Consider the following 144,179-nt stretch of genomic DNA (forward strand, 5'->3'; position numbering starts at 1 on the left):
TCATCACCAAAAATGGTCTTTGTCTCTAAACTGAGTTTGTATGAATTCATCTGCCATATGCTGCTTCTTATTATGCTGTTATCTGCCAGATTAAAAAGCCTCTTATACTTCTACTGTCTCCCCATGAGGATACTTACATAATGTGAGCAATTCAACTCTTCATCATCCTTTTGATAAGCTTAGCAGACTGAGCTCTCAGTCTCTCCCTCTAAAGAAAATTCAGTAACTTTATTTTTTTTTCAGGTCTTGTTTGTGCCTTCGCCACTTTTTCAACATGCTTTTTAAAATGCATATTTAATATTGGTCTCCCAGAACACATATTCTGAAGTAAAGGCATTTCTTTTAGCACACCTGGGAATTGAATTAGTCATTCTTGCCACAGTATTGCATTGAGGAAGCCTTCTTTCTTGCTCTTCTACAGTAACTCCTGAGACCTTCTGGGGATATAGCCCTCATTCTATAGATAAGCCTTGTTTCACTCTGAGGCATGCAATTTTGCAGACAATCAGTCTGACAGGCATCACACAGTCAAGTCTGCTGTGTTTGGCCATCCTTTTCTCATTCTACTGATTGAAGTAATTTTCAAACTATACTGGCAGTGATTCTATATTTACTTCCAGATTTATCTGCTGAAGAAAACCCTAAAACACATGAGGCCTCACAGTGATCCCTTCAGATCACCCAAAAGCTGCCATGATTAGTATTTTACGTACTTTCAGAGATCTCTCAGCCAGGTCTGAACCCATTTGCTATTCTGTGGCTAATGAACAGTGGTAATGCTCTGAGCAAATATAACCCAGTGTAGCAGCAAAGAAATACTGAAACACACTGCTCTGTTCAGCTACCTCTGTCAACCATTATGGGATTTTAAAAATTAAATTGTGTTGTTGTTCATTTTCTTTCTTCTTTTTCTTGGGCAAGGCTGAGCCTTGGTGGTGTATAATTCACATATGGCCAAATGCTAGGAATTTGCTCTTTGTCCAAGCTTTTTTTTTTTTTTCCTGTATACAATATAATGAAAATATGTATAATACATACATTGCTTCATAGTCATAGGATTTATATATCTAATGGAAATGTATGCCATGAATGGGCTTATGCAGCACATTCCAAGAAAGACAATTTTGCTTCAGATCATTCAGGTAATCTTTGTAGATTACTACAGTAACTGTTGTCTTGATACTATGTGTTTTACAGGGGTTTTCTTCCCTCTCAACACTAATTCATTCTAAAAGCTAAAACCTCGGGGCCCAGATGTGAAGATGTTGATCCTTGTCCCATGCAGTGGTGCGTATTTCATTGAACTAACCAAAAAAGGAAGATCTGACTATGAATATTTACAAGTTCTTTTGTCCATAAGCTTCTAAAGAAAACCTGAGAGCATGTTTTTCTCAAAATCCTTTATAGAACAGTAATTTTATTTCTGACAGATTTTGTGTTTACAGCTTGGAAAAAACCCAACAATCAAGCTAGTGATACTGCTGCTTCTTTTTTACTGGACTAGGAGAAAGGTTTCAAACTTGGAAATGGGAATTGGAGCTATTCAATCCCTTAACTAAAAATAACACAAAAATAAATTTATTGCAGAAGACTTTGGGGATAAAAGATTTTTTTTTTTTTACTTATTTGCAGACTTAATATAGAATAACTAGTCTGAGACCATTCTTCATGGCTCACCTCTTTGAACTCATCAGTCATCTCTTTTCTTTCATTCAAGTTTTAGATAGATAACACGCTGTTTAAAGTGGATTTAAGGAGTTTTATGGAAAAAACTATTTTTTGTGCAGATGGGTATTGTACTGAATTAGTGTCTATGAAGGAGAAAAGGCTGGTGGGGACTCCAAAGCAGGGGTTTGGAACTAGAAGATCTTCAAGACCCTCTTCCAACCCAAACCATTTTATGATTCTAGGATACCTCTCCAGGTCAAAATAGTCTGAACCCTGTTAAAAATAGATATAGCTTTCTAAGAATGCACACAGAGAAAGGGAGATTTCTGAGGGGTTGATGGTTTAATGTGGCCCCTTTTGTAAAAGCTTAACGTATCCAATTCCCATCTGATTTTCAGTGTCACCCTGCACACTTGACTGACACGAGCACATTTGTCTCACCCGCAGCATGGCAGAACCAACACTCCAGTGAAAGGGATTCTTTTCAGCTACACGCCTCACTGGCACCCTGATCCCCGGTGCTCCCACTGTGGCTTGGCTGGTTCTTGGGGTGTGGGAGGGGATGGAAAACCACCCAGCCTGGGCCTCAGTGTTGCAGAGTGGAATTTGTAGAATGGTCTCTTCAAAAATTAGTTTTGACTTCCAAATCAAACCTATTTAGTACAAAAGGCACAGGAGGGCACTTCCACACAGTGTCACAATGCAATTTTTGCTATGCAATGTCAGAAATTTGTAACTCATTCTTAAAAGATCACCTTGATTCCATGTGTGTTGCCTCAAAGACTTGTTCTCTCTATACCTGAGAAACTGTAGATTCTTCCAAGTATCTAAAATCATGAAGAGGTATAAAATGCATATAAAGTCCCTGTAGTCTGTAGTCAAAAAAAGCTATTTTTCCCTTCCCTTCCCTTCCCTTCCCTTCCCTTCCCTTCCCTTCCCTTCCCTTCCCTTCCCTTCCCTTCCCTTCCCTTCCCTTCCCTTCCCTTCCCTTCCCTTCCCTTCCCTTCCCTTCCCTTCCCTTCCCTTCCCTTCCCTTCCCTTCCCTTCCCTTCCCTTCCCTTCCCTTCCCTTCCCTTCCCTTCCCTTCCCTTCCCTTCCCTTCCCTTCCCTTCCCTTCCCTTCCCTTCCCTTCCCTTCCCTTCCCTTCCCTTCCCATTTGATTTATTTAGTTATTTAGGTTTTTTATTACTTTTATTTTTTACTCAGGTGATGATGTTCAAGCAGAACAAAAATCAAGTCTTGGAGGGGAAAATAATCACCTGAATTACAGGCAAGTGTAATTTATTGGGGAAAATGGAGATTTTTAAGCCACACACAGAAAAAAAAGTAAATGTAAAACAGTAGGGATCATAGTGTAGCCCAAGCAACTGGAAAAATGTGTGAGAGATTTCTATCATGATCCTGAGCAAGATATTTTTAGACAGTAGCCTGCCCTGATTAAATAATGAATAAATAAAGGACAAATCTTTCCCCACTGTTTCTTTGTGTTTAGAAGATACTGAAAGTCCTAGACTATTTCAGAAGTTTGGGCACACTATTGATTCACTTGGGTTTTGTTATGAGGCCAAAAACGGAAAAAAAAAAAAAAAAGCCTGTGAAAACTGTGAAACCCTATAACTGTCCAGTCTCAGTGGTTTTGTTATTGTGCCAAAATAAGCAGTCAAGGCATAATAGCACTAGAAAAGCTCACTTGCTGTAGATTTTACATAACAAGTTCTCAGCTTCTCTCATTCAGTCTGTGCCTGTTTCTGCAACCAAGGCAGCACAGAGAGCAGATTTTAGCTATAAATGTGTCTGTGGGTAGAGCTTGTTTTCCTTTGGTAAATTAAAGAAATGCCTTGGTGCTTGGGGGCCAAGGGTGGCACAGAAAGTAAAATTGAAAATTCTAGAAAGAATCTCAGAAAATGTACCAAAATATTCCCTCTTTTTCTCCATGTCTTGCTCAGAAAGGTATGGGTTTGGCAAAGTAGCTTCTGCTGCTTCCAATTGTAAGTATGTTTAGGGGTATGTTTTTATACTAAAAGTCTGTTAAGCATGGCTTCCCGAGAACTGGGTTCTTCAGCAACACTTAGGAGTACCCCTTAGGGCCATCCTGCTTTTCAGAGGTAGCAACTCCCAGAGATGTGCCTGGCAGCAGCAATGGCTCAGCCCACCTAAAAAGTTTTGCCTGTGAACTTGCAGGTGAGTAGCCTAACATATATCAGCCTAAGCTGAAACTTTCAGTCTTAGCATCACTTTTAAATAAAGCAAGGCAGCAAATAAATTGTGGGCCAGATTCTGCTTGGTAAGAGTGCTTCCATTAGGGGAGTTTCTGTACTCAGGGGCAGTGCATTGTCTTGGACCCACTGTAGGGTCTACTAGGCTGGAGACAGACAAAAAGATACAGAGAGAAACAGGAGCCTTGTTAGCAGCAAGTCTGAGACAGAGAAAAATTTTATCTAACTTTGGTTCAGTGTTTGTGTTTTCTCTGCTCTTCAGGAGGACCTGCAGGGATCACGAGGATTTTGAGAAACATCATCCTCCCTTGGAGCTGAGCTTTTGCTCTGCTGCAGCCTGAGAGTACTTTGATCAGAGATACAATAGCAAAGCTGCAATTTATTATTGTTCATTGTCACCTCCAGCCACAATTAACATTTCCCCTTCTCATTAGAGGTTTTTCCTCTGTCCCTTTTCTGTTTCACTTTTTTTTTTCTTTTACTTTTTAAAGAGAATAGCAGAAGTCATAGCAAAGGTGACAGCTTGTGTCTATGGCTTGGAGTGCACTTTGGGGGTAACACCATAACTTCCTTGAAAGCAGACAGATGCTGTAAACCCCTGCCTCCTTCCCCCCCACACCAAATGTCTCACCAGGAAACCTCCTCCCAAAACCCATATCTGTACCCATGACCAGAAGCAGGCACAGCTGGCAAGCTGCAAAACCATAGACCTGAATGTATCCTGCCCCAAGCAAGCTAAAGAAGCAAAAAGAAAGGCTGTGCAAGAGGCAAACTTGCAGTCCCTGCAAGTAGTTTAGGTTTGCTTGGAACAACGTTGTGGTTCTGCAACATGCTAACAGAATGTTTATGTGCATGTATTTTCATGCACATTTAAGGTGTTTAAAGTCAAATGTAGGACTTTAAGTACCATTGTTGCAAAACCTTTGTCTGGGTGTTATAAGACTGACATACTGTGTGCACATGCATTTATAAAACATGTACATGCATTTATACTGCATTGATGCAAGCTTGTAGGGGCGAAATTATGTAGTTGAACTCAGCTTTCTGAACACACTGAGAAGCACACTTTTTTCTCAGATGAGCTGTAACTTATTATCAACTTGAAAATCTCTCTCTGTGTGCATCTGCTTTTGCCAAAAATGAGATGATTTAATATGCAGCTCCTACTCTGCAGACATCCAATTTTTACATCCCTGAGAAAATGAAACCTTTAGCATGTACTATCCTACTGGCATGTATTTACAATCCACTGAGTATTGATTTACTTCTCTGTATGCTGAAATGCCCTGATAAACCTGCTTTGCTCCTACACCTTATATCTCAGAATGCTGTTTCTTGAATGCAAATTATAAAGGCCACTCAAAATTTACAAATCTTGGGAAATGAGCAGTATGGTGAGCTTTTGTGGAAAACATGTTTTCTGCAAGGAATTTGAGAGAAAAAAAACTGAACCCTGAGATAGAAGGAATTTCTACATGACAAAGTCAAGGCAGATACGTGTGCACAGATGGTGGCTGACAGTACCATACTCTCAGGCAGGCTTATTAGTGCAGCCTCACTGCCATGATAACATAGATGTGCTGGATTGGAGGTGGCTTACACTTGTCAGCTGAGAGCGACTCGGCAATTGGTCTCACCCATTTGTGCTGGCATAATTAGAGAGGGAGGGAAATTCTGTGTGAGGAGACAGAGGAAAGGAAGCGACAATTACACACATTAAAAAAAGGAAAAAGTTATGGTCACGGCCTTGAGATTTTCCCTTTCATTTTGTAAGGACTCTTTCCCCTCTCTCATGGTTGTTAATCACATCATTTTTTGAAGACAAAAGAAAAAAAGCAACATAGTGTGTCTCAATGCCATCCCCATGTTATTTGTAGCCTCCACAGGGTCACAGAAAGTGGCTATGTTAGTATGAGATAAATCCTGAGATGTTCTAGCATGCCAGGTAAACTGGAGCCTGTCACAAGGGGTGGCAGGACCTCAGACAGGGCTGGGGAAACATGGGTCATGTACTGGGTACTGGGTCATGCAGCTCTGGTGTTTAGGACAAGGCAGGAGTTTGCATACCTGGATGGGATCCACTGCTTCTGCAGAACCCTCTAGTTGAGCATCACTTCATTTACAGCTACTGCAGTAAAATAAATACTACAGTATTTATTTACACCAAAATAAAACACTTTCTCTTTCATCTGGGCTCTGAATAAATTGAGGCAGCAAGATTCTCATCCTGTCTGCTCTCCCAAAGGAACCAGAGGGGCACTTTCCCCTGGTCAGACATCCTGGCACTGGTTTTATGCTGAGGCAGTGCCTGGATAGGTTTGACAGATGCACAGTGTTTTGAGACAGAGCTTGCATTCTTAAGGCTGCCAACTGCTCAGAACAGAGCTGAATGATGTGTTTCTCGGCTGCAGCAAAGATGGGAAGTCCCCAGCTTCCTCCAAGCCGTTGGAAGTAATGCATAAGGAAAGGCAATGAACATCCATGAGTTAAATTCCTTACTAATACCTAATTTCTAACCACTGCTCTTTAGCCACACAGTTTAATGATTTTAGGAGAAGATACATGGTATAATTTCCTTCCATTTACAGAACCACTCTACCAGTGGGGACACCAATGCAGAGAGCATTTCATGTTTGTCCAACAAGTGCATGAAATTACAGAACTTGGATGAAGGTCTCAGATCTCTTAAGTCCAAGTCCATCACTCCAGCCACAAGCAGAGCTACATCTAACATTGAAGAGATGTGTGGAACTCACTTCAATTAGCTGCATTGCCAAAACCACAACTGTTCCCCCATAAAACAGTTATTTCTATGATAACCAAAAAAAATCTAAGACATTCTCATTAAGCTAATTAATATGACTGTTTCTTGAATCCACCCATTTGTGCACATTTCCAAAGGAAAAGCAATCCCAGGTAGCTGGGGATATAAACAGATGCCCTTTGCTAAATCAGAGAGTTCCACCTCCCAGTAGTGTATGTGCTTGCTCTGCCCTGTGACCTATACATTAATTGGTTGATACAGGACAGGTGCATCCATATTTTTAATGAAATATAGTGATTTATGGTCAGATTTCAGACTTTATGTTCCAAGATCAAATTAATATACTTTTGAAGGCATCATAGGAGTTATAAAGTTGATAAACTGGTATTAGCAACACAGTTGAAAAGACTTTTCTGATGCATTGTTAGCCTTAAGGCACATACAACAAAGATGTTTATATGTAACCTACATATACAATACAAAGCTCTAGAAAAATATTTTCCTCTCAGACTTACCCAGAGTGTCACACTGCAATTTTCAGTTAAATTTAAACTACATTTAAAATTAAAGCAGTGATCTCCAATGACATATCACCAAGATAGCGCAGCCTGAGGCAGGAGTAGCTCCAATAAATTTGGCCTTTCGGGGGAATTCCACCAAAGGACATTTCCAGGAGTGTGCACTGTGGCTGCATACCTCTGACTTCCAGCAAGCAACAGTTTAGCAGCAGTTTTAGAACAGATGGGCACAATGGCTATGTCTGAGCTTTGCAAGCCAAATCCTACCTGGAAAAAAGAAGCTGTCCTATGTTGATGTATATATCAGAATTTAGGAATGCACACCTATGAAGTTTAATTCTTTTAAATTTGTTTATTCTTTAAAAATTTTGTTATTAAAATTCTTGGGTTTATTAATACTGATTCATTTTAGAAGAGAGGCAGGTGTAGAACATTAGGTTTCAAAAACCAAATTTTAATTTCAGGAGGGTTACACGACTGGCTGGTGTTTGGAAGAGACACATGAGCCAAGGGAGCACTCTCCTGCCACACCAGCCCTCCCACAGACTCCCTGTAATGCCTTTACAGCACATTTGACTTGCTCTGACAACTGACCTGCATTAGAGAAATGCTTAGAGATCATCAAATGAAGAAATGTTCATAACTAAAAAGCACTTACTGTAATGAAGCCCCTTAAAAGAGGCTCTGCATGCCACAGCTGATCTCTAGTGTAGATGTAATCGCACTGAATGTTGTGGAGTGTATTTTCATTCCTCTTCTGCATACATTATGTATAATTTTCCGAGTAAAACAACACATCTGTGCGCAGTTGTGAAGATGAGATTTTATGCTAGTCATGGTGGACGACCTTCAGTTTTTATTTTTGCCCAGGATTCTTACAAATATAAACAAAGTTACAATGCAGCCTCCCACTTTGACCTTTTAAATTTTACTTTTAAAAATAGAGGTTATATTTTATGCTGCAAATTATGCCTTTCTCTCTTATAATCCCATAAGTCAGATATCACAGTCCCACTTCAATTATGCTAAACTCTTATGTTAATTTTAAATCATGTAACTTAATTCCTGGCAAAGCAGGCTGGTGATTTTCAAAATGTGGTTAATGAAGCAAAGTACAATCTAGATTCTGCTACTGAGATCATCTGAATCCCTTAGGTCGCTGAACATGACTATGGAGAAGCTCTTCTTTACAAAAGTCTGTGTTAGATTTTCAAAAAATGAATTTTAAGTGCAGTTAGGGGCTATGAAATTTGAAGTTGAGAGTACAAAGAAGTTGAATTACTTTCACTAGAGCCATAGAACAACAGTGCAGCTAAAACAATTACACTTCTGTGCACATACATGCTTTAAAAGCCTTAACTAGTGTCCTCCCCTGTTAAATCATAAATGCAAACCATACCAGATTTTCAAGATGACAGTCTGGGGACCTGATGTCCATGTCCATAGATGTATGCAAATCAATGTCATTTTCCCTATCATTTGCCGAAACCAAACATTTGCTAATAATTTCTTTCCACTCCCTCCCTGGCTCAAACAATAGCTTTATCTAAGACCTGCTAGTAGATGAAATCTTATGAGACTGTGTAGCTTTTTCAATGCAATTAAAGCTGCCCCCCAAACCTCTGTCATTCTCTGATCAGATAGGCAGAAAGTTTGCCACTAAAATGAACTCAGTGTGAAGCTTAAGTTCTTCAGAGACTTTGTCATTTACTAATATTAATTTATTTCTCTGAATTAAAGTATTCATACCAAACTCATCTGTAAATCTGCCTCCATTCTTTATTAGCATGTTGCACTTTTTTCCTCATGTGCTTTTTTGAAAATACTAGTACCACTAGTGTGCCATTTTTTCTGTCTGTAAATTATCAATTAATTAACACACATCCACAACAGACAAGACAATGCAAATATATTGACGCCCAAAGGTTGGTGGATATTTATTTTTTATTTAAATTTACTGTATTCAATGATCTTCCTATAAGGCAAGAGAGATTCACTCAGGATTTGAGGTTGAATCCAATACTTACAAGAGCAGAGACTCTAGAGGTCAAACCAAGGTCAAACCCAAGGCAGTTTTCACATGACTTAGAAGGTTGCACAGTACAAAATCAAAAATTTCAGAAGGTCATCTTTAATGGTCCTGGGTTGCAAGATGTCGGGTGGAGCCAACAGGAAAACCAGGACGGATTTCTGACAGGGAAGGTGGGAGTCGAGCACCATCCTGTGTTAAAAGGCGGAGATTTTTGTTCACCCGAGGAGAAGCGTGCATGGGTGAGGTCCAATTGCCAGATATCCTCTCCCAAACACTTCTGGGTGTTAACACCTATAAGTCTACCCATGCACAGCAACAGATCACACAAGTAGCAATGTGTGTGTTTACCTGTCCAAGGCATCCTTGCAACTTCTCACTGGTGCTCAGCAAATGCATCTCCCCACACCTCATGCTGATGGATGGCTTTTTGCTTCTCCTCTTTGCTACATGGCCCCAGGGAACAGGACGGTTTAAGCTATGGGTGCTGCTAGCTTCAGACAGCACAACCCTTGCCTTGGGCTGCCCAGTGTACTTTTACCTTTTCCCCTTGGAGTGGCTTGTCCTGCCACCAGGAGAGACATGCAGAACCTGTTTGATTATGCTCTGGAACCATGGAGACTGGAGGTGGCTTTTTTTCCTCTTCTAAGGAGAAAAATGAGGGAGAATCAAGCAGTGAGGGTACCTAGGAAATGGTCTGACCTTTCAATTGGGACCCACAATTATTCCTGTGGAAGGACTGAATCTGTACATCATACTTTGCCTGAGATGAAGGAAAACACAACAATAGTAGCATTAGTTGTGACCAATGGTTGTGAACAGAGGAAAAGGACATTTTACTTGCATCACTTTCTCATCAGGCTGTTTTCTCACCCTACATCGAGGCACTGGAGCAAGATGCACCAAACCATTTCAGAAAGAAAGGCGTAGGGGACATCTTTATTGTGGAAGAGCATAGAGATTTTTCCCTATCCATTTTAGAGATTTGGTCTAGTGATGGACTTGGTAGTGTTAGGTTAATTGTTGGACTCAATGATCTTAGAGACCTTTTTCAATAGTTCCATGATCCTATGATTTTGCAGAGATTTCTCCTCCTCCTGGGACACACTGGCCCACCCACTGGGCAAGACAGGTTGCAGGAAGAACTGCATGTTTTGGTCAGGCAGCACTTGTGGGAGGAGAGGGAGGGGTAGAAGGTATCTTTTCCTTTTCAAACCAGGACTGTGGGATTCTGGACACATCTTCCTCTAGGACAAATCACCAATACACATTACACCACATAAAACTGCACCATGCACCCCATTCCTTGGGCTTGGGGACTACTGGCAAGGCAGGCAGGACAGCAAAACACAGGTAACTTCAGGAAGCTGTGGGGGCAGAACAAGTTTATAGGTTTGGGAGGCAATAGGCACACACACCTTCTCTGTAACAGATTACTGGGAGCTGGGCTGATAACCAGACCCCAGCAGACCGAGAATGGTCACAGCAGTTGCATTGAAGTTGCTTCTCAGTACAGACCTTAGAATATCCCAGGGCCGCCAGGCTGAAACTTAGTCCATTTCACCAAAAAGGAAGACTGCCATGAATATTGTGACCACAGTATGCAGGTATCATATGCATCCATTGTGCGTTAAAATCTTAATTTTGTTGAATGCAGCAGCTCTCTGAAAGGAGGGTCATACTTGTCAATTCCAGTGCATCAATCAAAATGAGACAGTGGACTGGTCCTTTATAGGCTTACCCAAATCTACTCTGCTCATCAGCTGAGCTGCTGTGTTATTTTTAGTTTGATACATTTGTATTCAAGAGTGTCCTTCAATAAAAAAGTCAGGTCTAAAATTGGCTACAGTCTAATAGTAATCAAAAAAAACCAAACCTTGCAACTGAGAACACTGTAAACATTTTAGAAAATTAGCCAATGATTCTTTATTAATAAGTGACAGAAAGTAAAAATACACTCAAAAGTTTTTTTCCAAAACCCATTTCTAAAGCAAACACACCAAAAAAAGAATCACGCCACTCTTTTTTTTCTTAAACCATTAAAAGAACATTAGGTAAGCTAATGCAACAGCTGTCTGAGCTACTGCTTCCATAATATAATCCATAATGGTAAAAACAGCTTTTCCAGGCATTTTAGTGCAATTTATGCTATTTGCAGGTCTTTTTTTCTTTGCATTCTCCATAATTTAGTATCAATTGATATCACTGTAGCTTATAAAATCCCCACTAATTCAAGACAACTCTACTTAGTAGTAACTTCATTTCCTTTCAGGGCTAGTATCAAAGTAGTTGTTTTGAATCCCAACATGATGAGCATCTAGGAGAAGCCTGAAGCTATTCTAGTGCTATACAAGTGGTGATGTATAATTGAACATTAAGTAATCCAAGTAATAGAAGTCATAGGTCAGCTGTCTCTCCTCCTTTGACAATTCCTTTAAATATTGCCTCACTACTTCTGTACTTGTTCTTTCATCAGATGAATGTCTGTCTTTGAATTTAGGGAACTTCAGATTGGCTGGAGCACCTACCAGCTGCAGAAAGTAATTGGCATCTTCTTCCAGGGTTTCAAACTTTCCTATAAAGTCATAGTTGATGAGGCAGGGATAACAGAGCTTACTGACTTGCTCCCAGTGAATGTCCATTCCTACTGGCCGGTGGGAATCCAACAAATACTGGATAAACTCCTTGAACTTAACTCCCGATCCTGTTTTCAGTGCTTCTTCATCTGCATTATGTCTATACTTTTTAATTATTGCCTTCCCAAATACGGGATGGTAATAGCTGTTTGGATGTTCAAACTTATCCCTGAAGGCAGATACCAGTCTTTCCATAGGATCACGTACAAATATAAACTTAGTGTACATGTTCAAGCGTGTGTAGATCCCTTTTAGGTCATAACTGTCCAATTTCCTTAGATGCTTTCCATAGTGCACATCATCATGGGAGATGTTGTTTGCTGAAGCAGCGAGTCCACTGAGCACCATGAGGACCCTTTTCCAGTTGGAGCAGCCTGCTTTTGGCACTTCACAGTACAAAACCTTGTGCCTGTCCTCTACGTAAATTCTTGACACCAGGTGCACCAGGTGGGTTTGCAGCTTCTTTCTGCTGTTGTGTTTCCTACAGAAGCCCTGCAGGAAGGCCCTGCGCTTTTCCTGGGTGCTGTCTATGTCCTGCCACTCACCACCCTTGACAAATGTCTTGTTTAATGGGTGCAGAGCAGGAGGTAAATACACCCCTCTGAACCAGCTGAGAGGGGACTCACTTGTCTTCTGCTGCTCAGGCAGCCGGCTCTTTGAGGAGGCAGCCACCACACCAGAAGGGTCAGCCCTGCCCCGCCAGTGCCTGCTGCTTGAGACAGCCATCTCAGGGTTACTGAGGCCCACAGGAGCACTTCTCCTCCATGCTGCTTTCCTTGGCATCCCCAGAGGCTGGAGTGTGAAATCCTGCAAACATGGAAAGGATCAGAGCTTAGAGCACAGTGACAGTCCAGCCCACTCATGTTGCAGCAGCAGCAAGGATGGTGGGGTGTGCTCATAAAGCCACACCTGGTACTACAAAGTCCCTTTTAAACCACTTGATCAATACACCTAATTTAGGAACAAGCTGGGCTAATTACTGAAATACATGCTTCTGAACATTACCTGTTAGCACACAGTAGGTCTTCCTACAAAAATAAATAGCTCAAGTCACACCTCTTATGAAATCAAAAATGGTTCACATAGAGGGGCTGACAGTCCTGGTAGGGGTGGACAGGCACTTTTCTCTACTGACACATTTTCCCCTGTGACAGCACTGGCACTGGTGGGGTTGCATGGTCATTCTCTGGAGTCCACTGGCACAATCACAGTAACAAATGTTGGATCTACTCCCACTACTGAGACTTGGAGCAGCCCCTGTCCCCAGTGGTAGTAGGGGACAAAACCAGGGCCCCTAAACAGTTGACATCAGTTGGTTTGAGCAGGGTGTAGTGACAGACAAAATTGTCCCTCCAAAATGATCATACTCCTACCTGCACACAGAGAGATGATAGAAGTGGATGCACTGGACTGAATGTACGTACAGGTGTCTGTGACAGAGATACCTGCTCCTGAGCTGCTTTCACAGCTGATAAGGAAAAATAGATGCCTTTGGAGCCTATTCCATCTGACATTTAAACATCAACATTTATGACACCAACTAACTAAACATTAACTAGTGACCCTGCAAAGAATGTGAAAAGATGAGACTTTCGTCCTAAACATCTCTCTGTATGTCCCCAGCCATTGTGCAATCCACAAACTTCAGGAACAGTAAAGCTTGCATCTGGTTTGACGTCAGATTCTTCAGAGTCTTGAATCATGCAAGTTGACTGAAGAGTTTCTTGCAATATGGGTATTTCTGCTCACTCATTCCTCAGTGGATTCTCACGTGTCTGCTAAGCCTTGTAGATTTTTTTCTCCTGTTAGTAGGCAAGCCTGCTGCATTGGGACACCTCTACAGCTGCTTATTTTCATTACACATCTGGAGAGGGAGGATGCTGATAAGACAGGTTTTTAAGCATCTTGTAAGTAACAGAAAAATGGTTAGGTGGACAGACAAGGACAGACTACCTGACTGCTTCTATGAACCTAACTTTTTTGGAAATCTACATAAAAAGGCTTTTCTAGCATAAACTGATTAAACATTTACTGGAAAGTTGATCTGTGGACTGGCAGATCATATGTGTAGATTTGGGGGAATAATAAAGTTCATAGGCCAATTCAAATAAAGCTGTTAAAAATCAGAGGAATAATGTAAGAAATGGTAATGAAGGGAACACAATTTGAATTCTAGTTTGAAAAAAGCCTATGAAAAAATAAGCAGTTCCAAGAAAAGTTAGCATATGTTGCAGTGTAATAATTTCCCATAACAAAAACAAACCCAGGGGATCAGGCTTTTCTGTACTGCTGCAAGCCACTGACAAGCAGGTCTTTATGCCACTGAACTGATTTTTGTATTGGTGAAAACAAATAAAAGAAGAAAGTTGTGCAGGACTTGTATGTCTGTGAGAGAGAAGACATGTTGGTGTTTTTAAAGATGCAAAAGGGTACTTGAATTCATTGGATTTGATGTGGTCAGCTTTTCTAATATATTTTTTAAAAATGTATTCTGTATAATATTTTATTCTTTAAAACAAATGAAATGTATGTGTCTAGAGATTTATCCCTTCTGCCCTAGGATGGAAATAATTCAGGAGATAAGTCAGTGTGTAACAACAGAAAGCAGTGCTAGTAATAAACCAGGGTATGACTATGAGCCCAATGGGAGTTTCAGCATCACAGTGAATGGCAAAGTGCCATTCTTACAACTGCAGAACCACAGGCCTACAAATAATTTAAATGTTTTTACCTTAAAAGGGAAACCTGAAACTTAAAAAGGTGAGATGAAAAATATGGGATACTCAGAAACCAACTACACAATATAAGGCTCAACTGAAGTAGGAATAAAATAGTGACAGTGCTAAAGTGAATAAAGGTTGTAAGTTCATCAGTGCAACTCCGGTGATTTTGAAAATTTAGAAGACAGTCTCCAATGATGCATGGCTGTACTGCTGTTCCCCAATGCAGAGAAAACTCAGGAGAGGGCAGTACCTCATGACTTCCCATGGTATGTCACCTGAATTTAGCAGCCCATTTTTGTGCAAAGAAACTTAAACCATCTGAATTTCAAACTAAAGCCACTAAAATGAGCCCTATACTTCAGAGGAAAGTTCAGCCTTCTCAAGCCATCCTGTCATCCTGAACTGGTAGAAGGTGCCCTAGTTTCACTAGAACAGGAGAGAAAAAGACAGACTGAAAGGTGTGTCTGGTCTTGATTTTGTTCCATTTCAAAGAGTCTGACTGGGATCCAGGACAAGCCTCGAGGGTAACCCAAGATGGTGCCAGAGGAGGATTGTATTTTAGTTGCAGAAACTGTGAATGCAGCTGTAGGAATCGCTACTAAAACATTTTTGTGGGATTAAAATCTTCAGAGAAGGATGGACAGAACTATACAGAGAAATCTCAGTACCACCATAAAGGAACAATATATGCATAGTTGGAGGCAACTGGAAGGGGCTCCTTCCTAGCTGAGATGAAGCAAAAGGAGAAAGAATCACTTAGCAAAAAAGGCCCAATCAGAAAGCAAAATAAAAAAATAATCCCCAAAAGAAAACCAAAATCAAACCAAACCAAAACCCACACAGGCCTACCCCTCCATCCCTAAGCCAAATAAAAAGCCCCAAACAAAACCCCAAAACTCTAGGGCCAAAGCAATGATACAGGAAGATCTGAGGACCAAGAAGTTATCTGAATCTGTAAAATATTATTAGTTGCTTTCCTCTTCCCCTTCTCTCTGAGACACTTATCCCACTTATATTGGCTAATGCATGTTTTTGTGGTCTCCATGAGGGATAGTATCCTTGCAGTAAATGCTGGCTGTAACTTGCTCTAAGGATAGGAACGGATAGTGATATTTTCCAAAGGCATAAATGGCTGGTACATTGCCATGGAAGTTTTCTAACTCAAAAAAAAATTAAAAAAAGAAGAAGAAAGAAAGAGATCAAACCTTTCTATGTACTTGCCTGAGTAACTAGGTTAGTACCTAATAAAGGTGAGATGAATGAGAAGATGAATCAAGCTTTATTTTTGATAAGAAATTTTTAACTAGACAGTTTTCTTAGGAAACTAAGAGAAATTGTTTAATAGATAGTGCCATGTTCCTTAAGCAAAGATGCCTGACAGTCTGACACTTATCTGTATGAAAGAGCTGAAAACCACACACTCTGAAAGGATTTAAATATTTTATGACACCAGTCTTAAATATAGAGAGCAGCCTTCTGTGGCTTGCTCTTGGTGTCAGTGATTTTTTGTTGTGCATTTTATGACATTTTAAAGATCTGAACACCTCCATGTTATATCTTTTTTTTTTCCCCACAGCAATAACAGGTAAACAAAACACTTTTAAAAAACATCCATGTCCATATAGCTACATTCCTAACGGTCCATCCCACAAGCTGCTGAGCATTGATGTTCTGAGAAACAGCTGGACATACACCAACAACAAGGCAGCATGCAGGCAGTGTCAGACACTGACTCTGGATCCAGATCTTCCCATGCAGACAGCCCTTACCAAACTCTTTGAGCCAAGTATCCAAGGACAGGAATGTCCATTTATGGCTTTCCAAAGAGCTGCTAAGTTTGGGAACCAGCTGCCTGGCATGGGAGTTGGACTCCGTGGTTACATTGGAAAGATGCGAGGCTGTCCTTAAGACATGCTGACAACCTGTGCAGGAGGCTGCACACATTTAGTCTGAGAATTAAAACCCAGGGAAGTGTTGTACCTTTGCCAGCAATTGTGCAAACTGTCCTCTGTTTGCGTGAACACATTTGAAAGGAAGTTAAGAAGTGGATGTGAGCCCAATTTAGAAGACTAAAACAGTATGCACATTGCCTCTGTCTCACTTTAGCTAGGATGGAACTGAAAACATATTTGAAAATGAGTTTAAATTAGAGGAAAAAATTGAATTTAATAGAGTATTTGTGTGATGTGTGTTGAAACAAAAGGTATTTTAGAGTCATTAATGGGTTCATGGATTTTTTTTTTTTTTTTTTTTTTTTTTTTTAGATTTTTATTGCTGGAGATTCCCTGCTCCTCCCCATTCAAAAAAGGATTTCTTCTCACTGTAAAAATAAGTAGCCAATACCTTCTTTTATACATATCTTTTCATTTAATATCTTCACAAGCCACTGAGGTAGAAGAGATTGACTACTGCCAAGAATGGTTAAGACTCATCCAATTATGCTTTGTGGTGATTTTTACAATGCATGGGTGGGATCTCATCTAGGCAGTTTGCAATTAGAGCAACTCACCATGCAAAAAGATAATGATGTATTGGAAAGGCTGATATTCCAGGGCTGATTTACAAAGATTTAATGGCCTGCAGTGCAGACAATGCTGTATTTTCTCAATGCCTTAGTCCTGGATATTCAGTTTTACTAACAAGAATAACAAAATTAAATAAGCCCAACAGAAAACATAGCATGAAGAATAGTAAAGGAAATAAATATTCTCTTTTCTTGTGCTTTTCTCTGCTGCCAATTTACCTGTTTATCTAGAATCTCTCTGCAGAAAATTGACAAAGAGTAATTTAAGACAAGGTTCATTTTCCAGTTCACACTCAGACTCTATAATGATCAAGGAGCATATAGAGATGAGTCTCTTAGATTTTTAGCTGAAGGCAGCCTGAATACTGGAGGACTATAAAACACACATCCTCTTAGTTGGATGGTAGGTATCTGTGAGTCTTTGAAAACTTTGGAACCCGTAGTTTCAGCCTGAAACCTCAAGTTTTTCACATAATAGTCAGATGGGGCTCTGAGCAAACTGATTTAGTTCAAGATGTCCCTATTCATTGCAGGGGGACTGGATTAAGTGACCTTTGAAAGGTCCCTTCCAACTCAAACTGTTCTGTGATTCTGTGATAATTGTTGGGCACACCTAGAAGAATCTCTTAATCAGAGGACCATGATTGTGGCAGATAGCTCGGACTTGGTATGCAGTTTAAATGTGAGGGAAAGTTTACACTTTCAGCAAGCCAGTGAAGCCTGGATCTGTTACTACCTCACTTCAGTTGTACCAACATGAAGAGCTGTACTTGTATGTGCGAGTTTTCTTGTATGCTGCACAAGCTGCACTTGTATGTGCAAGCCTGCCAAAAGGAGAGATTATCCTAACTTCTTTTTTTGCTAGAAGACTATTTGGAAAACACAATTCAGAATGTCCAGACTCCTCTACTACTACTATGCTACCTGAGCTAACATGTAAATATGCTCAGAACTCTCTCATATCATAGCAGTTTAGTGTAATATTGCTGAGCTAAATAAACTCCCACAGGATCTCCCAATGGAGAGACTATTCAGGCTGCCCACAAGTGACAGAATATATTTGCTGATGAGGTGCTTCACCTTCTGTGCAGTGGAGATAAACCTCTTGATTCATCACTTGTGCTTGTATCAGCTACTCCAAAGATAATAGGCATCACTAACCCTTCACCTCCCAGCAGAGCCATGAATTTTTGGCTTATCTAATTTATTCAGGGCATATCACTGATGCTACATTCCTCAAAAGCCAGAGGCAAGACCTTACTGAAACAGACACCACATTTTCCTATGAGATATGTATCCCTAAAACACATGTACTTGTACCAAGCATCTCAAAGATTACTAAACAGGTTGAGGGGAAAAAGAATAAGAAAAAAGAGTATACAAGATGCTCAGAATTTCCTTCAGAGACTAAGAGGCAAACCTCATATTTTGGAGCTGAATTCCAATTAGGTTCAAAGGGGATCCTTGTGAACGCTGAGCCAGACACAAAATAGAGTAACTGATCATAGTAAGGAAAAAAATACTGCAGGTAAATTTTAATTAACAGATACCAGTAATTTTAAATACTGCTTTTCAAAACACAGCTTTGTAAATCAGTGACTATTGCCCCTAGAATCTGTTAGCAGAAATTCCAGCATCTCATTGCACAGTGACTTGGAGTTATGGCAAGGATACAGACCAAGATAGTGAAGAAGGAAAGGGCAGAGGGAAAGAAAGTTTTTTTCTTTTTATATGGTATGGGCAAGTGTCAGTGATTGGTGTGGAAAAATTTGAAGGGAGAGCCCCAGTCCAGAGATGGTTTTGGAGGACAACAATCCAGGCCCACAGGCAGTGGGGAAAGTGGAGAGGCCCAATGGGGTAAGATAAACAGTAACATTATCATAAGTATAGTAGTGTACTTAAGAAGGAGACAGGAGAAATCCATTTGTCCTTGGCTGAGACCTCATAGATACCTGACTCCTGGCTTTGCACCAGCCTCCCCTCCTCTCCCTGCCCTGTCTTGATCTACAGAAAGCAGAAAGTCATGCTAATGAGGCAAGACAGTCTGCACGAGCCACTTCCACAAGCTGATTCACATGGTCAGCAACTTGGATGAAGGAAATTAAGCTCTAATTTACTTGCCAATTCTTGATCAAATCTGGAATTAACTCCCTCCTGTTTCCACCTTGACAGTCAAAGCATTTGGATTCTCCAAAGCATGCTTTGAGTGGGAGGAATAAGAATGATCAAGGCATAAATAATCGAAAAAGTAGCAATAAAGACGCTATTATTATCAGAAACTAAGTTTTGCATGATAAAGATTCACCAGTACAACTGCAACCAAGTATAGCAAATAAAAAAAGTGCTCCACTCACTTATTACTAATAAATAAATAATAGTGAAAGTCACTTGATAGCAATAATAAATTGGTTTCAGGATAGTGCAATGCTGATGCTGCATGTCTTGCCTCCTGATAACAGTTTTATGGTGCTGGTTCTTTGCACTATAACAATACAGACTGAAAAGAAGCACAGAGCCACTGCAGCCCAGACAGCTAGTGTTTGGGCAGAGTCTGCAGCCAATTTACATGGAATGCATGTCTCTAGATGTTCAGCTAAGATACACTGTTAATAAAAAGCAATTTTCAAGTCGTGGACCTCTTAACACTTGGCCATATTTAGCCCAACCTCCTTCTTACCTAGCAACACTTCTTTTGGGTACAGGTAAACTGGTGTGTTTAAATTGTTTAATTCTGAGCTCAAATCTCCTCTGTATTAGTAAAACCTAAGTCAAACACTGTGGTCAGTGGCCAGAAATCTTCACCAACACTCATTCACATTTCTGTACAGAACAGCAAAGCACTTTAAACAACCTGAAATTCAAAATGGACGAAATTAAGCATGCAATATTCATTTTATGAAGCATAGTGCTTCATAACAAATAAGTTTACCTTATGTATAGAGGGAGCTTAAGTCTGAAGATGACACTTTCAGGCAATCTCTGTATACTACATATTGATCTCTTCTTTTAACTCATTAAGTAATGCTAATGTGCCTACTTTTTCATAAGTTAAAGCACAGAAGCAAACCAAATTACCTAAACTGTTCCTGCTGTTGACAATTGCTATTTTCAAGTGTATTTGAAACACGTCTTTGAAAACAAATAGTGTCTCTTGCATGTTCACAACTCAAGCTAGGCAGGAATTTTTGAGCACATTTTATATTTCAGGCAACATCTATTTTTCTCTCTAAAGAAAAGGGACACCAACATTTTTTATCCAAAGAGGGGCCATGTCTTAGCCCTGCTGATCAACACCCAGCCTGAACAAGAGAGACCCTATACCCATTTCCTTGTCTGCATGAATAGACATATTTTGCAGGAAGCTGACCAAACTGCTGGGTGTTAATCCCAGAGGTTAACCCTGCACACCTGGACTGAAACCCTGGCTCCTATTTCCCAGCAAGTGCTTTGACAATAGAGGCCTGAAATCTAATGCTGTGCTTCTGCACACAAAGCAGAATTCCTCACATTAGTGGCTGTGGCAAGATTCACAGTTTTTTGGTGGTTTTTTCTTGTGGTTTTTTTTTTTTTTTTTAATTTTTTTTTTCTGGTAAACAGAATTCATCTCTATCTTGTTTACAGGTAAACACACTTATCTTCAGCATAAACAAGACATCTTGCTCTTTTAGAAATAATAAGAAAAGTTTCAAATGAAACTAAGTTCAGATGAAGAATATTAATGTATATTCAGGCATGAAGAATTCAATTTCTCCCAAATTGCTTTGGAAGAGACACTAAGATCTCTTGAGGTCTCAAAGCATTTTCCCTTCAATCAAAATTAGCATTTAATTCAAATTAGATGACTTTATTGGTAAATAAAAAAGAAATAGAAATGTAAATGCACTCAAGGTTGGCAAATATCTCAAATACATGTTTGCCCACATTTGTACACTTTTAAACAAATTTGTGTGTTCATTTCTAGACAGAAAAGATAATACTTGACAATTGATTGCATTCATAAATGACAGTGGGAAAAAATAGACTGTGAATTGACAAAGGGCATTATTCACTGTACACTCCATCCTCACTGACCCTGTTTCACTGAATGGGGCTGTCATGTCTATCCCAGGTAAAAGAAAATACACTAGCTTATTCTGTAGCAGATTTTTGTGTGGCTATCCACTCAGTATGCATTAATATGCAAGCAGTGCCACAGCTGATCAGTGTGCCACCCAAACACTAACTGGTTCAAGCACCATCCCTCCTTGAAGCACAGGAATCATAAGAGCAGCACTGTGTTTAAGGGTAGCTGCACCTACCAGAGCCAGAGTGTTTGGTTTTAAGTGAGTCCCTTGACCTTCACACTTCATTTTTCCATGTCTGTAAACCACAGAAAGATAATAATTGCCTAGCCCATGTGAATATTGTGATTCCTACTTTCTGATTAACACTGGCAGAAAAACCTTGCCATTTTATAGAGCAAGAAAAGACACAGTAATCTGATAACTGGGATTGCCACACAACTTCCTCGCCCAGGCTGCCCTTCATTGCTTAAACCTCACACAATGTCTTTCAATACTTCTGCTGAGCATTCAATTTGTTGCGTATTCTAATGTTTGGTGGTGTTTTTTTTTTTTTCCATAAAAATAATAATTCTTCATAAAATTTAAGATATTTTTTTCTTCAGACACTTCACTTATGTTCCTGTCTCTATGGCCTGAGAAACAGTTTCCTCCACAAGGGACTGAGAAGGTTCTCACATAATAGTGTCTGCTGTACTTATTTAAATAATAGTTCCTCCTGCATTTTTTTCTGAGAGTCACCACCTTGCTGCTATGCACTAATCAGTGAAGGACTGTTACATTATCTGAACTCAAAGGGGGCAGAGAATCTTATCAGAAGCAACCTTTATCAGCTTGGAAGAAAATGTTATGGGTAGGGAAAAATGGAACATTTTTTCCCAACTGATTTTATCTGATAATATACCAGATAAAAATTTAAAAATTAATTTAAAAAATGCAACTTATGCTTACTCATACAAAATGTGCAGGGGGAGCAGGAAAGGATCTCATATTCAACCAGACAGGGCTCAGAGCTGTCTACCTCAAACAAGTGAACAAGTGAGAACCTACAGGACATGACCAGGTGACCCACCTAGTGGATCAGGGGAAAAGAGGAGTGGCTGGAAAGTTGTCTAGTGGAAAAGGACGTGGGGGTGCTGTTTAACAGCAGCTGGATCTGAGCCACTGTGTGTGTGCCCAGGTGGCCAAGAAGGTCAATGGAATCTTGGTTTGCATCAAAAATCGTATGGCCAACAGGACTAGGAAAAGGTTTGCTCCTTTGTACTCAGCACTGGTGAGGCCACACTTCAAGCCTGGAGCAAGGAAGATTTATTTCCCTTGGTGGAGAATGATCAGCTTAGGGAATATTTAAGCAAACTAGACAGAAACAAGTCCTTATGGAATAGAAACAAGGAGCTTATGGAATGCACTAATGAGTGTTGAAGGAGCTGGAGGATGTCAGTGTGAGCCTATTCTTGATTATCTTCAGAAGATCATGGTGACTGCGGAAGGTTTCCTGAGCACTGGAAGAAAGCAAACATCATTCCTATCTTTAAGGTTGGATAGCAAGGAAATAACAGCTGATCAGCTTCGCCTCATTACCCCGGGAGCATGACGGAGCAAGGGACTATTCCTCCCCAGGTGCATTTCACCCTGATGAACTTCATGAGGTTACTGTTGGTCTATTTCTCCACCCTGGAGGGTACGCTCCATCCCATCATCCTAGTACGTAATGAAGAAGTTAAACGGTATTTATTCAGTTGTGACCCCTGGGGTACTCCACTGGTGACTGTCCTCCAGCTGAATCTCATGTTGCATGGATTTATGAAAGGGAAATTGAGCCTGACCAGTCTAATAGCCCTGTACAAGGAGATGACTGGATCAGTGGTGAGGGGAGAGTACTGGATCTTGTTTATCTCAGATTTACTAAGGCTTTTGGCACTCCCATAACACCTTCATGAAGTACAGGTTAGGTAAGTGCTCAGTGAGTTGGACTGAAAACTTAAGCTCAAGCAGTTGTGCATGAAATGCAGCTGGAGGCCATTCACTACTGCCCCAAGGTCGATGGTGGGTCCAAAAGTGTTCCACATCTTTGTTACTGACTTGGATGATGAGACAGAACATACCCTCGCCAAGTCTGCAGGCAATACAAAATTGGGAGGAGTGGCTGATACACCAGAGGGTTGTGCTGCAATTCACAAGGACCTCAACAGACTTGAGAAATGGCTAAACAGGAATTTCATGAGATCTGACAAAATGGAATGCGAAGTCATGGAGCTGGGGAAGAACAACCCCAGGAACTAGAACAGGCTGGGGGCTGCAGAGTGGGAAAGCAGCTTTGTAGGAATGGACCTGAGGGTACTGGAGAACAAGCTGCCTGTGAGCCAGCAATGTGCTCTCAAAGCAAAAAAGGCCAACAGCCTCCTGGGCTGCATTAGGCAGAGCAATTCCAGTAGATCAGGAGAGGTGATCCTTAACATTTACTCAGCCCTGGTGAGACACAGACACACTGGGAGTGCTGTGTCCAGTTCTGGACTTCCCAGTGCAAGAGACATGGGCATGCTGGAATGCATCCAGTGCATAAATGGACATGGAGGTAGATATATGCTGGAGTGAGTTCAGTGAAGGGGCAACAAGGTATTTAAAGATTAGGAGCATGTGACATACAAGCAGTGGCCAAGAGAGTTGATGCTGTTTAGTTTGGAGAAGAGGAGGCTTGGAGAGATCTTATCAATGTATATAACCTGGAAGGGAAGAAGTGGGGGAAGTAAAAATGATGGTGCCAGACTCCTCTCAGAGGTGTCCAGTGACAGGACAGGAGGAAATGGGCACTAAGTGAAATACAAGGAATTCCATATAAATACAAAAAAATACATTTCTACTGTGTGAATATTAAGCACAGGCATCCAGGAATATCCAGGAATAGAAGAACCAATATTCTTGAAGGTACTCAAAATCCAGCCAGATGTGACCCTGGGCAACCTGCTCTATGAGTAAGTGGGTTAGACAAGATGATCTCCAGAGATGCCTTCCAACCTCAACCATTAGGTGATTCCATAAAGCACATGAGGGTGAAACAATAGTTCAGGTTTTAGCAGGCTAAATGCATTAGCTCTCTCATAGATTTTCAAACTCTTAATTTTGGGGGAATAAAGTACATAACACTGAGGAATATGATCCCAAACTGGGAAAACAGAACGAAGGGCCATACCTATCAGATAACCTCAAAGTGGCAGGACTTGGAAGCTGGTATAAATGGACTGAAGTTTTTTTTAGCTAGGTCATTTGAGACGATGAAGGGGATAGAGGAGAAAACTGGAGTAAACTACAGCAGTGCACAAAGGCAGCCAAGGACTTTGGTCTGAACTGTGAAGTTTTCAATCATGTTAATACAGATTTATTACACCATGTGCCCAAAGTAACCTTCAGGTCACAAGCTATTCCTCATCATGGTCTGTGCAACAAACTTATATTGTCATTTAACAGCGGTTTGAGTTATCTTTGACTTCTTTTCTTTTGCACAAGGTGTACACATACTGACAGTATGTCAGAGCTGCAGTTATCTGTGGTCCAGCCCAGCTCTAGCAAGTACATTGCCTCATCACTATCCTTTCTCTGTTCCTCCTTCACAACCCCATGTGCAGAAAGGGAAATACTCCCTGACAGAGCACTTAAAAGACTGAGGGATGGATGTGCTGCTTCAAGAGAGTCTGCCTGGACAAAAAGCTCCTCAGTGACAAAACAGGGGGACAGATACTGTGGAGCACTCTCACTAGTCTCCCAACTTGACCTGCAGCTTCACTGCAGAAGGGATGGGCTCAAGTCTGAGCTCAAACACAGCTGGGATTTTAACCCAGAAGTCTGACTCTGCAAGTAACTTCAACTTCCAAATGCAATTACACATATTCTTGCCAGTCCATCAGAGATTCAGAGGCACTGGACACAACTGTATGTAGGAGTGTATATTAAGACCACAACACAAGCAAATATGAGTGTTAAGGATGAAACATAAAGGATTTCCCCAGACAAATTTTGATTGGTGGTCTGTAATGTGCTGTTTTGCCAATACTGTTACATAGAAACACAAGGTTTTTTTTTTTTCCTTGCATTTTTCTCAGCAGTCATTAACATGCTACAGTAAACAGGCTGTACATTGGTGCCAGGACTTACCCTTGAAGTTGCAAAGGTAGTTAAAAACAGCTATTGAAAAGCAGAGTGTGTGCTACATCTGGTTGACTGCTGGTAGTAGATGACCACTGTTGTTAAATGAACTTATAGATTTATATACATAAATGACAAAAATGGTGTTTGAGGAAAACCAGCAGATGCCTTATAATTAAAGGGAACAAAAGCTAGTGAAGATGACAACTGTAGTGAAAGGTTTCTGGAAGCAGCTACTCCCTTAGTGTTTTGTCTATGGCATGTTTCATTAAACTTTGTTTAGGCTTTAGAAAGAGCTGAGAACCACACGGAAACCATAGTGGTCTTCAAGATTAGAGAGGTCCCAGATGCACATAGACAGTCAGGGGTTTATCCAGCAGGAGATCACTGGGACAGCAGCTTTATCATTGCTTCATCCCCTCTCTGTTTCACTCACCTCTCAACAAGATATTTCCAGCTATTTGCCCCTTTGCACTCCTGCTCCTGTCAAGTCGTAACATCATCCATCTTCTGCAGAGAGCTTCTCCCTCACTTAAGTTTCTGGCAGCAAGTTTAACTCACTGTTGCTGAACTGAACTTAAAGGGGACTAAAGGATCTTACCCTGCATATAAAATTTTAAGTTCAGTATTGAAAATGAAAAGAATCCTTCCGTGACAGATATTCCATCAGGATCAACACCAGTTTAAATATTTTTTTTGAAGCAATACGAAGTTCTTCTGTAATTGTGCCCGAAATGACAGACTTGAAAATGAGATTGATTTCTGTTCTGAAACACTCTTCCAGTTCTTGGAAATCTAAAGGAAGTTCATCTGGAATGGGACATCACCAGCTAAAGTAGTGCCCATTTAAATGGGAATGTCTACAAATCAACTTTTTACAGCTTTATTTAGATACATTCAGCATATCAAGACAATGCAATGTTCCTTCAGAATTAGATACTCTTAGGTTATCTGCAGAGAGACAGAGCAGGTGAACCATTCAATGAAGGCAAGACAGTGGCATGCAGGAAAAGACCAAGACTGGTCACACAAAGTACAGCACATGATCCACCCTTTGAAAACGTGGCATTTTTTTTTTTTTCTAAATTTTTTTTTTATTCACAATACATTCTTCCTCAGAAAAGGGCAATGGCACCGAGCAGATTTTGTCACACAGAAAATCTGCAGAATTAGGTCTCCAATCAACCAGTCACACACTGCCAATGTTACCTCAACTTGTGGTTTAAAAATACAAGTGCCCCCCCTTCTGGCCAACAAAGACTCCCAAAAGTGGCTTTGCGAGAGATTTCGGGCTAATTTTAAAAAGCAGTTTTGGTTATAAAAGTTAATTAGACTTGTTCTAGGTTATAAACTCTCAGCCAAAGCACATAACTCCCATTAAATTCCAAAATATTTCTACAGTTAGTTTAAAAAATGAAAGATTTCCTTTGCTTATGCAATGCCACGTTCTGGACTAAATATCTATCCATCAGCTTCTCAATAATGAGAATATTGTAAAAACTCTGAATATTGCTTTGTGCCACAGGACCAAGCTTCCCATAAGTGTCCAGACATGCAAGGGTTTACTTGGTGAAGAGTGGTGCCAGCTCAGGCCACTGAAAGTGACACACTGACATCTGTGCCATGCTCAGCCATGGCAGGGGACTTGCTGTTAGACCCAAACCAGGCTGCTTTAGGTGGTCAGTCCCCTGTCAGATTTGTCCTTCACGTTGGTGATCAGCTCACAGATAACTGTGATGTAATTACTCCAGTGCCTCAATATATAGCTTAGAAGGAAGATGGCTTAAGGGAGGGTAATTGCTGGACTGCAAATATTTTAATGACTGCTTTTAAGTGGCATTTCAAAGTAAATCTCACAAACAAGCCAGATGCCCATTTATATGCCATCTGAATAACAGCATTCAGCAAGAGGACAAGAAGCCAAAGGATGACAAGCAAGCACACTGCTTCTGTGGGGTCGGGTTCTTTCAATCCACAGAGGCATGTAATTGAGGAAAGCAAACTCTGGGTTTCCTCCTCTCTTTCTGGTTAGAATTTTTTTTTTTTTTTCAGTTTAGTTCCTATATGCTTTTCCTGATGCTGAAATTACAAATTACAATATATAAAGGTTTTTTCATAAATAATTACTCTTGATACAGTAATAAAGACAGGACAGAAAATGCCTCCGCAAGCATTGTCACAGTTTAGGGCAGCCTTAATGAGAATTCATGGCAGAAATAACCTAAGAAACACTGAAACACACTGCTTACATATGTTGATCAGGTATTTGTATCAATAGCTTTCTGCCTTTTAAAAGGAATACTAGCAAACAGAAAGGAGAAAAAGGTATAATGTTTGCTACAAAATTTGATACCAATGAACAAATTACATCTGGGCTTTGTCCTCAGCACCAAAAGGGGAAGTAGATGAACTGAATTGCTTAAATGACAAATCTTAGATCAAAATGATAGCTACTCTTGTGAATTCAACACATCTGCAGAGCCAGCCAGTTGTCTGACATGTGCTCCTTAGCACACCTGTACTGTTAATATTAGTGTATCTTGTGAAGTTTTACTTTCTACTTGCCACAACTCTTCTGCCTAAAAAATTAAGTTAACAAAAAGTATGAAAGTTTCCAAATACCTGATTAATTGTCTCTTGTTGCATTTTTTTTCCAGACTCTGAAAGAGAAAGAAAAAAATAGTTTGCATATATTCTAATCAATATGATAGGGAACATGCAGAGCAACAAACAGTAAATTAGTAAAAAAATAATCAAAACCTATAATTAAGAAACATAATTTAATATGTGGAAATTACTTGATAGTTTGAAATGGAAATACACCTAAAATAAAAGAAACACAAGCCTCTCTTATAAAAGAGATGTGATAGAAAGAAGATTGAGATAGGTAGCCAGTCTTGCTAACGTGGAACTCCACAAAAAATTTAAACATTAAAAGGGAAGAAAAAAAATCTAATATGCAGGATTAAGCCTCTTAATGTTGTAATATGTATTACGTGACCAAGAGACTGGTAGCATCCAGCTCAGGATTTAACCACTGGAGTAGAAAAGCAACTTCTGCCATTACCTTAAAATAAAATTAAATGCCTGTGTCAAGACTGAGGCTCAGCACCAGCTGGCCCAGGAAGAAATTCTATCCTGATATTATCCACAAAGTGGCAAGTTGAATTATGGTCTTGTTTCCTTTTTCTGGCCTTCTTCTGCAGTGTCCTTCAGTGTGCTCCTGGAGATAAAATCAAAACCTAGACAGAACACTGCTTTTCTACACTGTCTGGGACTCTAGCAGCAAGGACACTTCAAATCTGTTCTTTGCTTTTTGACCAAAAGGGGCAATAATTTGCTTCATTTACTGCTCCTATGCACTAGTTGTCAAAAGGGCAGCTGGTATCAGTTTGCTACTGGAGACTGTCCACACATATTGGGGAAAGTCAGGAATTTCACACTTGCCTATCCAGCTAGGCTACGTGCACCCCGAGGGTTTTTAAAAATAATAATGATAGGACAGGAATTACAACCTGTCAGTATCACTATTAACTGTCAGGGGAGCTTGCCTAGCTCAGGTGGCTGCCACTTCCAGATCTGGAAAGTATACTCCATTTCTTCCATATTGATAAGTGTGGCACAAACAGAATTTTTAAAATGAGGTGAAAATATTTAAAGTGTTAAAATACAGACTCAAGGGACAATGATCCTCCCTTCCCATCCCTGAGACTACTCCTCTTTTCAATGAAAGCATTATAGATTATTCAGATGAAGATAATTACTTTAGGCTATATTATAAGATTGTCTCTTATGATAATTGCTTCCTGCATGCTTGTGTTGTATTTTTATTTGCTAAATGTAAAAACTATGCTTTTAAAAAACTCCACAGAACTATCATTTGGAGGAGACTTCTTAAAATGTATTCCCTTGCTCACTGAGTTCATCTTTAGGAGAAATAAGATTTATTCTTGTAACAAATATTTTAGCCAAATAGATTGCTGGTAATAGAAGATTAAAGGGGTATATGTTTTTAGCATTCTCTAATGATATACAAGTTGCTATGAAAGCAGAGTGTTTGAAATCTCTGGTTAGATCAACACTATTTTGCTCAGAGGTTTGTGGACTTTGAATACTGATGCTTTCCTGTTTCTCAGTGCATTTGTTTTTAGGCTATTTTGATTCACTTTAAAGGAATTTTAATAACTTTCTGTTGACAGCATGGACAGCTGGTCTTGAGAATTAGTGAAAATTCACTTGCTGACTGAGGAAGGAAGTGACATCAATGAGTTTCTAAAGTCAGGCCTGAGGGAAAAGTGTGCTCTGCCAGAGTAGCCTTTCATGCCGTTGTATTTCCAGTGATGCCTCAAGATGCAGATTGCATTATCAATCAAACTTGTGGTTTCTCCCTCAGATAAATATAGAAAAAAGAACAGAAAGACTGGGAAAGACCTGTGCAGCCATTCCGGACACTACTAAGAAGAAGGTGAAGAAGAATTTATGCTAATTCTTTCCTTGTTCTCTCTTCTTTCTTTTTGTGATTTAAATGTACAGTATCAAGGAAAAGGCAGTTGCAGAAGTGGTTTTATCATACGACAGCAATGATGACATGGGTTAAAAAGGACAGAGATTGACTGTTGGGCTGTTAAGGATAGAAGAGAGATCAAATTCAAGGTCACCACTAAATTGAATACTGAGTTCTCCATTTATTCGCTAGATGATCCTTGTCCTCATCACAGAACAACTATGTGCATTTGGCAGAGTCAGCACTTGTGTTTAGAAGGGACCAAGGTCTGTAATAACAGACACACTGCAAATCTGGGTGGAAACCTGCAAAGTCCTGGTGTGTATTGTACTATTGTTTAAGAAGAAACATCACAAAAAGCAGTGAAAAAACATGACACCTACAGTGCTGAAAGGGGGTTCAGTTTCCAGCTGCCAGAGGCTAACTATAGGGCAGGACAAGACCATTGAAAGTGGGCAGAATTTTGTTTGTCCTGCTTTGGGGTTTTTTTGTTTGCCTTTTTTTTTTTCCCTTTAAATTCCCAGAATTATCTTATAATGACTAGTTGCTAATTTTTTTTACTTTTGGCACTCCCACTTTTGAGGAGGATGTTCCTCTGTCGGTGCCTTGTGATCATTTGTGGGACCATCAACATTCACCAGCAGGATTCAAAAAACACCACTGGAGAGGCTGCCCCTTATTCAAAGGACGTGAAGCAATGGGACACTGACAAAACCAGAACTGTCAGAACATGCCAGCCAGTCCTACAGGCAACCCCTGTGCCAGTCTCATGAAATTCAGGTAATACTTGACACTTGCAAGAAGTTTCATTTCTAGTAGATGTACACATGCTAAATTAAAATTTTTTTGACAGTTTCTCCCAAGCCACTGCAATGATGCAGCAGCTTGTGCAACTGCCATCTGAAAACTTGCATGGAAGCTGCCCAGTAGGTAGCCAGAGCAGTCCCAGAGCATACCTTCCATAACTCAGACTGCTTGTGAGCAGCTTGCTCTTCTCCTATATTTCTTCTGAAACGTCATTTTTCTACCTGTCATCTTGCAAACTGTTCCTAAATGGGCTCAATAGTGCCACCTGAGCTAAAAATCACAAGCAAATCCAAAGGCCTTAATCATAGACAAATAACTGATACTTTGTGATTCAAAGGTTGTATTTACCAGTATGGACTATGATCCTTATTTGCTGACACTGTGCTTTTCTACCATTCTAACTGAGGCCAAGCTGCTGCAACTGGATTCCAGTGATGTTTTTTGCATCAGGGCTGGAGAAACATACCTCTCCCAATTAATTTTTAGTGATATTCTTTTGTCTCTCTAGTTGCAAAAAGTGTAATGGGTGGTGGCTGGTTGAGATAAATGGCCTTCTTGGGTTGACCTCAAGCTATATCACTTTAGAAAAAAAAAATTACAACAACATTGTTTAAAAGAATTCTCTGTATGTTCATACACTAATTAGTACAGTAATTCCTGTTTCCAGGGCAAGTTGTTTTTTTCAATTTTTTTTTTTTTTTTTTTTTTTTTTTTTTTTTTTTTTGGTTGGTTGGTTGTCCATGATTAAAAGATTACCTTACTGAGAGGAATACTGTATGTTTTCTAAAGTAACTGACAGCTGCAAGACAGGAGAGTGTGCCATAACTGCTGCTGTCATGAGGAATGGCAACACTGACTGCTCAGCCTTATGCACACAGCCTACACAGAGAACAACACTTAATTATGCACTCTATGCCCTGCTTACCTCCATACAAAGGAATGGCATATTTGTGCAGGTTTACAGATTAATCTGCTGTAATTCCCTTTAATGTTAAACTACTTCCAGCTCAATTGTAATTAAGATCACCAGGCACAAAAGATTCAGATTGGAAATATGAGTACACTCCAACAGAACAAATGACAGCTTGATGCTGTTCTTTATGTTCAAATAGTTGGATACATTAAGGATTTTGACAGCATGTTTGTTCTGTAAGTATGTAGATGAAAAAACAAAGGTTTCATTTCAAAAGCAAAGCATTACTACTGTATTTAATTAGAGAGGAAAAATCCCTGAAGTATACAGATCTGCCAATTTATGTGATATGACTGCTATAAGACCTAGCAACAAAGGATTATTTTTTTCCTTCCAAAAATTAAATCCAAATTTATATATATACTAAAGCAACCATCATCAATGTCAAAATAAAAGCTTTGGAATAAAAAGTTTGCTTCCTTAAGTCTTCAGATAATTCTACTAATATTTGTGGCATGCTAGAAAGGAAAGGGATGAACAGAAATGCTGAGTCTGTTTCTCTGTTCCCAGGTATCTGAGGGTTTCCAGAAAGACTGAGAATAGTGTGGAGATCTCAGGGGGCAAAGGGGACCCTCAGCCTTGTTCTGAAACTGCCAAATGCATAATCTGGAACAGCCATATTCACTTAACTTCAAGTGGGAATGGTACTTCTAAAAATAATTTCTGAAGAGGGAATTTGATGCTTTAATACCAATTTAGTTTTGCTTTTCCAGCTTCTGAAATAAACCCTACCAACTTCATCTTTTACTTTATGTTTCTAGACTTAAACACATATGCAATCTATTAAGTTGTGACCCGCCCCACTTTGATTACTGCAGTCGTGATATACCAGCACAGATTCTGAGAAGTGTAAATAAATCAAAGCACTTATTTTTTATAAACTTCTGCAGCAAATTCCCATGGCACCAGAGCCTGGGGAAGAAACACTCAGATTTGTTTTTCAGGCTTATAGCAGACAAGGTGTGACATTAACAGATTATCTTCTGTGAAAGCCTGCAACTAGACACACAAAGATTAAAATATTTAGGGCAGAACCATATATTTCCTATGTATTATCAGCAGAATCTCTGGAGTCTGCAAGCAACACAGCTCTTGCAGACCTGCACATCATTTCCTCCTCCTTCTAACAAGGAATTCAATAAACTGAAAGTGCTCGTTTATATCATTGCCTTCAAAACCTAGTTTAGCTTTCCATTGCACCTCTATGATAATTATGCAACTGAATATGATTACAGCGGCCTAAAAGATATTAATCACAACTTCATGGTATTGCATAATCCTTCTCAGTTGTCACAATACCAACTCATAAGTTGCCCTGGCAGAAGGAAACATAAAAAGAAACCCAAGTTGATACTGATTGAAGCAAATGAAGGAAAGTTGGCCATCTCAAAACACTGAAACTCTCACAGCATTCCAAGGTCTCCCTAGCTAATTTTTAGTGATTACTTTTGATATGAAAACAGACCTTTAATTGTCAGTCTCTAATAAGGATGCAGAACTGTTCCCTGGGAGGTTCAAAGGACCCTGGGAAACTAAACATTTACGAAAGCTTGAGTAGCCAAATGTCTTGTGCTGATTAACATAGACCATTCAGTTTCCACCTAACGAAGTCATAACAAGAAGGAACCCCAAAGGAAAAAAAAAAATTGGACTGACAAAGGAACATTAGTCTTAATAAGACTGAGGACTCTCATTCATTAATTCTGTTGAGTGTAAAAAGGAGGTGGGGGTATAACTCAAATTCATTCCTGGACCAAATCCTGCATTGACTAACATTGTGTAACTGTACTTAGGGTGATGACATGTTACAACATAAATTAATTAAAAATGTAAAGTTTTACCTGCTCTCTGCCTCATCAGCAGTGATAAAAATTTTCAAATGAGACAGAATTGCCAGGATGCCCACTAACAGAATTAGTAAGCAGCCTTGTTTGCCAGTTTTCTTCTAGAAGGCTGTGCTTTCTGTAACTGGGAAAAGGGAAAGCAAAATTTTTTTATATTTTTTCTTTAAAGATGGAAGATTTGAGATAATGGAAACATGCCAGACAGTGCAGTGTATTTGGCTGTAGCATCAACACAATATTGATATCACGATTTGGATGGTTTCCAGTTGAACATGGTGAGTATTTTCAATGCCTATTTGGCATTCATCTTGTGTCTAACAACAAGAGTAGTTTGTTTCAAATTTGTTTTACAGCTCACTATGCAATTGCTTTGAAAAGTTTTTTTTCTTTTTATCCAACTGCTTCACAGCTTTTTTCACATTCCTGTACTCTTAAAGGAACCAAATGGAGCAAATCACACATTCCTATTCATCTGTAATAGGCAAGCAAAGACCAGCTAATTATGTCTTAGTAGGTGCATTTTTTGAAATCCTATCACAATGTGATCCAAATCCAATGGTAAAAATTCTCAGTTCCCACACTGCAAGGGCCATTGCTTTTTCATCTGAACTCATATAAACCACAAGTCTCTCCTTTTATGTTGCTAGTTATGTATGGTGCTTTATGCTGCTTTATATTATTATAATCTTTATATTATGATAAGCTTTGGGTAGGTCACATAATCTGTTAAAATACCTTTTTGACTGTGCTCCCATGTCAAGCTCAATTGCTTATGCAGTTGTATTCCAAAAAAATAGGTTTCCAGGCTTTGACACAAAGTAAGTTGTTTCTACCCATCTGTTGCAGTTTCTTGTATCAAGGTTCTTAGTACTTCATTCTGTGAGGGATCATGAAATCATACAGTGGCTTGGGTTGGAAGTGACCTTAAAGATCTTCTAGTTCTAACCCTGCTGCCGTGGGCAGGGACACCTTTCACTTGACCAGGTTGCTCAGAGCTCCAACCAACATGGCCTTGGATGGTTGACTGATTTTTTTCCAATGAAAGAAAACTGTCTGGGGTTTTTACTCGAAGGACATCACAGTAAGATCTGTCATGATAGAAAAGACCATGGAGAGCAACTGGAGCTTGAATCCCCTTGCTGAGACCCCACACAGAAATAAAGCTGTGGGTATACAGCTCTCTCTTTAATATACCCTGCTATGGTCTTAGGCAGCTGAACCTTTGCATTTAGCTTACAGTGGACTGAAATATTGCAGTAGTCTGGTTTTGGTTTTGGCTCCTGCTTGGGTTCTGTTCATATTAACAGAATGGTTGGCCCTGTCCCGATGAGGAATATGAGTGCAGTTGAAATTTGCAGTCCAATTAACCACCTCAATGCAAAGCCTCATGGAGTCATCATCATCCTGGTTGTCATCATGGTCAACTGTTGGTTTTCCACTGGTAGCAAAGATAAGTTATCTCCACATTTGGAGCACACTATTCCAATACAATCTTAATTAGAACACCCTGGAAATGGCATATAAAGGTACCAGTACCAATGGGAAGCAGCACACAAGCCCAGAGAAACTTATTTTGACTCACCTGCTAGAATAACTGCACCACAAACAGCTGAGCTACAATGTTTCTCTAGTGTGAATCAGAAGCAGTGGTGTAAGCAAGTTAAGTATACAGCAAGCCCAAACAGGGATGGAAAAATCCAGATTCTTGGCACTAATTACAAAGTAGAGTCCCACAGCAAAGTCACCATGGGAAGCCTTAGTCTACAGTTTCTGCATTTCAGAAATAAAAAGAAGATTAATTGTCTGTACAACATAAGGCCAGGAAGTGACCAGTGGTGATGAGAGCAAATATTCTTTTAATTTACTACTCATTCCAAGTTATGCCTACATAAACAAACTGTACTTGCTTAAATCTTCCCTGTTTCTTTGTTTAAGGTCTAAATGTGACACTCTAAGGCATGGGCATGCTCTTAGCAGAATGGCCTCAAACAACTTCTCTGAAATCATTCCAGTTAGAAGTAGAATATTCCCCAGTATGAACCTGACAGTAACAGACACTACTCACATTTATGAGGAATAATCAGTAATTAATCCATTAGTAAAGAAGAGAGAGGAAAAAGGAAAAGGTGCAATAGGAACCTTATGAAATAGAACTTAAACAACTAGAAAAGTAAAAAAATTCTGTAAACCAAATAATTTTATAGTGAAAGAAAATTAGGTGAAGAAAGGCAAAGAGAAACAAAAGCTAGAACATAACCTTTTCTAATGCATGGCTTTAAATTAAAATTGGTCAGATACAAACCAAAAACCTACAGCAATCATTTGCTGCAGGGAGTGCAAATTTATCTACATTTTGTACAACTGGAATATGACCTTTTACGACCAAATCTTGTGGTTGACTTCAGCTGCAGCTATTGGAAGTCATTTGTAAAAGGTCATCCATGACTGAGAACATAATATGAATCCAAGATGCACAAGGATTCAGGTTTGTGCTACTCAAAAGAACTTGGGGAAGAAGAAAGAGGGCAGGAAGCTCATCCACTGCTACAGATTCAGTTCTCACATAGGATTTATAGTTTGGTAATAGCATTTAATCTAAGTAACCAATTTCCAATATGTGAATGCAAATTATGAGAGGATACACAGTTTTTCTGCTTGTCATTTATGACTACAATACTTAAATATTACCAAAGGAGATTATATTATCAAACAAGACTACTTATTTAGTAATGTAACTTGAGTCAATTTTTGTTGTCTAGATCATGGTAAAACCTCTTCTTCCCACAGATTTTCCACTACAATAAAAGATTATGGACTCTCAGATTCTCAGTTCTTACTGTTATAAAGAAATAAGGTTCTTAGGTAAAGATAGTTTGTAGCCATAAATAACACATTTATCTGACTTTATTCATGCACAACCTTACACAACCTTAGTACTGTATTTTTCGGGGTTGTTTTTTTTGTTTTGTTGGTTTTTTTTTTTTAATTTTTTTTTTTTATTTTTTTGCTTTTTTTTTTCACTAAAAGTATCATATTTTAAGGAGCTCCTTACAAGAATAGCTGATAATGATGCATAAGCAACCCTCAACAAGAAAAGTGCAATGATATATAAAAACATGTAAGGTCATTAGTCATGTTCTCTGAACATCAGAAAATTCAATCTATCATTCAGGCTAGTTGATTAGGGAAAAGAAAAATTATACAATACTTTATGTATAGAAGTAAAAGAAAATTCCTGTTAGAGAGAACTGTCAGCAGTTATTTAACCAAGATCTCATGACAACACTTCCCCAGAAACCTAAAATCAATTCAAAAGGCCAGTCTGTAAAGGTTTCACCACCACTATATGAGAGTACATTTAAAATTATGCAAAAAAAACTCTTTTATGCTTGTTTTCTTGAAAGCCAAACCTGTAGCTCAGGCTTACAATCTGCCCTACCACTAGCTTTGGGCAGCTGTGTAGCAACTGGGTATAAATTGCATCCACTATGGATAATTGCAGCCGCCTCCTTGCCTGCAGGTGAAACACCCTGATGCTCCCAGCCTCACATACAGCACCATACTCTGCTTGGGAGGAGCCTTTTGCTCACTTTAGGAATGCCTGTTGTGCCTCCCTTTGTGTGCCATCCTTGCTACACCAATGAGGATACTGGCAGTGCTCAAAAGTGGAAAGCAGCAGGGCTGATGAAGCAAGTTCAGCTGGAGAAATCTTTATGAGAATGGAACTCAACATATGTCACTGAAAACATAGTTAAATTATTCTTTTTAATTAAGCAGGGACTCAAAATAACAGCACAAAGGTGGTATATGGTAAGGTTTTCTGTACCCAGAAAATGCAAAGCACCCCAACACCAAAAGCATAAGTGCTGCACTGCATCAGTTTGATCACTTGAGCAGAGTCTAAGTTGATGCTCTCAGGTATAGCACATCCTTTTCATGCACAGCGGGTAAAATAGGCTTTAAAACCACACCTGCAGGTTTTGTACATGCCAGCAATTTCTGCCCACAAAACATACTGCTGCTGCTTGCAAAGGACCATATGTACATTCCAAAAGCTGGTACTGAGGTACAATTTGCATCCATAAACGTGCAGGTGCAGTTCTGTGGAGATCTATGAGAAGAACGTGACCACACAGCTGACAACTACTACTTACACAGCAGCCTTCAGACAACGTTTCCATAGGATGTGCCATGCCAGGCACAGCAAGGAGAGGTAGAATTCACAGCTGAAATTGCAGCTGTGTTCATGACTGGCAGACTGATTTAAGAAACAAGCTTACCCAGTCCTGGTTTGCAAACCATGGGTGTGTACTAAGACCGGTAGCTCTGATGATACCCCAAACTGAGGGCAAGATTAATGTGTCAGCTACAAAGGTGGAAAAATTTCTGAGAGAGTCCTTTGCACCAAGTGATTCAACATGGTTTTCTATGACTGAAAGAACCCATCGTGTTTATTCTTCCCTAGTGAACTGCATTCTTTTCCAGGCATTAAAATTAATTCTGCAAGACTGGCATGAATCAGCATGAGAATTACTGACCAAGTAAGCTTCAGCAAGTACTAAGTGACACAGTCCCATAATATGGTGATTTCATTCACATGTAAATTACTGATTTCTAATGAAGTGAGCACTCAGGATGAGACATTTCTCTTTTCTTCTGACAGAAGAACACAGTCAATATTGTATGTGATTACCAGCTTGGCAATGACTTCTTGCTAACTGCAGGGACAAGGTCTTGACATATGTCCATAGACTAAGGGAAAAAGGCATATTTCTGTTTAGTTTATTATTAGTATTTAGTTCTAATGGACATAATACTTTATATGAAATCTGATTAAAGAATGTGAAAAGAAACACAAATGAAATGTGGAAAAATTATCTTCAGATTAGAAGTTATTTTGGACTAAAGCCACACCAATTGTGATTGCTTAAATATTTAGTGAAGGGTAAAAAGCAGTTTGAGAGGACTGAATTTCCTGCCTTCCTAGGGATCTAAAAAAGAAAATATGATAATTGAGCATCCATCCCCCACATAACTTTTGGGCATCACTAACATACTGACCTATTGCTATAATTAAAATAATTTGTATACTGTGGTTTGTTTATAATTTAAAGGCAAGCTCCAAATGTTGCAAGCATGTGAGATGCAAATCTTCAGAGAAATTAATTTTACATATTGATGTTGCTAGCAGGGGGTGAAAGAAGTGCTTAATATTTTTAAATGGCTGGTTAATTAGATGTACAGTCACAGAAGAACAGAGATGCAAACAGCTCAGAGCTTCATATTTCTTCTTTTCATACGAGCATAGCAGTAATGTTCCTACTTTCAATACCTTTTGTCCCATGGATTACAGATAACTAGCTCCCAGAATCACTGGAACAGAATCCCAGAAAACAGAAACACCACTGGTTGCAACTGTATAGAACCAAGCTTAGGCTAAACATGGTAACAAACTTACTGTAGAAATGGAAGCTAGGCCCATCCATCACAGGAGAAAGCAAGACAGACAGAAAAAAAAAAGTTAAAAAGAAATCCCTTCATATTTAATTCTCATCCCTTCATTTTTAATTCTCATTTCTGAGAAGAGATTAGACCAATTCTACAAATCCAGTGTAGATTACTATTTCTTTGCTGGAAAACTTATGGCATCATGCAGCCACATACACACACCCAAGACCCAAATAATCTTAGCTAAAAACACCTCTTTATACAAGCTACAGACAAACAACTTTTCTTAGGGTTTGCTTTTATGATTGGTTTAAGCTTCCCAATGCCCAGCCCTTGCTGCAGCTGAAGGGATGTGCCCTTCCTCCTCCCATGTGCTGGCCACTAGTGCAACTGCACTGCAGGGTCAAGACACATCACAGTCCTGACGCAGCTAAAAATTCTCATCTTGCCTGATAGGCTGATTTTCAACCATATGAGCTCAGAGCAGCCACAGGAGCTGTGCAGATCAAGACACGTAGCTGGAAGCAACAGTGGGGACAATAAGAAGTCCCCATCTGGGAAGCTCATGTGTAGATCAGCATAAACCTCCTATAATTCTGTACCCTCAGAGTCCTTATCTGTCCAGCTGCTTCAAATCCCTCAGCATCAGAATACCCAGGTCTGTCACAAATGACCGAATAGTTCAGATGCACAATAATAACAACTCTCTTGACAACCAGCTGTTTTCTTTTAGGGCTTGCATTGTATGGGATGCTGGTTTTTTCCTTTTTTAATATTCAGATACATCATCTGTTTGGCTTTCTAAAAGGTATTTGATAACATCTCTCTCACAAGATTTCTTAAGGAAACCTAGCAGGCACAGAACTAGAGTGAACACCTTTGCACAGGTTTGGAAAAGCAACTGTTGAAAAGATAGGAAACAGGGCATAGGAATATGAGAGAGGACAGTCAATTTCACTGTGGAAGAAAATCACCAGTGGAGTCCTGCTGCCTCATGTTGAGGCTCTTCAGCCTGTTCTGAAATCACCTGAGAACGGGAGCAAACAGTGAAGAGACAAAGTTTGCTGATGACATTAAGCTATTTGGGGTAGAAATGATGGAGGCTAAAGAACTTTCTTTGAGAGTAGGTTCGTAATAAAATGACATATGAAGTGCAATTTATGCAAAATGATGCTAGAAATCTTTTAGGGGAAAGCTTAATTTATACTCAAAAGTAGTGGACTTTGAACTGAGTTACAAGCACACTGCTACTCAGGAATGAGATCTTAGAGTGGTAAAACTTCTGTGTAAATGTCATCTTCCTGCTCACCAGTAGAAAAAGCAAATTGAACACCAGAGAAAACCCAAAAGGCAACTATTGTGTTTCTGCATATTCACACACTTGCATCTTAACTATTATTTGCAATTCTGATCCTTCCACTCATGTACAGAGCTGAAGAAGAAGGAAAGAGGGTGGACTGAAATTATAAAATGGCTTACAAGGAGCAACAACTACGAAACCTGGCAAAGCAATGATCCAGAGGAGATATGATAGGGATCTGTAAAGTCATGAGTGACATGGAAGAGGTGAATCAGAACTGTTTGTTGCCCATTGTAACACAAGGCTGGGGGCATCAGATGAAGCAGGCAGATGGCAGGTGGAAAACAAACATGAGGAAGCAGCTCTCCATGCAACTGAGAAAGGAAACTCAGGAACTCTTTGCCAGGGGATGTTACAGCTGCTAAAACTTTACATGGATTCAGGGGACAACTGAACAAGCTGGGAGACAGGAAATCCTTTTGGGGCTGATAAGCAGACAAAAACCACCTCTGGCACAGGAAGTTTCTGAAACACAAACTGCTGGAGTTTGAGAAAGTAACGTGAGAAGGTTTCACTTTGCTGCTTAGGATATTGAGAAGACAGAGCTCTGGTCACAGGCAGTGTTGCTGCTGTGTATGTGTAACAACACAAGACAGTTAAAAAAGAAAGGTACCCATTTAAAATACATCAGAGTCTGGACACCCTCAATAACAACATGCACCACTGCACCACCTGCACATGCTGTTGACCATTCCACCTGTTGAGCCTCCAACCACAGGAGACTGATCAGTACTTAGATAAATTTCCAAGAAATACGAGGAACAGACTTACTGAATATTAAAACCACTAGACTCAGTGTGCAATGAAAAAGAAACAACCACAACGATCTCAGTGACTTCCAATGTCACCTGGAAAGTTTACTGTGAGCAAGAGATTGGCCTGCAGTATCCTAAGGTAGATGCTACCACCAGACCATTCTATTTTGCCACAGGCTGGAAACACAAAGGGTTTAGAAGGCATTATAGGAATCTTTAGGCACCTATCAATTTTCTGGTTTACTGGTTCTGCTTCCTTGGAACTACAGAAAAATCACTAGAGAAAAACAAATGAGCCTTTTTGAGAAGTGATCTGAGCTTTGTTCATAAGGCAGATATTAATTTAAAGAATACAAATAGCCCAACAGCCATTAAAATGAACTCTTAAGCACTATTTCTAATTATACTGCATTGATTAAATACAATTATATTTTAATTAAGCTTTGTTCATACCATCATCCTCCTATGTTTTTCCTCTGTCTAGAGGAGGAAATTAATCACTTTTTCTAGAGATTCATTTTCATGGCAAATAATGCTTATCACTTCATTTATTTTAAAAGCAGAAAACAAAATCTGTGCAAGACATGAATTGTCTCAGCTATGTTAAACAAAATCAGCTGTCTGCTTCAAAGTTCACCTGCATGGAGAACCCCAGTCAATGCCTGCACTCTTTTCATTGCTGGTTTTTAAGTCCTACCAAGAGGTTCACTTTTAGCATTCTAAGCTGTTACAGCTCCAGCTGCTGAGTTATGTTAACAGATTGTGTGAGTGCTCCCAGTCTATTTCCGTGTAAAATCAGGTTACCTACAATCCGGGCTGAGGAGCAGCCTCGTGGTTTGCCCAGCACTGGGAGTATGGAGAAGAGATCCTGAATGTTAGCACCTACTGCCCTCTGCCTGCTCCATGTAAAAAGCTTAGGCAGCAAAACAAGAGAAAACTTCACTTTCCATTTTTTTAAATACTTGGTCTTACCACTCTGATTGGAACTGATTTCTAATCTCTTTCTTTTGATTACAGGAGTAGGAAGTGTTATTCTCCTCTACATTGCTGTCGAGGTAGGGATTACCAATACAGAATGTGCAGATATATACTTCTTGCATAATTTTATCCTGTTTTCATAAAACATAATTTTAAATTTTTCTTAGCATTCAGTGGGATTATGAATTCAGAGGTTCACCATATCTTTCCAGGAAATGTGGTGGGAGGTGTACTGCAGTGAAGTTCATCATGACAGACAGAGAAAAAAGAAGTCCAGGCTGTAAATCCTTGCCCTGCAATACGATCCATGTAGTGAAACACTTATACAGGCCATCTGAGTACCTGGCACATACTACAGAGGGACAGACCTTGATGCATACACAGATAAGACTGCACCATCAAGGACAAAGTTCCTATAAGCCCTAGCAGACAGCCAGCACTATGAATGGGGACCCAGAAAAAGTCTGTCTTAATGGTTTTGACTTTGTGTTCAGCTTAAGTAATAATCCACAGTGATCGACTCTGACTTGCACTTTAAAGTCTCAGTTCTGCCCAAGAGGACTGCTTGAAATTCCTTAGATATAGAAAATCAACAGGAAATCCATTCCCTTGGGTTTTCCTAGAGGGTACACTAACCTCTGGACTTTTAAACTTTTTCTCTGACCTAGAGAATGGAAAATATTTCTATGTGCATTTGTGGAGGGACAGAAGCCATGCAAATGGCATTCAGAGAGTCAGACCTGGCCTTAAGTCCATGAATGCAAAGGCAGTGCTGTAGCCCTGGGTATACATGTCCATTAATCATGAGCTACAGTTCTGAACAGAAAAGACACAGGAAATCCTGGCAAGCTGTTACAATTCTATTATCCCACATGCATGTCTTCCAAAATGCACCACAGTAGCATTCCCTCCATGTATGGCAGGAGATATTGGAAAATATAAAAGTCCATTTACATATGTAGCTACTTGAACATGTATTTTCAAAACTCTTTAAATTTCCAAGCTCAAATTTCCAGCAAAGGCTTAACCTGATGCAGCTTGGCTTAGAAATAAAACAAACCATGTGGTTCCAGTATATTTGGTCCTTGTCACTGCTTCTGCTTCTTCACAAGCTCTATCAACAATGGTCTGGCAGTTACCATCCCTTTCCATTCGCAGACTCATTTAGGTTCACACCTGCAATATTCACCTCTGGTTCCACCCACTCACAACAGCTGATTATTTTGATAATTAACCTGTTAGACTGCCCAGACAGCTAAGAAACCCCAAGTAACACTGGACCAAGGCCATCTATGGGAAGCTTTGGTCAGAAACCGAGGACAGGGCTGACAGACATACCATGACTGCATGCCACGCTTGTTGAAAGCATGTGTAAATTAATACTGGGCATTCTGAATACCTCAGCATTAAGCTGGCCTGGCAGATGCAGTCCCTGAGTACCTTCTTTCTCTCTGTGATTGGCAGTAACAGCCAGCAAAAAAATAAAGCAAACCCCACCCTCTTGGGACACCCCTTGGGACATCATTACATTATTACCATTACAGATAGAATTTACTCGTCACTATTGCTTTATTTTCTTTCAATAAAACAAAACAAAACAAAACCCAAACCGAACAAAAAACCTCACAATGTTTCAGATACTGACAACCAAAACTGTGTAACACACGGAAGTGACTGTGAAAGTTATTTGGAGTAGGACTTTGTCACTAGAGGGCACTTAGTCACATAAAATTAGCTATCTTTGGGTTGGGTTGGTTTTGAGTTTGTTTTTTTTTTTTTGTAACAGCTTCTTTCTCTAAAATATCTTCTAAAATATTTGTTGATTTTGCTGCATTTTTTTATTGATTTAGGAGTATGCAAATATAGCCATAAATATTTGTAAACCCAAGAGTATCAGGGCAGTGATCTGCAGTGAAACATTTCCTCTGGGACAGGGGATAAACGAGGATGCTAAAGAGAGGCTAGAGTGTACAGGATTTAGTGCAAAAAACAGGCTAAAATTATACCAAAAGGTCACTCAATTAGTATTAATTTAATTAATAAAACCTGAAGTGGAACAAATTATCATACATAGCAGCAGGGGTGTATAATCACAAACACAGACACAGTTCTCAAGTATCAAAAGCTCTGCTGTAAATTGACAAATGAAAAATCTTCTGTTATTGAAAACAAACAAAGCCAGAGCCCTCATTTACACACATCTCTCATGAAGTACCTAAGGTACCAGGTGGAGTGCACTTTCCTTAGTGGATTTAACATACCTGACACTTCACTGTAGACCATCTAGCTCATTATGCTCCAGTGGTTTGCTCTGCTGGAAACCCAGTCATTTCTGATGGGGTGCTTAAGGCTCACTGGCAGCCTGGCTACACGAGGGCATATTGGCAGCTCATGGCACACCTTGAAAGCTGCCTTTGTGCTAGGAACTTGTGCACTTTACCTCCTGGCTTCATGGCTGTGATAATTTGTTATGGGACCTCTTTTCTCTGATGGATAAGCAATTCCAGTGGGCTGGAGAGCCTGTTTTTTGCACTAAATCCTGTACACTCTAGCCTCTCTTTAGCTTCCTCGTTTATCCCCTGTCCCAGAGGAAATGTTTCACTGCAGATCACTGCCCTGATACTATTGGGTTTACAGATATTTATGGCTATATTTGCACACTCCTAAATCAATAATAAAATGCAGCAAAATCAACAAATATTTTAGAAGATATTTTAGAGAAAGAAGCTGTTACAAAAAAAAACCAAACTCAAAACCAACCCAACCCAAAGATAGCTAATTTTATGTGACTAAGTGCCCTCTAGTGACAAAGTCCTACTCCAAATAACTTTCACAGTCACTTCCATGTGTTAGGATACAGTTTTGGTTGTCAGTATCTGAAACATTGTGGGGTATATTGTTTGGTTTGGGTTTTTTTGTTTTGTTTTATTGAAAGAAAATAAAGCAAAAGTGACAGGTAAAATCTATCTGTAATGGTAATAATAATAATAATAATAATAATAATAACAGTAATAAAACAACAACAACAATAATAATAATAAACACCAATCACTGTGTTAGTCTAAAATACACTTTATTTACTAAAACATGATGAGTATTTTCCTGCATCAAAGTCAATGCTATTATTTCTATAACTCAAGGGAGACATAGTTAGCCTTTGTGGTGGGTTGTTTAAATTATTCAACATTCTTTGAACTGCTGTTGCTTCTAAAAGCTGTCTGCCACTGAGTGGTGATGCTGCAAAGTAAAAGAGAGAATTAACTGTGGGCCAGCTCAACAACCCTTCCCCTTTGTTACAAATCCCTCACCCCACACTGAAACCGACTTCAAATCAGTCATTTCTTCCCCAGAACAGCCCATCCATATGCTGGAGCAAACATGTCTAAAAGGCAGGCATGGAGCTTCACCTGCTCCATTATCTTCTCCAAACATGTAAATAGAAAATATGTACTTAGGGAAGCCTAGCTTATAAATGAGCTCTTAGAAAACAAAGAAACCCTCAAAAAGAAAAAAAAGAAAAAATCCTTTTTTTTTTTTTTTTTTTTTTTTGGTCCCTCAATCTTTTTAAATTTCTGAAATTAGAGAAATCGTAGAAAGGATACCAATATCTTTACTTTGTACTGCTTCTCCTTTAGGTGAAAGCTGAAGATTTACGATCTATTCTTCTATTCTTAAAGGAGAAGAAAACTCTATTATTATTATTATTATAGATATAAAATATGCAATATATATTTTCTATGCTATGTTATAATATACAAATTAATACATTACATATTGCATATTATAAATAATGTAGCGCACACACACACACACACACATATATATATATACACCCCCATAATATTTCCATTATCAGATTTTTGGATACCACTTCAAAATCATTCACCACTCTTCTGTAAATAGCAGTTTTCCTATTTTTTCAAATGTTGTCTTTTGCTTTCTCATGTAGAGAATCTCACCTGACAATTACACTTCAGTCTGTAAAACAGCTCTAAGTCATTTTTTAAAAGACAAACAATGAATAATTTAAGTAATACTGTTCTCTGCTATGTATTTTTTTAAAAATGAAAACACTTCAATGAAAACATGCTTTTTTTGTCTTCACACTTAATGAGCATGAATTATATTTTCTGGTTTTTCTAATGAAGTCATAACCTTACCACATTAATTTTCTTTGCTATACTCACTGTCTTTGCACTAAGATAATCAATGATGTTAGCTAGAAAAGCAGTTTGTCTGTGTGCTCTCAAGTTACTGTAAAACTGGGGATTTAGTCAGAAGTACTCCTATTTTCCTCTGGAACATTAAATTGAAGGCTTAAAATATAGCTTTTCAGTAAGCAGTTCCTTGGAGAAGATAAAAACCAGCTCATAAACTAAAAAAGGATGTGGCAAAAGAGACAATTTTTTCTAATGTACACAGCATAAAATGCACTGAAGTAAATTCAAATCTCCTAAGGAAATTTTGTTTCCTTAAAAACAATGAACAACAATGCTAAAATGCTCTGAATTGCAATTTGACCTTTCAAATTACTGTCAAAAAAAGGGTACAGTTTTATTGTTGGTATCTGTTCTCAAGTTTTATCACAGTAGTTACATTTCTGCCTCTTGTCCATACTCAACACTGCCTAATATTGGTTAGAACCAACATAAAATATCAAGGATTGTAATTTCAAATGACCTATCTACCCAATGGAAGGAATAAACTACCCTTAAGTATTTTCTCAGTCATGACAGAAACATGCAGTGCCTTCTTAAGGCTAATAAATGTAGACAAGAAACATGTTACTCTTACACTTTCATGAGACATAAAGCTCTGCAGTTCAGTGTCTATAGAAATTTCTTCTGAACACATTAAAATGATCTTAGGGCTCTGCAGAAACCCTGCTTATAAAACAAAAAAAAAAGCTAGGATAGTTAAAATTAATACATCATAAATAAAACATGCATTTCTGTATATATTAAGTGACAGGTCTCAGAAACTCCACCACCACCCACACGTTCACATGCAGCAAAAACACATGCAATTCATTAAACCCACTCAAGTGTGCTGGCTCTTCCTGGCATTATTCATAATTGAAACATTTCAATTCTAGTTAACAAAAAAACCTATTCTCTAATTTGAAAGTAAAACAAGAAAATTAGTTCTGTGTTACAGGATTACAATCCCACAGTGCCTTCAACTAGCCACATTAAGGCTTATGGTGGTCAATTTTAAAATGTTTGAGAGGTTTTGTGACTGCTTTTTTAGAAGAAGTTTATAAAGAAGTAATGCAGCCCACTCAAACAGAAATCTTTACAAACACAGATCTCTTCAATATTTTTTCCAGTATGCCATACAAAGCCAGACAGGAAAACAATGAAAAGTGCCAACCTATATTTTAATTATAAAATGAAAATGTCATTCCTTAAATATGAATGCTCTTAAATAAGCATAAGGAACAGATGGGCTGCAAAAAGCAGACTAAGAACAGTGTATCCTGCAGGATATGGTACTGAGGTGACAGATGACAGGATGGGGGTGACAATATCCCCCTACTTTTCACCTGTTTTAACCATAAAAGCTCCCTGCCAAGCACCTACATGGTTAGGACACCTCATCTGGACTGCCTATACAAAAGGTGGCAAAGCACCCAGAATGAAATGGATTGGCTTGCTACAATGAAAATAAATGGCTGAGAATTAGATTCTACATCTCAGATTCAATATTCATAAGCCAGAGGTGTGATTTCAAGCTCTGATCCCAATCCACTGTTACTCAGCATTTGGCTTGATCTTGCTCACAGAGGTGAGCACAAAGTGTATTTTCCTATTCTTGTTCTGTTTTAATGGTTCACTAGGTCTCCACGCTGCTATCCTCAGACAAAGACCCACCCTCTCAATTTAAAAATAAAAGAAAATCAGCTGCCTGCACTTTTCCTTAAAGCCTTGTTACATTTTAGGGCCATTCCAACAAACATCACCAGCTTTTCTCCACTTTGGGCACTCCAAAGAAGGATAATTTTTGCCCCAAAAAATTTATTCTGTAACATCATTAGAGCATTACCTAAGTGGAACTGGCAGAGTCCTGGGGGAAGGGACCATGAATTACTGCTTTTTTCTTGCATTCTTCACTTGCAATCTGCTTTTGGTTACCTGCTGCACACCAGATAACTGTAGTCAGCATAACTTTGCTCTGGCTCCACATGGCCCATTAGAACTGGGCAGACAAGAAACTTGATTATGTAAAATCATATAAAAGCTGTTTCAGTGCAACACCAGATGCAGGAGGAAATCATTATTCTGGGTTGCAGCTGGTGAATTCCTGAAATACAGATTTGTGTTGCTTCTGTAACTTTTTCTAAAGGTATAAAAAAAGGGAAGCAAACTGCCAGCAAGTTCCTGAAGATCCATTTTTTTTCCTAAAAAAACTGGTCTTTCTTATTCATAATTTCTTTTCTGCAAATTAATATTTTAATGACTTGTACAGTGAGAAAAAAAAGGCCATACAGACTTTTCTATTTGCATGTTGAAGAATTGATTTTACCTGAAAGTGGTTAACACTTGACCTCATCAGTTACATGGGGCCAGAAGAAAACACACTTTTACCATGCTAAACACTTCCAGCTTTTAACTTTGGGAAAATTAATTATTATTATTCCTTAATACAGCAATATAAGTAAATCTTTACCCAGATGCCTACAAGACTTTTAAAAAAATTTTCATTCAAGAGAATAAATTGTTCTGAAAAACAAACCAGATAAAATAATTATCATACCAATGTTTAAACAGCTTCCACCACAAATAAAACTATGCTGATGAGCCCACACACATCCGAGGTCCACGTCTGCATAAATCAAAGAGACACATGAAAGTCATTCTATTCACTTAATAGTCACACGGTATAAGAAAGGAGAAAAAAAGCCTATATTCTTAAATTTGTCTCTGTCTCTTCATAAAATCATCCTCATGAATTCAAAATAGGAAGAAGCAGCTTGCCGCTGGAAAGCAAAGTATCTGAGTGCCATGGCTACAACACACCAGCAAGGGGAGCAGTAACACTTTGAGAACTTCTGTCTCCAGTGACAGTGAACTTAACATAAATGCAGTAAGGTATAGAATATTGATGCCATGCTGTATAGGGATATTAATTCTACTGAAAGATGGAGAAATTTAAAAAAAAAGCATCCCAAACCCTACACAGACTCTTGCAATGCTAGAAGGTGGAAGCACACATAAAGGATCTCAGATCAGCCCCATATGCCACTCACCATACAACCCAAGGCAGCAAGCTAAAAGAAAGCCTTCTCAAATCTGAGACTGTTATTTCCATTTCATGTATTTATATATATATATACACATACATATACATAAGTTGTTTTCTGTATTTTCTCCTTTTAAACAGTAATGAGTACATACTTCTATGGGAAGGAGAGACACTTTCTAGCTTCCTAAGAAAATAAACAGATGGCACTGCTGGAGTGGTAGGTAGGAGGGATGAAGTGTTCTCAAGCCTCAATTGCAACCCTTGATAGGGAAAGTAGAAGGTGGAATTCCTCAAAGCAGGCTTTTACATCTGTATTTCTTAGGGACAGATAATTGAGCCAGCACTTTCATAGTGGAGTACATTTTATAACTGCTGTCAGACTAACCTTTTAAATTCTTGTGCCTGCAGCACTGACACAGACTTGGCCATGGTGGTACTAAAGGCAGACCTGGACATCCCACCACAGCTCCCTCCACAGAGGGAAAAAAAGAGGGAGCAGGGACAGCACCTCTTTGCTGCCTCATTCCCACTCTTCCTTTTCAATCCTGTCCTACCACAGGTACCTCTGAACAGTGGCACTGCCCAACACAACTACAGCCCAGCCACCACAGAGCAGAATACCACAGGTCCAAGCCAGGGAAATGCTGCAAAAAAGAAGCAAAGGTGAGAAGAAAAAGTGCTGCCTGCACCAGGTTCTTCACCACATCCAAGGTTCCCCCATTCATACCTTTTCTACAGCAATGTGAATTTTTTAGAAAGAAACAAGAATCCCTCTCCCTTCAAAATGCTGCAAGTTTTTAACAACTGCTACCCAAGTAGGTAACCAAGGCATTTAATCAACTTGTAAATGCCCAAGTGTGAAGGCAACCTAAGTACTAATCATGAAATTACTATGCATGACAGAATTCAGAATAGTGTTTTGCTGTAATTGTGCATAATTTAACTCAAAAAAGCAAGAGGAGTTATATTTGGATACAGAAGAAAGAGGTCAATTTGATGAGGGGGGGAAAATGCTGTCATTTTTACTAGGCTGAGAGAGAAATCCTTCACCCACTGTAAGAATTTTGGGATGTTGCTTCTCCAGTGATGCCATGGGGACAAGTCATCATCAAATGAACATGTAATAGAAAAAATGTTGTTCTAGAGCCACATTTTCAACAAAAGAAATCCACCTCTGTTACCTTAAAGCACATTTATAAACTGCAGCTTCAGCCATTGGAGGCAGATAGAGACCTGTATGTTACAATCCCAGAGTACAGTTGTAAAAATAAAACCAATATAAAAGTCTTCCTTCTTCTGATAAGAAGGAATGGAAATATTAAATAAAAAATCCAGTATGTTCTCAACAATTTCCTAATGATTTCATGACATTTCTGGACAATGGGCTTCCTAATTTTGAGTTTGTAAGCAGATGTTGATGGAGTCAAATCCAGATTTGATTTGGACAGTTTCTTCTTTTCCTCTAAGGGGCAAGAATGGGATAGGGGATGCAGGGTGACATCTGTCCTGGATGCAGTGCTACTGACATGGGCGAGGCTACATGACCTACACAGAGCCTTTCAAACCCAGACACAGATGAAAGATGTGTGGATAGTGGATTCTGAAGGTCTGCCCACCCCATCAAGTCAGCCTGTGTTTGCCTGAACTTTGTTAACAGGGCACCAGCCACAAAGAAGAGCCACAAGCCTCCTACCCCAGCACTCAAATATGTATTTTGCCTCCTTTTGTACCCTTCCCTTCATCAGCATCAAGCCAAACCAATTACATTTAATCCCTTTACCTGGCAGAAAGCCAGCAGAGAAACATAAGCAGGAGTCCAACCTCAGGAATTTTGTGACAGAGAGGAGAAGGAAACCAGAGCATGAAGTGCCCTTCACCATGCATGGCCCACTGCATCGGCCTGAGCAGCCTGAACGTGTTCTCTGACACAATCCTGAGGATATAACTCCTTGGGACAGAATTTTTGGACCAGAAGTAGAAAGAACATGAGATAGTATCAGGAATAAGTGCTTTTCTGGTAACCAAGTTCAAAAAGGGTACAGAGGGCACAGAGGCTATGGTAAGAAACTATCTTGATGCTAATGCAAATGATTGTAATTTCTTCCAAAACATGCTCTTGCACTTGACCTTTAAGGCACACCTTTCCAAGGAAATACTCTTATCAAATCACAATAAAAATTCCTTCGGGTTTATTTTAAATGCAACAAGTAAATTGCATTAGCATAAACACATCTCCATCTTAAGAAGCAGATTCTTTGATAGGTAGCTTTCAATGTACATAGACTGCAAAAACAGGAGGGTAGCTTTAACAGCCAGCCTCTAAACTTCCCTAGAATGCAGCTGGATTGGTAACTCTTCTAAAAGTCATAAAATGGATGTATTTTTCCACTGGAGGTGTACTCCTTTGCAGCTCTTGGTGACTAAAACTATACTTTATTGATTTTGAAGACATCTGGAAAAATAAGCCATTTTTGTTTATTTGGAAAAGCTAACAGGATATCTTTTCAAGAAACAAGTGTGTGTAAACACAAAGTTCTCTAGGCTGGCATGATATACACCACAGTCCTGCCTAAAATTTCATATGCATTCTATATAGGCTTTTTTCATAATCTAACACACATCACATAATGTTCGTGTGACCACAAAAGGTTTGCTTTTTCCCTGAAAGGATGGCATCTTTAGACACTGTGTTAAGTTATTGCTGGGTCAGCCCAGCATAGACAAGCCCCTACTACCCTTGGGTGGGAACACCAGGCATGATGAATCAAAAATCTGCTAATCTTTCTTTTGGCCATTTCTATCTTCCCAATTTCCAGTCTCTGCATCACAAGCAAGTGCAGGTAACCCAGTTTGCCCTGTGTTAGTTGTCTGCTTCCTTATGAAATGAAGTCTGAAAGGATAATTTGATTTGCAAAAAGAGAAAAAATACTCAAGAACATAAAGAAAAACAGGATGGTGGACAGAAATGCTCTGGGATGAAGCCATAATATGAAAATGAACACAGCCATGGATAGCCTTTCCTCTTTCCATCATCATCCTAAGAAAGATCCCTCTTTTTCTGAGCCTCCTGGCTTGCATATGTGCGCCTTATTGTCCTCCTTTCTCTTTAAAGTAGAATAAATTTTTATCTCTAATCCTCTTATCATCTACTAGACAAAAATACAGATTCAGTGTCCTCTTTTATTTTTGAAAAATAGCATTATTATCAAGAATGTTGCTAAGTATCAGTTACTTTGAGAGCTATGAAACACTTCTCCTACCTTGGGAAAATATTTGGGGTTTTTCAAAAACTCTTCTACTTGAAATCAGGAAGAGTGTAAGATTAGAATGACTTTATAACCAAAGAAGGATTATTTTTTACTCTTTTGACCAGCCGAATCTTCAAAATAATTTCAAAACATGTTGTTCTTTTACTTAGGCTGCAGACTCTGACAAATTCAGAATAACTAAGAAAGGATTCTTTTATTCAGAAGATGTCAAAACAATAATGTCAGTAGAGTTCTCCAAAGAAATGAATTTAAATAGAAAATTAATTTGAAATTTTCTTTTGCACACACTGTTCTGCAGTTGCACTGGATCAGCACTTCCTTCTGAAGGAGAATGTTTTGTCACAAAGATCCCTGACTTGCTCTAGGGCTCTGTGCTTACTTGTATTTTAGTAACAGGACAATCAAGGCCTGAAAAGATGTTTTTCTGCAGTAAGTACTGCACCCTTCCTCCTTGGGGCCCAGCTGCATGTCATCCCAAGCCAAGGGCTGGTACAGAACAGCTGTGCTACCTTGGCTCAGATTTCTCAGAAAACTTGTAATTTGTGAGGCAGGGGTGTGAGAAAGTGGGCTAGAGCCACACAATAAGAGAATGGGAGAGTTGCAGGCAGAGATGCAGTTACTGATCTGAGGATGGGTGCTGCTGCAGGATTCAAGAGAAAAACACTAACATAAGAAAGTATAGAATACTTAGGGGACTGGAAGAAAAATAGAGCATCTTACCTGTTTCTTTCTGTTCTGTAATTTCTGGAACTAATGAGTATTCAGAAAGAAAAAGAAAACTAAACTGACTGCAGTGGAAGTTCAATTATAATCTCAAATATTAATCTGTGTAATTTTAACTCATTGCTAAAGTAGATATTCACTATGTATGAATGAATAAAACAGTATTCAGTATTATCCTCAAATAATCTTTCTGTAGAATACTTAATTTTTGAGCTGCATTCTTCTCTGCGTCAGTGGTCTAATCTTACTTGAATATTCCCATTTTACTGCATTGTTTATCCTACAGCCTCATCTCATAGCTTGGAATGAATCATGGTAGATCTGTACATCTAGTCGTTTCCTGATAAATCACATTTCCAATACTATTTTTAAGCACTTACCAGGCACTGTGGCTAGGGACACTACATGACAGATGCTATGGAATCACTGAACATTTGAATATTACTATATTAATTTTAGAAGAAGTGTTATGCATATCCACATGGACTTGTTAGTGATTGCATTACAGCCTAAGTGAGCAGGAGATGAGTTACCAGAGGAACAAGTGATCAGAATGGGTTTGGGATACTGAGAAGGCAGCTTCTATGTCATACCCATAGTGGTCTACAACAAGGACATGTGTTATGTATTATGCATTTATTAATTCTCCTGCTGCAGAAGACAGGTGACCTACTCTTAAGTAAGCATACATGTAGCTTGCTTATAGATAACATGTTTCCTCTTTTCTGGATAAACTCTTTTTTTGCTTTAGGAAAGCTTACTTCTCACCTCATAACCTTATCACTTCCAAACATGGTTCAATATAAGGGAAGATGATGTAGACAGGCAAATGGGCTGATGACCACCACCTGATCCAGGTCACAAGACATTCAGATTTAACTGGGAAAGCACAGCTTGTGGTGCTGAATGAGACATGCCCCATCTGGCCAGGGCTTTGCAGCTTGTTCTGCAAAGAAGGATACTTCAAAGATTTCCGGGAAATAAGGCACCTTCCTGATGAAAGGTGTATACTGGAACTGTGACACTCCTTAGGGCTGTGGCCCAAAGCTAGACTTGGCTTTGCACTAACATAAAAAATAGTTTGCTCTTATAGATTTAGTTTAAGAAATATGATTTTCCAGCTGTTGGAGCCAAGTCCAAAATGAACACAGCCAGTTCCTTTTACATAACACCAAACTGGGAAGACTTTTTCCAAAGCTTGCTCAAAGAAACAGGCACACTGAGCTGTTGTACAACTCCACAACTCCAGCTGCTCTCAAATGGCATCTCATTCACAAGCCTCTCTAGCTTAGAAGAGGTAAATAACTAGTCTGTGCATTATTGTACACTTCAGTTTCCTCAGAAACTATAAATACAGGACTACCTTTGCTGAATAGCATCATCAGAACCAAATCTGTAGCAACGGTAGCAATTCCAAAGGGTGTAAGGATAGGGTGTACAACAGGACTGCATCAGTTACTGCCATTGGTATGTCAGTGGATGATAATTGTTTCAATATCCATTAAAAAAAAAGCAAAATGTTCATGCTAATTTATTGGGTTAGACATCAAGTTGTTTGCATTACAAAGTCACGGAACAACTGCTTCTGATGATGCCAATGTAAATTATCACAAAACAAATCATTTATTTCACAACCAAAATTGCAGAAGTGCATGATATTACCAGATACACTTCAACTACAACCCAGTTGCCACTGTCTACCAGTCTTTCAAACTAATAATTTAGTTTCCTTGTGGCATTACAGTGATGCACAATCTGTATGTAATTCACATCTAGTTTACTAATTGTATTTTTTCCTTTTTCTAAATTCAAGCTACACACAAGACTAAAGATATATTTTCACATCTGATTAATTTCATTATCATTTATGATAAATCTTCTCCAACTGAACCTAAAAAAATGTGGAGGAAAACAGTTTTGTTTTTCTTTTAGCTTGGATTTAGATTTAAGAAGACAAGTAGCAGCAGCAGCACGAGACACATATAATAGGGCTTAATTACATCTCACACAGGTTTAATTACGAGAAGTGGCAGAAAGAACCTGCAACATTTCATCATTAGAGAAAAGTTATCAACCATGTTTCCCAAAGTTTTAGTACAGAAGTGCTATTAATTGCTTACTGCCAGCATACAGAATTCACATTTGTTATTCAGGCTGATATACATATCACAACTGCCACAAGAAATGGATAACTGAATTAGTTTGATGAATTTCGTAATAATGAACATAGCATTTCTACAACAAGCTTAAGGAATTGAAAGCCTGCATTTATAAGTTCTGATTTCTGCAGCAACTGGTTTGCCTTTTTCTCTTCTTGTAAATTCAGGATAAAATATTGCTATTGTTATATTCTTTGATATCCTTATTTAATTCGCAATGCATAGAGAAGATAGTCTGTAGGCCCATGTAAGTAAAAGAGTCATTTCAGAACTATTTGAAATAGACTATTTCATCCACAGAGGCAACTTAAAACATGTTGGTTTCTGGGCAAAGAAAATGAGAAGAAATTTTAAAAAGTGTATTTCCACAGTATCCCACATAACAATTTTATAAAAATTTTTATTGTAAATTTTAATTTTTATTATTTCATGACACATCAATTGCAGTTTCACACAGTTATTTAGATGCAAGTGATGACCTTTCATTGCATAGATTTAGTTGAAAAATGCTAATACTGATTATTGTACCATTGACTGATTCACACAGACTTTTATCTAGACCACTAATACACCATTACATGTTCATCTTAAGATATGTATTACAATACTTTGGAAACACAAACAAGTTCCAGAAAAGCTGAAACCATTATTTCAACACTTGCAATCTGTCAAAAAAACCCCAAAAGTTCTTCCAGCAATGCTGAATTTTACACAAAATGTGCATTTCACTGAAAATAACCTGACAAAAGAATTTGGAGCAGGCCTAATCCTTTCCTGGCTGCTTTGATGGCATTTAGTACAGGCTCACTTCTTAGACATTCTGCTATATTGTTGTTGTCAACATCTTTGAGCAACAACACTTCAAAACTGGTTTGGTTACACAGCCTACACTACTTCCTGGTCATCAAAGCTGAGCACTTCTGCCATGCTGCAGAGAGCATGTATGAAATACTGACTGCATGCTGCCATTTTCTGTTTCATCCCACGTCTTCAAGAAAGAAGGTGTAAACACCAGGGAATGAACACCAAATACCTGGCTCTGCTATAGAGTGTCACACCCAGTGGCCTCAGAGTCCATAGGTAGGACAGGACCATTTGGGGTGGGAGCTGGGAGTGGGGGTACCATTTACTACATACAGGACACTGTTGGGCAGCTATCAGGGGTTCAGACCTCTACAAAAGACTATAGTGACAAAAGTTACTCACACCATCTTTCTTTAAATGGCACATTATGTTGCCTCTTTTCCCCAGTACACAATGTGATGCTTCAAGCAGCAGAACTTTGAGGAGCTCTCTTGAGGAAATCATTTCACAGCTTGCAACACATCTTTGACAGAAAACTAAACTCCCTTTAAGTTAAGGATTCCTGAAATCCAGCTGAACACTGCTGCTACTCCTCAGTCACCCAGTTTCACTTCGCCTTTCTGTGGTTATCAGCACTAGTGCAAATTAAGTCTTTTTTCTTGAAATAACAATAATTTTGAAATAAAGTGCAATTTGGCTTTGCTACTTCTAAGGTCTAAGCATTTCTAACAAATATAAATTTTTTTGTCTTCTGTCTGAGGTCAATCATAGTAGGTATCAATATTTTACTTATCTGCCTCACTGTCATTTTTGGCAAGAGGGGAAATCAACAGCAGGCTGAAAGGATGCTGTAATAAAGATGTTAAAGAATAAAAACTTGAGCTTAAATCCTGACCTCTGCAGAGCCTCATTAGTACAATTCACCCTGTCTCAATTCATCACCAGTCATCACTGCTCATTATTTATAGTCCTTCAACTCATCTACAGTCTGTATGACCATGTTTCTATCCAAGCCAACATGTATTAGTTATTTGTGTATGCTTTGGCAAGATAGCATCAAAAGGTTTACTAAAATGCATGTATTATACCACTTGCCTTTCATCTGCTTATTTTGTAATCTTATCAGAAAGGTAAAAAAAGCAATCTGGCTAGATTTATCCTTTCTAAGCCTATTTGTCTTATTGCTTATGGTTCCATTATTAAAGCTGAGGAAAATAATCTTCTTTACTCAACCTCACAATGCATTTATCATTTGCCTGCTTTTTATGGTTCTAATTTCACTCGCTCTTCCAGTTATAGTCACAAAACATTCTCAAAAATGGACCCTGACATGGAAAAAGAAACATGTGCACAGTAAGGATAAGGTTTGTGGAAAGTAGTAGAAACACAAATGAATTAGAAACAGAAATAGAACACAAGGTATAGCAAATTTTGATCCTAAATCTGCCTCTTCTGACCACAATAAACCGTGTGTGCTAAAATTCAGTTCTGCAGCCAGCACTACAAATCAGCCAGCCATAGCACTTCAGCACTCCCTTAGCTTTAACCACATGAAAAGTCCCTCTTGACTTCAGGGTCTACTCAAGTGTCACAAGCTAAGCACAAGCTTCACAGAAGGAAAAAAAAATCAGCCAAAGTAAATCACAAGCCTCATTTTTTAGCTCTGAGGACCTACATCCTGCAGATGGAGGGAGCAAGAATATAAGGTATGGATATTGATGCCACTGAGGGGCTCTGAGTTCCAAACCTGGCTTTGCACAAGCCAGTGCTTGTGCTTTTTTTTTTATGCCTCTTGATAAGAATTCATTTGTATTCCTCATTCTCTTTATTATTTGCTATTTGGTTCCTGAGCTTCATTTTTTTGCCATTCCCTGGAAGGATCTTTTGTAAGAGGTTACAATTGCTAATTCTAAGTTGAGATGCACAGACTTGCCCTCTGCACCAGCAAATTGCAAAAATGGTTTGAGAGATTACTCAGTATACTGCAGATCAAGGAGAGGTGCTTTAGTCACCAAAAAATCAAAAGTAAAGGTACCGGCAGCTTCTGTTTTAAATACACATGTCCATTTTGTCCACAGAACCTTTGGGTGTGATAGTTAGGAACTGCATTTTTTATATGTAATTTTTCAAGTCCCATTACACACTGACTTACTGCATGTCCCTGCAACATTTTTCCTTAGGTATGTTTTCCTCAAGCCAGCAAAACAGAAGCCACCTCAGAAATAACACCCACAAAACCAACTTTACTAAAATTCCCAAACTCACTCCAATAGTCCAAGACAAAACCAACCCACCATTACTGCACTATAATGCCATAATGCTGCTTCACAAGAGGTCAAGGAAAAATAAATAAAATAAATAAATTGTTAGCAGCTGGAAGGGTAACAACATCTGCCAATTCAGTTTCACATGAAAAAGTAGCTTCTCCTCTCAGTAGTGGAAAGATGATACTGTCATAGGTCAGTTAGAGTCCCTGACCTAAAGCTGGATTTTCACCAACAGCAGCAAATATCTGAAAGTGTTCAGCAAAAGAAAAGCATGAACACAGTAAGGGAGGTAAAAGGAGAAAGAAAAGTGAAAAGGAGAAGTCAGAAGAGATGTGATTCTTAATAATAAGACATTAAAAAAAAATTATGATAGAGACTGCTCCAGAAGAAAATGCACCCAAATAAAAGGAAGTACAGTGTAGGCACAGCTGAAATTGGGGAATATTAAAGCAAATGCTCACTAACCAGCAGTGACAAAAGAGGAACAGCAACGTTCAGCCTGAATTGGATGCAGAAGCAATTTGAATCACTGTGTTTACTCTCCTTTTTTTCCTTCCCCTTTGTTTTATTAAATAAGCCACTTCTGCCTATTCCAAGGGAAAAGAAAAAAACATCAGCCTTTCAAACTGAAGACTCTGTGAGGCCATCCAGGAACACTGTGGATATGTGGAACAGGGTTCAGTGAACAAAATGGATTTGCTCAGACTTCTGTGAATGTCACTGACCTCCATAAGAATGAAAATATTAAGATTAATGATTGCATCATGAGTGTTATGGCACCAAACAGCTCAGGAGACCCTTGAACAGATTTTAAAGAGAGAAGCAGCTCTAATTCTGCTTCCTGCTATTTAAGACACATGGCTTGTGGAGTCATGCTAACAGGTAACAAGCAATTTAGGAAGTGCTGGTGCAATTCCTTCAACAGCCTGGGGATCTTGAGGGCATTTTGCAACACAGCAGTTGCTAATTGAAACACAGGGATACCTCTTTCACTCATGGAAGTACAGAGCACTTCAGTGCTAGTCAGAGATACACACTATAATGTGTTTTGGCAGCTGAGGTAGAGGGCAGAGAGGGCCAAGCACACATACACGCACTGATAATGCAAGAAATCCCACTCTTAATTCCCTCTACACTTCTCAGCCAAATAAGTCTCCTTACTCTTTTCAGTTCTGTAAGAGAAAAAGACTCAGAACTATGATTCATACAAAAAGGCGTAAAGGATGCAGCTTCACACACATCACTGTGCCTCAAAATTCAAGTAAGATTTACAGCACTTTCTCAGTTGAGCTACAAAAGAGACACAGACCTTCCAGGTCACACATGACTTCTGAAAATTTAAACTAGGTAACATGTAATAAACATGTGAGCACTATTTAATTACTAATTATTCAGAGGGCATAGAATTTAATTACACTCTCTTCCATTTATCATTATTCCATCCACCTTTACAAATACAACTGCTTCTGGCGAAGAACCACACATAAAAATTTTCAAATCTAGCTTTAGTCAGGGTGCATCTATATATCTTTTTTTTAACAACATTAAGTTTTAATCGCAGAACTGTTTTGCTTGTTTAGACGTCCTGTGTTTCAGAGCTGCATTATACAAAAAAATCGTATGCATTTGCAAAATTGCAGTGCACAGCTGTTTTGTTTCTTATACTCCATTTTAAAATTGATTGGCTGGAAAATGAAGTTTGTCTGAAAACAATCACTTCTGAACTCATTTAAGTTTACAGAACTCCCTATGAAAGTCTCTCTTATTTGAGCTAAAAATGTGATTCACTGGCTAAATAAATGCTACACTGAAACTGCAGTGCAGGAAGAAAGGGGCCTTTTATTTTCATTCTTTTCTTGCTGGGTCATTTTCAACCAAAAACCTAAAAAATATATTTAAGGGCAAAAGACCTAAGCAAACACAAGCTGACTCAAGCTAGAAGGTAAGTAAAGCTGAGAAACAGCTGCATTAATATCTTATATGGATTAGAAGTTGTAATACTCAGAAAATAAATAATTAACCCCAGATACGAGTCAAACTAGTTCTGTGAACCATCTTTGCTGAATGCACTTTTCAAGAAGTAAAACACCAAAAGCTGTTTGCATAACCAGTTAGTTAGGATAGGTTGCAAGCAGAGAGTTCCCAGAGATTTCATTCAGCAAAACCAGAGATAAAGGGCACCATCAGGTTAATCAGTGGCACAACTTATGGTGATTTGAAAATAGGAGCCTTGGATCTCAAGAGCAAGGATGGCATTTGTTTCCTAAACAGAAATTCTTTCTACTAATACTAGAGAGATATGTTAGAGGAATCTCTCAAAAATGATGGGTTTGGTGTTTATTTAAACAAGAAAAGAAAATTGAAGGCATGTATTTATGCCTGTCTCATCACACTAAGTGATGTATTCACAAGGGTTTAAGAGGAGATGTAGCAGGTGGTACCGATTCAGGTGATGACTGAGGTGAAAGGAGGCAGGGGGAACCTTACAAAAGCAGTTTTCCAACGGAGAACACTCTCAGCTCTAGCCAAAGCCAAGTATTGAGGCCTGGTATGTTGCAGGAGGGAATTTCAGTTAATGAGGGACAAGCCTCAGAAGGATGAGTCAGAGATCCCCTGCTACACCATAAAATGCCATAACACGCCTACACCAAGATCTTTGTGTAGTAAGTTCAGGTGCCAGTGGTTAGAGAAAAAAAAAGCAGCAATTTTCTTTTGAAAAGAGTCTGGACTTAAATAGACATCCTTGCTAAATAAAAACACCCACCACACTTTAACAGTAGGCTACCAACTGTGAACAAACTGGGAAATTGCCTATTAAATGCAAAAATCTGCCCTCTTTGTTTTGGCAACAAAACCTGGAATACTACCAGGCACTAAAGTATTAGACTGTGTAAAGGAAAAAAATAAGTGAAAACCAAAGTGATTGCTGATGGATGTCAGCCCATGAAAATGCATCAGGACAGCTACAAGGAGCACAATCAGCAGCTAACCTTTCACAGCCCCTCCCCTACAACTTCTGCAACACACTGAAAGGTTCACATTGTCACTGAGCAGCAAATATAAATACATAACTTTTGATGAATGGGAATAAAGATCTCTATGGATTTCACACAGAAGACAGGGCATGACCGGTATAATTAGGTAATTTGAAAACTGAAAAAAAGCAGGTTCATCAGGTTTTAAAGCACAGGACAGAAATCTGTGCTTCTGCATTGTAATAGGCTGTTTCATCTCTAAAGGCAAATGTTTATGATATTATGCCAGTCCATGGGATTGTCTCAAGATAACTAGTTCTTCTACATTCAGCACACAAATACATTACTCCATTTTATTCTTATACAAACAGCAATTTCCCACTATTACAAAATGAGCATACAATGAATCTCATATTCTCTCTACTCCCACAGTGCCTCTTCTTTATACTGAATGAATACAAAATGTGAAAGAATTAAGCTTGTGTGGACAACTCGTATTCTAACACCTTCTGAGTGCTTGAAAAGTAAATGTCTCCAACATTTTATAAATACGTAACATTCAAATATGCATAGAGAAAATTCAGAGTCCTCTTATTTTTGTATATATATACACACATGAAGTTTTAAGGAAAAGCTAAAATGCAGTGCCATTTAAGACAAAACATCCATTGTAGCTTCTCCTTCTTTTCTCTGCTAGAAAACTGTAATTACAATCTGAATGCCATATCCAATGCTTTGTATATTTTTTTAAGTACAGCACTCAATACAAAAGTCCATTTCAGGCCTAAAAATCTTGGTATGGTACTATAAAGCCATTAACTCTATATTAAATTATACTACATTTCATTTATACTACATTTCATTTTAGCTGTGATGGCCCAGTAATTACTACTGATTCTGATCTCTCACATATGAAAAAGCATGGCTGGTGAATTAGTGATGATAACCAATAATGAGAGGCAAGGGCATTTATACTTTTTCTTTGTACACCATTCAATTATTATTTAAAAAATCCATTATGCTCTGTATTTTACTACATAAGGCAGATATAACCCACTAAATATATCTCTTACTTTTTCTCCTTTTTTCAACAGAGATCACAAGATATTATCATATTGCCTTTTCTCTCTCACTGCACTGCCAGGCTCTGGCCAGCCAATTCTGAATTTGCTTTCACTTTCAGACATTTATCTGCATACAGTTAGGTGAAAGGTATTATTAATCATATCCTGTTGCTAGGCTACCTGGAGATGTTCATTTAAGCTTAATGTTTCTCTTTGTTATAAAGTGCCATGAGGAACACACATATCTGAGACAAGAAAACTACCTTGCAGAAGCTGCCTAAAAAATAAAATAAAATCAAGGCTCTCATAACAGAATACACATTAATAAGAAAAATAATTTAAAAAAACCCAGTATAGTCTACAGTTTGCATAGTAGAGCTTCATTTTAACATGAAACTTTTAGGTAACTGATGCACATGAACCCTTTAGATAACTGATGCACAATAAGAATTAAAACTGAGGTTTAGTGTTCAGCCTCATAGCTGTTGGAAGAGCTTTAAAGACACTACAGACTAGATATTACAGACTACAATGTCTTTATTAGAAATAATTCTGCAATGAGAGCATTATCTAATATTAAGTGAAATAATCAGAAATGAAGTTTGACCTGCAAGCCAACATAGCACTTTGACAAAATGAAGGAAAGTAAGCAGTGTTATAGTTTTCAATACAGATTCCTGGCTTGGATTCTGGTTATCACCAGAAACCCACATGAGTGCAAGAATGAAAGTAGTCTTCACCCTTTACAGAGTTAAGAAAAGAAAAAATTACTTTCAGAGACCAGCAGTGATGCTGGACTCCTTTTCTATCTCCCGCTACTTTGGTGCTTTCCAAGTAACAACTGCAAACAGTGCTCTTCCTGGTTCTTCATGTGAAAAATAGATGCAAAATACTTCTGGAAGACATTATTGCAGTGCACTGATATGTCAGCAAAAAAGAGTACAAAAATTGGCTGTAGTATAGAAGAGTGATTTTTCAGAGTTTCCTTTATTAGAGACATTATTTCCAATTAACTTTCATTTCTGCACTAACATTATAGGCATAGAAAAGTTTGCATTCAGCATTTTCAGAAGTACTAAGCATGGGATTTTTAAGTCCATAAGAAGAGATTTTTAAAAAGTTTCATCTGTGGCCTTGGGGTTTGAAGTATGTACTGGTTAGCTTGAGAAGAATTTGTTTTAATCAATGTTGAATTTATTCTTTATGAAAAAAGACAATAAAATGTTGTCCAAAACAATCTTAAAAGCCAGCAGGTACATTTCCAGCACTAATTCTGGTCTAAGATTCCTAACTGCAGTCATGTTTTCCTATGAGAAGGCTGAGATGAAGCCAAAGAAGCAATGCTGAGGACACAGCTAGTGCTGCTACTATCATCATAAGATCCAGGACCTGTACCTCTGTCACTGTTTTTTATGGTAGGTGTTGTACCAAATAGCTGTTTCTCCAGTGAAAATCTATTTTGCTTAAAATCTTACAAATAAATTGTTCTGACACTGTGGCATTTTTAAAAAATTAATTCAAGGAAGATAAGGTTCAGCTTCATTTAGAAGACCAAGCACTTCTTCAGAGAGAAAAAACCACCCAGGACAAATGTGGTACTGTTTTAAGTTTACAAGACTTTCTGTTCTGGTTTGGTAGTTCTGCTTTAATAATGCTTTGTAGCAGTACTAACTCCACATCTCTACCCAAGTTATTTTTCCTTTTTACTTCAGATTTTAGCTGGATAGGAGAATTAAAAAAAACAAAACAACAAACCCAAACCAAAACATCTTTTCTTGAAATGAGCTACAATTACAAAAAAAGCCTCATTTTTAGCTCATTACAGTTTTATAAAGAAAAAGTGTAACAAAATATACCACTTGTAGGAGTTAAAAAGGATAGCTGTGAATGTATAAGCTCATTTTAGTTTTGAAGTTGGCAACAAGTGCATTATGGCAATTACATCTCACCAGAAGGAAAAAAAAAAAAATTAAAATTGTGCTGTGTCTGCTGCTCTGATAACCACTACTGCCACACTTACGGTGTGAAACATACCTGTTCCCATCCCTCAACTCTTGTAATAGGAACAAATTCCATGCTTCTGTACTGCAGAGGGAGATCCTTACAGCATAGATAACAGACCTAATATTTAGTTTCATACTCTTTTTCTGAGTTTCCACTCACACTTTGAGAAAACTACTTGATATCCTTATTTTTTGGCTTGGCCTTCCTTTTCTGAATTGCCACCTCTGTTTTTCCCACCAGATGTCTTGGACGGGTCAGTTGATGTTTAAAAGCCAATGAATAATTCTTGCTGGTATAGAGGGCAACCAGCCTAGATCCAAGGTAAGACTTTTCAAAGTTTTACAATGTTAAGTTAGAGGCTGCTCCCCTGCCATTTCAGTAGCACCCCACTTCCTGTGTGGGAAAAGCTAAACAGAGCATTTATTGGAAAGGATTTACTAGTCTGGAGAATGGAACCCTAGGATTTTGTATGCAGATTTTTTATCTTGTTCCCTAAATTTAGGTTTTTTTGCTACCATGCCATCTTACAGCTGTGGGAACTGTTTCATCAGTAAGATGTTAGGGTGGCAGAGATTGAGGTTACATGAGCACTTCAAAGAGCAGGTGCTGTGAAACCAAGAACCATCAGTTAGTCAAGAAGCAGCAATGTCAACAGGGTAGCATCCTGATGTAAGGCGCCCTAATTAAAGCATGCAGGGCAGATTCAGTCAAGGGTACCTTTGCTGCAGCTCAGCATCCCCAAATACAGAGAAAGCAGTGGAGAGTTTCCTCCCCAGGCAGAAGGTAACTTCTCATCCTTCAATGCCCTCCATTGGGAACATGCCAGTGAAGTGCTGTGTAGGCAGTGTCACATGGAGTCTTCTTTAGCCCATGAACATTGTGGTAACTTCTGTATCCCTCCAGAACTGCTCAACTTATGGCCAGGGGCTTCTCCAAAAAGTATCCCTCAATCAAGTGTATGTGAGAGTGATTTAAAGCTAACTGAAATTAATTTCCTAATGAATAGGTAGTTCTTTGAGAACCTAAACACACCACACCTGCTGTTTCACCTAATGAGATGAATTATTAACAGATTAATGAGTAATCTTCCTTCTGCTCATATTTTTAACAACCAGACCTTTTTACTCCCACACTCAGCTGCTTACAACACTATGCTGAGCATGCAGTTTTAGTGATCCCTTCTACAATTTAATGTCCTACCTGCAAGGACTGTGCTAACACCTACTTGCATTGAGGTTCTCCACACAAGTAATGATGCCTTATTTTCATGACACCCTTCTCACCTTACAATTGACATTCAACATTTTGCCGTTCAGCTAAAAATGACGACTTCCTCTTTCCTAAGTGCTAAGATCAGCTTTTGTTTCACAGGCATCATAAAGATATCTTTCCACCTTTGATGCTCTTTATACTCCTCATTTAACCAATCAAACATAATTCTTCTTTCTGTAACAATGCGTTCAGTCTTCACGCACAAGCCCATTCCTTGTGGGTAGGCTTTGTTTAACACATTCTCATTTCTCCTATAGTACATTTCAGATTTATTCTCTTTGCTCTTTCCTTGGATATAGAGGAGCCTCAACACCTCCTGTCTTGCTAGCTCTGTTCATGCGGCTCAGCACCTCAAGTCCCAGTTTCCTGTAACAGAAGTAAGATTTTAGCTAATACCGCCAGTGTATTTTCCAGAGCTACAGTCCATGCCCATCTTACAGCAACACCTGGATAGCTTGGCATGCTCCAAGTTTGAGAAGTGTTTCTTTTCTTCTACCTCTAATTGAAAATGAGTTATCTAAAATAGAGTTTGTCCTTCTTAACCTTTGTTATCTTCATCCCTCATGAAATAGGTCTTCTCATCTGGAAAACTCCTTCCGCTTGAATTCCACTCTGGTTCCACCTGACAGCATCCCTGTGTATTTCCCATCCAAAAAATCTCCGTTCCACTGGCTCAAGAGATCTGGCCTTGAGATACAGCATTTGAGCTCTGATGGCCATGTACAACTGTTCATACCAGAATAATTGCAGTCTGAGCTGATGATTACATTCCAACCCATAAATATTTGTTATTAACAGGCAGAGGGCTGTAACAGAACTCTTCCACATGGTAAAATAAACAAAAAAAAAGATTTTTATCTCTGTGGTGCTCTAAAATTATACAAGTTTTAAGACATGCTTTGAAACTCACATTAGTTTCAATTATTAACTGCAAAAGATGAAGGTCATAGCATGGACTATATATCTTCAAAATGTTTATTAAAGTAGCACTGATTACTAACTTAATTAGTCATAGCTGCAGCTATTTTTCTCCTGATTATTTCCTTCTCGCCATACATTTTCAGATTCAGAGCCATTTTTTCCAAAATTCCTCTGTATTATTTCCATATTCATTAATAGTAATGAAAATACATAAAGAGCAAAGATTTTCAACTTTTCTAGGAATTTTCCCTAGGAATCTGTGCACCTAGGAATTCCTAGGAATTTTATAGGAATCTGTGCACCAAAAAAGTGAAAAAAAAAAAAAAAGTAGGACTCAGTCTGATTAAAAGTAGTCTTTAAAGCAAATTTTAAGAACCAACATCTATGTTGCTGATATCTGCCTTCAGGTAATGTTTGAAATTCTGCTGAAAATCAAATATGCCATTTGTAAATCAGTGTTATCAACAATCTTCTATGGTGTTCTACAGAATTTTCCAAGCTGAGAGTTTCCACTGCTGCTATAGCACAAAACACAGAAATTCAGAAAAAAACAACTCTGAAAAATAAAGTACTGCAAAAATACAACTCTAAAAGCAGTATATATAAATTAGAAGCAAACTTTCCAACACAGTTAATCCCTTATAGACTGCTGAAGACATTCTAACAAGTAGGTAGGGGAAGAACAATAAAACAAGAAAAACAACTAATAGAACATTAAGAAATCCACTTTTTATACTATGGCTAAACTGTTCCCCAAAGAGGGGAAGGGCTGTGCTGCCATCTTCTGAAGGAAAGAAAGGAGAAGACTTGTATTCTGAGGTTTCAACATCCAGTTAGGAATTTAGCAACATAAAAACTTTATGTCCATGTATAGGCAAGCATGAACTTTCTTGTTTTTTTCTTCTCAGGTTTCCTTTAAACATGGGTGTGATTTTTAAGGTGATTTAGATCTCAAGTGTCTTGGAAAGCCTGACTGACTACTACGAAGTTTTACCCAAATTATGTATTTTTAAGATGCCATAGTAATGAATGAAGAAATTATTTATCTTTGGAGATACAAAAAGAGCAAGAATAAAGAGTAGTTGCTTTCTTTCTATATATCTTCACATTTATGCTCCAATGAAGTTGCAGAGAAGCTCAGTAACACACGGAGAAGGCAGTACAATATAACAAATCATCTGCAGATAACTCCATCTCAGTTTTCTGCTCTTTGGTTTTATAAGAAGTCACAAAAATACTTTACACTTCATTATTTCTATAGCACCTATGAGCAAAGCAGACTCTGTTTTTTCACGTCAGCCAACCAACCATTAAACTACCAGAAGTTAAATCTTTTAATATCTTACATTCAGTTCTGCTGGCTCCATACATAAAGCAAGGGTGTGGGAGAACAAACCCTGCAATTACTACCCAAAGGGAACAAAGCATACTTTTGTCTGCCAGCCTCTAACTCTTACATCACTTGCAATATAAATATACTAATATACTAATGCTATTTTTTTTTATTTCATAAAAAGTTAAAAACATGGCTGAAATTATCTAATGCTTGATAAGGAATAAACACTTTCCTTCAGTAAGTATGACAAGATAATGAACTAATACCACTTGTACACAAAAATAGTAAAAATAAAGCAAATCACTGAACGGTTGTAAGTCATGGGTGCGCCAGAACAGACAAAATAAACCATGAACCCAAGCTGATCTAGAAAGGAAAACCAAAAAAGCTGGAAAGAAGCTTTCCATCTCTCACCTACTACCAAAAAGAAACTCTCTTCACAGCACCCTGAGATCCTACTGGATATCCAGGTCAAAGGGACAAGAAAGAGTGTGAAATACAACAGTGTGTATAGTGTGTATATATGTGTGTGTATTATCTTAAATTTAATGACAGAATTGATTGTCCTGTGCAACAAACCAGGGCTTTATGATGACATTACTTTGGACAGCATACAAGGATACATACAGAGAGCCATGCTTTGTATCTTCGACCACTAAGAAGAGCATAGATTTTTTTCCCCCACTCTGATTATTGGTATAACTGGACTCCTTTTTTACTGCAGCTTATATTGTAAACATTTGCTTTTCAACTCTTTTTTGGTACAAAAGAACATCCTAGCAATAAATAATTTCAACATTACCTCCAAAAAGAAGGTAGTTTGAGGCTCTTGGGTGCAGATAAGAAAAGCGAAAGAAGTTAATGCATTTAAGCTAACTTGCTCTCCTTTATTTATTCATGCCTATTGGTTCTCAATATTTTCCTTCTCCTTATTATATATAGCTGCTGGAATTAAAATTATAAGAAAAGAACATTCTGCCTGAGGGATTGCAAGAGCAATGTGAGAACAGAAAGAAACAATGAATCTGTCAAGCTCAGATAAAAAGAATACTCCAAGAATTATGGGTGGTAGTTGGATATTGCACAGAAAATTTAAGAATTTTTTCTTGGGAGGGTATTTCCTTGATAATAAGAAGTATCTGTAGTCATGTCAAATTGATGTGTTAACACAAATTATCATCTCTCACACTGCCTTTTCCACTGTCTTTACTCCGCTCTTTAGAACAATCTTTCATAAAATTGAGCAGTTTATAGCTCGAGTGCATAGAAAACATGAACAAATCCCTAAATCTTTATAGGAGGCTCAAAAAACTCCCATCAAAAATCCATCTACTTTTCTTTTGATAATGAGAGGCAGCAAAAATGGAAATAGAACATGGCAAAAACTAATATGCAGAAAGATTCAGACTCTATGAGGACTCTTAATATACCAGATGCAAAATGTTCAAATATTAAAATTAAACCTGACAAGTAAACACAAAATACAGATCTATGATATGTAAAGAAGAAGATATCAAGGCTATGAAACAACTCTTGGTTAGACCACTGTGATCAGCATTAATACCTTTAATATAAACAGCACTGAAACATCTCCCACCACATCTTTGGCAGGAATGGATGCTGAAAACCAAGACTATAACCTTTGTATACATTCCTAGCTTAAATGGTTAGTGAACTATAAATTGTATTTCCCACTTCTTTTGGCTCTTAAATATGTAAATACTCAAGTTATATACAACTGCTTTACAGATATTGACATAATATTTATTGAAAATTTATAAATTGTGAATTTATTAGATGTAAGTTTTTTGTTCAATGTTTAATTTATTATTTTAATTACATATTCAATATTACTTAATATTTTAAATCAATATTTGTTGAGGGTGTTGTTTTTTATTTTTTTAATTTTACTTTATTTAGCCAAATATAAAAGAACATACAGACCCAGAAAATTTGAGACAGTGAAGAGACTTGGCTTCTAAATGCAGTAAACTAAATACTCGTACTGACAGACTGATGAGTGATAGATCTTAAACTAGAATAAATTGGGAAGTATTCTTATGGTTTAGATTTTATACACCATCTGTCTGCTTTGCAATCAGAGCTTCTGAACCTGAATGCAGTGACGACTATCATTTACAAGAAATCATTTTATCTTACTAGACAATACGTTTTGATAATACAAATTAATTGGTTAAAAGAATTTTGTAAGCAGTGAAACAAGATCATAAATCTTGAGGAGAGGCAAAATTCCATCTAGGGATTAATTTCATAATTACACAGATTTTTATAGTTACTAAGAAGAAATGGAATAAAGAGAGCTTCATCCCTCTGTAAGGAATGCTCTCCTACCTTTTTAAGGAAGTGTCTCAAAGTATACCAAACAAGCTTCCATTGAAGCTGAAATGCTATGTCTCTGTCAGCACAGGATTCTAATACCAGAAGAAGCCTTCAAAGTAGGATGCAGCATCACCTCTGCTTTGAAGACAGGGAACTAGGGCATAAGTTTTCTGTGTTATTTTCTTAAGAAATCATTGGCAAACTCAGACAGAACGTGTTATCTTCCACCACATCTAGAACCATGAATAAAAGAACACTTCTTGATCCACAGGAAAGGGAGGCAGAAGAGTTTTGATGTCATGAATCTCTGAATTTCCTGTTTACCAGGTAAGCTTATCACATGTAAAGGAAAAGCCATCCACCTCCATGAAACAGAAAGAAACTTCCTCAATGTATAATGGCTGAAAGAGGGTGCAACACACTATATAACATTTCCACTTGCAGTGTTACATGCAGCAGGTCTTTTTTCCATTCTTTTTCTCCTATATTCACAGAACAGTATTTGCACTTTGTTGATCAGCGCGTGGACTGGTCTTTCAAAAGGATCTTAAAATGTTAACTAGAACTTGCCTTGGTTTCTGCTGGGATTGACTTAACTTTCTTCTTAGAGACTGGTACAGTGCTGTGTTTTGGATTTAGTTTGAGAATGATGTTGTAAAAACACTGGTGTTTTCAGTTGTTGCTAAGGAGTGTTTATACTAAGGCAAGGACTTTTCAGCTTCTCATGCTCTGACAGCAAGAAGGCTGCAGGGGCAGAAGTTCATAGAAGACACAGCCACGATACTGGGCCAAAGGGATATTCCATACCACGTGGTGTCATGCTCAGTACATAAACCAAGGGGAAAGCTGGCTGGGGGCCACTGCACGGGGAAGGTCTGGGCATTGGTCAGCAGGGGTGAGCAATCACATTGTGCATCACTTCTGCATATTCTGTTTCTTTCATCAATATTATTATTTTCTTCCTTTTCTGGCCCATTAAACTGTCTTTATCTCAACCTTTGAGCTTTCCCACCTCTGCTTCTCTGATTCTCTCCCTCATCCTTCTGTGGCGTGGAGTGGCTGTGTGGTGTTTGGTTTCTGTCTGGGGTTATACCAGGACAGAACGACGCAACACACAGAGGGTTAACTAAGCTCAAGAACCACAGAAGAACCTGGCAAACCTTTGCAGTTTAATATAGCCTAGCAATATGAAACCCCTTTCTATTCTTGGCTAGATTTCCTTCACACACCCTCTTAAAAATTTTATAGAGAGAGAACACAAACTGTAGCACCTCTAAGGAGTATTCTCAAGGCTAATTTTAGGCAGTGGAAACCAGCCTCTTTCTAGACTTTCTCTTAAGACTGTGGAAAGACTGTGACTCCATAGAAGATGGTGAGAAGAGGATACGTAAACTGGATATGTAATTGTAAACATAAAAGGGAAAAAAAAAGGAAAGACAAAAAGCCCTGTTGAAACCAGTCACACACCTGCACCTGTACCTGCCTGCTCACCACTCATTTTTAGCTTCATCCGGACAAAGTGTTCCTGTTCCTCCCAGTCTGCCCACACTCCAAACAACAAATATTATGAACTCTCTGCCCCAACCTTAATCTAAATCGGTGTGTGAATCCAGCCCCACTGGCACTACACCACAGTAAAGACTGAGAACTGAAATTATCTTGCAAGACAAAAAGAAAGATAACTACTCTCCACTAACTTCCTGGTCAGGAAGATCAGCCTACCAACACCAACATTTCTCTTTCAGCTCCCTCCTACACATCTTGTCTTCTTTCTTCTACTGTATTTCATGATTCACATCCCTAGGCTTAAGATGCAAATTGTGAATTGAAATATTTTTACATCTTCTTTGATGAATCTCCATACATAATTTACAAAGCCTTACATAGATTCCCTTAGACCAACACAAATCTTCTCCCTTATTCATGTATCACCATCATGGTTTAACAGGGCATGGAAGATCTTGATCTTCTGCAATTAAATTCAGGGTTAAAGGACTTCACAACCATAATCTATTAATGTTTGAGGCTAAAATAATACAGCAAAGGTCCATTAAAAAAAAATAAATTCTGTAGGACCTTTAAGACTAACAGCATGTACCTGAGCAGGAAGGGGAGCACCACCCACTACAGAACTATTTATTTGATCATACAGAGTGATGGATCAAATTTGGAATTCTGTAATCCAGGGCTAAAAGCATTCATCAAAAGTATCTTGCTGACAACAGCCATATCATGTCCAATATCATATGGGAAACATGTTACAATGAGTTATTGCTCAAATCCAAAATACCTCAAACTTTTCAGACTAAAAGTGAGCTATGGAAGTGGTCTTATTTGCTTAAAGCATGAAAAGCATAACACTGAAGGAAGTTGACATTACCCTCATTTCCATAAACCACTGCCGCTACTGACTGACATTTTGCAAGTTAAGCAAGAGAGGAGTCAAATTCATACTGGCATTTCTACTGTCAGGCAAAAAAGTGTGAAGCGTGCATAAACCTGCAGTCCCATCTACTGCTTGTCACTGTGCCCCTGAGAAGCAAGTGCATAATGTCACTTTCTCCTCCTATCCCTTTGCATTGTACATAGAGAAGGCATGATGCTCTGTATCTTCTCAAATGGTGTTCTACATTCAAGAGTGAGACTTTACTGTTTCAGAACAGTGCCCACTAGGACACTAGGTTTTTGATGGAAACAATCAGGCTATAACTCTCCCTCAAAACAGTTGCCATGTGTTTAGGCAGCAGCTACACTTGTGTTATTAAACAAACAAAATATCTGAACATTTTTGGCAGAGATTCAGCAGCCTGAAATATGCATTATTGCACCTCCTAACTGGATGGTGACCAAAAATAGACTTCTTGATGACTTTTTCCTCCTGGAAAGTTTACTCTTGAAGGAGGATATATTTTGTTACAGACACGAGGTTCCTCCAAACAATAAATGCATAAAAGAAAGCAATCTCACTCTGTTGAGTGAGATGGCTTATATTGCTTTTGGAAAACTTTAAAATGTTTGATTAGATCTGCTTTGGAGATTATTTAATCTGTGACAGAATGCTGTCTTTTTCTAACTTTCAGGAATTGAATTAAAATGGAATGTGACCTCTATCTAACAGTTCCAACAAAAGAAAATACACTTTCTATCAGAAAACATAAATTAGTAGAATTAAAATAAAAGCCTCACAGGTTTAATAAAGGATGGAAAATACTTGGTTTCTACATCAAACTCTCCAAATCATGCTTCAAGAAACTGCGTAGGCAAACTTTGCTCACAAAATTCTGAGGACATTCCATCTCAAATCAAGACTTAATTGATTGATGTTGTAAGGTGTCTTTATGAGAAATAGTTCTTTAAAGGACAGACTGCAAAATATTTGCTAATAGTCTATGAAGTACTGTAGCTAATTAAAGAAAGTACATTTGTCAAATAAATTAAGTGATACATTATCATTTGCCTTCTCAGTAATCTATAATGCATCTCCAGTATATCAGCATGAGTTAAAGGAGCCTTTGTTACAGCTAGTAAAAACTTCAATTACTCTTCTAAATAAAAGTCTGACATACTATTTTTTATCCATTCTTAACACGACCCTATACTTAAGCTATATATCATATACTTCTTTGAATCAAAAAGTTCCTTCAAAAGCAAAGTCAGATATTAAATAAAATATTTTTTTTCCTTTGGAATAAACAAGAAATAGCCTTATTTGCCTATTAGCATTTAGTTTCTACTATGATAAATTTATACTTTCCATTGAAAATCATTCTGAAGGTTTTCAAATTTACTCAACTTTAAGTTATTTAATCATTATTCTTCTGGGATAAAAAAAACCCTAAACATATCCTTAAAAATTATTTAAAATATCTTTACTATTTCATTTTTCATTTTCTTTCAACCACAAACTCTTGCCAGGAAAATAAGTGATTTTTTTTAAGAAAGCAAATGTAAGTAATTGCATCTATTTACTGTTTATGTAACTTCTCCTAGAGCCTTTCTTTGGACCACCTAGCTTGTGGGGCTTTTAAAAAGTCATTAGAGCTAAATTGCTTGAAATTAGTAAAGTTATTTTTCCCATTCATGCATCCGTCTCAGCTGAGAAAAATCGTTTAACAGTGACAACTTGACAGCACAGCCACTTTCCTCATTAATGGTTGACTAAGACAAGAAAATGGAATTTTTGTCTGCTGAAGTTTAGGCAGTGGTTTCATGGGTAGAACAGCCTCAACTGCTGTCAGCTGCTCAGTTTCTCTAAGCTGCAGAAGTGAACTGGCATACCTATACCTGCTGATGACAGACAGCTCTTCTGAGACAGAGTGGCAGCAGGTTAGCTCCTCTAAGCAATCCACAGGGCAATGGCAGTGGCCTCACAAACACTGCTTAATCGTTATTCTGCTCCCAAAGGTGTTGCAGCTGATTGATACGCTCAAATTTCATTCTGGATAGTGATAAAAACCCCAAGCTATCACACAATTCTATTTGCTATCCTTACCCAGCAAACATTTTGCCCAACTCAGACTGTCAGGTCCATTTCTAATCACTGTACAAGTAACATTAAGTAAATGTGGCATTTGGAACACTTGATGCTTTATACAAAAAAAGCAGAAATCTTCACTTATTCTTCACTTTCTCTCAATTGTAGGCACTAAGAGATGCATGTTTTGTCAAATGTATGGAGAAAAATGGAGAAAATGTACATCTAATAAAAAACTTATAATTTCAGTCATGTTACTAACCTGACTGGCAAAGAAGTGAGTTCACTTGTTACTCATTCAAAAAAAAAAAAAAAAAAAAAAAGCTAAACTTTGTCTTATGAAGAAAGTCCTTAACAGCTAAACCTCTCTCCCCTCAAATATCTGTTATATCTCTCATCTGCTCTTATCAAAATTTCTCTTCTTGAAAGACAGTTCATTTACACATGTGCAAAGTCAATCCCAGAATAGTCATGAGTACAGTTAAGTAAATATCTCCTTCCCTCTTACAAAATAATTATTTGAAAACAACATTCTTCAATTTACTATCAACACTTTGATAGGTACAAAGCTGAAGTGATATAGTCATTCCTGATTAGTTTTTGATAAAGAGAAGCACAGAAAAGTACCAAAACTGTAGAAAAGAAGACCAGATGTTCTGCTGAGCCATTCATCCATTAGTCATCCATTTTTAATTTTTGATCAGTAAATAACATTCTAACAGGGACAGAAAGTGGAAAATTTTTTTTTAGTGATCCAATGATAACACACTCTAAAGAATATTTCCATAGAATTGAAGAGCATCATGGGGAAAATGCTTCCAGTAGTATCCAGTATTCAGGCTGGATTTCTCATCAGAGGAATCTCAGAGGAAAGGCATCAGTTAAGACAATACTGTACAAACTGATGGAAGAAGGAATTACTCAGGGCTATCGAACACACCTCCAATCTAGAAGGCCTCTAAATTATAAAACACAAAAGGCAAAGAAAATTCTCTAAATTACTGTTATAAACTTCTCTACTTTATAGTCTACTCCAAGCACTGTTTGTAGAGACAATATACAAAGCTGGAGAGAGAGACCTTTGAACCTGACCTGATTTATTGCTTCTTTTTGCCTGCCACAGAAAATTGGATTCATAAGCCTCTACTTGAGCTACCTGAAGGTAGAAGTGACCTGATATGTCCTATGTGACAGAGGGTGATCATCTTGCTACCATACTTGCTTGGGTCAAGTAGCATTTCTTGTGGAAACTTACAGCTTTCCGGTCTCTACCAGTCTGAATGCCTCCCCTCACTGATATTCACAGCAGTCTAAGACTAAGTCATTACATCTGAGAAACATTCCTCATTCAAAAAAAGTATTTATGATACACTTGATTTCACTGTCCTCCTATTCAGAAAAGAAAGCTCAGAGCAGTGTGATTTAGGCTTTTTTCTTGGACTCAACTTGTAGAATGTCTCGTCACCAAAACTATTATAGCTCCTCTTCAGGCTCTGCCTTCCCTCCTCTCCACCATCCCTCATTCCCCAGCTCACAGCATTACACCATTACAGGCCTCCACATACAAATGTTTGCTGTCACTTTGGATGTTTAGACATCAGATTAGGCCTCACTCCCCCACAACAAATATTTTGTTTTATTAGTAACTGGAAAACACTCCTAGATAGGTACAGTTTCAAGTGAACATTTTTGATAATACAGTATTTGGCATTGCATCAAATGCAAACATAATTATTTGCTCAGTTTTATGGCTATTTATTGAAAAACAAAATGTGACTGTCTGTAGCAATAGAACTACCTGAAACATTACCTCTATACAAACACTGTCATGCAAGTGCAATATCACATCAGAGAAAAACATCAAAAGCCAAAGAAAAAGACTATTTAGGGGAAAAAAAAGTAGGAACAGACACTTGAGTACTTTCAATTGGTCAAACTTCAGTATTCCTCACACACACAAAAAATCTTCATTAATTCTACTGATTCTCTGAAGCACAGATCTTTTTGGCTAAGGGTCATCTTAGCATGAGGAAGATAGTTTTAAATTGCACTATAAAAGGAGATACCATTCCTACAAATCCACCCATTTAAAACTTCTACAGTCTGCAGACACATTAGCTGCTTCCAAATATTTGGGGGGCAAGAAAATAAACATCAGTGGGAACCAAAGTTCTGGAAAAATCTGAAATGTCAGTAGTTTTTTCAAGGCAAAACCACAGTTGTGGCCAGGATACTCATAATGAATGGCTGATTGTGTGATGCCTTCTTTAGATGGTGCCACCAGAGAACGATTTTATGATAGAGAGTTTAACTAATGATTGATATGTGAGAAAAAACCTAGTTAAAGGACAGAAATATTTTAGTGATAGGAACTGCCAAGCAATAGTCTGAGAAAAGTAAAACATAACCATGAAAAACATAGACATGTACAACAAATATGTAACAATTTAAAGTAAGTTTAGCACATTTCTTGTAACAGAAGTCATAACAGAAATTAGAATTAAATATCTAGGGCATGGTCTCCTTTCCTATCATCAAGAATCCAGAAACCATTTGCTTTACTCTGCCATTTTTTATCAATTGCTCTTGTTTTTCTATGGCTTACCTCAGGGGATAAACAGTAACAAAGCACCTTTGTTAGTGAATGTGTCAGCTTCAAGAAACACATTCAACAGAATGAATAAATGGCTTTGATAATTTCTGTGGTCTTTGGCCCTTATGGAGATACAAAACCAAAAAGATGTTGTTCTACCAGCTCTAGAGTTAGACAATCTGGCAGCCCTCTCTCCCAGGTGAAATACCTGGTCCTCAGCCCCAAATGAAAGCTGAAAGGACAGCAAAGTTTTGCAAATAAATATCTGACCTCCCCAAGTAATTAATGTGATTGCCTTAAGTGGATTCCAGTCCACATGGATTAGCTCATTTAAAATACCAAGATTAACTTCTAACTTTCCAGAAAGTCAGTTATTAATTTGTGTGTGTATTGGTCAACACGTAGCAGACTTTGCTTAAACTGCTTCCCAACTGTCATTCCACTGTATTTTATTTGCAGAATATTCATACAAGCTGTCCAATATGCACATTTTCTTAGCTGGAGAGTCAAGGCTGTCTTCTTGCCAAGAATACCTTGAACCCACCTGTCAGTCACAGCATCTGGCAGCTTTATCTGCATTATATTTATATGTACATCAGTCCTAAACCTGATGCCAATGGAGTTTTGTTATATTGCATGATCAATCATAACTCAAGTGGTAGCACACATCAGCTATGTGCAGATTAATTCTACCAGAAAGAAATTTCTGCTCAAAGGTTAAATAAATCATGAAGTATTTATACCTCACTGCAACTACCTCAGCCTACATAAGCCCAGTCTCACCCGCCTGTTCGTCTTCAAAATAGGCACGCTGAAATGGAAAGATTACAATAGAAAAGAAGTAGGGTGAAATTAATTTTGCCATCTGTAAGAGGATAAAGCAAATTAAAAAAAATTCCCCTAAGTCCATATTATTTGTTGTATTTCACATATATTTTGTGCTGGCCCCCATCCCATGCAAGTATTTTGAAATCCAGGAGCAAAGCCAGGGAGTTTTTTGAGATGTTTTTCTTTGTCTTCTACCTACCCTCAGACAGCAATAGCAAATCCTTAACATAAAATTGCACAGAGGAAGAAAAAAACTCATCAAATACTTACTGGAAAAAAAACAGTGTATTTTTTTTTACAGTTTGTTGCTTCATTTGATATAATTTAACTGGGGGCCAGTCAGCCAACTCTCACTCTAATGATTCTGATCCTACAAGTAATTTCTTTAGTGATTAGGAGTCTATTCATATCAAATGGACTATATTATTGCATTAATAATTCAGCAGCTCCCACAGCAAAAGAGTAAAAATTATAAAAACATATCCAAATAAATTCTCATCCCTCTACCAGCCTGCCTGAGCTGCTTCTTTCCTTCCCATCACAAAACATGACAGATTTGGTTCTTCACCAGTGTCAGAAGTTTACATATTTGATGACCTCTTTGAGGACTGCTGGTAGGTAGAAAAGGTTAGAGAACTTGAGAATCTTATATTCCCACAGAAATTTCAGTTTCTAAGGAAAACAAATATCTGTCATCTCTATTAACAACTGTCCTGTAAAGCTACTTGTCTTGAGCATTTCCAAATAGTTTATAAATCAAGCTGAAGTTCATGAAAAGTGTTGGTTCTTTGGCCTAACATCAAGAACAGAAGTGCTTTCTGGAAAGTGCTCCATAATTCTTGATTGCAAGTACAAAATCATCTTAAAGCAATGACATTTAATGAATTTTATGCATCATGTTTAAAGTAACAGGCTACATTTTACACACAGTTCAAATACCACGACCTGTGTTAACAAATGGTAGCCTGTTAGTTCTCAGTAGTGGACAAGGCATACTGTGCATTAAGGACTCTTTAATGAGAGCAAGAAAGAGCCAGAAACAAATAAAAACAAGAATAAAACTAATGCATCTATGTATTTTCCTAATTTGTATTGCCAGAATTAATTCAAAAAGTGTAGTGTGAAATACACTCTAGTTATACTCTATCCTCTAGTGGGTTTTTGTTTGTTTGTTTGTTTGTTTTGTTTGTTTGTTTTTTTTAATGCAATAAAATTATTGCAACAGATTCCACTGCATTATTTGGCCACTAAGTTTTCTTCCAGGAATAAAAAAATTATTTTGCATAGACCAGCAAGTGAAATTCTTTTTATCCAGTTCTATTAAGCTTTTGCTAACTAAAGATCCTTCTTCTCTGCCATTGTTGTAAGGCCAAAGTCAAAGTAACCTGTCATGACATACACTTCTGAACAGCAGAAACATTATGGGGGTATGGCAACAGTTCCGGAACAACTGTTTTCCACTCTTCCAAGGAACAAAAAGCTCTTTTAAAAAATTTAAGCAAGAATATAAAGTATAATCAAAACTGTCTCTGCAAACAATGTTTACTATACTTATTATTTCCTATTGGACATATTTTCTTAACAGAGCTATTTTGTGAATGAATGGCAAAGCATCAGGCACTGATATTTTCCTGTTTAATGCAAGAGAACGTTTCCAGCTGCAGCTAGCAGAACTCACGCACCACATCTCCCTAGCTGACCATAATCAAAACCAAACTCCTCCAAACCCTCATTTCTCCTGCATATAATTTACTGAGAGGCAATATGCCCAAACCCAGGGCCCAACAACATGACTCTAAACAACCCCAAGTTCACTTGAGCTGATCCTAAGTGCATGCTTGTATTAGGCCTAGATTATAACACATCTGTTACAGAAAGTATTACAAACCTTTAACAGCTTCTTCCTCCATCTATGCCCTTACACATGTACACAAAGCTGTGCAAGTTCTTCTATTGTTGGACTATAATTAGTACTGAAATGACCTGCTCCATTCCAATCATATTAAATTTAAAATCAATTAACACCTGGCATGCACCCACAATGAAATTTAATATTGGATCTTAACCTTAGGCTGCTGATCTTCAGTTACATTTCTGGATGTTACCCAGAGTCTATGACATGCAGAAAACATACTCTGAGGTGCATGTCAAAATTTGTGTCTATTAGGCCATCACTGTTATGTTCTAGGGCAATGAATTTCTTCACTGAGACAAGTTTTGCCTCGCTATCACTGTTAGTAAAGAAAGTCAGTTTTCCAAAGCCAATGACTTTTTTTTAAGAGCTCCTTCCCTCCTTCCCTCTTCATTGTCTGCTTGGCTCATAGGAGTTTTTGTCCATGGGAACTGAACTCCTTGCAACCATTGAGTCAACACCATATCCCATCCCTGCCATTGCAGGATCTTCTGTGCTGCAACATCCCTAAACATTAACAACAAAAACCCCAGCCAACCAACCAACCAATCAAAAAACTGAACCAAACAAAAAGGAATCATTGCTCATTTGGAAAAGTCTAACGTTGACCAAGTCTTGTTTGTTTGTTTTAATTAGAATCTTATGGAACCGTAAACATGAAAATTATAATTACCATTCTCCAGAAAAAAAAAATCATACCCCAAATGTCTATATTATCTCCCAAATGTCTATCATCCCCCAAATATTTTGATAACTCATGTCATTTTCCCTTGTAGATGGTGCCAAGAGACAAAATCTGTGCCTACTCAGCCTGATTTTGCTAGAGCTATGAGGTGTGAATTCCTGGCAGGATTATGTGATAAAAAGCTGAGTGGTCAATATAAACAAAATAATTTGAAACAACAAAACTGTGAGGGACAAATTGTACTTCTAGCACACAGGTTTCACACAGGTTTAATAGAGGTCAGCAATAGTCTTGGATGTTGTTACCATGGGGAGGCTCTCAAGTGATAAGGAAACAATAATTTTTGGTGATTTGAGTGGGACTGGGGGGAATGAGAGTTCCTAAAGAACTCCTGTAGGCAATAATATTTTCTAGGTTGCACTTGCTGCAAAGTATGACTTTCCAGACAGTGTAGGATGCTGCTGCTGCACCTCTTCACTAAATCAAGACGAAACCAAACATAATCCAAAGCCAATGGATGTGTGTGATATTCTATTCCCCATCACTTTACATCAAGTGAAGCTCATACATGCCTGGGAACGGTTTCATCTACATACAGGGCATTGCTTAAAATACAGCATATTTTTAAGTTTTCTTGAGTAATGAATATTTACTGTTTTACAAGAAGCAGAATCTTTAAGCTGATTTGATTATTGACCCCGACTTTCAACAGAAATGAGCAAATTTAGGAGTTTTGGAAGGCGCTTTCTTGTTTGTTTATTTTAGATTTTGTTGTTGTTTAAACATAGCATTTAATAGCACCCAGCTAGCTCTCTCTTTGTGGCTGAAGACAGTAACATTCATTCCCACACATATAGCCACAAGGCTCAAGGATGAAGGAGCTGTGGAGATCAACACTGTATGCCGATGTGTCATGCATCTTCCCAGTTTCTAACTGACAGATAGGAAATGTCTTGCACGGGAATACTGTAGAATGTAGAAACATTCTTTTTCTTTGAATATGCTATTAATACAAATTTAAAAAAAAATACAAAAAGTGAGACACTTGTCTGAAGAAGTAGGGACCCAAACTTGGAAGCCTAGCCAATATTCATGCTGCTGTGAAATAATGATTACCTTTAAAAATAAAAAAGAACAAAAAATAAAACCAGTTTCTTTCACATTAAAAAAAAAAAGAAGAAGACATTAAAGGCACTTCTCTTCTTCCTTGAACCTTTTGCTCCTTGACACAAATCATGTCTTTTTCTAGCTAAATCATATACATCATCTGTCAGACATTAACCCCTTGTACACTAAAATGGATCCCATTATTTGAAACCTCTCAGCCTCCTGATCTTTAAATGATTTCACATGTTGCAAGATGATCCAGAAGTATCCCAAATTAATAGTAATAACCTGTTTACAGTAAGACCAAATGAGTAAAATGGAAAAGACAGAAATGACGGCTCTATAGACTGTGAATACCAAAAAAATTCTTCCATATAAACTCATCTCCATGTACCCCAGTAGCTGACTGTGGTTAGAAGATAGGTTTCCATCTAAAATATTTCTTCTACCAGCAGTCTCTACTCCCACAAAAAAAGGAAAATAAAGGGGATACTTTAAATAAATATATATCTATGCATACCTGTATGTATATACTCACCCTTAAAACAAACATCAGAATTTCTAATTTAATTCCAGTAAGAAACCAAAGCTTTTCCTTGGAATTTTGCAGAGACCACATCACATGTTTTAACAGGACTGTTTGCAATCAAGCAACATATCAAAGCAGTTCAGCATCAGACACAGAGGTAAGCAGCCTTAAATATACTCCAGCAGCAACCACTTGCTCCTCTGAAAATGTGCAGTGCATGTAAGGAAAATGGAACAAGCCAGGAAAAGAAAAACATTCATCTTTTCATCATAATTCCTAGATAGTAAGTTATATGAGGAGCAGCTGAGGTAGCTGGGTTTGTTTATCCTGGAGAAAAGGAGGCTCAGGGGAGACCTTATTGCTCTCTGTAACTTCCTGAAAGGAGGGTGTAGCAGATGGGGATTGATCTCTTCTCCCAGCCAACGAGTGACAGAATTAGAGGACATGGCCACAAGCTGTACCAGGGGCATTCAGGTTGGACATCAGGAATAATTACTTCATGGAAAGGGTATTTTAGAATTGGAACTGACTGCCTAGGGAGGTGGTGAAGTCATCATCTTGGAGGTGTTCAAAAAAGACTGCACATGGCACTAAATGCTATGGTTTAGCTGACAATGTGTTTATGAGACAAAGGTTGAACTTGATGATCTATAGGTCTTTCCCAAACTTAATGATTCTGTGATCTCAATTTTTTTCTACTGTTATGTCTAAATGATGATTTGCAAGGTGAAAAATACCTCTCCACCCTTCTTGCTTTGTAAGACTACGTTTGTCTTAAATGGTATGCATCATACAGTCCATGCCCAGGAGAGACAAGACTGCAGGGCTGTACTGCCCAAATGACAAGCTCTTAAGGAAAGGACATTTTGGAACTGAAAAAGTGCCATGAACCAAATGTTATTAAAAGCAGTAACAATGGTGGACAATAACTAAAAACTAACTACTTCACTCAATGACAGCACATCTGTCAGAAAAAAAAAAAAAAAAGTTGGAAAACAAAACAAAACTCATATATCATGTTAAAAAAAGAAAAAGCATAGCTACTTAACAGAAAGAATGACTGCTAAGGACTCTGTAAAATCACATTTCCAAAATCAGCCAGATATTCCGCTCTTGGGGTCTGACTAATTGGAACGCAGCATGAAAAGCACCCATTACATATTTTCTATCCAATTCAAATGAGCATTTTGAAAATAGTGTTACTGTTACTCAGCCTTTCCAGGAAGAAGGATACCACAATTCATAAGTGTTTCACTATCAAGCCAAAAAGCCCTCCAGGGGTAACTACAATTCAAATTTTGAAGTTAATTCAATTACATGCCCACAGATACAAGAAAGTTACAGAATCCTCTTCTGAAAGTTCTGTTTGAAAACAGGCAAGAAAGAGAATATTCAGGTGTCCTTTGTATAATTAAGGTATGTGCTGCACCTTTCTAGAAGTAGATCTCTGTGGTCTAGGCATGAACAAGGATGTGTGGGCTGTTCAGAGCTTACACACAGTAATACATGAAATGTCTTCAGCTTCTGCTCAAACATGAAATTGAATATATCGCTAAGAGAAGCCCCAAAACCTCATCCCATTTAGTTTACTTTATACCGCCAGAGTGTGGAAGCTGGAATTTCTTCTAAACCAGAAGGATTTATAAAATTAAATGGGATTTAGCGATAGGAATGCCAAAAGTAAAATTAATGAAATGCAAGATGAAAATCATTGAATGAAAAAATAAATTAAATGGCTGCTAAACAGCCAGACCTGGGAAGAATATCCTCAGAAATAGATAAATACAGCCTTAAGTGTTATAAAATATGAAATTTTAACTTTTTTTCTTAAAGATTCTGGGATTTGCAACTGCAGAAGACAGGGTGAGACTCTACAATCAGTAGCTCAGGAAACCATCTTTTCTTATATTCAACTTTTACTTATGTTTTTAGACTGTTATGGTTTAAAAAAAAAATCAATTTCCACCTGTTTCTTAGTAGCTTTTTTCCTGCAAAGGCAATTTTTCTCTCCCTACAGCTTCCATCTACTGAAAGCTGGGTGTGGAGAAAGGAAACCCATTCTATGTTATAATAGAGAAATTCACCTAATAAAATTTTGTAGCATTTCCGGGATTTCAATACCTGTGCAATTGTTCACCAAGCAGCATTTGAATCCTATTTAAATCCTATTAATTCTTCTTTGTTTAGTGCTTCAGTCCAATAATGGGGCAGATTTTAAAAAATAAAACAAACAAACAGAAACATTTCACACACAAAACACAGCATATTCCAACCAGAAGGCTAAAACCTAAGTACACCCAGACTCATTAGAACAGCCTCATTAGTGACTGAGCATTGTAAACCTGAAGATTTTTATACCATCCCAGTGATGTTCTCTAGCAGACTTAGGAAGACTCCCATAAACTACCTAGGACTTTGACAGCAGAAATATTTCAATCTTACCAGTAGAATTAAATTATTCATAATTAATAACCTTTACTGAGCACTGTTCTTTTCGCCTTTATCTACAAACCTCTTTTCTACAAATATATTATTTTAATGTAATTTCTGATGATTGTCTAGAAAAACTATGACTTCCATGAAACAGGTGCCTTTGCAATTCATTACATATGAATGGTTCTTCAAGCCACATCAATGTTTCTTCACTTAGACAAAAATAAAAATCAACCCACAAAAATAACAAAGAGTAAATATTATTGTGTGTACACACATATTCAATTGCTACTTAGAGTGCCAAGATAAGGAAGAAAGGCACTCCATGGACTCAGAATATCTCACCAGATTACTAAAGGACCCAAAAGACCCCCTTGGATTACCAAATCTGGCAAGGTGGGGAAAAAAGCCCACCTGTTTATGCTAAGGAATATGTATAATGGCTACAACCTGGATGGCTAAAGGAATAGCAGACTAAACTGTGAAAGTTCATGCAAAGAATTGCATAAAACTGCAAACTTTTTTTAAAATGTGATTTTTATCTGATTTTTTAATTTTGTTTCTTTACAAAAGGAAGACCTGTGTACTGAGGAATGGGTATAAGGTCTGTGTCAGGAAGCTTCTCAAAAGGTATATGCACAACATTGCAGGAAAGCACACTGACTGCAGAGGGATGCCTGGGAAAGCACGGATGCTACAGAACTGATACTCTGCAAAGTGAAGAATTCAGGTAACTCGTGGTACAGAACTCAACATCAGGCCTGAGACCCAGCAGTTAGCTTCATCTGAATAAGATCAACAGTGCTGGAAATTTCTAAGCATGTAACAAATAGTGATTGCTCCTTAATCAGTGCCACAATATTTGATGCTTGCACTGCATAATGCAAGACCGTATGGAGAACTGTCAACAAAAGCTGTAGGATCCAATTGAATTCACATCAAGCTTCATTCATGTATGTGAATTTATGTACAATGAATATATTTATATATGAAGAACAAGAAGTGCTCCATATATACCACATTATCAATGTTGTCAATTAAATTTTCATCCAGATGTAGCCTGTTCATATTGATGCTTACACTGGACTCTTGACAAGTCTGTTCCAAATTAGTCCACTGAGTGAACTGAAGCTACCCAACAGAAGTAAAGATGTATCATCCTGTCTTTATACACTCCATGCCCAGAGCCAAACCAAGAAACTCCCCTGTTCTCTCAGTCTGCTAATGTCTCTGAAAAGCCATCAGAGAGGACCACCATGTAGCTAGCAGCTGTTTCTTAGACATCTTTAAATGAAAGATTTTCCCTTTTTTAAGTTGTAGGGATGACAAACACAACTAGAAATATTCTGAAGAGTCCAAGCACAGTGGGAGGGAGCAGAAGACACGGCTGTGCTGAGAAGTGCATCCAACTGCTCAGCCTGCAGGTGCATCTGGAGTAGATGGGCAGGATGAAAAATTAGAGGTGTTCCTGGGCTGGATACATCTGAGTAATGAGGGAACTTTGTAAAAATAAGTCAGGGAAAACATGCTTGGATAAGATCAGTCTAGAGCAAAATAAGACAAACAGGGGAATCAAATCATAGTTGAGATCTCAGTGATGTGAACAGGAAGTAGAAATAAGAGACCCAAAAAGAGAGAAAGAAAAACTATGAATAAAAACTGGCATTGGATCTAGTGTGAAAAAATATGAATAGCTAGAAAAAGTGGCAATAAGAATGGCAAGTGTGAAGGAAAACAGTCCAACTTTAAAACAGTAGGCCAAACATTGTTAAGGAATTTGAAAACTACCATATAATTTTCCAGTTCCCTCAAGAAAAAATCTGATTGGGAATAATTCACACCACAGTTAGGAGAGCCTGAGAAATAAGCATGAACATTACAAACCACAAAAAAGTAAAATTCCCTATCTTTTCCAGAGATTGTGATTTATAAAGGCTCCGGATATTCAGAAGAATGGGGTGATAAGGAGAAGCATTTCACAGCTGCAAAACAGATACTTTCCTTAACTCAAACGCATCCAACTTTCCATCCCTTCAGCAACCAAACGCCAACATGAATGCTGTAGGTCTTGAGCAGGGCACCGTGGAAGATAAAAATAGTTCTGCCTACAACAAACACTTGTCTCTACAGGCTCGTAGCACGGCAATTGAGAAACACGAGGCGCACTTTCCATTTCCTAGCAGAACTTCACCTCACATTCTCAGCCACTTGCAGATTAAAACTAGCTGTCTTACAGCTGTGCAGCTAGTGAGAGGATTAAAGGAACACATAAAATCTTTGCAAAGATACTTGTCGGTTTAGGATTCTCCAGATACAGCTCATCCCCAAAAAAGCCACAGTGCACAACACATGGCAATATAAAAAACAGAGCAGAAAAGGGAAAAAAAATTGCAAAATGTCCATAACTAAACTAATGTATACTGTGAATATGCAAATATGTTCTATTTCATATCAACTCTAAAGCAGCATACAGGAGGGGAGCATTAGAGAATTGCACCACAGAAGGTTTAGGGGAGATACAGGTGTTTGAAATAAAAAAGAATGGCTCTCTAAATGTTAAATTGGAACAAGAAGCAAGAGCAGACATCAAAGAATGATTTTTTTCCATGCTCTTGCCAATGTGCATGACCATATACATTGTTTACTGCTACTGTAGAGAATGTCAAAATTCTTTTTTTTTTTTGATCTTGATGAAGTGCTGTCACAACAGCAGTCCAGTGAGATAAAAGGGCACTCAAAACTGCAGTCACACTTTAAGCTCACCAAGCATTCTGTTATTCTCTGATAGCTTCCATTTTGTTAGAGAAATGTTTCCACATGGAAATGACTTATGTGTGCGAGGAGAAGCCACTCCTGAAGAAGATTATAGCAATTTATCAAAGAAAACCCCAAAGAAAGCATCTGGTTGGCCAAAAGAACAGAGTCCGTCCTAATTCAACCTTTATTTTATTTTCCCTGTTTCTTTTTAATGGCAGAGAGATACATACAAAAGAAAGGAGTCAAAAAAACTGCAGTGAGAAACAGCAACAAGGAGCACTGCAAGGAAAGAAAGGTTAATTACAGCACAAGAAAAGATGCAAGGAATGTGAAGAATGTCAGCAAGTAAATAAATCAATAATCTACAGTCATCATCTACATTCCTGAACTACCTTGAAAGCAAGGCTATCTGCCCTTAACATTCCTGACAACAGTAGAGATTTTCAAGGAAGAACCCCCTTTGCTTCACGCTCAGTTTCTGCCAGCACCCTTCTGTCAACAACTGGTTACAAAAGGACCTTTCCAAAGGGAGCCCGTAATATCTCTTACAACAGTTTTATCAGTACAAGCTTGTGAATACTTTGGGACAGCACAGAAGAATTAACAAGGCAGAATTAATGCTGTGAATATTGCACTTAGTTGAAAAAAACCTCAAGGTCATTGTCAAAAAACTGCAGAAATGATGAACTATATTTCCCCCTCAACACTGCTCTCTAAAACATACTGGAGCCTAGCAGCTCATGGAATAACAGTACAAATCAATAAAGCCAGAGACTAATGTGGTTTTACAGATATATTTCTTCACAATGGTATCAATATAGTATAAAATAGGAGTTTTACAGAGGAAATGGAAGCTGAGCAAGAGAGACAAGAACATCTAAAAGTCAAGACTCAACAAGCTGGAAATAAACAAAAAACCACTGACAAAAAACCCCCAAGTGTATATACCAAACAATCAAAAAAAAAAAAAAAAACCAAAAAAAAAAACCTCAAAACTCCCAACCAAACATTGAAAACAAAACCCTGAGCCCCCAATACAAGTATACAAGTAAAATCAAGGATATGCCCTCAATAAGGTGACATAACAGAAGTAGACCTGCAGAGCAAAACCATGGAGGACCTTACTGACATGCATTTTGTGGAAGGTTACTGAGTTTCCAGTAGGGGTTGTGGTAAATAACCTGGTTTAGTTTAGTCCATAAGAGAATCTAGGTCAAGCTGGGGTTCAACCCAAAACATCACAAATGGGAAACAACAGAAATACAATAAAGAAGTGTAATCCTGAGCCAATGCTAACACAGATTTACCTGAAGTTGCTATATGACTCTGATGCTATATATAAAAAAACTTCTAAGCCCAGTCTCAAACAAACAACAACAAAAAAGAAAGGGAGAGGATGATTCCATGGGCACTGCTGCTTAGAAGACCACTTTTGTCTATAAAACACAGCAGTTTTTCTCCAAAAATTACTTTACCATACAAAATGTAATGTAGGAAACCCACAACAAATCATCATAGAGAATAATTTCTAAATTGGACATGAAGAATGCTTTTGCAACACTTGCTTTTGCAAATGAAGCTGATACAATACAATTAGGTAGCTGGGGGCTTCTTCTCATTGTGACTGCAGAAATTTCTTAATGAAGTGTAGCACTTAAGTCTATTTTCAATGCAATTTTACTTCCAAATGCGGGGTGGGGGGATGGGGACTCCACCCCCAACTGTCCTCAATAGATTTTATGGTCATCTTAAAATAATAGATACAACTATGGTAAAAAAAAAAAAACAAAACCAAAGCCAAGACAGAAAGCCTAGTGTACCTGTATGTTGCTCTTCAATCCAAGCTTGCAGGTACATGAAGAGGAGTAGACCAGCTACTCCAAACAGCAGTACAGACATGAAGACTTGTCTTAGGTTCATGACCCTACAAGGGGGCTTCTCTTCAGCTTTCAGAAGGTCTCATTGCTCACTTTTCTGAAGTCTTCAGCATGCCTGCATCTTCTTCGGTGTCTTCCCCAGAGACACCAACCTGGAATAACAAGAGAGGGAGGTTGTTCTCATGTTACATTTTTATTCTTCAGCAGAGACTGTGTTAACAGCATACAATATACAAGCTGGAACTCTTACAAGCTATTGCTTTCAATGCTTATATTTCTGCTCACAGTCTCTATGTTCTACCCCCAGATGAGTTCCAAGCAGGTGTGTTTCTCAAAGTGGCTGAAAAGACCATTCCACCTCCTGAAGAGCAAATATCATCTGCTGTCATAACAGAGGGAGGTAATGACCCAAATTAGGTCATTGGGTGTCACTCCAATGCCCCTCTCTGCCCACCAACCATCACAGCTGGGAAGTAACAGCAAGCAGCTGGAGCCTCCCAGGTGGCTGAGTCACACTCCAAGAGGCTGCCAGCCCCGTGTGATGGGCAACAGAGCATCTCTGCTTCTGGATTGTATAATCACGTGTCCTTAAGGATGGGTCACCCCACAACATGACCACTCTGCTTGCAGAGCCCCAGCATTGGTTCAGCCTGTGCACTGAGGAGTCATACAATGATGTTCACCCTCAAATATGGATCCAAGTTGAGTTTTGCAGGATTAGGAATTGTCAGCATAAGATGGTATCAATAATAGAGCAGAAAATTAATTAATGGCTCAACTTTTTATTCAGCTCTCTTTTGCAATATGGAGGGGACTTGTCAGGAACTCAATTCTTGCCATTAAGTTTAATGGAAATAAGCTCAACTGTAAAAACTTATCAAAAAGATTACTTTATTGAACAGCAGTGGACCCAGAGGAAGTAATTTATCTGATACCCTACATGTGCCAAAAAGGGGTCACAAAATTCATTTTATAACATCAGAACATGAAGACACTGTGGATCACTAGAGGACAACTCCTTAACCTCAATAAGAATGTGCTCACTTTGAAAGTGCATTAGAAGCTGAAGAGCAGTTGTTGAAACTGGCCAGCACAGCAAAAGAAAATGCCTTAAAATTCAACATAATGGACACTGTTGTCAGTGCATATGACAGAGGTGTCTGATGAACTACCACAAAGAATGCTAGGAAAAACTCAAGCTTTTAAAGGAATACAGCCTACTGGTAGCCTACCTATTTGAAAGATAAATCTGTTAAATACACAGAAAAGAAAATGCAGGCACTTAACAGTTATTCTGAATCATACAAGTACTCCATGTTCCACAAGTTTGTATTTTTTAATAACTCAGCACTGTTACATCTATAATTGCTGAGTTTCTAAAAATACAGTACACATAAAGCTTAGCAGGAACTCCCATTAAAAACAGCTGTTGAATGAACAAAGTAACTATGTTAGAAAGACACAAAAGATTTCAACAACAAAATTGTTCAGAACTTTTCAGATGTTTTTTCAATTCTGTGCCATTAAACTATACACTTCTCTTAAGCACAAACTTGCCTGCAGAAAATGTAAGCCACAGTTTAAATATTAATTATTTTATGCGTAATTGTTCTTTGAAGACAGATAGCTGGACATTAACAGAATGTAAATGTTCTGTCTGAAGTCTTTTTTTCTGAGGGTCATGAAGCAACTGGTTCAAACCAGGCACATGAAAGGAAGGTGATAGAGGCTTTATTCTTAACCTTGCTCTTTCTGCTTTGGTTCTACAGAGAGGGAATTTCTTATATGCTATATACAAGTACCTGTTTGCAGCTATTGTGATGATACACAGGATTGGAAGGAAGCAGTGAAGATTGGGCAAAAACAGAGAAAATGCTTTTTGTATAGGTGTAGAGCCTCCTTTCACCCAGCTCTTCATTAGCTGTCATCACTTGCACCTTTTTTTCTTACAGCGCTCTCAGCACTCTCAGACTTGCAGTGCTCTTTATCTACACTACAAGTCTACTTAGGGCTTTGCACATAACTTCAGTGCTGCAGCAAATGCACTGTTTGCATGTCTTCAAAAGTCACTCTGCTGATGAGGCAGAAGCTTCCCAGCATAAGCAATGCTTCAAGAACCACCAGTCATAGAATTGATGAATACAAACCTCTTCTGTTTCCAGCAAACAAAAGCTGTGTTGTTCATGTAACAGAACATTGACAGCATCTGGATTAGGAGGAAAAAAAAAGCAGCAAATGAAAAGATATGAGGGTCTGAATATATTCTTTGAAATAAATTACTTAGAGGTACTAGAAAGCAAGGATCAGTTTCTTGCTGTTTGGGATTTGCAAATTTCTCTCATAATAAAAAGTTGAGGAATCCAGACACACACAATGACAGTGCATGCTTCCAAATAAGCCCATTTCTGTGATGTTGCTTTCTTCCATCTCTGACTACACAAAGCTCTCATATATTCAGCCCTTCTTTCTGAAAAACAGCATCCTTGAGTGGGCAAGGAAAACTTTCTCAGGCCACATGGATGATGCTGAAAGGAACACACCACATCTCCATGAACATTTCTGACACTTGTAGGCTGGCAGTGCTGCTCTCTCCAGCCACCTGCTCTCATTCTCCCTGTTTGCCCAGCTCTTGCCACCACCATGAGTGCTTTCTGACCAAGTTTAACCAAATCACAGCCCAGAAAGAATTTACCCAAGGGAAGGTGCCAATGGTTTTTCCTTTAGCAGTAGCTGGTATCACCTACATCCATGACCCATGACAGCATAGGTGACCCTGCCCAAACACCATCATGGTTGCATGCAGCATCATCTACAAGCCCTGAAAGGTGATGATGAAAATGCACAGCAAAATAAGGAGCACTTTTAAGCAATTTAATCTGGTAATAAGAAAGCAGATGTTTTTCTACTAGGTTTGTTTTGGTTTTGAGTGGAAAGAAGTTTGTAAAAGGATACAGCAGTTCAAGGTGTTTTTCTTTTTTTTCGTTTTGAACTACCAAACACACCCTAAGGCAGATTCACTCCACCATCACAGTCACTGTAATTATCTTTGTATCAAGAATTTACATGCTGCTTGCAATTAGTTTAATTTATTTAAATTTAATTTATATGAAACTGTGTTCTTCATTTACATGTCGACTAAGTTTTAAGATTAGTTTTAAACAAGAGTAACATTACTTTAAATTAAGACTACTGATTTTAGCTCAGGTTAGAATCTAAATACATCAAACCTAACTATTCTGCTACCTTATAAGATTTTAAAGGCTTTTCAGCTTGAATGAATAGTTTAATTTATTTAACACAGTGATTTGTAACCCACATATGAAAAAATTATAGTGACATTTAAAAAAGTCTGTGTCTGTGAGTCTTCTAGGAGAACTTGAAAAATGGCTACACAACACTGACAAATTTGCTCCTTTTGTATTAAAAAGCAACGGTTGTGGATTGCACTCTCAGGCAACCTGGGCAAGAGGAAATACCTGCAAATATTCTTTAATCAAGATAAATGCTTTCTCGTGGCTGTGAAAAGCCAAGTAGCAGTTACTTTCAACCCAAGTATTTTCAAAAGAGAGCAGACATATCCAGACAGAGCTTCAGCATCCCTGCTTAAGCTGTGAATCTTTTTTTTTTGCTTCTACTTCTGGGCAACATGACTCCCCTGGGTGATACTTTGACCATCCTTGCTGGATGGTCCTTGCTATGAGGGAACTAATGTAGCCTGAGAAACTGCTCTGTGCCTTCCACCTATGCTGAACTAGATTCTTGCTTTTGCCCAACATCACCCCCATCTCTTTGGGATATATGGACCACAATGTCCCATCTGTTTGAACTCAAGTAATGCACCCCAACATTTCAAGTTATTTTGAGTACTGGGGAGAGATTATTACATATCCTTATCCATCATGGAGAAGCAGACAATAGCACTATGTGTCTTAGATGACAAACACAGCAAAAATTTAGACATTTTACAGGCCTATAGTCATTCATTTCTGAGTCCAAATTGTTTAACATTTGTCAAATATTAAGAGTTATAAGAATCCTCATTCTCCTGATATAAAAGCCTTGCATTTTCCCCATTGTGTTTTGGGATCAAATAGGTACATTTCTGTACAGAGCCAACAAAAACAATTGAAATAACACAGTCACCCAAAAATGGGGAAGAGTATATCTCCTGCTTTTGGCATGATTCCTCCTTTCAGTACATCATCCAACTTTTTCTTCCTTGCAACCAAATATACCTGCAGCTGAGGAGAGCCACCTCAGCACTCAGGCACCATTCCTGGCTCCTTCCTATTCTAGACCACACAAAACCAATGGCATCTGGTCAGTATGTTTGGCTAACTTTAGATTTCCTTGCCACCATAACCCTCACCATCACCTAGTTCCAAAATCAAGGACATACAAATGCAAAACATTAGTCTGCCTTCTATTTAGAAACCTTTCCTTTTAATTTCAGCTTTTTTTCCTTCACCTGGAAATAAAGAATATCAAGATGCAGGGTTAATCAGTAAAATACAGATGAAAAAACCCAGACAATCTTTACAATGGTCAAAATATTCATATTACTGTGGGATAATACAAATTCCCACCCACTCAGTATCTTCTTAGACACAACTGAATTAATGAAAACAAAATGAGAAAAAGAACACAGAAAGCTACTGCAACTGCACAGTTTGGGGTTTTTCTTGGTGTTCTTCATTTTCTTCCCTCCTTCCTTACCTCAAGAAGCACTACATTTTCTGATACCTCCACTGGAGTTATCATGGCAAGAAAATTTTGCAGTGAGGAATATTCTGCTGGACGCTGGCCCAGACTACTTTCAGCTCAGTCAGTAGAAGGAAGCAAGGATATCTTCTCACTTCAACGCTCCCCCTCCTCCCTCACTTCTCATCTGTTAGCTCATGTCCTACTTCACACGCAGATGATCCTCCAGGATCACCTTTCCACTACCCACATCTCAACTTTCTGCCTTCACAACAACTAGGCAAGGCAGAGCTCCAGCTCTTAACAATGCTTGCACAGTTCCTTGTATCAGGCAGTACTACTTTTTGTTCTGGTTTATTACAGAGGTTGCTAGAAATAAACATACAGTATTTGCTATTTTCTATCTCGAAGCAAGTTATGCTGGGTGTTATGACTGGGTGAAGACAAAGGCCTTACAGAAATTTGAATTGAGTAAGCAGATCCAGACAGTCAAACAGTGGTGCTGAGAAACTTCGTAAAAAAATGTTAAAAACTGAACGAACCAACCCCTCACCAAACACCCCCCAGATAAACAAAAACAAAAGCAAACAACAAAACCCAACCCAAACCAAAATTCCCATAAGGGAGTTTTTCCTGTCCATAGGAATTTAACAGGGGTATATAGACAGCATACAGGCCCACTGTTACATCAGTCCTGCTGACACTTCAGCAACTTCTTCACCTGAAGAGCTGCTTATAAGAAGGCTGTGTAAAAGTATAATTGAAGACACCATCTGGCCTGCACAACTTTTATTACTGGCAATAACAGAAGATTACTACCTACCAACACTGCAAATCAAGTTAAGAGAATTCTGCAAGAGTTCCATAAGACACAAATAATGCAATATTTTTTATGAAATATACAGGGATTTGTCTTCAAAGGAGAAACCTGCTTTTATCAACGTGAGCATTCTTCACTCACCCACTGCCAATTATGAAACAATAGAGCCCCTTTAAGAAATAGAGCTTACAAATTTGAAATTTTAATAGCAGTCAGGAAATTCCAAACATCAACATCACCAAAGTAACTTCCCACCCAGTCAACTTGTACATATTTAACATTTTTCAACTTCACTCTCCCTTGTTATATAGCAGACCACAATGTTGTTATAGCAATTACATTTTGTTTTAAATGCACTTTATAACATGCAACATATTATACAAAATTAATAACATGGCAAAAAAATATGGTTTGCATTTGATTTCGCCATTTTAATCTATTAACATCACCAGTTCCTCATTATCCTTTTGATATATTTCCAAAGGAAAAAAATCCATTTAATGAAACAATGGGCGTAAGTTAGACTCATTGCTTCTGAGAACATGAGCATCACTTACCTGGTCCTGATCCTCAACCATAAATCCTGCTAAACTTCAGACCATGTGGGTTTAATGCACATAGCAACTTGCCTCAGACACTTGTAGATTAATTTAAAGTTGCAGTTTTAGACAAACAAAAGTTATGCTTGTGTTAAGAACAGATAATGCCAAGTTGTCCTACCCATGTGTATGCAGGTTGACACCTCAGCATCATGGAAAGTTTTGGTTACTTACAGAGAATAGAGAAGACACTGAAAGCATCAGGTCTGGAACTTCACCAGGATATTCAGTTTCAAGGGTTTCATCCTACAGCTGCTGGACATCTCGCTTCAAAAGGGAAAAATCATTATTACTCTCAGTAACATTTCCCAGTCAGGACTGAGGGACCTCAGCAGAAAAATGCAGGTTTGGCATGCTTAGCTCTTACCTGTCTGAAGCACTCCTGGGAGTCAGCGAGCAGTCCCATGGAAGTCGCCTGGATTTTGGGAAGTTAAACCAAAACACTGCTCACAAGACAGCAACTTGATGGCTTTCAGTCTTCTAACAGGATTATAGGTAGGATTTCTTTCCACTCTCAGGAAAAGGAACATCAGCAAAAGGACTGTGTCAAAGCCAGATCTTCCCTTTTTTGAACTGTTGAAATGACACGATCTTGTTTACGGACTGCAGTGAACCGAGGGGCTATCAGCATGCCAACAAGACTCGCAGCCTACCCCAGTCATTCACTCTACTGCTAGAAAACGCACAGGAAAAATACCAGTCCATTTTTTTATTTTGGAGACGTGCCAGGAATTCCCGATTCCCGGTGTGTGACGAAGGATGGGGGTGTGTGTGGGTGTAGGGAGTCAGCAGAAAAGTTGCTCGGTGCGCGGAGCGCAGCCCCGCGCGGTGCCGCAGCGGGGGCTCTGCGACCCTCTCAACTTCTGGGGACACGCCGCAGCCCCTCGGGGCCGCTCCCGGCGCTGGAGCCCCTCGCCACGGACACGCCGGGGGCCGGGGCTGACCCTCATTCCCCAGGGCCGGTCCGCGCTGAACGTACCGGGACGGCCGTGCCGCCGCCTCCGGCTCCGCCGCTCAAAGTCCCGGCGCCGCGGGGCTGGGCGGTGCCGGCGGGGAGCGGCTGCTGCCGGAGCCGCGGAGGAGATCCGGCCGCAAGCTCGCCCACCCTCCCGCTCGTCCCAGGTGGGTGCCCGGCGGCAGCCCCTCACCTGCCCGCCGCTCCCGCCGCTCCCGGGAGGCGCTTCCACAGCGGCGCCTACACACAAACTTTCCTCGCCAAACTTTCCGGCCGGGCGGGCTGGGGAGGGGCCCCGGCGGGCAGGGACACCCTCGGCCGCAGCGGGCGGGTCCCCGCGGGGCAGGTGAGTCCCCCCGGTCGCTCCCGTGTGCGCCCGCTCCGCCCGTGACATCGCGCTCCCTCCCCGCCGCCCGGAGATGAAGAGCTTTGCTAAAAGGTTTTGTTTGCTGCTACATATGCAGGGGTAGCTCTCCCTGTGCTAGCGAATAAATATGTCTAAGCTGCCAGGCAGAGGCAACTCATCGCTTTAATTAGCTACTAAAACAGGCAGTGTAGAAACTTTATTGTCGTCTATGGGAAACAGGATGACAGAGAAAAATGTTTAATTAGTGCTTATTGGAGCTTCACGTATGCCTTGCAAACCTTATCTGCTTATTGTGACAACAGACCAACCATGTAGATAAATGGCATTGTCCCTCTTTAACGGGAATATCGGTTCGCTTACATTTCTTCAGGGGAGTCCTTGAAGAAATAGCTCTTATCCCTTGCTAAGGTGGGGTAAGCACAGAGGAGCTCTGACTTTCCAAAACCGCGCTCAAACGACTTCTGTTTGTGTGTCTCTCCCCTTTAGGCATTTCCCTGCAGGGCTGTGTTCCTAGAACTACCTCAGCAGACAGATACCTCTAAAAATGCTCCCTGATTCACTGCCCCTTTGCTCACTTATAGCATTGAGGCCTCTCCTGGAGTAACGCTAATGTAACCATTCATGTTTTTGCAACATCTTTTACTCCAACAGGTCTCAAATCATCTCACACGCTGTTGAGACAGCACGCAGCGATCTCTTCCCCAACCAGCGCAGCACCGCCTTTGGCAGGAAGATGAACAACTCCCACCAGCTGAAATCCTGCGTTTCAGAGCAGAGGGTAGAGAGCTGGGTGCTGCTCAGATTTCCAAGGGGGGTTAACTAGGCAGAGAGTGTAATTACTCTGTCCAAAGCTCAGATGTTCGTTGAAAACTGCTCCAGAATCTGTAACGGCCGTAGGCAGCCAAGACCTTTGTGCAGGGGTGTTCCCTTGGGTTTTCAATCCTGGCGCTAAACTGTCCTGCCCCTGCTTAATTTGGGTTGTGTGAATACATATAAACTCACCGTGGTGCTATAAATTTTTTCTGGTTTATCTCACTTAAGGGTCTCCCTAGTCACAGTTCATTATAGGAGCTAGTAGCTCAGAGAAAGCCTAGGGAGAGCAGATTTTTCCCTTAAACCCAACCATGGATCCATTTTAAAGTTCTAGTGAGTAATGACTATCCCTCACACCTACAGCTTGTCTGGCTGCCTAGTAGAAATAAAAGGGGAGGAAGGAGAGTATGAAGTAGAATATGGCAGTCTTTTGCTGTTTTAGGGGACTTGAGCACATTTCCCCTTTTAGACAACCTGGCAGGGATGTGATCCCATGTTAACCTTAACAAAAAAAAATGCAACCTCATAATTAAATTACAGATCTATTAGTCCCAGATGGCCAGTGAGATTTTAGAGAAAAACAACATGCCAACTGAATTTTAGTTTCCTGATGTAATACACTCAAAAGATTGTAATGAAGGTCACTGAAGCTTCTAGTAAGGGTATACAGATTAACCTTCTGGGTGTTGTAGATTTAATTTCACTCAGTAAGTACATGCAGCAAACATATTTCTTCAGATTTATCTACTCAGTCTGTATCCATCAACTAAATAAACTTATATATAACACTGAATAGATATATGCCTTTATTTTTATTTTTCTTCAGTTAATGGAATAAATTAATTCCTTTGGGATAAAGCCAAGTCTTGTTTTACAACTTAATAAAAAAAAAACAACCAAACAAGAAAAAACTCCAAACCACAAAGAACTCCAGACCATTGCACTTAGTTTTGATAATACCTGTTCCACACAGTTTGTCCTGGTGTGGAGGGTACAGTCCAGCTATTGTTATAAGAATCTTTACCAGATTAGCGATTAAAAATTCAACATGCAGGTGAAATTAGACACTGGATTAGGAAGTTTATCAACTATGTAATTGTAATCAGCACCTTCTGAAGCCTGACATGTAGCAAAAAAGAAGCAAATTACAAAAGGGTGGCGGCAGTCTGTCTGTGGCAGCAAGGCTGGTGTGGAGCCAGTGCCTACATCAGAAACTCTGTTCCTGGCAGGTTTCTGCATGTTTCCTGTCTGGTAGACAAGTAGCTCAAGAGTTAAAGAAGCAGCATCATCCTCTGAAAGCAGTGAGACAACAGCCAGGTGGTGATGCCTTCTCACAGGAACAGGAGCAGTCAGTGCACTTAGAGAAGAAAGGTAACAGGTTGTGAATCAAAAACTTCAACCTGCCAAAAATTAGAGGCCAATTTGCTGAAATAAAACCACCTTTACTCTACAATGAGACCAATTTAGGCTCTTCACACACTTCCTGTGTAGATTTTCAAGAACAGCCATTGAGGAAAGTATGGTGCGGAGGGTAGGCAGGTAGGTCGCAGTAACCCACACTCAGAGCTTCTCCATGGACTGTGCACTGTGTATAGCCCCTAAATTTGTGGGTGCTCAAACCATGGGGCAGAAACCATCTATATCATTACTGTAATCTGTTAAGAACCCTCCCCTTACTTGCTGAACTTTCCACCCAGCATAGGTTTCCATTTTTCATTTTTCAAAATTTTCTGCAAACCTAGCGCAGATACACACATTTCAAGGAGTCAGAATTAGAGATTCTTATGTTTAAAGAGAAATTTAATATAAAACCCCTGGCTCATGTAGCAGGGCCCGTTTGGCCTGATCTTTTTCCAAAGGGGAAGGATTAGACCTTCCGAGACATTTTTAGATTAGCCAAATTCATTCCAAGTGCTGTTTTAATTTGCTGCACTGACTTTTTAGGACAGGCCACACTGGCATAATTTTAGTGTGTTATATATAAATATAGAGCCCATGAAACAAGCCTTCGGTGATTAAAAACGTTTTATCGTTCTGAAGGTGTCTTTTGCTCCAGGGTATAAACCATTCAGCAAGTAGTTTCATTTTATTTCCTTGAGCTTTCTTTCATTTTCAACTAATTAGCTAGAAATACACCACCTAAAATATTCCCCTTTCCTCAGTTAGGAGGCTAAAATTTGCCTCTACCAGGCATTGCTATGGGGCATTTGCTTTGTTCTTTAAAAAAACTGTTAGCAACTTGGTATAAAATTCATTTGCTCAGTAACTAGTATACTGGGGTAATTATCAAAGCCTTTCTAACCAAGCTGTGTGATCACTCAAAAATATTAGGCAATTCAAAATGTCTGTAGTTCTTCACCTATTACAAAGTTTTGTTTTTAAGCAGTCTCCAAAAACTTGACTTAAACACTTCAATGAGTTGACTGTGAAGCTATTTTATCCTATTGGGCTCCTGTTCTCAGAAGACAGCCAAAAGTAAACAGTATCGGCAATCTTTTTTTTTTTTTTTTTTCTGAAGGTCGGTACATTATCTTACTCAAATTCTAAAATGTTTTTCAAATAGCATATGCTACTCTGTCAAGTGCTGCAGGGCTACAGAATGCCTTAGGATGTCCTGAAAAATTTATTTCTGAAAAAAAAGTGAATTAATTCTGTATTCGAGTGACTGGTGAGGAATTCCATTAACAGGTGTGAATGGAAAGGTTGAGATTAGCTCCCCTTCTCTTACTCCCTCTGCCCTAGCTTTGGGTGAACAGGGTTTATGTGAGTATTCATGCTCACATAAATATGATGCATTTATATCTTAGAGGAAGTATATCCAGTTTTACAGACTCCATACATAGAGCCTTTCAAGATGAGACTGGATAGACCCCTGACCAACCCAGCCTGACCCTATGGCTGACCCAGTCATGTGCTGGAAGTGGGACTACAGGTCTCCTGTCATCCTGTCCTGTGTGAGTTGTCCTATGCTGTCTTCCTGGATAGCACATCTAAAAATCAGGAGGTCACACTTTCCCCAAAATGGTCTAATGTGGTTACAAAAATGAGGTTTGAATGCCCTCCACAGAATCATAGACCACAAATGGCTGAATGAAGACCTTAATTAGTGTCAGAATGATTTCTGTTGAAATGTGGTTTGTAAAGGAGGAAGTACCTCTGAAAAAAAAAGAAGTCTGTTCTCCCAGGCCTTTTGCAATATGTTTGTAAAAGGTATGTAACACTGTAATTTCTAGTTTGTCTTATTCTAGAGAAGAAGAAACATTCTTTGTTCCACCAAATAATGCTTGATTATGGTGCCTCCTGGAATAGAATAGCCTATTGTATCAGAGTGCTAAGCTGGGAGACAGTTTCTTTGATCTTTTTTTCTTGGTATCACAGTGGCCACACAAAATGAGTTGAAAAAAAACCCTTAACTGTGTGATTTAAATGCTTTAAAAGCACCCATAAAGATCTTGAAGGCTATGTTCTTGTCTTCCAATTTTCACTAAGGGATACTGCTAATCTTCTCCATCCTTACTATGGCATTTAGATTTCTCAGCTACAACTGACTGCTCTTAGATATTACAAAGACTGAAAAAAAAAACCTTACAAAAACCTCTTTTAGACCAATTTTACTATCTTTCACGTGACTACTAAATGCCAGAGAAGTAAATTCTACGTGTTGCCCTTTGGTCTCTACACATCCCTTGAATGTGAGACAAACAAAATTCCCTTACTCCCAACAACACGTTTGACAATACAGAGTTCTGCACTAATTCAGCATCTGTTGACAAGCTGGCTATATAAATAGACACAGAAACAAACTGAATAATGAAACTGGAGGTACCTCCAAAGTAATTCACAATCTGTTGAAATAAGATACCATATCAATAAATATGCAATTCCAATGTTCTGGTTCCTCTTGCACCCTAAAATACCTGGAACAAAAAGCATAAATACAGTGACATGACAGTCTAGCAGCTGTCCTGAAGCTAAAGGAGACTGAAGCTGAATGAAATAAAATAAGATGTTTTTTTTCTTCACCACTGTCAGCATTGGACTATGTGTTGAATGTTTGCATTGCTCATTAAGACCAATGGACATATCTTGAACCCATTCTGACAGCTTGGAATCAAACACTGAGCAAATTATGATATTATGGTATTCATATGTGCCAAAAAAAAAAAAAAAAGTTCCTGAGAAATTCTGGGACAAAGGAAGGTGGAAAGTAGAATAAATACTAGGCAGTCTGTCAGCCATAGTATGTAAGAGACAGAAAATAACTAGAGATTAAAAAATTATCCAAAATCCAAGTGTTTGGTTGTTGTGTAATGGTTCACATATGGCCAAGTGTGGGGACTGCTTTTGCACCTCCACAAGGTATTATTACAGTGTCAGTCTAAGGAAAATGAGGTCAAATATTCTATACTGGATGTAGGACACATGCTGGCCAGCCTAAGATTTGCAAGAAATTTCACTACTTATCACACACACCTCCCTTTAGCTAGAACCTGAGGTACATATAAAACAAAAGACAGTTTTTCAGGGGGCACAACCAAGATGCTTAACCTACTATTGCCTCTTTTATGCAAAAAATATTCTCACAGCTGGGTTTTTAGATGGAGATATTTCACTGAGACAATGGTGATTTCTCTGGTGGGTCATCTTCTTTTAGCTATAAAAATTTAGTCTAACTGTGCTAATGTAGCTAAATCTGCTGGCAGTATTTGCTGGAGTTGACCATCATGTGATGCTGTTTAACATAAGATCTAGTAGGGTAGATAAAGCTGCACATCTCTTTCTCTTGACCCTTTTACCCTTTTTCTAGACATGTCATTGCTTAGATTGGTGCTCCTCATTCTGGGAATATCCCCATGAATTTGAAACTCTTCATTAAGACTGGGATATGAGATGGATTTGGGAGTCAGCAGCATGCATGGGCAATAAAACTCTGCATCTTCATTACAGCATGATCAAGCTTTCCAAACACTAAAGTGTATAACTTCACACACTAAATGGAACAGTAGCCTGGGAAAACTAACATGCCTCTAATGCTGGACTGTTCAAAGAGAAAGAGATCTGGAAAAGCTGTGTCAGCTCAGGCTGGGAACTAGGCTTGGAGCAATTCTGGAAATGTGGGTAACGGCAGAAAATTCTCTAGCCAGCGGCATTTCCCTCCTGTCGCATACCCACAGCCATTTTTCCTGTCCTCAGGCCCCACTGCTGCAAAATGCTGTACAAAAAAAATGCAAGTGAATGCCATGATGGAGCCTCAGGATCATAAAATCCTAACACATCTCACAGGATTCCTGCTAATTTCCCTTGGCTCGGCTCAGCTCAACTGTATATAAACCATGCACTCCAGGATTTGGCTTACTTTCTCTTAGTAATTAGGTTTCACAGGAAGGTTTTTCTTTATTTTTAGGAAACTTTTCCTCATAACTAATATAGTTTTCCTCTGTTTATTTCATGTGCTTTTCTTCTTCTTTTCCCAAAGGACACAGGATAGTTCACTACCTTTTATGTTAGAATATTACATGGTAAATTCCTACCAAGGAAACCACAGCTCACAGCATATTGTTCCCTTAATAGGAAGCAATCATCCTTCACCCTATGTTTGAATGCTGAAATGAATTTATCTCACTCATTAATCCAGTGCAAGCCACCTTCTTTCTGTCTGTGTCTCATTGTAACCTACTGAAAAAGGTGACTTTCTCAAGGATGCTTTAAATAACCCATTCTCCAGGACTTTCTTTGGGCTTGTATCCACTAAACTCATATTTTCCAGATGGTATCATAATTTCCTACCCTTCCATCTTCGGAATGAAATGTAAGAATACTTAATAAGTAACTTGGGACAGATCATGAACTTCCACAAATACACTCATGCCCTGCTTTCATTGCTAGAGACTGTTACTTCACATCTGGAGAGGGGAATGTGATCTATCACCCTGTATTGAGCTTGCATGGCAATATTTGGGGGCAGGGGAAGGCAGGCTACAGGGATGGCTTCTGTAAGAAGCTGCTAGAAGCTTCCCCCATGTCTGACAGGGCTGATGTCAGATGACTCCAAGACAGACCCACCACTGCCCAAGGCTGAGACCATCAGTGACAGTGGTACCACATCTGGGGTAACAGAGTTAAGAAGGGGAAAAAAAGTTACTTCACAGGAGTAGGCTGTAGCTGGAAAACAGAGAAGGGAGAATATGCAAGAGGAACAACTCTGCAGGCACCAAGGTCAGTGCAGAAGAAGGAGGAGGAGGTGCTCCAGGCACCAGAGCTGAGCTTCCCCTGCAGCCCATGGTGCAGACCACGGTGAGACAGCTGTGTCCCTGCAGCCCATGGAGATCCATGGTGGAGCAGAAATCCATCTGCAGCCTGTGCAGAACCCCACACCAGAGCAGGTGGATGCCTGAAGGAGGCTGTGACCCCATGAGAAGCCTGTGCTGGAGCAGCCTTCTGGCAGGACCTGTGGAAACATGGAGAGAAGCCCACACTGGAGGAGGTTTGCTGGCAGGACTTGTGACCCCGAGGGACATCTTCTCAGGTGCCTTTCCCAGTACACACCTGATCTGGGCTGCACAAATGGAGTGGTTGTTTATACTTGTTGTATGTATTTTTTTTAAAAAAATGTGTGTTTGGGAATTTAATCTGATTTTGGAAATGGAAAAGCATTAATGTAATTTTTGGGATTGTCTTAATTACTATAGGAAAACAGCTAAAGGATAGACAAAGCAGCCTGTTATTCTCTTGTTTGCTTTACAAATAAGTGCTCTGCTTTGTAATTACTCCTTTAAAGCTAAATGCTTCAGTACAAAGTATATTGCTTAGGGAAACTTTACAGTCATCATGGCAAATATTTGACAGTACTTGTAGAACTAAAGCACAGATACCATTATTTATTTTATTGTTTATAAACTGTGAAGTTTTGGTCAGTAGAGCTGGAAGTCCTTTTATTTTGATATTAGACAGGAGCAGAAACTGAGAGAAAGGTGGACCCTGTAAATACATAGGAACATCCTTGACCAAACATTCGTTGGTTGTCATCAACTTATTTTTTGATTGTATATATTAAAGTCAACGCATGTGCAAGTCTATATGTATACATGATGCATTTATATCCAAGTCTTTTTTTATCTGTGTGCTCCTTTGTTTCAAATTTGCAAGTCATATAAAAAGAGCTTAGCTTATATAAACAATTGAAACTTCCAGCAGTGAATTAAACTAGCAGGAATTTTTGTTTGTTTTCCTTAATCTCAAATTGGTGTGAGGTGCACAGTTGCTGCTTGTGTCAGTGTAATAACACTGACTGCCAAGTTATGTTTTCAAAAGCAAATAGATTGAAGTAGTCAGGATTTTCAGGATCATCAACATTTAAAAAACTCCATATGTTAGGTAGCTTACAGGGAAACCATTAGTAGCAAATCCCACAGGCACCCTGCTGTCAAGAGGTCCATACATGTCACAGAAGCAAATACATTCTTTCACTACAGTTTGGATGTATTAACCTAGAAGTTCAGAGCTCCACAAATTAAACTCCTTGTGTCTGCTGCCAGATTCCTCTTCTCCCAGTTCAGAACCTACAGAAAATTACTGCCACATCTCTTCTTCCAGGTGGACTAACTTGCCAGCTGCTGGTAGCCAGCTGTGAGACAATCAGTTTTTACAGTGGACATCCCCCAAACCATCAAAAGGAACTAAGAAGATGGAAAAAATCAGGCACTCACTGAATTACCAATCTTACTATCACCAACTGCCCATTTACATTGGGATGGGGGAGAAAAGAGAGGTTTTAGTAGAGGAAATGAATCATACTTGGCAAATGAGATAGGGGGCAGTTTTTTCTTCAGAAAATATTTTCTTTCTTAGTATCTGCATATATGCTTTAGAGTATATTTTTAATATAGGGGTAATTTATCCTCTATAGGCAGTCAGAATAAATGAGTTAACAGAGTTTGCTCAAGCCTCCTTGTCCGCAATAAATGTATACATAGTGCTGTAATATTATTCTGGGTCTGCAGTCTGTAGTTAAAATTTCCATTCCGCCACCCTAGCAGCAAAATGGGGCCTCTCATTTGTCTACATCAGATCATGGTTTGCACTTGATAGATCAACTTCAAATAAAATGTAGGAAATTTACCTTATAACATAAATGTGTCTTGTATTCAGCACCTGCCTTCATTATGGTGCATTCTGTAGCAGCTGCCTGTAAAGATTACATTGTATAGAAAAAGAGACTTTTAAGCCGTCAAAGAGGATTGAATTCAATCATTTAAGAGGCCGAGGAGAGCCTGGTCATTTTCAATAGCTGAATTACAACACCTTGCAGGTATTACACTTGCCCCTGAACATCCTTTTTCATTTCTGCATTGTTATGTTCACACTTTCTGCTTCACTAAGATATTTTCTTCCCCTAGCTTAGTGTTAGAAAGCCAGAACCACCACCATTACCTCTGTCACCACCACCACCACCACCACCAAAAGATAGGATAATTTGACAGCAAAAGCTGCTATATCAAGTACAGGCAATTTACTATCCTGAAGTGAACAGATAAAGTGTATTCTCCATCTGTCTCATGTATGGTAGCTTACAGTGTGTGGGTAGGTTCAACATTCAGACCAAATGGCTTTCTTCTAGTTACCAGGACCACAAAGACTGATGCTTCATAACAAATGTTTTCCCTCTAAATGTGATAATGAAATCTTTTGTCTTCCAGAAATACACACTTATGGATTTGAGGTTATATTAAGCACCGATCAGAGCATGTCAACCAATTTCACATTTCTGATTTTTACTGCCTACGGTGATCTTGTAAATCAGCTTAAATATTTTTAAATGTTTACACACAGCTATTTCAAAACCTATGGGGAACACATGTCATGGCAAAAGTAGCACTTTATGGTGCTGGAAGAATGAGATCCTGTTGCCAACTAAGAGCTTCTAATGGGCACAGGTAGGACATTTTGTTCTAACATGTCTGTGCTCTCCTGTATGAGCATGAGTAAGTGTCAGGTTAATGCTGCCAAAACCTTTGCGATAAGAGTCCTGAGGCCAGTGGTGGCTGTGTCTCACTGCCATTACCCAGCCCAGCGCCCTCGTCCACATTCATAGAGACCCAGTCACTATTTCCACAGAGAGTGGCAGCCACTGCAATCCCTTGCTACTTCCCCTTTGAGAGCACCTCGATCTTTATCTGTTTCTCAGAGGGAATGTAAGCCCAGCTGATGCTATGAGTATTCAGAATTTCCCTTTGGCTGTTGTCAATCCCTTTCCCAAGCAGCGAAGGAATGGATCCTCAGGCTCTCTCCCATGAGAGGAGAGCCAGGAAGCCAGTGTAAAAAGTTTAGAGCTTACCATTACACATAGCAATCAAATGCTAAGTGCTTAATGGAACTGCAAGGGAAAAAGTATTTTATCTGTGAATAACTAAGACCACATTTAATCATACCTGTGGATCTGCAGGATCCCTTCTGAGTCTGACAGGACAGCCCTAGAATTACCTCATTTAGCAGAGCCCCACATAAGAAATGTGGTGCATGCTCAGGAGGACGGTGTCTCTATCTAAAGGTTAAGATATACAAAAATATTTCAGGAGCTTGAGGAAGAAAATTAGTGTGTGAACATGAAAACCTGAGGAAGGAATGATGAAATTAATTACCAGACTAAAGGAAAAACGAAGAAGCATGAAGAAAAACAATTAGTAGTTGAAAATGCTCTTGAGTCCAGTAACCTTGGAGAATGCATTGAGCTAGTAGTTGCTGCCACTTTAGGCAATTATTGGATATCATATAAACCTTTCTTTAAAGACAGAATTGTTTATGTTTTAGAAAGCAGCCATCAATAGTGAAATTAAATATCTGAATGAATGCAGGAGCATGTTCTAATAAAACATGAAGGAAGTAATCAGGGAAGATTATCTGTCTTGTCAGTGCGATATTTAGCAGTGATAAAAAAGAAACTTGTTGCCAATGTACTTTCCTTTTTGCAAGCTGATCCTATATAGTATAATATTAAATGGCAGAGACTCATAAAGAGTTTAAATGCTTCTCTGCAGCACAGAGCTGAAGACACACACAAAACTGAGATTTATATTCGATTACTAAAATGGTTACTCTTAATGCCAAAGTGAGGCATCCTGGGATCGGCAATAACTTCCCATGATTGCTCAGAGCAGCCTATAGTCATGAAGCTGACCTGAACTGGAGTCTGATGAGTTGCAGAGAAGCAAGGCTTTGTACCCTGGACCTTGACCAGTCCAGGACAGAAATTCAGCACCCACTTGCAACCCACAGATCTTTTTTCCCCTGTCCTGAGGGAAAAAAGAAATTATGGCAGGGCCCACCTATAAAATGTTGCCTCTGTGGTGTAACCAGGTCCCTGGTGCAAATTCCTATGTAGAGAGCCAAAAAGGAGGTCACTGCTTGTAATTGCAACCTTACACTGTACCCTGGATACAAATAACACCCAGCTACAGAGTACAGCCTTGCCTGCTACTGTCGCTCAGCAGATGGAGTAGCTGCTAAGCTTAGCTTGCAGGATTGAGAAATGGATTTTTTGTTTTATAAGCAAAACCATGTGCAGATGAACTGAGGATCACCTACAGATCACAGAAATAAAATCTATTACTTAGCAAATTTTTAGGTCAACATACTACATGTCACTCTCTTCTCTCATCTCTTTTCTGCTTTTTTTTATTCTAGTAACTTGTTTGCTTGCTTTTCTGCTGCACTCCAGAGCTTAATTTTAGCAACTGAAGTTGGTGGGCCTTGCTCAGAAAGCCTCCCAAATTTGCGATTGCTCATCTTTAATGAGATGGTTTAAGAGAGATAGTACAATATATTTGCTTATAATTTCACATGGTTTTCCTGTGCTTTTATTGTAAGTGGGATTTGTATCAAAAGCCCAAAAATAAACCATAGAAGCTTGTGTCAAAGCTTTACTGTGAAGCTTTGATGCAAACATCTGCTTCTCAATGCATTCTTCCTGAAATCTAAGAAGGATATTTTAACAGCTTCAGATAGTGCATACTCGCTACTTAAATTCTAATGGCTTTGCACACCCAAGCTGCTACCATGAGGTGGTGACCATTTTAGTTACCATCTCCACACCTCTAGGCTCATTATAGACCTGTTAGAACCTCTAGGCAGGGCCCTAAATCCCTGAAATACCAACAGAACAATTTTTCTGATATGAAACCTTCAGACTAAATCTTTGTATTTACCTTAATATTACAGTTAATAGAATATTAACTGTTAATATAATTATTACAGTGAACTACATGAGTGGATTTTTCATTTGCACGAAGAAAGCAGTCTTTGTGTCTATTTGCTTTTTTGTTTTAAATTAACATTTTCCCAAAGTTGATCAGAACATTAAAATTGCTTATCATGAGCCAAATTTCCGTGATTAAGGAAAAAAAAAAATTAAGTATAGCCAGAGAGAGCTTTGTGTGTACTGGGTAGATACCCACAAAGGGAGCGAAAGACATAATTATTTGGTAATCTTAAAAGTACAGAGCAGGTTGCCTTCTGAGTGTAGTCATTGCAATTTATAATTTCTGCCATACTATATATTGATTTCTCTATCTTAAGAATCTGCACCTTTCCCTGTTGATTGAATTCTAATTATTCACTCCATAGTTACATTGATTTTAACAGTCTTCTGGACAATTTTGGACCAAGTTGGTTTCAAATTACACAAGATGAATTCATCATGACTACTGATATACAAACTTTCATTCTGCAGCAACTTGAAAAAGAAACAAACTGCTTTTTCTCCGTTCTGCACAGGCCAAACTTGTGTCACACTCACTTTACTGTAGCAGTCAGCTGGCCTTAGCCTGTACCTTATGACAACTCTGGGAAGAAAAGGCAGAAAAAAAAAAGAGTTAATTTTGTTTGTATAGACCCAATGATGAGTATGTCTATAGTGGATGGTGATTAAATGAACTGTACTTTTCATATATTTCATCAAAGACCAGAAAATCTTCTACCTGCAGGTTACATCCAGGTGTTGCTTGGGTGTTATGGGCCTACCTTTACTCCCTGAAGTCATGAGGCATGGATGATGGGCATCAAGGTGCCTGTTTCAGCCACCTGGGATTGTCCCAAACCTCTCTCCCTGCTCCCAGGGTCACTCCCTCAGTGAAGTGTACCCCTGCCTGTCTGATGCACATACAGAAACGGGAACTTGCATAAATCAATATTACAGCCTGACTGTTTTGTAATTAAGTTTTAGGAATCCTTTTTGACCTCATGGTTTTATTTCCACTTACCTTGGGCAATGACTCCTTCCTCTTTTGAGTTATTGCCATATAAAGGAATATTCAATATTCAGTCAGGTTGAAAGCTACTGATTACATTAATCAACTTTAATAAGATATGTTATTAGAGCTTATTTTCTTGAATTATCTATAGATCTAATATATGATCAATGGCAGCCTTTAAATATTTCCAAGTCAATATTTCCAGAGATTTATTCATTCAAAAGGGCCTAGAAGTGTTTTACAATTGAAGGTTCAGGTTCTGCTTGCCAGCTTTATTTAGCCTTCACTTTCTTTCTTGTGAATTTCATTAATTTGGGTCCTGAAGTTATGGTGCCAAAAATGGTTGTAGCAGTAGGACATAGAATAATAGAATCATTTAAGTTGGAAAAACCTTTAAAATCATCAAGTCAAACAGTTAACCCACCACTGCCAAGTCCAGCATTAAACCATATTCCTAAGCACCTTATTTATAAGACTTCTAAATACCTTCAGAGATATCAGTCCCTTAACAGTTTGTTCCAGTGCTTGGTAAATCTTCCATCGAAGAAATGTTCCTAATATCCAATCTAAAACTTTCTTGATGTGACTGGAGGCCATTTTCTCTTGTCCCATTTCTTGTTACCTGGGAGAAGAGCCTTCCCTCACTTAATGACAACCTTCTTTCTGGTAGTTGTAGAGAGCAGTAAGATCTTCCCTCATCCTCTTTTCCTCCAGGCTACACAACCCAGCTCCCTCAGCCACTCCTTGTAAGACTGGGGCTCCAGACCCTTCACCAGTTCCCTTGCCCTTCTCTGGATATCCTCCAGCCCCTCAATGTCTTTCTTGTAGAGAGGATTGAACAGAATTCAACATGTGGTCTTACCAGTGCTGAATACAGGGAGACAATCACTGTCTTGGTCCTGCTGGACACATTATTTCTGATACAAGCCAGTGCATTTCTTGGCATCAGCACAGCCAAAGAAAGCAGTGCTGGCTCATGTTCAGCAGGATGTTGATCAGCACCCCCAGGGCTTTTTACTTCAGACAATTTTCCAACCATTCTTTCCCCAGCCTGCAGCTCTGCATGGCGTTGTTGTGACCCAAGTGCAGGACCGAGCATTTTGCTTTTTCAACCTGATACAATTGGCCTCAGCCCATCAATCCAGCCTGTTCAGATCCCTCTGTAGACCCTTCCTGCCCTCTAGCACATCAGCACTCCCACCCAACTTGTTGCTTTCTGTGAACTCACTGATGATTATTAAACAGCACTGGCTCCAATACTGAGCCCTGGGGATCACCACTTGTGACTGGCCACCAGCTGGGTTTAACTCTGTTCATCACCACTCTGGTCTAGCCATCCAGGTGGCTTTTTTTACTCACTGAAGCATTCCTCATCCAAGCCATGAACAACCAGTTTCTCCAGAAAAATACTGTGGGAAATAGTGTCAAGGCTTCACCAAAGTTGTAGGTAGACAACATCTGCAGTGTTCCTCTCATCCATTAAGTGGGTCACCCTGCCCTACAAGGAGACCAAGTTAGCCACAGTCTGCAAGTCCAGACCATATCTGATGTTTTAATTTTTATATCTAAACTATCATGGGCACTATTAATATAGAGCCCTGTCCATGCATGTATCTCCACTGTACTTTCAAGCCCACTTTGGGATAAGACATGGATATGGCCCTGTCTGCTTGCACCACCATCATACCCATGGGAGGGAAGCGGGGTATGCAGAACCCAGCCAAGTTGTGCCCCCACAGCTCTGATCTTATGCCTGTGCCCCAAACAGATTAAACTCCTGCCCTGAGCCTGCTTCCCTTCTGAGATGGAGTTTTACCTGCTCTCTGCTGGAAGAAATGTGACTCTGGAGTACAATTTTCAGTGTAAATGGTAGAATTATGAGTGCATGAGAGCAAAAAGAAATTAATGGAGAAAATTAAATCAGATGATGATTTTACAGCATGCATCTATTGTGCATTCAAAAATCACCCACTTCACTACATGTACCCATTCTAGAAGTAGCATACAGAAGTTTTACTGCAATGACATGCTGTTTTCTTTTCTAATGAGGAAATGAACAATGAGTTATCCTCCTTTAACCTTGCATGTAGAAAATAAGTCCAGCAGGCAGGAGAGTCTGATGATTTAAGATGTTATTTTCTAAATTATAAAGCTTCCCGTGGAGATGAACTTTCTTACAATCTCTGACAAACTATCTGGTGATTACTGTGATAAGAGTAGTAAATGATCTAAAAATATGTACATCGTCTTTTGAAGTAGAAAGGAAGTTTTACATGAGTTCTTTAAATCTCAGAGCAGAGCCGTTTGTTCTCTGTTAGGATAAACACATCATGTTAGGGTTTACCCTGAGCAGCCTAGCAGAAAATAATCTGCATAAATAGATGAAATTTTATCAAACAATGAATAAAAGATTCAAACACAAAATTTATTTTCTTTTTTTTTTTTCCTAAGAGGTGTAAAAAGAACAAAATTACCGGGCTATTTCTTTTCCCTTAAAATCTTTTTATAGATAATAGTGAAGAGATGATTCTGTCAAACTTCACTTTCGATGAATTCAGGACAAGATAATATAATCATCCATCTTCTTGATGAGCCTCATCATTTTATCTTCAGTCTGAATCCTGGAGAAAACTTAACAAGCTCTACACATCTCTTCATTTAAAAATTATGGTTGAAGGAGGGAAAATGTTTAAGGTCAAGCTTCTAAGCTACCATCTGGAGCTCATTTAACAACTGCCAAGAACATCTGCCACCACTGCACATGCCTACGACAAAACTTAGCCAACATCACCTTTTCTTTTAAGGACAAAATCTTAGAGTCACATGAACATTGACTGAGATGCCTTTCTGCCAGCAGTCAGAATTTAGCACAAATTTAGTGGTTTGACAATCCAGTGGACCTTCTAATAGATAAAGACAGTTCTGTAGTTCCCAACGCAGAGTTCACCACCTAAAAGCCTGGTTTCACAAACAGTAGTGTCACTTACAACTTTGCAAGACACATCACAAATGTTGGGGGTAGGGTGGGGTAGAGGGGTATCCCCTGACTGATGAGAGCTGAAATGCAGTTATGGGGTAGTAAAACAAAACTCCCATAGTTCCCATTTTTGAAGCCCTCCCTCTGCTTTGGCTCTCAGGTTGCTGAAGGCAGTATTTTTGGAAAGTGTTGTAAGTGAAATATGAATGCAGACACTTAAGAGCGAAATAAAACACGTCCTTAGAGATGGGTATAATATTCTCTAAACTTTTATAACTAAATGGAAAGACATAAAAATCTGAAAAACATGTGGCATACAAGGTCTAATTTCTCAGATAAAGCTCTGTCTCTTTATTCATGTTTCAAGATATAGCAAATCCCAATTGCTATTAATTCTTTACATTGGGGAAGATGTTTAGAGTCTTAAAAATAGTGTAAGTATGCTATTCTTTGCTCACATGCATGAATTCTTAGTAGCAAAAAGTAGATAGGAGATGTCGGCCTGTATAACTAAATACAAGAGAAATGGTTTGGGGTTTGTCTTTTTTTTCATAGCTTGTATGGAAATTATCTCCTCTAAATGATGGACATGACATATAAAATGCCTATTAAGATATGATGAAAATTTCAACTAGAAGGAGACATTTTACATGGTTGCATCATTAATTTGATTATTTGATCAGACAGGGCAGACTCTTTCAGACATGCTTAGTGTATCAAATTTCTGAAGTTTGGTAAATGGCATACATTGGATTATTTTCATAGGTGAAAAAAGTAATACAATATACTAAGTATTTAGTGATTTGTCAGAACTATGTAATAAGCACTGTGTGCAATCCAAGGTAATGCATATGTATATTAATAGGTATAATGAATAATTTCATTCAATTTATAGGAAAATGAATCTGTATTTTAATGGTGTCTGGAAAGAAGAGAAAATTGAAGTGATTGAAAGACTGAATGTGACTAAAAATTCTCCCATTGATTACAGATCAATTTACCTTTGAAACTGGTAAACAGGAGTTATGCTTCATGTCCTTTTCTATATGAGTTTTAAAATTATGCTACATTTTGTATTTTAACAGATGGCACAATTTAATCCTTATCAGAAGGACAGGAGTTATGTAGAAACTGGTAGTGTTTGTCTCATGGTGTAGAGAAGATTAATGGGAAGCATAATATTTTGGGATTTTTTATTATAGGTAAATATAAGTCTCCTAAAAATTATAATCAAATTGGGGTTTTTACAGAATTTTTCTGTTTGTGTGAAAATGAAGAGAACAATGCCTGCAGCCAAACCTCCAATCTAGTAACTATTAACTTTCCAAAATTCAGAGCACCATTATCAAATCCATGACACAAACAACACTGTATGTAATCTCCACTCAGGCCTACCTTGCCAGCTCTATTCAAGAATTTTAACTGGCAGAGGAACCTGTCACTTTGAATGTGATTTTACATTTTTTCTTGATGCCTAGAAATTGTTTATCTTTAGTAGAGCCTAAATGTTTTCTTCGCTTTTGAAATGCCTCTAGTCTGAACAGTCTGCTCACAGCTGAAACAGAATTTGTAAGCAGGCTGGCATTCATGGTGTGACACTTTCTCACCTGATCCAGATTAATTTAGACTGCCACTGAATCCTCAGTCTGCTGAATCTCCCTGGAGTAAGTTTTGTACATTATAAAAATTTAAAAAGAACTTCTGCTTTTAAGAATGAATTGACAAGTGAAAAAGTGATAGTTCACAGAATACCCACAGATGTAAAGCAAAATGTCTCCAAAACCTTAATTACAGTACAAGGATAAGAATGCTGAGATTGGTGGTAAACTACATTTATGAGAACAAACATTTAAAAGTTAAGAAAGTCTAGAAATTTAGGTCGACAGGCAAAGTATACAGGATTTTTGGTATGTTTTGCTGACTTCAAAATAGGGAAAAAATGTTTTATGCTTAGTGTGGAGCCAAAGAAATATGAATTTGAGTAGAAAGGTGCACGGGAGTTGTGTATAAGAATTCAGTCTCATTCTTTTCAATAGAATTGGAGATTTTCATTGGGCTATTTTAGATATTAATTTTTATTTTGCAAATAATGCCATAACTCTAAATTGTGAGACAGGCTAAAGCTATGCTTTGATTTTTTGTTTGCAGTCGGTAATCATATGTATTTACTTCCCATGTTTGCAAAGCTCTATTTTTGTGTGTTGTTGAAGCCATGTAAAAAATTAGACTGGTTTACTGTGTTAATGCCTGTCTTTGTTGTGGTTTAATTCCATTGGCAATCAAACATCATACAGCCACTCATTCATTCCCCTCTACCCTGGTGAGGTGAGGAGGAGATTCAGAAAAAGGCAAAGCCCACAGGCTTAGAAGAACAGTTTAATAAATGATATAAATTTAAATAGAATAAAACCAGCAACTGTAGTGAGGAGAGAGAAACAAGTGACACACATTACAGTTGCCCACCACCCACTGACCAGTGCCTGGCCTGTCCCCCAGCAGCAATCAGCCTCACTGCCATCCCCTTCTTCAGCTTAGGTACCGAGCAAAATGTGCTACAGTGTGAAATGTCCCCTTGGCCAGTTCAGGTCACCTGTTCTGCCCATGCTCCTCCCATCTTCTTGCACACCTGCTCACTGGCAGAGGCTGGGAAATGGAACAGTCCTTGATTAAGGGTAAGCACTGCTTAGCAACAACTAAACCATCCGTGTTTGATCAAGGTTATTCTCATACTGAATGCTAGGAGGAAAGCTGACTCTATTCCAGACAAAACCAGGACAGTCCAGTAACAGCCAGGGTAAGGCTGCTGCACAAAACTGTGTTTGTCTCTCATCAAAACAGGGATGAAAATATTGTTTAGAGTCTATCTCAATGCAGTATGGTGCTCCTTAATTGTGTCCTATCAAGCAGGCACGTAAACACTGGAAGTCACTGAAGAAGAGTAGGGAAAAGATAGGAAAAAAAAAGAGCAGGACAGTTTAGAATTAAATCATCTTGGCAGGTGAGGGAACTTTCAGCCTGGGTCAGACTATTATCAGTTGAATGATTTGGAAAGAAAATCCTCGCATGGCAAATATTTTCCCTTTGCTATTATCAAAGATATTTATAGGTTTTAATAAGTGCAAAGACTCACATTCAGCATCTAATGCGGCATTCTCTGTCGTGGTAACAATGCTGATAATGCCATAAATAAATACAGTGGTTTGGAGCTGCTCAAGTCATGAAATCTTTTTTTCATCCTTCCTTTTGCTAGCCCAGCTACATCTCTTGGTGTCACAAAAGGTAGGCAGACTTTTGAAGAAGTATTATACAGATTGAGTTGGGAGATGAAAAGTCATGTCACATATACCCTCCTGGCTCCCAGCTGCTGAAAGCTGATGTTCCGAGGTATTTCCCTCCATCATTAGGAAAGGACTATTATGGAGATAACATGGGTTGTGGTGAGGTTCAGTTGAACTGGAGGAGAAAATGCATGGAAAAGGGACCAGGGAGAAATGGGCAAGGAGGAAAAGGTTCAAAGAAAATTATTGCAGGAAATAGGAGAAAACAGAAAAATGAGAGACTAAAAAGTAGGTTAAAGTGTATAAGGAAAAGGGTTGGGAGGGAGGGAAGAGAAAGGGAAGGAAGTATTGAAGGTTAGTTTGAGAAGTTTGCTGACACTCTCAAAAAATGTGTAGTATCAGGAATTCCCCAGAACTTCCCAACTCTACAAACAGGAGAAGGCAATGGCTGAAAAAGCCGGTCTTATTTTAATTAAATGTTTATTTAAGTCTAACATATTTAAAAATTATAATTGGTTTCCCCCAGCAATGCCCTTAACCAAGCCCCTTCACAAAGATCTTTGAAAAGCAGTCAACTCACGAAAAATCCCACTTGGCAACCCTTTTTCCCTGAAAAAGGAGCTTACCGAAATCTTCAAAGGCCAGAATCTGGCATCGTTTTCTCTTGAGTAAAGTTAACTCTGTGAGTTGAAGCCGCGCCAGGAAGCGTGAGGTGCTCCAGCTCGCTGCGTGCGTGGTCTCTGTGTGCCCAGACCCACAGGCAGGAGTGACTGACCTCTCTGCCCAGTGATACCTCATCCCATGCCACCTGCCCCTGCCTGAGGAGCCTCATTTTTTGTACGTGGCCCAGGTGGCAAACTGCAGCTGCAGCCAGGATGGACAGCTGAGGGTAGTACCAAGGCAGCTGTGCGGCGTTGCCCACCCCTACTCTCGGACTGCTCAGTGTCCAGCTGTGGCACTGCAGAGCGTGTTCTATCAGCAGGTTCATGGTCCCACAGGAAGAACAAATACATGAATATTCAATGAGCTTTGTTCTGCCAAAGCTGATCCTCTCCCACTGCCCTTCGGTGTGGGCAGACATTTCTTGAAGCAGTGGGTGAAAGACAAGGTGCCATAACGGTGCACCTGAGCAGGTTTTCATCCAGAGACCACAGAGCTAAGGATGGGTTTAAATGATTGTTTCTTTGACAGGACTTCTAATGACTGTGATCAATGTTGATGTGTAAGAACAAACCTTTCAGAAGAATATCACATCCTATTACTCTGCAATTAAAATCCATGGGGATGTTTAAAGAAAATTAAAATTCATGTCCTTGTTGCTACCTGTGTAAAAATGGATGGAGCGTCTCCGTTGCCTGAAAGCTCAAATGGACTGCAAAACTTCTAAATGAGGCTCATGTTTGGAAACCACAGCCCCAGATTTCTGAAATTCAGGCTCTTTTAATGCATTCTAGGTCGGGTACTTAAATATTCACATCACATGGTCTTTGCAAGTCTGATATTAGAACAGACACAGAATAAAGGTCAACAGAGAGAAAAGTCTAATAATAATAAAACAAAAATGCTTATGCATTCACATCTTATCAAATACACAATGTAGTTGGCTGGGCATGTATAGAGGATGTCATTTTTCAGACAGAAAAAAACAGTTTGTGAAGGAAAGCTTTCATCAATACTTTATATACAGTTTCTGTGTGGAAAGAATTCCTGGTGAAAGTACATGTACAACCAATTATCCACTGACTGCAGCCACCTGTGAGGAGAAGGAATAGAAAGTCATTTCTATAGCTCATTTTGTCAAGGGACCTGGCCCTCTGGTTCAGAGTACCCAGACTCCTGGTGGAAGTGGGAAGTGGGAAGCACTTTGAGGGGCACATTCAGAGTTGTACAATGCCTTGCCCCACCCAGCTCCTCTGCCTCACACTCTCTTCTTGCCCCCAGCCCAGCCCAAACCATGCCTGGGATAATGGCACTTTTCTGGAATGTACCTGGGAATCTAAATGAGGATGTCTACCACTCTGCTGCCCCCACGATACCTCTCCGAAGCCTATTAGTTAGAAGCAGTCTCCCTCTCTATCACTCCTCATGGTTGTTAACTGTCAAGAAGTTCATAAGAGGGAATTGAGTTTCCCATTTCTGAAGAAAAATCAAATGATTTGCTTTTCACTCTGAGACCTAGCCAGGAGCAAATATACCGAGTACAATTTAGTGATATCAATTTAATTGCATATTTCCTTCAAACTATATGACCACCTGGATGCAGTCACAACAATAACAACAGTAAATCAATGTTTGCGAGGAAATGCTGTTAAGTATTAAGATCTAATAATATGCTTTCTTGGAAGCTGCTATAAAATCTTTTGTTTCACTTTGCAAATGAGTGTTAAGAATGCCAAGAACCAACAAGTGTCTAATATTATTTTTCCCCAGATGAAATGAAAAGATATTGATTTCTGTGAAAGGGATTCCTTGATATGTAAACACATTATTCTAAAGCTTAGAAGAATCATATACTTTTATTTCTCCTGTCTTCTGAAAACACTTGAAGGCAATATTTTATCAAAAGAATTATATTGTGTATGTTCCCAGATAAAAAAGCCACCAAAAATATAACTTACATTTTCACATTGTGTACGTATACATTCCTAATTTTACCTTATATTTACTTAAATAAAAGGCATCTCTGAACAGTAAAAAAACATCAATCTGCAAGGTTTCTTTTGTGTGAAGTGGCACCAAGGCTGTCTGGAGGACACTCAGTCTCATGGTTTAGTGTGAGGTAGTCCTGTGAGAAATAGGGATTTGGACTTGATCCTTATGGGGCCCTTCCAACTTGAGATATTCTGTGATTACATCATGTCTGATCATGAGGGTGAATATCAGAAGAGATTCTCCTTCTTATTGCTTGCAAGGACCCCTTATGTGCACATGTTTTAAATGGTGATTCCACTGCTTTATAGCAACACAAATGACCACCGAACGGGTAAGAAATAGGAGTGAACCAGTACAAAGCACCTCCTTTTCCTAAGTGGTTTTTGCAACTGACACTTAGGGTTTTCCAGTTAGGGTGGTCATTCCTGTAATTTCATTGACTAGGGAAACCTTTAAAGAGAATATAGAATTCCATTAGCAGTCTCCTAGTCCTCAGGTGCCATTTGAGCCCTTTGAGTCCTCAGGTGCCTTTTGAGCCTCTGCGCTGTTTTTTAGAGACATTTGTCCACTACAATAAGCATGACAGGAAATCTGTGACTGATAATCTAGTTATTTCTATAGAATATATAAATATGCATGCATATGTAATAGATAAAAATTGTATAAATTTATCTATTGTATACTTATTATATCTAAATTATGAGCTTATTTATAAATTTATACATATAAATTTGTATATAGAAATCTAGTTATTTCCATATACCCAGAATGAGAGAAACTTTCCAGATTTAAGAATTTTAGATTGCAGAAATATCCTCTACTCTGTTTTTTTCTTTTATATTTGCCTCAGAATGGACCGCCATCATTCAGATTTAATTGGGGCATAGGCTGTTCTACCTCATCAGCAGAAATACCCTTCTCCAATAAGCTTGGCCATGCAGATTACCATTTCATAAATATCTTCCATTTCCCAGCAGCTTTGCCTTCTCTTGAGCATGCACAATGGAAAAAGAAAGGCCCAGGAGTTACCAACTGCTCAATAAAGGAGAAAGAACATTCTTGTATCTGCCATGGAACAGTACAAAACAGCAAAGAAGAAAAGCATGTGTTGTATTTGTGGTTAACCAGGACAGCAAAAGGGGAGGAAGCTCCAAGATTAACAGATAAAAAAAAAAAAAATCTGATTTGTGATGGTCACAATAACTAGATGGAAAAAAGCCACCATGTATTTCAATTTCAGTTAAATTACAGCATGTTTCTGCCTAATATTTTGATAATTTGTCCATGAGCACTTTGTTATTTAAACAGCGTTCATGTGGTACAGACAAGTTTAGAGAGGATTTATTTAACATGCCATTACAGCAATTAGCCCCAGGGGAAGTTCAGCTTGCATACCCAGCTTCTAAATATGTCTTGAGTTTGTATTTATCAAGTGAGTTTCCTGTTTTCCCCCTACCGAGTATAAACTTTTCCTTTTTATTCCTCATCTCACGGCTCCTCTGAAGCTTTCAACCTGAGCTCTTTTCTGAGCACCTGGCACACTGGAGCTCCAATCCAGAGGTCCCCTTCCATGTTTGCTCCTGAGGACATTGGCACAATATCTGTCCTCAGTCAGGTGCATCTGTCAGGCCACATGTGTCAGTTGGGATCATGACTGCAGGAGTAAGTAGATAAAGACAGAATGTTTAAGGGGCAAAAAGGAGATTCAGGATGTTGAAGTTCAATTTCAAGGTTTGATGTGACTTGAAGCTAGTAATGTAGTCATTACCTGTATCTCAGCTCTCCAAGTCTGCATTGTGATAGTTGTAGTTTACCTCCACCGTGGTTACTCCGTCTGTAGTGGATGAGCTATCACTTGCAATGTTTACTTACATCAGGTAGCCCATCAAGGGTCCAGTCTCACTTTGGGCCTCCAGACACAGCCATTCCTCAAAAAGCTTTTTGAACCCTGTGACTTTGATCAGATCTTCACAAGTAAGAACGACATACTGCACAGTGGAGGAAATGAGGTCTGGTGCCCTGAAAATCTGGGTTTGAGTTTTCCAGGATATCATACCACAAAAAAAAAAATAAAATTCTCTTATAAATAAAAGCCATTTTATTATCTTCTGAATCCAAGAGACATAACTTCCTTTGTCTGTACACCTCTCTTGATGACGAGGAGTAGATATAGCACTTCTTCACCACCAATAGCTCTGGGCCTCCTGATTTCGTTTTCACTTTTCCTTTACTGCCATCCATAGAGGTGACTCTCCAGGCTCCCTTGGGAACAGGGAAGGAAGCGATTTCTTAGAGGTTTCTGCTGAACGCAGCGTGTGCAACCAGCGTCCCAATGCCACAATCCCACTTCCATCTGCCATCAGCTGATGAGCCTCTCGCAGTGCACGTGGCAGGAACTTGCACTTTTTGCCCTCCAACATAGATTGAGACCAGTTTCTGCTACATCTTCAGCAGGATTTCCCACAGCATTCAATGCACAAACCAGAATGCAGCTCTAAATCGCCTGCTTCTTATGTCTTCAACTGCAATTAGGTTTTTTAAATTGTTTTTGATGAGCATGCATTTTTCAGTCATAATGAATTGCAAGTGTTGCAAAAGAAAAATGGTGTTTCAGAGCCTCTGTTTGCTGTACATATTAGCCACAAGAAGCTTAGGGAATATCACTGCCTGGGTTAAAAGAGTAATGTTGCTTTGGTTTTGCAATATGCATAAAAAATCAGCCCTTTTTCACTTCATACTATTTTTGCACAACGTGCTGAACATTCATTATACACCAGCTCTGAACAAAGCACAGTGATACCAATAGAAATTTTTTTCTGAAGCATCAACAGGACTTGCCAAACTCTGATTTGTTGGAGGCAAAATTCCCCATCTAGTTTAATTTTCTACTACTTATTCTGTCTGTATCATATAAATGAACTGAAGTACAATAATATTTCCAGCAAATGACTCCACAAACCCATAATTGCCTGACAGCTTCAACCACTGGACTTCTTTTTTAACAGTATTTTGAGCCTTTTTGTGCATGTCTGCAATAAATTAAAATCTGAATATTTCCACATCTATTTCCCTGCATTATGTCTGGATTGTTCAGGATGAATGGCTACAGCAAGAAAAGGTGAGAGGAATTTCAAGGGCTCCATGAACACTGCCTAGTGTACCTCTGCAGTATAAGATTAACTGACATCAGCTTGACCTGCTACTTGCCTGAAGGAAAATGGTCTGATGGTATTTGGTAAAGTTTATGAGATGCAGGTTCCCACTGTGGTGTAGGCAGGTCTTTAATTTGCTGTCATTTATGACTGTAATGCTCCCTAGGCATACAGCTTTGTCACAGAAGTGACAGAGAATCAAACTTCAAATTGGTGATTTTTTCCCCCCACTTTTCCCCAGCATCCTTTGGAATGAAAGGAATGTGATGCAGAGAGAACAGTGCAAGTGTGATGAATAGTGTTCATGGGGCAGTCATGAATAAAATAGAAAAGAGTTACATGAGCATTTGGAGAGAAAATATGTGCAACTGCTCTCAACTACTTGCTTAGAACATATGATTTAATTTAATTTAAAATTTATTTAAAATTCAATCTTATTAACTTAGAAAGAAAGAATAATTCTTCAAAACCTAGTTTGGAAGAAACAAAAATTTTGCTCCCTGATCATGAATCTGTGCCATGTTTGAAGCCCTCATTTTAATAAATGTAATGAACAAATACAGAGAAAAATTATCCTGGAAAAAATATTGAAGCCCAGCTTTTGAACCCCAGCTAGCTTTGATCAAAAGCAAACTTCTATATAATGTTAGAAAACCACTCATGTATTTCAGTGGGAAAAACTGTCTGGGTATAAAGGAAAAAACAATCATGTCTGGTTTTCCCTCGCTGGATTCCTGAAATTAACAGGGAATGACATAGTGGCTGTGAGCGTTTCATAGTTTCTGGGGTGGAGAAGGAGGGAATATTTCTCACTGATTTCTACTGACCCCTTGTGGTAACCTAAACTGCATTTCATATCCTGCTGAAGGAGACTGGCTTCCGCATGGCAGGAAGCGTTCACCATGGGCAGGAAGAGTCTTAAGAGCTTACTCTGACCATCTCAAGGGCCTCTTAAGAGCAAAAACCTCTTAGGTTGTCAAGAATCCAGCAGATGGCCAAAATTCAAAAATTTTTCTTAGTCCACGAGGGGAAGATTTTGGACTGCTTGGTGTGTAATGAGGTTGCAATTCCAAAGGACAGGTACTGACAATGTAAACATGAGACTGAAATTCAGGTAATGAAGTCCATCCACCAAAATCCCAGAATTTAATTAGAAACAAATGTATGCAAGTTTTATTTTGCACTACTGAGGAATGCCATTGTTTATATAAATGTCTTTCTAAAATCTAAATTCAGCCCTAAGATGAGAATTTATTCAAAGATGGGCATTGCCCCTGTGTTGGGTAATTTAGTCTAGATGTCAGCCAGAATAAAAGATGGCACAAGCTGTAAGAGGGCTGGTTAGAGATATTCCAACTTTTAGCCTTTCCAAAGTACGTATTAAATCCAATGAAAGACAAGAATTTAAAGAAATACTTATCTGGAAAAAAAAATTAAAATTACTGTAATATATGTTCACTTTCAAGTACATGTAAATTCTTTATACTTGCATACTCACTATGCAAACATTCTGTCACTTGGGAACAAGCCAAGGTTCTTGCTACTTCCATTTGTCCTAAAAAGAGAGTCACTTTCAGAGGAAAAACATAACTAAGGGAAATATTAAGGAGTGCATAACAAATTTTACAGTATGATTTTTTTATATAGAAAAAGTACATTTGAATCTCACACGATCCATATACCTTTACAGATTTTGTCAGCTGTCAAAACACATAATTAGTACCTGAAAGATAGTTAGTTTGTTGATGAGAGAAAACAACTATAAGTAGTTCCAAATCTCATGTCATGTTTCTCCGGTGTTTGCAAAGATTAAAAGTCTGCTACCTTATCTCACATGCCTTCTCTGGATTTGGTGGTTTGTTATATTAGTTGGAAATATGTCCCAGACTATTTGACACACATGGAACCAATTCACTGAATTCAGTATTGCTGTAATTCTTCCCCTTCTTAGGGAAAAAAAAAAAAAAAAAAAAGAAAAAAATGAAGAAATAACTGGAATGATGAATAAATGTTATGTATGTTGGCGAAGCATACCATGTACTATATACATAAAGTCCTCACTCCATATGTTTTCACTTGCTTCATGTGCTTCCTGTAAAATTGACTTAGGTTGTCCATGAAAAATGTCCCTTAAAAATGAAAAAGAAGACAACAAAAACTACCTTAGATGAAAACTGTTGTTATAAAATTTGAGACCAAGTAAATTGAGCTTTTAAGCTTCAAACAAAGTAAGTGGGCAGCAAAATCACACGGGAAAATATATTTGCTTTAGACATAAATGAATTTGGCCTAAACTAAATATCCTTGTCTTTCCTTATTAAGGAAGCATCTTTCACCTTAACATTTGGAAATGGGAATAATACACAAAAGTCATACCTGATGGGCCACCCACAGCATGAGCATGGACCTCTGACATGAAAAGAAATGTAGAAATCAGGCATATCTAACTATTATCCTGTGATTGCAGCAGAAATAAAATTAAATGTGTGAGAAAATAACCCTGTGCAGAATTTAATCAATCTTGGAACATTGCCATGAAAAATGGCACTTTTGATTTTTCCAAGTGAAAAAAGAAAATTCATTGGAAATTTCCCCGTGGTTCCATGGACTCAGCAAAACAGCCAAGTCATTCAAGGGGTTGATGAGCAATAAGTTTGGGGCCCAATATTTTTCTGTTTGAGCCAGGCTTCAAAAACAGTTGATAAAATATTGATTGAAATCGTAAAATCTAAAATCACATGCTCTACATTTTCATAAGTTCATCTTGAAAATATTGTTCTAATGTCTGCAATGAAATTTGTTATCCACTTTTCCTGCTTATGTGTTTCATATACCAGTGACACTTTAATATGCTTTGGGGTGTTTTGGAAAGATGTAAGTTTTCTTTTCAAAAGAGTTTAAATATCTGAACAGATGTAAAATTAGCCAACATTGACAGTATAACCAGTTGCATACTGCAGAAAAGCTTGTCAGAAAATTCTAATATTATATTTATCAGCTTTTAAATGAGAACACGACTATCAGCTTCAACACAATCTAGGATAATGTAATGTTTACAGCTGAAGAATGACTGAATACTTACACTTACAGAAATGTTTGCTTTTAATGGCCACATTTTCCATTCCCATGATACAACAGTCTAAAAAAAAACTTTCTCTCTGTCATATATGCTAGGTTATAACAACAATTATTATGATTTTTATATCTATACAATGATGCCTACAAAATATTTAATACCTAAGCAGCTGGTGCACTGTGGCCGATGCTTACTAAATGAATAAATGTTTTGTCTTGTGTTTCCCCCCGTGTACTTGCCTCCATCTGTTGTCTTGTGTCATTTTTGATTGAGGCCTAGAGGCAGTACCACAAAACAAATAATGCCAATTTTGTTTTCATTATTGCAGGGCCAAGAACCCTACTTCCAGCCTGAAAACACTGGCGCTTGGTGTTGTACAAAACATGAATGCAAAGAGATGCTTTCCATGCTTACAACCCATGCAGTAGGACGACTTTACAGTACAAAATTTTGCACGAGAAGTTTAAATTGGTATTCATTACAGGACAAATAACTTTATCGAGCATGCAGTCTGAGCGAAAGCAGATTTACCAAGCTGACAGAGGAAATTCTAGTTCCTCCTAATGAGCGCTCTAAAGTGAACTGTGTTCTCCAGGTCAAAAGACAGGCCAGCATCTGTTTAACTTCACATCCTCCCCATCCTCACCATGCCTGCAACCTGTCCTCTTCCAAGAGAAGAGCTCACCAGCTCTGACCCACAGACTCCAGGGACTTGTGCTTGTGCTTAGCCCTTGGGTGTATTGCACTGGCTGCTTCCCCCCACTGCAGGGGTTGATTAATCACTGCACTACTTCAACACATGCCTACAGAGCTGATCTCCATGAGTGCATTCTAAGGACAGCTCTCATCAACAGGGCTATTGCAAACAGTGCTTTTAGGTATGGGATGGTTTCTCGAGGGGGTGCCTTCTCATTTTCATTGGCTGCAGAGGGAGACCACCTGGCTAACTCAGTTGATTAATTCATGTGCTTGAAGTTGGCAACCTAAAACTCTTACAAATGTTTTAGGACAGCTATTGGGTTGAATCAAACCGTAAGTTTTAAGGGCTTGCCTGCTCAGCCAGGAGGTACATAGGCTCCTGTATTTGGGTAGTGGATTTCTACACCCATACAACCATATGTGCAGGTCCATACAGTCGTTCTGTTCTTCTACAGCTCCTGAAAATACATCAGTGAGGGTTACAGAGTTGGTGCTTACTAGCACAAAGAGTGCTGTAGTTCAGTCTGTGAACAATTCTGCAACCTGAGCTCCTGAAACCCAACCTGTCTGTAATCAAACACACCTTGTTTGAGACAGTGGCACAGAGGAAAGAGAGTTGCAGCAAGAACAAGAGAAAAGAATGGCAGAGAAGAGTGACTAAGGATTGCAAGTTCCGGGGAGCCTGTGGTCCCGTGTGTTTGGATAGCAAACTTAGTGAGTGCAATCCAGGACCCTTTGTTTGGGCAATAACTTCTAGGTCTGAGCCTTGCTGACATTAGCTATTTAAGCCCAAAGAATGATTAATGTACAGGCGAGTGGGATTTCATCCCAAATGTGAGTATTTTAGGACAGGTCTGTTGCCAATCTCACAGTCCGTGAGCTCAATTTTCTTGAGAAACATCTTGGAGTTGTCTGTCTCCGCTGAGCAAATGGCTTTGGGGATAAAGGGCTGAATCCTGAATTGAGTGAACTAGATTGTCCCTGACACCTCTGTCAGGACAAGTTTCTCTCAAGAGAAGGACACGATCTCTTTTTCTTGGAACTGCATAAGACATCATTCAGTATGGCCATGTTTGACAACTAAGAGAAATACAGCAGTATTCCAGAACTTTAGCTAAGTAACTTAGTATCATGGAAATTTTTAGAATTGCAGTTAAAGCTGATGACCCATTTTCCATTATCTTGAATCCCAAATAAGGTGTATTAAATATTAATTTTGGATCTGTTTCAGAGTGTACCTCTGAACTTGGAAGGCCATTCCCCTTAGGGAAGAGAAAAAGGAGAAAGGGGAATTCCCTCATTTATTCAGAAGAAGATTTATTCTGTTTTGTGTAATTGCTGGCATGGGAGCAATCCTTCCACTCAGAAATAGCTGCGTGTCATATACTGCCAAGTGGTCTAAAATACCAAATTCAATGAAGTAAGACAGATATGTCCCAGATACAGAAATTTTGTGGAAGAAACTGAAAAGAAATCTTATTCACCTCTGGTCTTTCTTACATATCATGAGGTCGTGTGATGGACTTCATGTTAAACTAAATGATTCTTGAGTTGTGAGTCAGTTAGATATGGTAGTTAGAACAAGTAGGTTTGTAGTTTTAGTATCTCCTTTAAATAGTATATCAATGTATTATAGCATAGTTATAATAAAGAAATCATTCAGCCTTCTGGAGTCAGACATCAACATTTCTTCCCACCGGGTTCATCTGCATTTACAATACATTGGTTCTGTTTTTACTAGACTGGTGGTGGAAATTTTCACTTCTGATCATTACTTTGCTGCTATTCAAATGCATGGCAAATATTTTTAAGAGTTATGGATATTTTCATACCTCACTTTCCCCCTTACTTTTAATAGTCTAAGTAAAAGAATAAATAAATTCTTGATAAGCCTATGTGGCACAGATGCCTCCTCTGAGCTTTTCCCACATCACTCAAGTGAGCCAAAACCTGACAGTGAGGCCAGACCCCAATTCCTGATATTATTACTACTACTATTACTACTACTACTAGCAGTACATCTACTACTACTAGATGGCATCTACTCCATTTACAATCAGAGCTCCCACATCCCAGTCACTGCGCACTGCAGATAATCATAGAATCATAGAGTAATCTCAGTTGGAAAGGATCCACAAAGATCACCAAAGTCTAACTCCTGGCCCTGCACAGGACACCCCAAGAATCACATCGTGTGCCTGAGAGCATTACCCAAATGCTTCTTGAACTCTGGCAGGCTTGGTGCTGTGGCCGCTTCCCTGGGGAGCCTGTTCCAGTGTAAGAGAGATTTGTTATCCCCCAGGGCCTTCAGCCTAAAATGAATAACAAACGAAGCCAAAAGCTGTTCTGCCATTCATCAGGAAAAGAGACTGAGCAGTTGTGCCCTGTGGATTTTGTGTGAGAAAAGTCTGCAACTGCCTGCACTGCTGGTCTTTGTCTGATCCTCAGAGCATGACTTAAAAAAAGGGGGAAAAGGTAGGAAGATGAAGGTAAAGTCAGTTACAAAGTTCTATATTTGATAGAAAGCTACATGGGGAGTAAAAACAAAATCATAGAATGACAGGACATAAATGCAGTGGGAGCTAGGGAAAGATGAAAGAAGAAAGGAAATTGGATAACAATAGTGATCACAAAGAATAAAGGCAAAGACAAATAATGACGAGCAAGAAAGAAAGAGGATTAAAGGTGAATGATGAAAGCTATGGAAATAAGGGTGGTAGCTGCTATCAGAATAATAGGAAGTTATTTTATTTAAGATGTCATTGTAAAGAGTCAGAAAACATATTTTTGTTTAAACATAGACGATCCTGAGAAGAGGAAGGTTTCGAGGCAAAAGGGACTTCGGGGAAATTGAGAAAACAGCAGACAATATGTTTATATGGCATCAGCAGCTGCTGGAGTTAGCTGAGGAAGGCCTAGCTTGGTGTACTGGCAATGGTACAGCTTGTGTTAGCACTGACATTCACATAGCCTAAGCAGTCCTGTTAAAATATGGGGAGTTAAAAATTATCTGAAAATATTCTTTCAAATGTGTTTTTTCTTTGCTTTTGAAAATTTAATCTGAAAAGGATATACCATTATGAGTTTTTATTGTTTCATTCTTTTCAATTATTTAATAATGAAAATTTTTGTATGGAATAAAAAAAATCTCAGAATGTCATTGGGAACATCAGCAAACTTCCCTATTAATAGCTCATACATGCAGCACAGGTTTTGGAGTTTGTTTTACAGGCTGACTTCCAGGGAGTCCAAGACTGAATACATGCAAGGAACTACAGGTAGAGTGCCAGGCCCTGAGAAATATTCCTGTCTTTTGCTGTTCTCTGCCCAGCCCATATGGACATCTGAGCTGCTTTTCCCAACAGGCTGTGCTTACACCATTTAGAGCTGAATTAGTGGTTTGGGAAATAAGCACCTGAAAACCGAACTGCCACATAAATAGAGCTGGGAATACTTTCACCCTCCCCCGGCAGCCAAGACTATTCCTTACCTTGCAGCAATGGGCATAAACGCTGACAGCCTGTACTTCCCAGAAAAAAATGTCAGCCCAATGTCATTATTCTCTTGATGAGAGATGGGTGGGATGAGTAAAGCAAGGAGATAGAGAGCCAGACTGCCAGGACACCAGTGGAAGAGCCTTGGAGCACCATTGGGATAGAGACCTGCCATGACTGAACCATTTCCAGTATTTCTGCATCTGGGGGTCTGGGGAGTATTTAAGATCGGGGAGCTAATCCAGGTCTGTTTCCAAGCCTGCTTCCAGGTCTGCTTCTGTCTTTGCCTAACAGCAGCAGCAGCCACAGCAGCCGCAGTAGCAGCAGCACAGTTTTTGCATCACCTGGTGTCTATGGCTGTTCAAGAGTATCTCCAAATTCATCTCCAGAAAGGACTAATCACAGCTGATGTACCTGCCATACTAAATTAGAGAAGTCTCACCAAATGTTGTTTTTATATCCCACTGTTCAGTAAAATATGTGTTCTCTAATTCCTTGCATTACTGCTTTGTTGTCCCCAGAGAAGAATCCTCCTTAACTTAATAGCAGTCCACGTGTAGTTAGCAGCTTGTAACACTTTGCTCTGCTTCCTCGAATGCTTAGGTACACTGAGTTTATGAGTGGGACTGGTTGCCACAAGATCTTGTAGTCTTACCAGTTAAAACAATCTTATTTTTTTCTGGGACCTGTATCTCATTCAATTTCTTATGGCTCAGGCTGTTCAAATGCCATCATTTTGCTATGAAGTCTAATTCTCAAGACCTGACTCCAGGGTATTGGTGATTAACTGGGATTTGTGGTGCAGGAGAGCCATACCTTTCTGTGACTGAAATGACACAATAACAGAGATAATATCTGCAGGTTTTTTCAGCCAAAACTCTTGCCTAGAAGAACTCACAGAATGAGGGATATCTGGCTGCAAAGAGATCCGTAAACAGTAATCATTGGAGCTGGCTGGAAAAAGTTAATACCAACTCCTGGAGGATTTCAAAATTTGATGACTGCTTTCGTGTCGATTTAAAATGAAAGCTCAAAATGTCAAAGTTCCGCTCAGTCAGATTCCAAGCTCAGTTCAAAATCCATCTGAGCAGATGAAAACTGTTCCTAAAGCCCCAAAAATTCTGAAATATAGACCTTGATGATTAATTAATCTTTCATGTGAAAGGTTTTGCCACCAGGAAGAAAAGGATTTCTGAGGCCAGGCTTTTTGAAGCCCACCCAGAGCTGGCAGCCTGACATGTACCGCTGGTGGCCAGCAGTGAATGATCTATTCTCACCAGAGTTTTTCCCAGTGAACTCCAATCCTTCTTAAACTGGCTTGAGGATGATTCAGTCTCTGATGAAAGAAGGCTCTGTGAGCCATCACTATTCAGAAGGAACTGTCTAGAAAATATGTTCCTTTCCATTTAGAATCCAAAAAGGGTACAGAGAGTACTATGTTTCATCAGCATAAATAATTAACTGCAGAATGACATGTAATATTCATACTTAAAAATCATTGAACAAAATAGGCTGGAAAAAATTTTTTAAACATGGAGTGATATTAATCATTTAGCCACAAATTCAGCTTAGAGCTTCTCTTTTGTTTAATTTAATTATTATTTTAAAAAATCTATTCACAGGCAGATGTTGCTCTGCAACATCTCTCCACAGAACTAATACCCACACGTGAGACAGCCTGAGGTTTAGCAACTTGCAGTATTAATTAACATCATGAAGCATTGTTAATGATAGTGGAAAAAGTAAGAATGAAGAATTTTCTGTGTTTGGTAAAATAGGAATGAAAATGGGTCAAAAGAACAAGGCTTTTCATACAGCATTGCCTTCTTAGCTGTATTGTTGATCACAGATGGTTTTCTATCTTTTCTGCATTTCCAAGCATGCAGAGCAGGATCCTCTCGGAATGGAGGTGTTTAAAAGAAAAGAGAACCCAGAAGATTCATGAGAATTTCCTAGGAAAGAAAGTGCTACCATGTAAGACCTGAATTCAGCACAGCAAGTGGAGTCACCCAGAGCTGTGCTACTGCTCTCACTGAGGGGCAAACCCCATGAGCCAGCATTGTTTGGTTCGTGGCCTGGAGAACAATCACACACAAATTCGCTGTGTCAGATCTCAGTGATGGTCTTGTTCTGCCTTTCTGGCATCCATTCTGTCTTTCCTCCCCTTTTCCCCAGCAAAAAGCACTCAGCCTGAAACTGGACCCTCTGTGAGATGGCTGCGGTTCTGACATGTAAGGCAATAATTTATAAAAAAAGAGTAAAAAGTGTAAAGATGGGCTGGTTGGAAAAAAATGTCCTCTGGCTGGATATAAGAATGTCTGAATATTTGCTTCAATGTGACTGTCACCTATTATCCATCAGGAAGCTACCAGAGCCTCAGCTTAAAGAAGAACATGTTTTTATCCTCTGCTTTATTTTTATGCTTACCTTGAGTTTCTGGAATAACTGCAGCAACTTTAAACTATGACCCATCATGCCTTTTGTGCTGCACTATGTTCTCAGCCAGTTCTGAAAGGCTTCATTCACAAACTAGCCCCTGTGATGCCAGGGAGCCTCTGCAGAGGGAGAAAACACTGTACTCTCGGGTTTTGAAGTGCAGCCTACTGAGGAAGAAAACATTATTCTCTTAGGATTTCACTGCATTCTGCAGCCCTTTCAAGTACAAAAAATACACTGCTTGTGAACTGTTCTTCTAGTACTATATATACTTCACAAACTTAGATTGGAGCCATAGACAGACCTTGGACCCTACAGAAACTCCTACTTCTCACTAGAGATTCACAAAAAGTGACTTAAAGCTACTCTGCTGGGGAAGGCAATTGTTTCCCTGAGCCTGGACCATGAGCAAACATTTGTGAAACATACCATCCTGTGATGATTCTCTCCCACTTCGTGGCTATGTTTGTTATTTATTTCAGTCAAAAGGCTGAAGGGGACTGCACAGCAGCAAAACAGAAGAAGGGCTTGTGTATTTGCAGGTTGTATACAGTTGTTTTATGAAATGTGCAGTTGTGTAAAGCACCTACAGTTAGGATTTCTTCTGGTGAATTGCCTGTGATAGTGAAGTGAGGTACTTTTCCTCATTAGCTCGTTCATGACAACCTCATGTTGAATCTTTTATACATTCATAAGGGAATTACAGACATATGCATGCTTTTCTGTCTCATCTGCAAGGTTTTTCCATCTTCAAAAATAAACAAGAAAATTGTGATTATCCTGTGGTGATTTACTGTCCCCTCATTAAAGTATATGGAAAAGAATTTTTTGTTCTTCTTTAAATGAAAATAATAACACAGCTACATAGAGGTCACAAGTGTCTCCATGGCAATTCTCAGATGTGTAAACAGGTAGTCAATGAAAATTTTCAGTGAAATAATTTTCTGAGTTTGTGATTTTCCTCTCTTGTTTAACAGCCCTGTCTGTTGAGCTGCCATCTCATCTGAGTTGTGAGGTCTCTAGGGCAGGCTGTGTGTGTGCACAGTGCCTAGAGGGATGTCCACTTACCAATACTTTTAGCTCTCACTTAGAAGAAATAGGTCAACCAGTATGATAGGTGCATACCAGTGAAACCACAGTGTTACTTTGCTGCTATAATACGATCCTAGGGAAATATTCCTACTCTAAAGTGACATAAAATATAAGAGGAAAACACCTTTCCTTGCTGGGAAAGAGAGGTAGGAATGGGGTTAGGGTAGACCTCTGGATGGCACTGTGTTTTGTAGGCAGAAGTCAGAAGAAATAGATGCATCATTTAACACAAATTTACTTGTGCTAAAAACTGATCAATTTATCTGGCATAAAGGAAAACTCTATTTCTACTATCAGGATCTGAAGGCATAATTACATGAGCCACAGCACTTGTAAGGATGTTCAATGCAGACATAAATTTATTAGAAAGCAGAGCAAACACATTTGCATACTGATTTTGTATTTCTAGAGGAAGAATTCTACGCACTATGCCAAAATAAGAATTTAAATTATCTAATATGAAATGGTGAAATTTAATGAATGATTTAATAACATCATTGGCATTAGCACAGATGGCTCACCATGCTGGTGCTTCACTCTGTCTTGTATAATGGGAATGGTTGAGAAATGCCACACATTTCTATTACACAGTATTATCCTGGGTGCCTGCACAGTGTTCCACTGCAGACGTTCTAGTGCCAAAGCATGGAAGTTATCACTTATGTTTCAAGTGCAGAGGGAAAGCCTTGTGATTTATAAGAACTGCTGAGTGTCTTAGAACAATACAGAAGCAACCTTTGTTCTCTGAGAGTCACATATTGCCCTGAAGTCATATGAAACAAAGCAGAAATTCCTATGGAGCATTACTGCTAATAAAATATTTCTTTTGCGGGGGGGGGGGGGGGGAATTAACAATGAGCTCTAAAGCTGATGGGTTGGGCAGTAGTCTAAGCCTAAAAAGAGAATAGTATTTGAGTGCTTTCTGTAGCCTTTAGCCCGACTTTTGTTATCTTTGAAGGATATAAGAATTTTTAAAAATGGTTGGACATTTTTTAAAATATCTGTAATTTGCACATGGTAGCAATTAATGAGATGAAAACTTATGTGTATTTAAATGGAAGTGAGGCCAAAAATCACTCTGTTTAAATCTCTGATTTTGTTAACTGTGTAGTCTTATGAATTTTCAGCAGAACCTGTGCTTTGGGGAATAGGTAGGAGAAGGAGGAATGGGGGTTGGTCACTGGTGCAAAGCTGTGAAAGCTGGACTATTACCAAAATAAATGTTTGGTAAATTATACCCTTAAAATCTGATAGATGGCAATCTAGGTAAACAAGAGGATCCATTTAAGACCAGTTGTTTTGTTATGAGAAAAACAAAGCTTCAGCTGCCTTACGCTAGGTACTAATTTGTCATGACAGTGAGAACTGACTCCTTAGCAAATTTAAATGTATCATTTATAGTTAGAATATGAGGGACTTCAGAAAAACTTTTCACAAAATTTGTGAGCATGCAGATGACCTTCCTGTTTCATCCTGCATTTTCAGATTTTCTAAACAAGCAGATATTTGTTATTATTTTAATGTTTTATTCAGCAGTGCCTTTTCTAGTTTCATCAGAACAGGGAATTATCATAAAAAGCAAGAGAACAAGGATAAAACTCTGATTCCCCTTAACTTCTTGACAAAATTATCATTGATTTAAAGAGGAAGGAGATATGTTTTTTTTTTTTTCCCCAGTGCTTATCTACATCCTTGCAAAACATCAGTTTATTTTAATTTTGCGCTAGGATGCATCCAGAACTATCAAGCCTTCTTCAAACAGCAATGTCTCAGCTGCTATTTCTCCATACAAAGGTAATTACAGATTTGCTTCTGACATCAGTGTGTATATTTCAAGGCTGAAGTGAAGCTTGGTTAAACACCGTTTGTGGCAGTGGGGTTACCTTGCATGCGACAGCCCTCACCTCCACTTTCATCTCCCCCTGAGAGCAGCCCCTTTGATGGTTTTCAGTAGAATGACTTATCCCAACACCTTTTCACACGGATTGCACAGTGAACCCCAGAGCAGCGAACCAGAGGGTAAATTTGCTTTCTGTAAGAGTTTGCTTTTGTTGGAGAGCATGACTGAGACAGTGGGTCAGGAGAAACTACTTCCATCTTTAAAGCACTCTTGCTTGGTAGGGGCTTATGACTAGTTTGACAAGGCTAGATCAGACGTTCAGTATTGTACATCATTGTAGTTAGCAAGTTAACTCTTAGAAAAGGTACTTTAACATAGTTTAAAGCCAGCATTTGACCTACCTTCAAAGGCAGTAACTGTTGTCTTTTAGCACACAGGGTCTTTGGAAGTTGCACAACTTTTATCTTGGTGTCATGGACTGTGGTGAAATGTGTTGTCTCTATCTGGCAAATGTAAAAAGCAGCAACAGAATAGTGAAGAATTCTCCCTGAAGTCTAATGATCTGTTATTCATCACTGTTTATCAGTGCCCCTACTGTATATTTGCTGTGCTGTCATGGAAACAGCCATTCCACCAACCTATTAAGAGAAAATTAAAGTGACACTGTCAAGAAAAGCATATGTTAGAAATTAATTTCTTACCTGCCTCACAAAAAATAAATCCCCCAAATATTTTTAATTCTCAATAATTCTATTTGCATTCATCTTTTGTGAAAAAAGTAAAGACAGAAGCTATTTCATAAATTCAGAAACCAAAAAACAAAAAAAAAAGAATCTGTATACAATAGATCACAACTGAATTTAAAAGTGAATTTAATAGAATTGGTTCGTTATACATTGCTTCGGTTGTTTTCCAGTCCTCCCACAAGAGCAGGCAACTCCACCTATTTCTGTATGACAACTTTTTTATATGGCAAAAGTAGTGCCATATAAAAAGGCACAGTAGTGCCATTATGGTGCATTGGTACATAAGGGGGCCTTGTCCCATACTGGCTCTACACTCTGTCCCAAATAATCAGGATGAAGTTGCTTGTTCAGTGGGGCAGTTTCACAGCAGCACTGGAGGTACTCTGCTTTCCTTGTCTTTCTCTCTGTTCCCATCCCAACTCCAGCTTTGTCCCATGTTTTCCTTGCACTGGCATAAGTATGTATTTGATCTTCTTGTAATGTGAGGAAACTATACTTACTTGATTATTATTTTTTTTTCCTGAGCCTGGTCAGATGACCATCAATCCCACTGTATAGAAAATGGGGACAGTATCTTACCTAGAATTGCAACTTCAACTTAGGATGAGGCTCTACAATATGACTGCAAGGACAAGAAGGCCTCCAACATGATGTAGTGTAAGCTCTCTTACCCATCTAACTCTTAAAAATTATAGTATTTCTTTTACTGGAAAACTGTTCTACTCCACCACCCCTAGTGGAGTTCCTTAAGAGTAGCAGCCTCCTCTACCACATCTCCAGCATGTCCTCTCTTGTCATTGAAGTATATTTTGTCCCCTGCTCATGTGGAGGCAGGCAGATAGGCAGTGGTAGAGTCAAGCTGTGCAGATTTTCCTGTCCTGGGGGACTCTGCTAGCACTTTGTGTCTCTGTTAGAGCTTCTTGTTGCTGCCTTAGCAGTGCAAAAAGCTATGCTGCACAAGGGAGTCTACCCAACAGACCCTTGCTAAAATGTTGCTCACGTGAAGACAACACAAAAGCCATCCCCAAAGTCACTAGAGTCAAACTCTAAAACTAGACAGAAAATAAAGGAAATCAAAGCCTGGATGGATAACTCTCCCTCTACTATTCTTACCTTCAGTTGAAGAAGGTGAGGCAATAATTCAGCAGTAATATGTGTGGAGACCTGGAATGTGCTTCATCATTCTCCAGTGATCTACGGTCAAGAAAAGGGCTGATGAAAGTAATTATTTATAGCAAGCATAACAACAGTGCTAGTTAAAGCTCAATAGCTGTCACCATGACTTTAACAAAAGCTTGTGAGAGTCATACCAATTTGATGGTGTCTTAAAGTGAGCTGAACTGTAGAGAACTGCAGTTTTGTTTCTGATACCAAGAAAATCATCACAGTAGCACTAGTAATCAAAATGAATGAACCCTACTGAGATATAATGAGTATAGAGCTGTCAGCATTTTTTTCCTCCTGCTCTGATTGAACCCAAAGAAGGGACTACTGAATAAGAGTCCACTACAACTATCAAGCACAGTCTCTGTGTGAGACTTTCACTTATTCTACTCACCTGGGAGTACCTAACCTTATCCACAGAAAAAAGAATCATGAAAAATAAGGGGATTTTTAATTATTACTTGGGTTTATGATCTATATTTAAAGATGTATTTTAGTTTTGCTTATCCTATAGCTGAAGTTCAATGTGTAGCACTCAGTCACACCAAGGGCCTTCACCCATTCAGAATAGACAATGTTGGCATACTGCTGTCTCCATATAAGTGAATTCTTTTTTAACTCTCTCAGCAGCAGTCTAAACTAAAATATCACACTTATACAGCAGCATTAATTCACTTCAGGAACGGAACATGAAAATTATGTCCCTGCAACAAAGTTCTCCTCTGGTCCCAGCATAATTCTTAGGATCACTTTCATCCTTTCCTGTTGTGTCCCACAGTCTTCTCCAAATGACCTCCACTGATACTCCCTGCCTTCAGAAGCTTCAGACATCTGTTTCACTTTTTTATCAAACAACACAGATGCTGAATTTATTTCAAAAGGTAATTCGAGATGTCTCTAGTGACTTTATATGGGTTTCAAAGCACTAAACATATTAGCTTCATCTAATGTAAGACACCAGACCTACAGCTTGCCTCTGATTCAGACACACTTTGCATCTTTGAAGCCTTAAAGTAATCTAATCATGTATGGATGTATGATGTATGCAAGTCTGCAGGATCCAAAACAATCTTTAACTTTGTTCTTGACTCTTCATAGAGAATCAGTCTGTGAGCTTGTCCATTTCTTTACTTTTACAGTAACTTTTTTTTTTTTGGATATGAGCCAGTAATGTGCACTTGCAGTCGAGAAAGCCAACCATGTCCCTGGCTGCATCTAAAGCAGTGTTGCCAGCAGATAGAGGGAGGTGATTCTGCTCCTCTACTCTGCACTGGTGAGATCCCACCTGGAGTGCTGTGATCAGTTCAGGGTTCACAGTACAGGAAAGACAAGGGTCCTGGAGCAGATCCAGAGGAGGGTCACAAAGATGACCAGAGGGATGGAGCACTTCTCCTGTGAGGAAAGGCTGAGAGACTTGGGATTTTTAAGCCTGGAGGAGAGAAAGCTGCAGGGAGATGTTATTGTGGCCTTTAAATATTTAAAGGGATCATATAAGAAAGATAGGGATAGACTTTTTATTAGGGCTTGCTGAGATAGAAGATGTCCCTGCTCCTTGTGGGGGATGCTGGACTAGATGACCTTTAAAGGTCCCTTTCAACACAAACTATTCTATGATTCAGTAAATATCAAAAGGGATAAAAATGTCATAAATCTGTATATAGTTCGAGCTGATATTCTATTTCTACTGGCAATGTTATAGTATTTTTGCATTAATGATGTCTTGAGATACTTGAAATGATGATTAGTCATTCATATGCTAACTTCTTTAACTGTGTTTCATAACATTAAGCATACATCTATTTTTATACAGTTTATGATCTCACAGTCCATTTTATCCTTATTTTTAGAACCAGGAGTTTTAACAAACCAAACATTAAAAAAAGCTGCAAGAACTGCTTGACCATCAGTATTAATTGTAGGAACATTGAATTTATCAACTTATATGTGATGAATGTGATATCAGTTGTCCTTGGAATATTCTTCTCTTTCGCCTTGAATCTGGGCGGTGTGTCACCAGTTTTGAGCTCCCCACTGTGCTGGAATTTTATTTCAGAATTAATTGCAATCCTGCTCTGAGTTCTGAGAGACTGCCTTTTCTTGTATACTACCTCCCATACTGCACCCACTGCAGTTTTTCTGTGTGTATGTACATGGACAGCTTATCAGTGGCCAGACTTCATTCCAACATTTATAAAACAGTACCAAGTTGGAATATCCTGCCAGTTTATTAGATAAGAAGGTGTGCATTACATAGAAAAATGTGGAGGACGCAAAGGGCAGGCCACAGTGTTTCCATCACCCTGTGAACACTCCTGCAATGTTACTTACTTTCTGTGAGGGTGATTAACTCTCAAACACACCACTTGCTGTGAGATCACCTGGCTGCAGGATGACAGACCAGGTCTCCTTGTCCCCTGCCAAGGGTGCTGTGGCTGTTCTGCCTTGCCCCTTGTATCAGGCACCCTGACAGCACCCACCACTCCAGCTGCAGCAAAAGGTTTTACAAAGCAAACCTAGAGGGTTTTACAGGAATTTTATATTAAACACTAGATGTCACTGGCATACTCTTAACACAGTTTGTTGGAATTGCCTGCACAGTACTTGCTCAGCCCCTCACCCAAATGCAGAAGCTTTTTCATTTCCTGTGCCTCACTGGCAGAGACCCCACAAATCCTTCTCAGGTCAGCTATGGACGTGTTTTCAATGCCCTCACTGCCCAAACTATGCATTTGCTTGGGAAGCAGCAAATACAAGTGTTTTCAGAATGGTGGGTTTTGCTGTATTCCTGTATTCTCATTGGTCTCAGACAAACACGTAAGTACAGGAAAAAGGTACAAGTTATCCAGAATAAAAAGAATTAATTACCCAGTTATCCTACCATTACGGAAAAAAATTAATCCACAGGGTTCTGTCCCTTCTCTGAAGGAGAATGGTTGTCCAGCACAGCAATCAGGTCACACCTCTTTACTCATGTTGTGAATAGCAAAAAAGCAGATTTTCTTTGGAACAGCCATAAAAAAAGAATAGCACTTTAGCTCCAGTGTAATCAAATTCAAATATTGCCAGAGGTTTTGTTTTAAAAAATTACCTTGATCATGGAATAAGATCTGAATAAATCATCTTGGTTATTTTTCTATCCTTTGGGCACATTTTAACAACTTCTTTGTAACAAGGCTTATGCAACACACTCCTGAGTCATGATGCAGGTTCAAATTCTGTGCAGGCTTTTCCTCTCTCTCCAGCAAGTCCGTGACTAGTAACAGCAGCCTGGAACCCTGGCACAGCCAAGGTAAACAAAAGCAGTGCCCAGTGGCAAAATAGAAGGTACCTTTCAGCATGCATGGTAGCCTTTGGAAAGAACTGGGACATCCTCTTCTCAGGACCTACTGCCAGACACTAGAAAATGTGCAGAGTGAAGTGCAGGCTGGCAACAGGCAGGACTGCAGCTGTCCCTTGGTGCAAAAGTCAAGGAGAGCTCAAAGTGGTCTGGCATGTATCAGTGTATCTAAGAACTGGCAGAAGACTTTCCCTGCCTATTTTGTTTGGTTTTTTTTGTGGGTTTGTTCTTCCTTTTTTTTTCCTTTTTTTCTTTTGTGACCAGATAGGTGGGGAATTGTCCCCAGTTTTTCAAAGTATAAAAATGGGTATGGAAACATCTGAGCTGAGGCATCTGACCAACTGTGAGCTAGGTATCATACACTGTGCTAAGAATGAAATTGTTTAATGACCTCAGAAAGTCTGAAAACAATTATAGAGTTAGAACTAAGGTGCTCTTTGTGCCTATCCAGAGCTGATCATACCTGGCTTTTATTCAGGACACATCCTGTTTCCATCTCTGAAAGTGACATTTACCCAGAAAGGAGGCCCTGAAGCTTCTCTCCATTCTGACACAAGTCAGTCATTGGGGTGGTCCTCATCATTCAGGATAATTTGGGGCATCTGATGCAAGGAAAGAAATAATTTTATATGACATCCATTCCCTTATCTTAAGGAGCAAATAAAGAGTCTCATTAGGTATCAGCTACATGGAACAGAATTGCAACCATTACAAACTCAGGAATTGTTCCCTTTCAAAAATGAAAATAGACCCAAACACCCTGTCTCCTTCATCTCCACTTCATTTCCACACTTCAAATGCTGGATAAGGAATTGAGTTTGTACTGTGCTTTAAAGACCCATCACCTCTGGCACCAACATAAGTAATGGTTACTCATGTAGAGGTCTTTCTATGTTGAAATAAAAGCAAAAAGGCAGAGCCTAAGCTCTCTTATTTTGGCTAGGCATGAAATGAAAATGAGTAGAAAACAAATTATGCTCTTCAAGATAAAACTACTGAGGGATGAAATCTGTAAGAGACTTTTATTTCTGAATTGTTCACTCTTTATCCTTTCATTGTGTAAAAATTCCATATAAAAAGCATGATTTATGTGGAAATCATCCAAATTGCATATTTAAAATAAAATCAACCAAAATGCATATTTAAAATACATTACAAATTTATATAGTAGATTAGTATAGAATTTTCTTTTACAAATTCAATCAATTTTTATTTAAATATGTTGCATTTAGAAAGCAAACTGAGCTTTTTTTTTTTTTTTTCCAGAACTAACCTGTTATTCTGAGCAAAGGGAATACACAAATACTCAAAATTTTTCCAATCTTTTTGTTCCCCTTTCCTAATGTGGAGATTCTCGTTAATGACTTTTCCAACTGTCAAATGCTGATACAGGTAAAAAGTCACACATTTGAAAATCTAATTCAGCTTCCAATGATGATAATGTTCATGTGCACATACTTCAGAAAACCACTTGTTTACTTGTCTTGAAGAGCGTATCTGGTCATCATGGCGCAGTGCCACACACAGGAACACTGATGTCCTCCTGTCTTACACAAGAAAATTTTCACTAAAACCCTAATGGCAAAGAAGTTTCAAAGTGTGAGTACACCTCCTATTCCATCTCTCCACATTGCTCGAAATTTGTTGCAACAACTTTCAAATGTTTGGCTAATAGCCAAATCATAAAAAAGCTATTATCGTTGTAATTGGATTAACTCCAATAAACATATTTTTTTTTCCCCAAACTTTTTAACTTTTAAATCTCTGCTGAAGTGCTGATTGACCAGTGGTGCGTATTTCGGTTAATTTTGTATGCAAACTTTATCTATTTGCTCAGAAACTTAACATGACAGATTATGAAAAACAACCAACCATTCTTTTGTTTGATGTATTTCAACATTATCCATGAAACCCTGATGACACTGAAATCACTAGGAACTCTACAATTAATTTGAACAAAACAATAATTTTATCTCTGTCTCTCTGTAGACTGAGGACAATGTTACTCTTTTAATAAATTTCATTAATCAATCTTTTTCATTGATTTCTTCAGGAGAGAAGCCTACCCCAAACATGTTATTCACAAAGTAGCTAATCTACATACCTAACAGGTGAATAAATACTTGCTCTTTTGGCACTGGACAGCTCCAATCCTGTATTCAATAGCAATACCAGCAATTCAGAATGCTCTGAGGAATTCAGAGAGCAATCTGTAGTGTGTTTATGACAATCAATCACTCAGCACCATCTGCAGAGTGCTGCAGCTCTGATGGGGATGCAAAAGGTGGGGTGCCATCTTCTTCTCTCCGTTGTGCTTCTACCCTCCAGTCCCTGTGTGCCCCTACTCCTGCAGTGCCTGTTTGCTTCCACACCTTAGGGCTATGCTGCTTCTCTGGAATATGTTGCAGCTTCTTTTGTCCTTCCCATCACCTTCTGCACAGTGAATCTTGTAGCCTTGGCATTTATAAAGATCTTACATGATTTAGCCACATAAGCTATTAGACACAGCCTTTTATTTTCAGCCTTTTGATAACTGTAAAACTTTTTTCATCCTCCCTTACAAGCCTGGGTTATTAGCAGACCCATCTGTGAGGTTCACCAGCCTGTGTGATTAACACACCCATCTGCTTCAAATCTGTTGATAATCTGCAGATCAAAGTCCCACTTGACTGTGGTCATTAACACCTTTCAGTGCAAGAATATAATTCAAATATACTTTTGCTAAGATTTAATAATTTTTTTTTTGTAATGCTAAGAATCTGTTTCAGATGACTCTTTTCTAAAGGAAATTCCAAGTACTTAAATGCTCTTGACAAGCAAGTGAAAAAGAGGTTTTGGTGCAATAGAATCTGGGGCACATTTCTTTAACTGTTTATTCTTCAAAGAAACAAAAGGCAGGGATTCACACCTTTCCCCCATTATCCTGTATCCCACTTCCATATCTGCAGCACAAAGAGTATTTTCCTTGCATGAAATCTCTTGTGCTTCAAAACCCCTTTCCATTTTCAGTGCCTCTCAGGACTTCTCAGTAACTGAGCTTCCCTATTTATTAAATGTGACATAATGTTGCTTTCTCACAACAGTAAAATGTTCATGTTGGCTATCAGCTTCTACTGCTTTAGTTTGGAAATTATGTAATGCAAATGGTAAAGATTTTTCTGTCCCTTCATGCTCCAGGACAGCCACAAATTAACATTTGTTACAAGCAAGTTAACTATTTTATTGCTTTTTAAAGTCAGATATATTGATTGCATAATTTTCTATTTGAGTCTCCTTGGTACAGCTCCTTTCTATTAGAAGCTCCTTGGTAAAGCAACACTAGATCACAAAAATGTTGGCTGAAGTGAATCCAGGCTCAATATGCAATGCAGAGCAAGGAGATAAATCTTTCTGGGATATCATCTTTTTGTTCTCACATTTCACTGAAATACATTACTTGCTGTGAAGGGGAAAAAAGCCTCAAGGGCTCTTGGTATTTCACAACAGTGAATTTCCAGCTACTTGCTATATTTATGGCTACATTATCAGTCTTCATCAGGATGCAGTAAATACCTTTGCAGAGGTCAGTATCTTGGATTTAGTTCAATTGTTATTTTCAGTTGTGGTAGAAACTTGGCTTAAATCACTTCTGTCATGTACTTGAGACATTCAGCTTGTTCCACTGTCTCCTGCTCCTTCTGAAATGAAGGACAGTGATCCTGCATGGGGCCACTGGGAATAAGAAACTCTGCTTTGTTGCCTTCCTGACAGTTCTCCTTCCATCAGTCTTCTTCCTAGCACTGGTCTGATCCTTTAGACTCAACAGATAAACCAGTAATTTGTGCTTTAACATCTCCAGATTTCTATACTTCCTTTATTTGAATCCACCTGTCTGAAAATCCATTCTTTCCCATCTTTACCTTCAGTTATTGCAGCTCAGCAAAAAAAAAAAAAAAAAAAAAAAAAAAAAAAAAAAAAAGAAGAAGTTACTTTTCTATTGTTTAGTCTACCTCAGGCTTTAACATGGAGCACCATAGCACTCAGTCATGCAGGATTTCCAGATTTTATACTGCCTGGATTCCTGTCACTTTCTTCTGAGTGAAAACTAATTCTCCCTACAAGGAGAATTTTCTCCCTATCTTCCCGCTCCTACGCCTTCTACCCACCTCCATATACTTCTCTCTTGTATTTGACACAGACCTCTAATTAGCCTAATTAAATCAGATCAATGTGTC

General features: G+C 38.8%; 1 protein-coding gene across 1 annotated transcript; it reads right to left on the bottom strand.

Moving 5' to 3' along the window:
* Positions 1-11,179: 11,179 nt before the first annotated feature.
* Positions 11,180-89,565, bottom strand: CHST9 (carbohydrate sulfotransferase 9). The gene is made up of 3 exons (XM_053999516.1): positions 89,466-89,565; positions 27,902-27,939; positions 11,180-12,638 (listed from the first exon to the last, which is right to left on the bottom strand). Exons 1-3 carry the CDS (start codon positions 89,563-89,565, stop codon positions 11,541-11,543), a joined length of 1,236 nt encoding a protein of 411 aa, XP_053855491.1. The 3' UTR covers positions 11,180-11,540.
* Positions 89,566-144,179: the final 54,614 nt, after the last annotated feature.

This window comes from Vidua macroura, chromosome 1, assembly GCF_024509145.1.
Source record: "Vidua macroura isolate BioBank_ID:100142 chromosome 1, ASM2450914v1, whole genome shotgun sequence".
NCBI lineage: Eukaryota > Metazoa > Chordata > Aves > Passeriformes > Viduidae > Vidua > Vidua macroura.

Excerpts from the sequence above, each read along its gene's own strand:
- CHST9 (XM_053999516.1), bottom strand. The coding sequence starts at position 89,565 with ATGAACCTAAGACAAGTCTTCATGTCTGTACTGCTGTTTGGAGTAGCT. Across the intron at positions 27,940-89,465 it reads GATTGAAGAGCAACATACAG|AGTCTGGAAAAAAAATGCAA; the intron begins GTACACTAGGCT and ends TTTCTCTTTCAG. Across the intron at positions 12,639-27,901 it reads AACAAGAGACAATTAATCAG|GATTTCACACTCCAGCCTCT; the intron begins GTATTTGGAAAC and ends CCATGTTTGCAG.